This window comes from Eublepharis macularius, chromosome 4 (assembly GCF_028583425.1).
Source record: "Eublepharis macularius isolate TG4126 chromosome 4, MPM_Emac_v1.0, whole genome shotgun sequence".
In the NCBI taxonomy this organism is placed as follows: Eukaryota; Metazoa; Chordata; class Lepidosauria; order Squamata; family Eublepharidae; genus Eublepharis; species Eublepharis macularius.
Genome location: NC_072793.1, coordinates 78,847,975 through 78,992,153, shown reverse-complemented (window position 1 = coordinate 78,992,153; position 144,179 = coordinate 78,847,975). Strand labels below are relative to the sequence as shown.

The following is a 144,179-nucleotide window of genomic DNA, read 5'->3' as shown; positions in this document are numbered from 1 at the left end:
GTCCCCCCATCCTCCCATAAGAAAGCGAAGGAGCAGCATATTGTTAGCATGCTGCTGCTAATCTTTCTTCATTATTTCCTATGGGGGAAAAATGAAGAGGCAGGCTTCCTTTGCCAGGGGTGGCATTTTGCATGCAAAATGCCCCCAAGCCCTCAGGGGCCCTTCTCCCACCCCTCCTCCCACCCCCCACCAAGGCTCAGCCTGCTCCCACTTGGGGGGGGGGGCATTTCATGGCCTCCCCAAGTAGGTGCTCTAATCTCTACCGCTGACAGCTGGGGGAGGCTTGTGTTGCCAGGGGTGGCATTTTGCATGCAAAATGCCCCCCAACCCTCTGGGGCCCTTCTCCCACCCCTCCTCCCACCCCCCACCAAGGCTCAGCCTGCTCCCACTTGGGGGGGGCATTTCATGGCCTCCCCAAGTAGGTGCTCTGCTCTCATCTCTACCACTGACAGCTGGGAGATGCTTGTCTTGCCAGGGGTGGCATTTTGCATGCAAAATGCCCCCCAGCCCTCTGGGGCCCTTCTCCCACCCTTCCTCCCACCCCCCACCAAGGCTCAGACTGCTCCCACTTGGGGGGGCCATTTCATGGCCTCCCCAAGTAGGTCCTCTCAGCTCCTAAAGTCCACCCCTTACAGCCCCACACAAACCCAATTCCCCCCCAGCTGCCACACACAGACCCAAATCCCCACATTAGCCCCTCACAGACCCAAATCCACCCCCACCTGCCCCACACCCATAACCCCAGGAACAGGCTGGCAAAGGCCAGCCCTCTCCCTTTGTTCCCTATGCTGGGAACTTCTAAACTCTCTTTCCCTGGGCAATTCTGCACAGCCCAGGGGTGCCACAATGGTGGGCACACTTCTGAGTGCCAGCTGGTCCCTGTGAAAGAGCACCTGAACCACAGACACCCTCCCTCAAATTCCCCCACCACCTACAGAGATGGCTGGCCAGCCAGCCCCATTGTTCCCTATGATGGGAACCAACTGCACAACAAAGAATAAAACAAGAACAACACAAAATAAAGTTTTAAAAAAATTATTTTCTCCCTTCCAAAGTACAAGTAGGCAAAGCATTATGACACATTACACCAGCAGTCCCCCACACAGAAAAATTAAAACAAAACTCACTTAACATCAGAGAATCACAAAACACGATTCCTGTCAAAAACACTTTATTTCTTGAACAGCTTTAGGTTACACAGCAGGGGGGAACACCAAAGGGCATGGCAGCACTATCTTACACAAAAATAACACAACTCACTTAACATCAGAGAATCACAAAACACGATTCCTGTCAAAAACACTTTATTTCTTGAACAGCTTTAGGTTACACAGCAGGGGGGAACACCAAAGGGCATGGCAGCACTATCTTACACAAAAATAACACAACTCACTTAACATCAGAGAATCACAAAAGCACAATTCCTGTCAAAAACACTTTATTTCTTGAACAGCTTTAGGCTACACAGCAGGGGGGGAACACCAAAGGGCATGGAAGCAGTATCTTACACAAAAATAACACAACTCACTTCACATTAAAGAATCACCCCCAAAAAATTGCTGTCAAAAGCACTTTATTTCTGTAACTGCTTTAGGTTACACAGTAGGAAGGCACCACAGAGCAGGAAAGCAGTGTACTACACAAAAATAACACAACTCACTTCACATCAGAGAATCACACAAACACAATTGCTGTCAAAAACAGTGAAGTGGGTTGTATCATTTTTTGTAGTACATTGCTATCATGTCCTGTTGTGCCCTCCTACTGTGTAACCTAAAGCTGTTCAAGAAATAAAGTGTTTTTGACAGGAATTGTGCTTTTGTGATTCTCTGATGTTAAGTGAGTTGTGTTATTTTTGTGTAAGATAGTGCTGCCATGCCCTTTGGTGTTCCCCCCTGCTGTGTAACCTAAAGCTGTTCAAGAAATAAAGTGTTTTTGCCAGGAATTGTGTTTTTGTGATTCTCTGATGTTAAGTGAGTTGTGTTATTTTTGTGTAAGATAGTGCTGCCATGCCCTTTGGTGTTCCCCCCTGCTGTGTAACCTAAAGCTGTTCAAGAAATAAAGTGTTTTTGACAGGAATCATGCTTTGTGATTCTCTGATGTTAAGTGAGTTGTGTTATTTTTCTGTGTGGGGGACTGCTGGTGTAATGTGTCATAATGCTTTGCCTACTTGTACTTTGGAAGGGAGAAAAAAAAATTTAAAACTTTATTTTGTGTTGTTCTTGTTTTATTCTTTGTTGTGCAGTTGGTTCCCATCATAGGGAACAATGGGGCTGGCTGGCCAGCCATCTCTGTAGGTGGTGGGGGAATTTGAGGGAGGGTGTCTGTGGTTCAGGTGCTCTTTCACAGGGACCAGCTGGCACTCAGAAGTGTGCCCACCATTGTGGCACCCCTGGGCTGTGCAGAATTGCCCAGGGAAAGAGAGTTTAGAAGTTCCCAGCATAGGGAACAAAGGGAGAGGGCTGGCCTTTGCCAGCCTGTTCCTGGGGTTATGGGTGTGGGGCAGGTGGGGGTGGATTTGGGTCTGTGAGGGGCTAATGTGGGGATTTGGGTCTGTGTGTGGCAGCTGGGGGGGAATTGGGTTTGTGTGGGGCTGTAAGGGGTGGACTTTAGGGGCTGAGAGGACCTACTTGGGGAGGCCATGAAATGCCCCCCCCAAGTAGGAGCAGTCTGAGCCTTGGTGGGGGGTGGGAGGAAGGGTGAGAGAAGGGCCCCAGAGGGCTGGGGGGCATTTTGTATGCAAAATGCCCCCCCCTGGCAAGATAAGCCTTCCCCAGCTGTCAGTGGTAGAGAAAAGAGCACCTACTTGGGGAGGCCATGAAATGGCCCCCCCAAGTGGGAGCAGTCTGAGCCGGGGTGGGGGGTGGGGGGAAGGGTGGGAGAAGGGCCCCTGAGGGCTTGGGGGCATTTTGCATGCAAAATGCCACCCCTGGCAACACAAGCCTCCCCCAGCTGTCAGTGGTAGAGATTAGAGCACCTACTTGGGGAGGCCATGAAATGGCCCCCCCAAGTGGGAGCAGGCTGAGCCTTGGTGGGGGGTGGGAGGAGGGGTGGGAGAAGGGCCCCTGAGGGTGAGGGGGCATTTTGCATGCAAAATGCCACCCCTGGCAAAGGAAGCCTGCTTCTTCATTTTTTCCCCATAGGAAATAATGAAGAAAGATTAGCAGCAGCATGCTAACAATATGCTGCTCCTTCGCTTTCTTATGGGAGGATGGGGGGACCTGCTTTGGGGGGCCATAACATGGCCCACCAAAGTCCAATCTGTCTGAAACTTGGGTGGTTGTTAGAGAAGGGTTAGAGGAAGGTCCCCACCAATTTTGGGCTTATTCGGTGGGAAAATGCCTCCCCCAGACGTCCGGGAAGACGGAGGCATTTTCCCATTGAAAAGCCGAAAGAAAGCCGAAAGAATCCCGAAACGTTTCGGCTTTTTTCTTTCGGCTACCCGAAACGTTTCGGCATTCCCCGAAACGTTTCGGCATTCCCCGAAAGAAGCCGAAACACTTTTATTTCGGCATTCTTTCGGCATTCTGAATGCCGAAACGCACATCCCTAGTAATTACACTACTAGGTGCAACTGCCATATATTGTGGCACTGATTGCTTTAATTCTGTCCTCTGCAAATGACAACATGCACAGTATAGATGAATTGACATTGTATGAGATTGTGGTGTGGAAACAGGTGTTTAGGCACAAATATGTGCTCTAGTTATATTTCTTTTCTTATTGAAAGCTTTATTGGATTAAGCCATTTGATACCTTATAGTGAGTGCATAATTATATATGCATAATTATATGCATAATTATATATGCATAAGGACTCATGAAATAAGCATTGTGTTAAAGGTTGATTTTTTACTCAACCAAGCATTGTTTTCCTAAAATAGGAACAGTTGCACTGTAGGGTAGATGTTGGTTCAAATTTGGCATCATCTAGATAATTTTGTCAGATAATACTTTTAGCTAGATCAAATCTTGTTTTCTAATGTTGACCTACCATAACATGCTGATTATCTTTAATGTATTACATATTTTATTTGCACTTGTGTAACTGCTGTAGGGGCTTCATCCATGTTTACTTGGTTGTAGTCATACTACATCTTTTCTGGCCTTAACACATAAGCCATGTAAGATCTGTCCATATCAAGGTGGATTTCATGCATTTCTAGTGGTAGTTAAAGGTTAATTTATCTTGAAGTACAGAAGAAAGGCCTGGCACTGATACTGAACACCCATGGCAAATGGTTGACAGAGTAATCCTGAATTACAGCAACTGTTAGATAAGTATACTTTTAGTGGAAAGCGCACAGGTAAGCACACTTTTTGTGGAAAGCGCACAGCCCTGTATGCTGTGAGAGAAGAATAATCCTTATAAAAAGTTCAGGTAGGGTGAAAACCGCAAATAAAGTGGAATTATGCAATAGGAAATGTGTAAGTGAATGCAGCATGGGTGAAACAGTTTCCAAAGGAATAAACATCTGCAGATTTTTTTTTTTGCAAGGGCGGGGAGGTGTCATGTGCTTTAATATATTGTTTAAGGCCTAGAGTCATGTTTATGGAAAATGGAGCTTCTGCAAATCCTGATTGTGCAGGAGATGAGAGATTTATCCTTGTATGTTCTAAGCTGAAGTGTCTTCTGCAGTCCATGATTTGGTCCAAGTTAGTTATGTCATGGGGGTGGGAAGCCATCCTTGCTCCAAAGCTGAACTAAACCTTATTAAATGCAGGCTCTGCCAGGAGGGTTCTGATGAGAAGATTGCACCACAGTAGTTTGTGGCCAGTCTTTGAGGGCAGTTGACTATAACACAGTGGCTCAAAACTACAGATTCAGAAGCAGCCACTTTCTCACCTCCTGCATTTTACAAATATATCTTCCAGTACAAAGTGCAATATATATGTATCTTCTTGATGCAAGCTCTGTCAACAGTTCTCTAATGAAATCGTTTATCCATCTGGCTTATTATTATTCAAATGCTGTAATCAATGTGTCTGTATATTGGTTTTCTTCATTAAATCTAATAATTTGATGACAGCATGTTTGGCCTTTGTGTATTAGTTTCCCACAGAGCCTAAGTTTTAAAATATTACTGCTGAGAACACACTGTCCAGTTGTTTCAATAGATATGAGGAGAAAGAAAAGTCATGTTGTTATTGTATGTGGTATATACACATGATAGTGATGCACCTCTGCCACCTTTTAGTCCTAGGAGATGCTGGGTTAGGTTTTAACACTAGCTAGACAGAGGCATGTCCAACTCTGAACTAAGACCTTAGTGTTACTATAAATAACGTAAATAAAAATTTACAAGATCTATGATAAAGTGACAGTGCTTCTATGCAAGTTGAAATAGATCATGGAGAAATGAGATATAGTGAACAGAGACGGTTTAATATAGGAAATACCATGCGTGTAATAGTACAATGAGGAGCAAGTACACCAAACACCAAGACATTTGTGCAACATGTTCCACTCAAAAAGGAGAGATGGGGAAATAATAGCAGCAACAACGACAGCATTTGATTTATATACCGCCCTCCAGGACAACTTAACACCCACTCAGAGTGGTTTACAAAGTATGTTATTGTTATCCTCACAACAATCAACCTGTGAGGTGAGTGGGGCTGAGAAAGCTCCAAGAAGCTGTGACTGACCCAAGGTCACCCAGCTGGCTTCAAGCAGTGGAGTGGGGAATCAAACCCAGTTCTCCAGATTAGAGTCCTTGGAGCAGGCAAGGGGCTTACTGGCTGCCACCACTCTGGTCTGGAAGTTTCACTTAGGGAGGGCTCAGAGTACTCCCCTTCTTCCTTTCACCCTTCCAAACAGTGCCTCTCTACTGGTCAATCTAGAGATATGAAGAATCAGACAAAGTAAAACAAACTGCTTTATTAAATGGGGGCAGTCACCAGACAGATGGGAAATAAATGCTCGTGAGCAACCATTTAAAATGGGATGCATTTATAAAGCCTCCTAATGTGACTACCTGACTGGTAGGGTTGCCAGGTTCTTATACCCTCCCGGTGGGAGGTGGGGGACCTAGCACTTAGCTTTGCTGGCAGGTCAGCCCCAAATGAAATGTGGGAGCACTCCCGCAGCCGATGCAACAGCGTCTCTTCTGGGAATGACGTCAGCGTGCCCCCAAGAGTGCACATGGTGCATATGTTCCTGGGGTGCCTCCTGGTGGTGGGCAACCTCTGGGGTCATGCCACCTTCTGCCAATCACTGGTGGATCAGCTCATAAGAGGGCAAACCCCTGGGAGTTTGTCCACCACTGGCAGGCACCTGAGAACCCTACTGACTGGTCTCTGCTGCACCTGGCCCCTCCTGGTACAAACCACCCTTCTTGGTGAGGAATCCTTTTCTGTTCATAGCTGCTTCTCTGCTACACAGTTTCCTTCTTTAGGGGGCCTTATGGTACTTCTCTCATGGCCCAGGCTCCATTGTGGGCTTGCCAATTCTGAGTTGGGAAATCCCTGTATATTTGGGGAGTGGAGCCTAGGGAGAGGTGGGATTTGGAGAGGGAATGGGCCTCAATGGGGTATAATGTCATAAATTCCACCCCCTCAAAGTCCACCCCACAAAGCAGCCATTTTCTCCAGGGAAATTGACCTCTATAGTCTGGAGATCAGTTGAAATTCTGGAAGATCTCCAGACCCTACCAGGAGGTTGGCAACACTTCACATTTGTGGTGAGTGGCCTTTCCCCTCCAATTTCCCTAGGCCCAGATTTTGAGAGTATCTGGGAAATGTAGGCACAAAGGGAAAATCCCAGCAAAATCCTTCTGAGGTGAGGAAAAATGATAGGTATAGGGTCTTTTCAGTGTTTCTCTCAGCTTTAGAATCCTCCCTCTCACTTAATACCATCTTTGGATCTTTTGATTCCAACTGACTTTTAATTGAGTGGTATATGGCTTTTGTTTATCCTCTTGTTTTTCCCTGCTTTTGGTCACAGTATGATTTTAGTTGACTGCCATTTGGTTTTAGTACAGCTCCTTTTAGATTTGTGGTGTTATTTTAGTTAGGTTTTAATTGAATCACATTGTTTTATTTATTATTTTTAGAACATCTTTATGCCTCCTTTCTATTCAACTCAGAACCCCAAGGAAGTGAGGAATCAAAACTATTAAAAATAGTTTTTAAAAACACATATTATAAAAGCAATTAACAACAACAATTAAACAGTACATATAAACAATTAAAACACATAAACAGGAAGGATGATTGGTTAGGGGATGTCAAACAAAACAGAAGCCTTCATCTTCTAGTGGTGGAAGACAATGATCAAGGGGAACAGGTGAATCTCTCTGGGGAGGGAATTCCATAGTGTTGGTGCCACGACTGAGAAGGAACTTTTATGGGTTAATTCTCATTTATTTCCCAGATGGCGGGGATACTAGAAGCAAGGGCCTTAAGATGATTTTAGTGATTGATTAGGTTCATATGAGTGTAGGTAGTACTTAAAGTATGTTGGTACCAAGTCATATACAGGTTTAGCAGAGCAATCCTCTTAAAGTCAGTGGGCTTACACTAGGGATGCCAGTCCTCCATTGAGGCTGAGGGATCCCCTGTACCCAGCTGTCATCTCCCCCCACCATCATTCACTTGGCTGACAGAGAAGAAGACGTGTGCCACAGATTCCTCCTGATAACATCATTTTCAGTTTAAACCAAAAGTGAAGTCATCGGGAGTGCTCACATACAAAAGAAGAGAAATAGTGCCCCCTTCCCAGGAGCCTCCCTGCCCTCTAGGTTCAAAGTTGGAGGAACTGGCAATCCTGGTTTAGGCTGTAGAAACTCTGCATAGGATTGCCCTGTAAAGGTCAGTACCAGCACCTTTGGCCCAGAAACTGATGGGGAGCCCATGCAGATGGAACAAGACTGGAGTGGACTATAGGGACCATATCAGCGTTCTGGCTGCAGCATTCTGTACCTTCTTAATATCTTCAAGGGCAGTCCCACATAGAACATATTAAGTAGTATAATTGAGATTGTTGTGAGCTGTGTCAGGCACTTCTGATAGAGAAGTAGTATATATGTATTTTAAATAATAAGAAGTCTTTGAATATGACACATGAATCAGAAGGGTAGAAAGAACTAGCTTTCCAGGATCAACACCTTGTCTTGTGAAAACCTGCATAAGGAGACAGACCCCTTACAGTTTCTAGATTAGATATATAATATGTCATTCCTTCCCCTTGAACTTGAAAATTCATTTATTTTATTTTACTTCATTTATTAGTTCACCTTTCTCTCCACTGAGGACCTCCTCTCCTCCATTTTTTCTCACAACAACCCTCTGAGTGGTGGGGGGGGGCAGAGGCTGGGAGCAGAGGATTCCCCCACCCCCACCGGGGAATGGCAGCCCTACCCAAATGCCAGGGATCAGTTTCCACGGAGAAAATGGCTGTTTTGGAGGGTAGACTCTACGACATTATATCCCACTGAGATCCCTGCCATCCCAAAACTGCACCTCCAGATCTCTAGGAATTTCCCAACCCAGAGTTGACAAAACTAGTTAAACTCCATCCTAGAAGTTTCCTTTCTTATTCCTTCCAGTCTCTGTATCATAATATTATGTCCAGTAATAAAGCAGTTGAGTTGTTGGCCTGTGAGTACAGTTAATTTGTTCTTGGATCTGTGGGCCCTATACAAATTTTCCCTTATATTATTTCTAGGGACTTTTTAATCTCCCCCTTCACTGTAATTTCTTTATTATGAAAACTAGAAGTCTGCTTATGAACTGCACTCCTCCTGGGGATCTTGGCTTGGGCAATTTAGTAATGCCAGCACTTTGAGTCTCAATTTCTCCTTCTGGATAATGGAACTAATAATAACCTGTTTAACTCGCTGGGGTATTATTAAGCCTAATTACTGTTTGCACAGCATTTTGAAGATGAAAAGCAATACATGTTAATTAGTTGAAGGATTTCTGGTGCATACAGAAATAATCTGAAATGTTTCTATTAAAATATTCATTTGATAAATACACTGAAAAGCTCAGTTTCCTGCACTGGGGTCACTAGGTTCATCACTGGGAATACCAGGGGATCTAGCCCTGATTGTTTTTTATGAAATTGCATGCAGCACAACTGTATACCTGTAAGTTTTCCAGATTGTCCAGAACAATTCAGGATAATGTAATCTCTAGTGGTAATAGTAAGGCATTATGGGTTAGTATGGAATACTGGTGTTAGTATTTAGTAAAAATGTGTAAAACATATTAGGTTTAACACTTTTAAAAATAAGACAAAATTCAAATGTATCATTTTAATTAAATGCACTTTATATTCTTTGTCTGTAGAAGAAAATGCTCCATCCCATCAGTTTTTACTTCTGTCTAGCCATCTACAACTGGCATAAGGTGTACAGAAATCAATGCACATAGAAGAGGAGTAGACATGAGCACGCTGGTCCCTACACGCAGTTGCTTGCTTGTGAGCATGCCTCTATGCATGTATGAAGTACATGTGCATAGCCTTCTTCCCTAGGAAGCACTGCCTCAATCCTGCAGAAAGAGGCTACTCTTCATACATGTACACATGTGAACACTATGCCCAAGAGCCAGTGATCATGTGTCGTTGGGGCACAGGGACTTAACAGCACTACCACTTTACTAAAAATGTTGTTGAGGTGTTCCCCTTGCTAGGAGCTTTAAAATCTGACGTAGAAAAGCTAACCTAGGGTTTCTTAAGGGCACACGTGTCTTTGAATCAGGGGACAGTCACTGCCTTACCACTTTAGCCTGCAGATTGCCAGCTCCTAAGTCCACCTACAGAGCTCCACACCAAGCCTAGAACAAGGTTGGTGCATCTGTCACAGTCCTGGTCATTCTGTGGAATATGGAGGTGACCCAGGCTGTGGACATGGTTGCTCTGGAAGGAACGCTCTTACCTCCTGAAGAGCCTGGTAGGCTCTTTGGTTTACTGAAGAGCTTTGAGCAGTAAAGAGATTGGGCAGACAGTTGGAGTTCAGGTGACCAAAGTGAATGTGACCAAACACGGTGAAAGCACATTATCAACTCTATTATGTGGCAGTAAGGATGGAGAAGCGAGCTCACTTTTCCACAACCATTGCATCTCTCTGACTGAATTGCTCTCCCACAGAGCTTTTCCAGTTTGTGAAGGGGCTCTTATCTTGAAAATGTAGACCTGGAAAACATATGATCCAACTGTGATGCATTTTGTGATGTATTTTGCAGATAAAATCACTCACATTTACTGTGACTTAGATTCCACAGTTGGTGTAGTTCAAGCAGAATGCCTAGTCGTCGTCATCATTATATGATGTTATCACAGTACACCAGATATTTGGGCTGGAATTTTTTGGTCTTTCACCAACTTGGATTTTATTCAATAATTTATGAGTCAGAGTAGTATCATCTTAGTATGAGCTGTATTAAATAGCATGGATGTAGTTGTATGGATGACTTTTGATTGGTGAAGCCTGATGAAGTGGACAGACTGCTTAGAAGTGTGCGGCCTATCGTATCTAGATCTAACCATTGCCTTTCATAGCTATTTGTATCAAACTGGTCTGTGTTGGTCAAATGGGTCTGGAAAGTAATGAGCACCTCTATGCTAGAAGTTGTAATTACTTGAAAGGGGTAGTCATGTGACCCCTTCTAAAGAAGGCATCTCTGGACTACACTGACCTAAACACGTACTGATTGCTGCATGACCCCATAACATTGATGCTGTGGGATCCAGCAGGGTTTCATCTTGCCTCCATGCTGTTTTAAGATCTACATGAAACCATTGGGAGAGATCATCAGGGTATTTGGAATAAGGTGCCGCCAATATGAGGCTTTACTTTATTTATTTATTTATTTATTTGCTTTTTAGCCCTCCCTCCCCACTCTACTGCTCCTTAAAAGCTGAGGGCACGACTACAACCATTTTAGAGCCTAACGGTGGCTATTTTAAAATGTTTTGAGGGCAACACACTAAGAGGGCCCACAGTGCTCTTGTTTCCCTCCCCTGTGCCTTTTCAAATGCTGAAACATTCTAAAATAACCCTCATCAAGCTCTAAAATGGTGGTGTCTCCCAAAGCTCAGATCCAGGGGCACTGCCACATCTAATTGTGCCTCCAGTCAGGTGAGTCTATGGAAGTCCCTACTGGATAGATGCCTATAGACAGTAATGGGATGGATGAGGGGCATTAAACTGAAGCTCAGTCCAGACAAAGTGCTGTTGGTCAATGACAAAGCTGCTTTGAGGACTGTGGAGTAGAGATGGGCATGAACAGAAAAAAAACCAATCTTGATGTTCGTTGTTTGTTGCCACCCACAAACAGGGACTCACAAACAACCACGAACATGGCCTTGTTCACAAACATGTTCGTGGTTGGCTGTTCGTGGGGGCCAGCAGGCTCTCCTCCAGCCATCATCCAAGTCAAGATCCCTACTGCACCACTCCCAGAAAGCTGACCTGAGCAGGCACCAGGAAAGGTACCAATAATAAATAATAGCTTGGCCCCAGAGCCTGGCAGCAGCCCTGGAACCTGAAGGGGTAGATCCCTCCTGTACCACTCCCAGAAACCTTACCTGAGCAGGCAGCAGGAAAGGTACCAGTAATAAATAATAGCTTGGCCCAGAGCCTGGCAGCATCCCTGGAACTTGAAGGGGTAGATTCCTATCCCACCACACACAAAGAAAATTCAAGCTCCAATGCACTCTCTCTATCAAAATGCCAACAGCAACTTTCTCCCTCTCCACTGTCTGCAAACTAAGCCAGAGCTGGGAGCCCCCCTCCCCCTGGTCTTTGCTCCCTTGTTGTAACAAATTTGGAGCTCCACACTTGAAAGGAAGACCTGCCTATCAAGCTAAATTGGGCTTATATTGGGGTTTCCAGGGCAACAGCAGGAGTTCAGACAGAGTTCAGACAATCCTTGCCTAAGTTGCCAAGGGAATTGATTGCAGGTGCCAGACTGTCTAGCTTGACGAATAGCAATGAACAGCAACGAATGAGGCTTGCAATGACCACCTGTTCATTTAGAATGGGGCCACATGAACAGCTTGTTCGCGAACAGCAGATTGGGCTGTTTGTGGCTTTTTTTTGTTCGTATTGCTGTTCATGTCCATCTCTACTGTGGAGTCAGCCTGTCCTGGAAGGGGTTGCACTTCTACTGAAGGAACAGGTTGACAACTTCAGGGTACTTACTAAGTATCAAATCCAATCTACCATTTAACGTTTAATAAATCATTTTAACCAAAACTACGTCTGTTTCTTGTGTGTAGTACATGCATTAAACTGCAGAGGGTACTGAGATGAAGCAACCTCCAAGTTGCAATACACACTGATACAATAAATAATTCAGGTGTCAAATCCCTTTTGGTACACTTACTGTATAACATTTCATGACTGTAATGTGTTAGCACTTAATCCTATTAACATGTCCATTTCATAAATCCATAATTTTTCATTAATAATCAGTCAAGTATGGCACTAGTGCCTTCAGTGTCACGATCCAAAATCCACAAGCAACTCTGGACATACAGAAACACAATTTTCACCAAATCACTTGTAATTTCTTGTCATACGTCAAATCATAGTCCCAAATTGCTGTCTGATAATCCACAGCCAAATAGGAGAGCCTGATAATCACATGTGACTGTACGGGTCGCCTGGTTTGTTCTGTTACCCCGTTGCATTGTCTTCCTCAAAGCAGTCACATTTCCAAAAATATATTAAAGCAAGCAAGCTATGAGTAACCTGCCCTGTCTTGTCGATGTTAAGAGCTACGTACTTACAGTATCCAGGTAGTTTCTACTCTTGAAATGGCATCCTTGCCGATTCGGTTTCGTTTTCCCGGCCATGTCGGACGCTCCTCTCCGCAGGTCCGGGAGGAAACGTCCGAGCAGCCTGACCGGGCGGTTGACCCGCGAGGGTTAACCCCCAGGACTCCCAGTGAGGGAGACGGGGTCCGGAGCGCGGCGGGAAGAACCCCCTGAAAGCAATGCAGGGGGTAAATTGCCCGTTTGCTCCAACGGAGGCCGGCAGACTTGTGCAGCGCCTCGCGTGCTGCCGGGCCATGGAGAACGGCAATAAGCAGATTTAAGGTGAAAGTTGGCGCCCCCCCCTAAGATGGCGATGAGAAAGCAGAGCCCAGCAATAAGTAAATCGGTGATGGTGACGTTACAGGGGAAGGGGGAAACCTTGGAAGAGATGGTGAGGAGAGCAGTCTTTGATGCTGTGCAGCCCTTTGTGGCGAAACTAAATGAAATGGGGCAAAAGGTTGATTCAGTGGAAAGCGAAGTGAAAACCATTAATGAAACAGCGACCGGAGCAGAGCAGTCTGTGCACGAGAACGCAGTACTCATGAAAGCAGCAAGTAAGGAAGTGAAGCTTTTGGAGAATCAAATAATAGGATTGCAAGTGGACCGTGCCCAAACGGTACTGCGTCTTCAGAATGTAAAAGAGGAGCAAAGTGAAAATCTAAAAGATCTGGTGTCTGGACTTTTGGCGCCATTCGCAAAGGCAACTAAAGAAGAGTTAAAAAGCGATATTTTGGAAGTCCGGCGGACATCTTCAAAGTATGTAATGAAGCGACAGCTGCCTCGCGAGATTAATATTGACTTTTCATCTAAGAAGACTCGGGACACCATTTTATATAATTCGTATAATGTGGACTTGGATTATTTGGGCAACAAGGTTAAAATATTGAAAGATGTTCCATTTTTGGCTCGTAAAAGAAGATTCAAGTATAAAGGACTTGCGGCTTCCTTGAGGAAATGTGATGTAAAATATAAATGGTTGTTTCCAGAAGGCGTTTGGTTTAGATATAAGGATCAAACTTACAAAATTACATCAGAAGCACAGCTGACAGACTTTTTGCTCAACCATCAGGAGTTTCAGCAGGAAGAAAGTTCAAAATCTGAAGGGGAAAGTGGGGGGGGAGGAGAGAGCGGGCGCAGCTGCTCCAGCCGCGCAGAGAGAACTGAGACCGAGACGCGGGGGGGGGGGAGAAAGTCTGATCCTAAATATAGTTTGTATTGTATAAAATCTACCAATCTGATAGCATATTAGAAAGTTAACTTTTAAGAAAAATTACAGCATGAAGGGAATACAAGACATGTAGTGTAACGTTTGTTGTTTATGTGTTGCCCTTTCCCTTTTCCCAGTCCCCCCTTCCCTTTTTTTCCCTCTCTTCCCTTTTATATTTTTGTAGTTTTTTGTACTTTTTTATGTTAGATATTAAAAATAAAATAAAATAAAATAAAAAAAGAAATGGCATCCTTGCCAAGCTCCTGCAAAAGGCTGAGACTCAATTGTGGGTTTGATGGGTATTTAAAAGATATTCAATACAGCTGAGTACCACAACCAGTTTGATTCTTAAAGGGATAGCCCGCTTCTGACTGATGTCACATACTGGTTACAGAAAACATGTTAAATCATTATTTATATTTAAGTCTCCTGGGGTGAGGCTGTTCATTTTATGCATCCATAGAGCTTCCTTCCTCCGCAAATCAAGTATTCCTGCCTATTCTCTGATACATACAAAACAGTGTATTTAAAATCGGTTTCCCTATGCCCAGCCTCCGTAAAATGCGTGACCATGGGAGCATCATGTACTTGGTTCCTAATCCAGGACTGATGTTCTTGTATATGTTGTCTGGCCGTGTGGTACTGTCAGCATAAAGTAAATTACATATACATTTGATTAGATATACTACTATGAAAAGGTGTCCTGCTTGACAATCTTTAAAGCAGCAATCTCATGTTGGTCCATTAATAATGGGCAAATACTGCATCGACCACATTTATGGTGTCCTACCAGTAACGTTTTTTTGGCCTTAGGCTGCTCAAAACCCGACCTGATGATCTTTTCCCTAATATTGCGGGTTCTGCGGAAGACTACCATTGGTGGGCTGTGGCACCCTGGTATGTCCTCCACTGTGGTTCAATATTTCAAGATTGGTTTTTTCAGATGATACGCTAGAGGGGAATAGTTGAGAATGCATTTAAATTTAAAGGTCCTGTCCCTTCGTTGGGGGTCAAACAAGTCCCTCCTGTTGCGTTGGAGGTCCCTTTGCTTGGCTGCTTCCACTATTTCAATTAGATATCCTCTGTGAATTAGTTCCCTGGTCAGACATTGAGAACTATTTAAAAGGTCCTGTTGTCTGATTGAATTTTGTTTTAACCTCAGGAACTGGCCATAGGGTACGTTTTTCCTAATATGACCCGAGTGGAACAACGGATAATGCCAATATGAGTTGAGATCCGTAAGTTTTTTAAAAGGACAAACTGCAAGTTTGTTAGTCTCTGTTCTGTAAACTGTTACATCCAGGAAATGTATTGCCATGCTATTAATCTGCCAGGTAAATTTTATATGGTTATTGACGCCATTCAGCCAGTTACAAAAATGTTCTATCCGGGTAGCATCTCTGAATACAAAAATCAGATCATCAGTAAAGTGTTTGAAGGCCAGGACGTTATTGTAAAAGTGGTTTTTGTATTGGATCCTTTTCCAGTTTGATCACATAAAGATTTGCTATGCTGGGTGCAGCAGTGCACCCCAGAGCCACCCCCTTTATTTGCAAAAAGAATGGCAGGATACAGCGATCATATCATCCTGGTGCAGAAAGATCTACACTTGCTGCCCATGTGTTTCTCAGCATAATTCAAAATCCTGGTTCTTACCTTTAAATTCCTAGGTGGCTTGGGGCCAGGGTACTTGAAGTACTGCCTCCTCCCATATTGTCCAGCCCACAGGTTCACAGCTGCCTCACAAGTGCTATTTCTGATTCTTCTGCCTTCAGAGGCGAGACGATGGCAACCAGAGAGGGCTTTTTCACTACTGGCACTTTGCTTGTGGAATGCCCTTCTCCTTGAGGCTTGCCTGGTGCCTACGTTGCTCTTTTAGGTGCCAGGTCAAAATGTATTTGTTCATTCAGGCTTTTAAATAAAGATATGATCTTTTAATACCACATTGGAGTGTTTTGAATTGAAAGCTGTTGTTTTAAGCTGCTCAGTGGTCTCTGTTTTCATTGTTATATTTTTACAAGCAAGGAGGGAGGGGTGCCGTGCTTCGTCAGGTTTCTCCGTCAAGGCCACCACAGCAATGGAGAATGCTGGTTTGCCGGGCCTCCCTATGCCTTCCTGTGCCTCCGTGGCTGCTGCAGGGCCTCCAGAGGGCCATGCCAGCACACCGGGCCCCACCACCACCTCTGTGGCCACTGCTTCTCTGTGTTTCTCTGTTGCCAACGACTCATTGCGCCTGCACCAGGATAAAAAGTGAGTTATTGGTAACACGGCTTGCCTTTTATATATTAGAGAAGCTGTAACTGAGTTTTTAATGCTGGATTTTAATAACTTTTTATTATTTTTTATTTTTATATGCTTTCTTTTTGAAGATGGTTTCTATAGAAGATGTTCATATGTGGTGATTCTGCAGTACTAGTAGCCTAAGTGATACCAAGAGAATGTCTTTGTCTTAAAGTTCATACTGTCCAAGATTCTTAGTACAAGTTGTAGAGTGAGAGTGGTCTTCCAAAGTTGTGTTAATCAATTATGAATGAAAGCTGATGCCACAGGATGCTGTGGGATCCTTCTTGACACTCTTGTAGACTGTGGCTTGTCTGGTACAGGGAACAAAGTGTTGATGATCAGTTAGGAAGCTATTTTCATCCCAGGATTTTCTCTGGCACCTGGCCTCACACTGTGCGTTTATGTGCCTCTGACCCTCTGTTTTCTTCTGATTCTTTGCTTTCTTTCACTTTGACATTTTGAGGTGCTTGTATGAATTTTTAGAGCCTTGGACATCCTGTTATTATAAAAAGTGAGAACCCCTGAAGGGACTGTTATGGATGCAGTATAACCAGGTACTTCAGAAAGGTCAAATGTTGAAATCTCATTATGCTGAAGAGTTATTGGAGACTTTTTTCTTTCATATTCTTTGTACAGATAATCCAGGCAAAATATACATTCGCTTCTCTAGTCGGAAGCATTGTAGGAAGGTGGGAGATCAGATTAAAAAGGGGAGCTGAAGCACCAACTCTCACCACTTGAAGCCTAGAATTAGATGTTAAATTGGCAACTTGTGAGCCAGGTACCATATTGCCGAGATAGAAGGACTGCAGGCAGGGAGGGAAGATGCAGTGCAAAGGATGGAAAGGTGCCAAACTCCCTCTCATGCCTATCAGTTCTCCTTGTCCAGGTTTACTTCTAGTTTTGGAGCCCACTTGGGTGCAGAAAAAGCAATTTAAAACTGCATGGACGGTACTTACAAAGGAAAATTGAGGAATGGGGCAAGAATTAAATATGTAGTGTAATAACTGATTATTTTCTCTTGTACCCACATTAGCATTATGATACAAGTTGAAACTCGGAATCTTATATTGGTCTTTTAATATCTTGTTCAGCTTTAAGACCCATTCCGCATGGAACACTTCAAGCTAGCGCTTCTGAGTATTCACGCCAATTGGGACTGAATCTGGGCTCCTGGCATTCTGCACTGCACTAACTTGAGGCGATTTGGTATCTTCTTTCTTATTCAGATGAGTTGAGATATGTCTGAAGCCGCCTTTTCTGGGAGTTGGAGCCATGCTTCAGCCCATGCTTCGTAATGTTGCAGTGTTGAGACCCAATGTGTCCACCATCCCCCTCCTACTCCTTGTCCCTGTATTTGCTGATTGTGTAGTCCCCTGCCCACCATTTTTTTTTTAAATTCTGGAGAGACAACTAGCGGCAGAGTTCTGGGGGAAACCTAGGAAGTGCTTTTCATACTTGTTCCACTAGCTACTAACAGATTGCTCTGGTGTGGTTTGAATTGTCTGCTTGGTGCAAAATGGCACCTCTCTGCCACTTTGCTCTGCCAGAGCAAAATTACTTTTTTATCATCTGAATGACACTTTGGCATTAGGAGAAGACTGAAACAAGGCTCAAACAACTGAGCATCCACCCCCTTTTTTTAATTAGGGGAGAGTCACAATGCTGTGATGTTTCTGCATGCTACTCCTTTAAGCACAATGTCCATCCAGTTCCTTGATGCCAATGCACAATCCCCACTGATTAACTTCCTACTTTTTTATTTCCTTTCTTTACAACTGGGTCTTGTGTTCATGGTGATTTGGAAATGAGGTTGAGGGACTTGTCTCAAGAATCCTCCTTCCCCATCCCAGAACACAGTCACGTGATGTGAGGAGGCCAATTAGAACACCGTTTTGTTTGGGCAGCAGCATTTGAACATTTGCAGCACAGTTTGCAAGGTTAAGAATGTGCAGTCTTGATTTCACAATACAATGGTATGAGAATTGATGTTGCAGTGTTACGACCCTTCCCTAGTTTTAAAAATAAATAAAGAGGGTGTGTATGGAGAGCTGAAGAGAGAGGAAGTGGTTTCCACTGGGTGACCAACCAATCAGCACTCAGGGAAAGAAAAGGCAGGGGGAGAGAAGCAGTACAGGATTAAGAATTCTGCACACACTTAAGACACATCAGCAGCCAATCAACAGCAGCTTCAAAAAAAAGTCACCATACGTGTGCAGGGATAAAAGTAGGGGAAAAGGCAGCGAAAGGTCATCTCTGAATCTCATGCCTCCTTTTCTGATGTGGAACTCTGAAGATCAAGAGAAGCAGAATGAAATCTGAATCGCCGTAAATTGACCTTGCAGAATGGGCCTCTATTTACATGATGAAAAGGACTATTGGTTTATTACTTTAGTTTATTCAGTGTGATCCTAGACCCTGTGATTTACACTATTTAGTGAGCTAAATAAGGCAGGTCCCAGTCTCCCAAGAAGTTTCCAATATAGCAACATGTTTGTCTAGGTGATGGACAGGGTGCATTTTTTGAAAGAGAGTTTGTACTAGGGATATACAAGCCAAAAATACTGGAACTTTCTGATTCTGGTTGGCTTGTGGATCTCTGAAATGACCCCAAACACTGCCAAATTCTGGTAAGAGTAAATATCTCCAGGATTTTCTGGAGTGTTTTGAGTGCCAGGAGCCAAGAAGAAGAGAGAGGAAGCTGAGATGCTGACTAGAGATGGGCACGATCCGCATTACGATCGAAAAAAAACCACGATAATGGCGATCGCACGATCGTGACCCGGTGGATCGTGATCGTCCACGGCCAACGATCCAGTGATCGGGAGAGGCCTGGATCGTTGTGTTCAGGCTCAGATCGGGGATCCAGACACTCAGGCGCCAGCAATCTATTCCCCTGGCAACGGAGCCAGGGGAAAGCCTGAGCTCTGTTTGCCCTCCTTCTGTCACCCTGGAACCCCGAATGGAAGCCCAGCTTTCCTTGATCAGCAGGGCTTCCTTCCAACCACGGAGCAGCAAAGTAGTCACCAGTTGGGAGAAGACAGCCAGGGGAGGGAGGGGGAAGGGGATGTTCTGTAGCCATGGGCATTCCAATCTCATCCCTGCAAACCCTGATAGGCAGCTCTGATGGCCAAACACAGACCCCCTGTGTTGCTGAGGGAGGGTGAACAGAGCCCCAACATGGGCTGCTGGAAGCCCCCCTGAAACAGCTGTTTGGAGTGTGGCTCGTCGCTGCCTCCCCGTGCTCGCCAGGTCTGGCGGCCGCCACCACCACCCACCTTCCCACATAGCTGGGAATAGCAGCATGGCCCGCTTTGGCCTCCACGATCCACGGCTCGGGAACGGGAGATGATCGGTGTGGATCGTTAATTCGGGATCGTTTGCAGTGCCGATCCACAATCAGCTGGATCGTTAATCTTTTTTGGATCGTGCCCATCTCTAATGCTGACCCCTGAGAATTAAATCTGCTGCTATCTATATAGTTCTGCTCTAAGCTATGTTTCTTGTTTACTGTTCAGTATGATATAATCTTTGAAAGCGGTTTTGAGAGAGCGAGAGAGAGAGAGACTGTTGCTTTTGAAAAACATGTTGCTGTTCAGAAACATGAGCCATTTTGAGAACCCCTTTCTAGGCTAATTGAATAAGTAGTAAATGTCAGAACAAATATATAAATCTTATGTATTAATGTTGTAATGGCCTGCCTGGTGTAGTGTTATGCAAGTTGTATTTAAAATTGAATCCAAGGAGATAAAGTGGGATAAAAAATGCTTTAAATAAATGAAATGGTGTGGTTTCAGAGCAGATGGTGCAAGTAAACCTTCTGCTAGTGAAGGATATTCACTCAGCCTTCTTTGCTGCATCATCCTAAGCTCAGTAGTGCCCTGCGATGCAGCATTCTGTTCCTGCAAAAAGGACGTGGGAAGGGTGAGATGCTGGAGCAGGCAGAAACTTCTCCCTGTACAGGACAAATTTTGGGGTGGGCTGATGAAGGCATTGCATCCCCCACAATACAAACAAATACAATACAAACACACACACAATTGAGATATCACAGTGTAGATCAGCCAAATCATGGATGTTTCAAATTTCTGACATTTAACTAATGTCATTTGTGACTCAGAAGCTGCCTTTTCTGCTTAGTTTTGTTTTGCTTTATTTCAGCACATTCCCGACTGTATATAAATAGAGGCTGGCTAAAATTTAAATACAGAAATATTCAATTGGCATTTTTCTCACAGTGCTTAATGCCTGGTATTTAAAAAGAGGTTGTCTTCTTGACAGACAGGAAAAGAGTTTTGGTCACTCTATTCACAAGGCCTTCTGGGGCACTTCAAGGAGCATGTGTGTATTCAGCATCTCAGACCAGGAGTAAACTGCACATTGCATACCCTGATGCTTTTTCATTTTAAAAATGAAAACGTTTTGGAAGGCTGCAGTCATGAACAGAGGAATGGTGGCAGGAATGGTATTTGATCCTTTCCCTGGCAGCCATTTTTTCCACTCAAAATCCTTTTCTGGCTTTATCCTTTCAGGGGGAAATGCGGTAGAGGTAGTGATATCAACCCCCAGGTGGGGCCTGGAGATCTCTTGGAATTACAACGGATCTCCAGACAAGAGAGATCATGTCCCCTGGGGGAAAAGGCTGCCTTGGAAGGTGGTATTTATGGCATTATACCCTGCTGAAGTCCTTCCCCTTCCCAAACCCTGCCCTTCCCAGGCTCTACCCCCAAATCACCAGGAATTTCCCAATCCAGAGATGGCAACCATAAGTAGAGGAAATGTATAGTTTTGAGCAGAAAAAGGACCAGGCAGGAAAGCATTAAGTTTTGTGACAATGTAATCAGAGGCCCATTCTGCACACTTCAAGCCCACCATACTGAGTATTCACGCCGATCAGCACAGAATTGGCTTGGGCTCCTAGCGTTCTGCACTGCATGACCTCGAGGCGATTTGGTGTCTGCTTTCTTATTCCAGACAAGATGAGAAGTGTTAGTTTCAAGCTGCCTTTTGGGGGGCTGGAGCTGACGTCATTTTTTTTATTATTATTTCAGAGCATGTGTAGTAACATTGCAATTTTGGAGCCCAGTTTGTTCACCTCCACTCACTTCTCCTTGTCTCTGTATTCACTGATTGGCAGTCGCATGCCCACCAGTTTTTTTTTAATTTTCAAACATGAGCCCAGTTGTAAAGAAAGGAAATAAAAAAGTAAACTCAAGAGGTGATCAGTGGGGAATGTGGATTGCCATCAGGGAACGGGAAACACATTGTAGCTTCCTCCACCGTTTGAAAAAGGAGGTTATCGGCCAGGCAGGTCAGGAAGTTGCGTGATTCTTGTCGCTTTGCTGAGCTTGTCTCCCAGCACACATCGAGGAAGTTGAAGTCACCCATAATTATAAGGCTCTGATGTCTGGATACTCTACCAATCTGTTCAAGGAGGGCAGCATCCATTTCCAACTCCCTGGTCAGGCGGTCTGTAGCAGACTCCAGCAACAACACCCTTTGTCCTTCCTCCCCTTATTTCCACCCATATACTTTTCACTGGGTTGTCAGCCACATTCTCCAGAACTTCCTGACAATCAAGCTCTCTCCTCACATACAATGCCATTCTGCCCCCTCTTCTACCCTTCTGTTTTTTTCTTGAACAACTCGTACCCATCTTCTACCACATTCCAGTCATGGGAATCATCCCACCAAGTCTCAGTAATTCCTACTGTATCGTAGCCCTCTGTTTGCAAGAGAAGCTCAAGCTTTTCCTTCTTATTACCCATACTTCAGGCATTGGTATATTGGCACTTGTAGCCTTGTACCTTTGTTTGATCTGTCCTACTCAGGTGGGCCCCCGCTATTATCACTTCATTGAAATCCCCATGTTGATCGTCCCCTTCCCCTTGTGGCGTCAGTTTAAAGCTCTTCTGATGAAGCTCTCCAGGTTCTTTCCAAACATTTTCTTCCCTGACCTTGAGAGGTGAAGCCCATCATGTGCTAAAAGGCCTTCTTTAAGAAAACTTATCCTGTGGTCCCAAAGCCCAAAGTGCTCCTGCTGGACCACCACCTCAGCCAACGATTCACCTTGAGTATGGTCTGCTCCCTTCACGTTCCTCTTCCTTTGACAGGAAGGATAAAAGAGAAAACCACCTGTGCCCCCACTGTCTTCCAAGAGCCCCCACTGTCTTCCAAGGCCCCCACTGTGCCTTCCAAGAGCTTCATAGTCCTCTTTAATTCTTGCAATGGTATTCGCGGCCATGCCATTCGTTCCCATGTGAACCAGCACAAACGGGTACTGATCAGTTGGTCTGATCAGTTTGGGCAGTTGGTCTGTAATATCTTAAATTCTGGCTCCCGGCAAGCAACACATCTCTCGGAGCAGGGGATCTGGCCTGGACACATGACGTTCCATACCCCTGAGCAGAGAGTCCCCAACGACCACCACTTTCCGTTTTCTTCCACTTCCGTGTGGTCCCATACCTTTCCCTCCTCCAGGTCTTTGTGGATGTCTTTCCACTCTCGTCTCTGTCACCATCTCAAGTACCTCAAAATACCAGGTGGCGCCTGGGGGAAAAGAAGGGGGGATGAGCAGAACGGGAGTATGGTGTTTCACACAGACATACCATGCTCCGGTTTTGACTAGGCAGTGACTTTAAAAATAAATCGCGGAATGTGCACAGGGAAAAAAACAGGGAAAAGATGGACAAATATCATATCCAAGTCCCATGACTCCCTTGCACGTGTGGAACTCTGGAGAACATGGGAAGCAGAACAGGATATGAAATGCTGTAAAATGACTGTGTGGAAAAGGCCAAAGATGAGAGAATAATACTCTGAGAGTTTGTTCTTTAGATTACAAGCATGGAAATTTGTGAACTCGTTTTCATGGAAGCAGCTAATCAAATCTTAACACATTGGTAAGATTCCCAAGGCAAAATTGTGATACTGCAGCTAACATATTTTTAACTCTTGTTTTCATGTTGCTTCGTGTGGGGGATTGTGATGGTACAGTGTTGGCTTTTGTATTATCATGTCCCAACCCCCTGAACATTCGAAGGAAGAGTGTTCTACCTAAGGGGGAGAACACATGAAACCTGCCATTGGCATAACATTCGATGCTCTGGTTTCTCAACAACCTTGCTTAAGATTTCTGACTGAGATGGAAAACCTGAAGCAAATTTCAGATGGAAGCTACATGACTGAATGCTCCCCCATTTAAAAAAGATTCCCCATGTAGGACATTGGGAATCAGGGCAAGGCTTTGAACTTGTCCTTTTCCCTGTCAATTTTCTATTTGCAGGAAGTTTTGTGTGTGTGTGTGTGTGTTTACCTGCAGCCTGAGTCACAGGTTTAACACCACTTCAGTAAAAACAGAGCTTCATTTGGGCTCTGGCCTTTGCATCATTGGGAGCTCTTGCGGACTTAGAACCTGTTACCCATTGCTGGAGGATTTCTTTGCAAACTCAGTCCTCTTCAGGGTTAACTCACAGCCTGGCTAGAATGGGGCCTGGGCAACAGCAGACTTTGTTTAATCCCCCATGATCTGAACTAGCAAACCTTTTAAGAGTTTCACTGTCTGCATATGGCATGGCTTTTACTTAAGGATCTAACCCTTAGAATTGAAAAAATGACCCATCTTGAAGCATCCATATAGACCAATAACTAGTAGCCTTTCTGACGTGAGCAGATGACAGGTTTAGCACAAAATTGCATTCTAGGTTTGGTTGGGTTTGTATCAGAAAGGTCAACAGCCCTGCCCTTACATGAGCCTTTCATGAAAGCAAAACCCCTGAAGTGAACACTTTCATCTAATTTTTCATCATGTCCAGTACTGAGCTAGACTTTGTATACAAAAGATCAGGTGATTCTAATGAGCCTTCCTGGTTTTTAGCATTATCGATTCCTTCATTGCCTTTGTCATTTCACAGCATTTCAAATCCTCCTTGCTCAAGCTACTTCCATAATCCTGAGGACAGTAAAATGCTTATCTGACATCAGTTTCATCCACAAACAATCAGAAACATTTTATCTTATCATACTGTGCTGTGCTTGTTATGGCACACACTTCAAATGCATTCTCTTTATAAAAATCTATTCTAATACCGATTTTGTGCACTGATTTTCCTCACAGAAATGAAGTGTGCCTATTTTCAACCTGACTTCTTTGCATTTGCCTTAGTAACTCATGTTTTAAAATCACCACTGAGCCATATATGATATATTCTGTGGTTCATTTTCCCTGTATCTTCACAATGCTTATACTAATTTAGTGCCTTTCTGTCATCATTTTAAAAAACATTGGAATTTTTACGCAATCCTAGGAGAACCCCCCCCCCCCCGCCCAGGTTTGAAGAAACCTATATCTTACCTCTGATGGGCCCCATTGTATGGATGTTTTGATCCACACAGGGGCCATGTAGCTATTAAATATAAAGATTTGATTGGCGTTCTCTTCATTGGTGTTCTCATTATTTCTGTTGATCAGGTTCTTGATTATTTTCCTCACATAGCACAGCTTGTCTGTCAATTTCAAAACATAGTTTATTCCTCCTTCATATTCTTCCTAAAGTGCTCTTAGCATTGGAGCCTTACTATAAATCTTTTGACAATAGCCAGTTTATGGAATTTGCATACCCACACAATTCATTTTCCCTCTGGAATCGGGCCGCTGTGGCTCACAGGAGTGCACCACACCGCCTGGGAGCACAACCCAGGAAGCACACACCCCGCCTTGCTGTTTAAGTAAGTGGGGCAGGGGGTGGAGGGGGCAGCAGGGATGGGGGACTGGCAACCCTACTCCCAATTAACCATTCACCCCTCTTGTCTCCAGCCCAGAATTACACCCTTCATTATTTTTGCTCATATCTCTGCTGGAAAACAAAAGTTGGCTGATCCTGCCCATAATAAAATCATTCTTATTTCTCATCTGCCTAGTTATGCACCAGCAATACAACTTCATGTTCCATACTAATTCTAGGAAAACCACTGCACCTCTTTTATGTCTTTCATGCATTATGAAGTACAAACTGTTTGTCCTTTTCCTCAATCTTCCCTCAATCTTCCGCTTTATAACTAGCACATTCCTTTTTTTAAAAAATTTTTTATTGGATGGGTTAACAAATATAAACATACAAGTCATTACCATTTTCCACCCCATTACATTTTCCCTATCCTTCCCCCCCCCTTTTCTGGTGACTCCCAACAGTTTTCCATCCCCAACTTAATCTAAAGAATATATCATATCCTAAAATCTATAATAATATATATCATATATATCTAGTCTATTTACTTATAACTAGCACATTCCTTCCTGTGACCTCTGCTGCTTCAGTTCTACTACTCTCATTATCTGAAAGTCTCATCTTCCCTTAGATATATAAGCTTCTCTTTCTTGGGTCTCTTCAAGTTTGGAACTGCCTTCCAGAACACTTGTGTGATGCCACCACTCCAACTGCCTTCAAAATCCTCCTCAAATCCACTTTTTTTGTGAAAACTTCGGCACAGTGCTCCTTGCCTCCTGAAAAAAGCCTAAGCATGTATAACTGGAGTAAATGATTATTCTTCCCCTGTTGATTCCTGCCCCAGCCCCCCTCTTTCCATTTCTGTCTCTCTCTGTGAGTATGTTATGTTAAGACTGCAAGTTTCCTATGACTAGGTACTGTCATCATGTGCTCTGTAATATACCATGCATATCAGTGGTACTGTGTAAATAACTAATAGTATATAGTTTTTTGTTTGTTTGGAAAAGATAACTTGTTAGTACTAGAACAAGATGTGGGTCAAATAGCACCTTAAAGACCAACTCGATTTCCAGGGTATGAGCTTTTGAGTCAGAGCTCCCTTTGTCAGATACAAGGAGTGAAAAAAGTAAAGAGTCCTTATAATCCAGGCAGAGGGTGGGTGGGGTATTATTGTAAATTAGATCAACGCCAGCATAAAATGCGAACATGTGTAGCAAAAAAGGATTTGATGTAATGTTTTGTAAATGTCATGGTCCCTCACTTTAAACTTGGACACAAATTTAAATTGCACATTGATGCAAGAACTGTCATATTTACAATTAGTAAAAATGTTTATTCTAATGTTTTGTGATCAGAATAATGGTGATTGCCCTCTAGTAATTTTAAAAGGCTGGAGTCAACTTTTTCACATAGCAAGTACATTTTTATTTGCACATACACCGAACAGTATATACATTTGAAGTTATTTTAGATAGTTGGGAGTGAGCAGATGTATGGCAATTGCTGTTCATAAAATAACATTTGTTCTGAGGAGCAGATGGTACTTAGAAAGTGACAAATGGATTCTGTTTTGGTACAATTGGTGCATACTATTAGCTGTTTAAAAGTAAAATGTTATTGAACATCTTGAACCTTAAGATCAAGGTTATATTTCTAAATGCATACATATATACACGTACACGTGTACACACACACACACACACTCACACACACATATATGAATTGGAGTTCAAAGGTTGGCTCAGTGTGTGCTTGTTCATACTGAGATCCAGGTTGGAATCAGCAACATCCTATATCTACATGCAGCTCTAATGCCGTCATGCCACTAGACCCCTCATGAGTTGATCCCCCCAGAGCAACACAGCAAAGAGCTGCTCTTTATCTGGCAAGTTGCTATGGTGGCAGAGAGAGTAAGGCACCTGAATCTTGCAGCTGCAAGAAACCCCAAGTGTCTTACAACACTTTGTGACCCAATAAGCCAAATGAAGTTCATGCATTATATATACCTTCCTCCAAAATACTTACATGTACAGATTTCTGCTAAATACTAGAACCAGTGACTTATCATTCTGCTAGCAAAGCCCTGAACCATCCATCTTCAGCTCACCTAGACCTGCAAGCATGGAACAGGGTAAATCCCTGAAATAATTACCTTCACTCTGGTATCTTTGAGGGTATATTTTGAAGTCTTAATGTTCGTAGCACCTTCATGCTGGCTTCCCATTTTTCTTAAAGCTGAAAATAAATAGAGTATTTAATGGAATCTCACAGGGGCCATGGTATTTTATAATGGCCCGTCAATCCAGATTTGCAATTTAATTTCCTGAAAGCCATTTCAATTTATCGGCCTTGAAACTAGGGCACACATACAAACAACACTCAGGTCTACACCTGGAGAATTCCTGTATGTTTCCAAATGAGTTGCTCACAAAAATGCAGGCATTACTTAGGTATGGAACAAATCTTTACAGTGCCGTGTTCCCAATTTACTGTCTTTGCTTTGGCTTCTCCCTTTGGCCCTTTCACATAGGAGTGTGCAATCCAGATCTGGAATTCAGGGGGAAAGCTGATTTTTTTTTGCCAATCTGGCTTTCATGAATCAAATCAGAGAATCCGGGATCCAATCCAGGAACCTGAATCCAGACTCCCGGATAAATCCAGGTAAAACTGGGTAAATCTGGGAAACATGGCTTCAGCCTCTGGCTAAAGGGTCTGAACTGCATTAAATTTGCTATGGTTTGTGTGATGTCCAACCCATATAGCTCTAGCTGAGCTGTGTGAATGACTAGTGTCCATCTGCACTGTGAAAAAGTTCTGTCGCAATGTGTGTACAGTCGCAAGGAGAAGCATCAGCATAGGACTGATTCCAATTGCATGAAAAATAATTTATTGTACTTCCCATTTCAGTAGAATTGTTCCTAGCAAAGATCCATAATTTCTTTCTTGTACTTGGCTGAAATAAACCTGATAAATATGTGTGCTTATTGTCATCTTAGAATAGATCATTATCTTGTTGATATGTTGGGGGTGGGGTGGGGTTGTGTGATAGCAGTGCTAAAAGCTTTTGTAAGAATTCAAAACTTGGCTTGGAACTAATTCAGTTTGCCTCTCCTTTCTGTTTCAAATATGTAATTCATATGATCAATCCTAATATATAAAAGGCTAACCGTGTTCCAGACAACTCACTTCCTGCCCTGGTGCACCTCCAGAGTGTGCTGCCATGGAAGGAAGCCCAGAAGAGGCAGCTCATCCCTCTGAGAGCATGCTGTGACAGGAAGCCCAGGATCAGGACAGGATCAGGCGTGGAACAGGCAGCAATGCCTGACCACCGCCTTCACCCAGCTGAGATCAGAAGCAGAGCAGGTGGCAATGCTTGTTTCCAAGTGCTTCGCTACATCAGGGGTCAATAGACATTTCCACCATGCATCGAAACTGGTACACTCTTGTGTCAGGCCAGCATATGAGGTGCACCTTTCTGATGCAAGAGAAAATCCATGCACTTTCTTTTTTCTTTTTTTAAAACTTTATTGATAAGTTAGACAATACAAACAGAAAGTGATAAATTGCAATTTACACAAATTATATAGTACATTAACTTTATATATAAATGTATTTATAGAAACATTAGCTAATGATTATAACAATTCAAAAATATCCAAGGATTGAAATAATTCAAAGTTAGGCTGAGGGTTATTCGATTCTATGTATTCCAAAAAAGAAACCATTTTCCAAAAAATCTGCACTTTTAGGAAAGTGTTCAGCTTGGTATATTTTGTTGTTCAATTTTTCTAAAATAGAATGATCCCATACTTTTGTAAACCAGTTTTCTATTGTTGGTGTCTTTTTTGATTTCCAATACATTCCAATAGCGCTTTTAGCTGCTATAAGTAGATTTGCTATAAGGTCTCTTCTAATTTTAGGTACATGAATGTTTTCCCTCTGGTCCAAAAAGATTATTTCTGGGAATAGAGGAATTTTATGACTAGTTATGTCTTTAATTACTTTTAAAATTTCCTTCAAAAATTTGTCAGTGCATGGACATTTCCACCAACAGTGGGAAAATGTACCCTCTTCTCCACAACCTTTCCAACATTTCAGTGAGGACGATGATGATATCTGTGAAAGTTTTTTAGGGGTCATATACCATCTATTTATTATTTTGTATGTTTGTAACCTAGTTACTATTATGTTAGAATTATATATATTAGATGACGGGAAATCTTTTTCCAATTATCTAATGATTGTTTTATTTTGCAATCCTATGCCCATTTGGTTTGACAATTTAGGGGTTTGACTTAGATGTAGCTAATAAGGTCTTATAAATTTTAGAAATTAAGCCTTTATGTAAGATTTTAGGGGAGTTTAATATTTGTTCAAACTCGGTTTTTGGAGCGTTCATTATTTTTTTAAGGTTAATTTGATCCACCATGCTTTTAAGTTGCCATTGTATTTTTTGTTGTGTTTTAAGTTCTAGTTCTGTTTTTTCTAATAGGCCCTTATGTGAGGCTATATCTACTAATCTGGTGATTTTGACGTTTCCAAAATAGACTAAAAGTTCTGTTTTGTTCCGGTGGGAACCAGTGTTGAGAAGTGAAAGATGAAAATCTGGATATATATGGAATGAGTTTGCTTCTTATTTGATCCCATTCTTTCAATATTGAGTCTAAAAAGATATTGTTCTTAATCATGGTTGGGCAATTATTAGGTTTATTCCAAATTATATCTGTAATTGATTCTTTGTCCAGCAGAGGTTGATAGATTAATGTCCAATTTGGAAGATCTGTTTGTATTAATAATTGTAAAAGATTCACTAACCTTGCAGCTGTTTGATATAAAGAAAGATTTAATCATATGAAATCCATCATACCAAGAAAGATTTAGTTTATTCCAGTTGCTTATATTTGTTTCTATCTATGCTATAATTTTTATGTGATTTAGTTTTATTAGGTTTGTAAGATCTGATGGGATCATGATTCCTAAGTATGTTATTTGTTTAGAGGCCAATTGGAATTTATATAGTTTGGTACTTTGTTCTTTTAAATCTTTATGAATATGGATTGGAAGTATAGAGGATTTTGATTTGTTGACTATTAGTCCAGAGATTGTTCCAAATTCTGTTAACAATGGTTGTAAGTAATAGAGAGATGTCAGTAAAATATATTAGCATATCATCAGCAAACATGCTAATTTTAAATGATGATGTACCTATGTTAATACCTTTTATAGATTGGTTTTCCCTGATAGCAATAGCTAATGGTTCTAGGGCGATTGGAAAAAGAATGGGAGAGAGAGGACAAACCTGTCTGGTTCTCTTTTGATAGTTATTGTTTCCGAAAGTTGTCAGTGTATTTTGATAATTACCAATGGTTGAACATAGATTAAGATTATTGTATTGAGAAAATTAATACCAAATCCCATATGATGTAGGGTCTTATATAGATATCTTATTTCTAATGAATCAAATGCTTTTTCAGTGTCTAAAGAAAGAAAAGCAGCTTCTAATTGATGGGTTTTAGAATGAGATAATAAGTGTAACATCTTATAGATATTATCTGTACAGTCATGTTCTGGAATGAAACCAGTTTGATCTGTATGGATATAATTGGATATGAAGGAGTTTAGTCTTTTTGCTAAAATTGTTGTAAAAATTTTGTAATCCTGGTTAAGTAAAGATGTAGGACAGTAAGAAGTAGTGTATAATGGATCTCTACCTTGTTTAGGGATTACTACTATCATTGCCATCTTCCATGAATTAGGCATCTGACCCAATTCTAGTATCTGATTACAAGCATTAGCAAGTGGTTTGGAAAGAAGACCGGCATATAAAATTCGGACGGGTAACCATCCGGCCCTGCTGTTATTTTTAAGGGTTTTTATAGTCTCTAGTATCTCTTGTTGTGTGATGGGATTATCAAGTATCATACGATGCTTATCTTCTAGTTTCTTTACGGTTTTTAGAGATTGGAGGAATTGAGAGATCTTGTTCTGGTCTGGATTTACTGTTTTGTTATTTTTAAGGGTTTTTATAGTCTCTAGTATCTCTTGTTGTGTGATGGGATTATCAAGTATCATACGATGCTTATCTTCTAGTTTCTTTACGGTTTTTAGAGATTGGAGGACTTGAGAGATCTTGTTCTGGTCTGGATTTACTGAGGAGTATAGTTGTTCATAAAAGTCTTTAAATATCTTTACAATTTCACTTGATTTAGAATGGAGATTGTTGTTCTTATCATAAAAAAAGTTAATATTGTTTATTGATCTCTTTTGCTTTACTCTATTTGATAAAAGTCGTAAAGTTTTAGAAGTATTGAACCAATATTTTTGTTTTATATAGAGTAAATTTTTCTGAATGTTGCTAACTTCTAAGGATTCTAGCAACTTGCAATGACAATAATTTTTGATATATCTTTATTTCCTGTTTTTTTATGGAGATCTTCAAGAATTTTAATTCATTCATTAAGTCTTGTTTTTGAGCTTTTTTTGTTTATTTGTCTGCAATGATAATGCAATTATATGTCCTCTGGTAACTGCTTTAATGGTGTCCCAGAGGATATTAGGTTTAATGTCATTTGATAAGTTGTCAGAAATTGCTGTTTCTATCGTTTTCCCTATTTCTTTTGAGGTATAATTTGCAGAAATTAAGGCTTTAGGTAAACACTATTGTTTCCTTTCTTGTTCCTCTGAGTCTCTGGCAATTATAAGGTTAACCTAAGAATGATCTGAGATACAGAGAGTGCCTATTTCTGAGCAAATTGCTCTTTTATCTGGGGAGTCTGAGATTAGTACATAGTCTATCCTAGTGTAAGTGTTGTGCCTTGGTGAAAAATAAGTGTAGTTTCCTTCTTTGTTATTTGTCTCCATATGTCTATGAGATGATTATTATTCAAAATAGATGCCAATCTAGTTATTTTTTTCTTCTTTTGGTTTCTTTTCTTATTGAAGTTCAATTTGTCCATATCATGTTTTATTATATAATTAAGATCTGCTTCTTGAAAAGAGATTAATTTATTAAATATTTCCTCAATGAAGTCTAATTGATTCTTGTTTCGGCCATATAAAGAGGCAATTGTATATGTTTGACCTTCCAGTAAGCCTGTAATGAATATAAATCTTTCTTTGGGGTCCTTTAACGTATTTTTGTGTTGGAAAGGAATAGCTTTTGATATTAAGATTGCTACACCTCTAGATTTAGATGTTCCAGTATCATGAAATTGAGCCTGGATCCAATTAGCTTTGAGCTCATTGTTATGTTTTGGATGAAAGTGGGTTTCTTGTAACAATATTATGTGAGATTTTTTCTTAGCCATATTTAAAAGAACACGTTTCCTTTTAATAGGATTTCCTAACCCTCTCACATTATAGGAAGTGACCTTTAATTTAGAGCCCATATTTTATAAATATAGTTCAGAATGGAAGACAGTTGTAACAATATTTTTATATCTATAAAGTTTTGATATTTAGATACTTCTAGAAAAACCCATTAGAATATGGTAGATTTCAACAGTTAAAGCCAGCTTATATAGTTATATAGTTCTCTTAACAATTATATAAATGCTTAACAGTAACCATTATTGCTTATATTAACAATACCAACTCAGATTAACTTGAACTCCTTTTAATTAACTATATTAACTAAACAGGTAGCTTATAAATTTCTAAATAACTTTATAACTATTAAGATATTAAATTTACCAGCCAAAACTGTTTTATTTCCTAATATATATTTCTATTATAACTTCAACTCAGTAAAGACTATTTTTCCTTATCTAAAGATTTATTTATGTGAATATTTATTTTCAAACTACTTTAACTAATTTACCCCCTATATCTCCCACCTCTCCCACCCTCCCCACCCAACCCTCCTCTTATCTCCCTCCCCCCTTCCTCTTCTACTCGTAATTAATTGAAAACAATAATGTTTGTACTTTATCCCACCCCTCCCTTTCTTTGACCATCTCCCTCAAAGCAATAAATAAAAATATAATCTTACTGATCGCTACAATCGCTCCCTATAATTGTCGTGTTAATACTAGAGATGGGCACGATCCCAAAAAAGTTAATGATCCAGCTGATCGTGGATCGGCGCCAGCGACGATCCCAAATTAGCGATCCACACCGATCATCTCCCGTTCCCGAGCCGTGGATCGTGGAGGCCAAAGCGGGCCATGCTGCTATTCCCAGCTATATGGGAAGGTGTTTGGTGGCGGCAGCCGCCGGGCCTGGCGGGCATGGGGAGGTGGCGACGAGCCGCCTCCCCTCAGGTCCCATTCAGCAGCACAGGAGGTCTGTGTTTGGCCGTCAGAGCTGCCTAACAGGGTTTGCAGGGATGAGATTGGAGTGCCCATGGCTACAGAACACCCCTCCCCCCTCCCTGCCCTGGGTGTCTTCTCCCAACTTGTGACTGCTTTGCTGCTCTGTGGTTGGAAGGAAGCCCTGCTGATCAAGGAAAGCTGGGCTTCCATTCGGGTTTCCAGGGTGACAGAAGGAGGGCAAACAGAGCTCAGGCTTTCCCCTGGCTCCATTGCCAGGGGAATAGATTGCTGGTGCCTGAGTGTCTGGATCCCCGATCCGAGCCCGAACGCAACGATCCAGGTCTCCCCCGATCGCTGGATCGTTGGCCATGGACAATCATGATCCGCCAGGTCACGATCGCACGATCGCCATTATCGTGGGTTTTTTTCGATCGTAATGCAGATCGTGCCCATTTCTAGTTAATACACACAACAATTATTGGCTAAGCCAATATCTTGAAGCTATTATAAAAACAAAGAGAAGAAGCAACCCTGAGAAAATCCCTGTATCCCTTTCCCCAACCTCTGATAAAGATTAATAACATATGATTTTTATAGAATGCCCAGAATGGTAAAAAAAGGGAGGGGGGGAAAGAGAGAGAATGTTTTAGTGTCAGTTGGCTCTTATAGGAATTTTACTTCCTTTGAGAGGCAAAGGAAATGGCGATTGTGGGTGTTTCCGGTTTTGCTGCTTTCGTTGCATTCTTCTTTTTATTAAGGTCAAGTTTACCCACTTTGCTGGGTAAAGTGGGCATTTTGCGTGCTGGGTTGAGGTTTGAGGATCAGGACAGACAGAGCTCCCTCGGGATCCGGCACCATGCCCCCATGCACCAGTTTCGATACACAGTGGCAAGGTCTATTGACCCTTGATGAAGTGAAGCACTTGGAAACAAGCATCTTGATAACTGGTCCCTGGTCGGGTCTATGGTTTCTTGGCATATCCTCCTTCATCCAGCCAGGACGAAGCACGGAGAAGATGGCAGTGCCCGCCCTCTTTGCCTGGCCCCAATCAGGCATGGAGCAGGAGACAATGCCTGCCCCCCTTCACCCGGCTGGAATCAGTTACAGAGGAGGAGGCAATGCCCGTCTGCCGGCCCTCCCCTTTCTTGAACCCATTGTATTTTTTCCTACAGTGGGCTTCGTTACTAGTATTGAATAAGAGCTGAAGTTCTTAAATGCTTAAGACTCTGCATATCATTTATATACCACAACATATCTGTAATTTGTTGGCTTTTAGTATAGAAGTGATAGGCTGCACTTTTAAAATCTTAGAAGTGCTGCACAAATAGCTGAAGGTCTGTGAAGGGTTAATGCTTCACAGAAACAGAGAGCCTTGAATGACAAGCTACTCCAAGGAATCTGATTGGACAGCATGAGCTGAATAGAGAAAGACATCTGAACTGGATGCTGGGGAGAGGGGAGAGCTGAGAGGGGTCAAGTATTGATAGTTTTGAGATTCTGCTCTGACTGAGAGCAGTTGAACACAGACAGGAGAACTAGAGAAAGTTGGCAAAGAAGTCTGGGAAGTAGGTAAAGACTTTGGCCATTTAGGCCAAAGAAAGGGGACAGATCTATAGAGAGAATTTCCCTACCCAGTCAAACTGGGAGTTAATCCTGAAGAGTGATCCCTGATCTGGTGTGGTTAGAAACTGCCTTTGGAGACCTTAAGAGTCAGTTAAAAACTGAAAATGAATACTAGTGATTCAAGAGAAGGGGTTTGGGTATTGCGAAGAGGGTACTAGCCTGCTTAAAACCAAAAGAGTAAGAGAATACTCATAGAAAGTGGACTAGGGTGTTTAGGAAAACACTGGAACAAAATAAAATCCATAACTAGTTTGTCCCACCACAGATACAAATTAAAACAAGAAAATATTTTATAAATTTGTGAGGAATTACTACAGAATTCCTGTCAGAAATGGCACCACCACTTAGACCTGGAGACCTAGAGAGACACATGGAGGTGAGGGGGTGGAAACATCCACTGAGGAGCATCCTAGTCAGAAGGTAGAAATTATGAGAATTAAAATTGAACTGGCAAAAATAGAAGCAGCTACAGCAAAAGCCAGAATTGAAAACAACAAATACAGTTAGCCAAAAATTCAGACAGATAGAGAATTAGCTAAAATGGAACAGCGGGAGATAGAGAGGGGGAAGCTGAGAGGAAACATGAAAAAGAAATGTATGATATGAAGATGAAGAAAATTCAGTTAAGGGTAGAATTGACGCTTCCACAGAGAGGTGAGGAAAGTATCTCAGTGGAACAAAAGAAATTTCCATGTTACCAAAAAGGGGGTGATGTGGAGGCATTTCTCTTCAGTTTTGAATAAACTTGTAGAGATTTTGGGGTCTCAGATGAGGACAGATTGATTTATTTGCACCTACAAATTTGTGGAGGACTGAGTGAAATGTACTCAGAGATGAGGGATGAGGAAGCCTCAAATTATTTGCTTTTTAAGGAGAGAGTGAGACTTCGATTTGGGCTAATGGCTGAACAAAGTAGAAAAGCATTCAGGGAAATTTTTAAAAAGGAGGATGAAAAGTAAGCACAGCTAGGTTGTCATTTGGACAGAGCCTTAAACAGATGGGTTGAGGAAAGACATTTAAAGAACTGAATCAATTAATAGGCTTAGAACAGTTTTACAGATAAGTTCCCACACAACATAGATGGTTTCTGAGGGATAAAAAGTTATAAAATATCAATGAAGCCGCCACTTTATTAGATGCGTTAGAAGAGGACTTGGGAGGATTTCTTTTCCCACTCACCCCCATCATGAAAAATTACGTTTGGGACCCCTCAGAGAAAGCTGAGCCATCTAAAACCAACCCTGTGAGGCAGAACACTCATAGGAAAGGAAAGATAGTGTGTTTTAACTGCCAGGAAGAGGAACACATGAAAGCCCGTTGTCCAAAGTTAGACAAAGAAAAACAGCAAACTTCAGCCATGACTGTCAAATTAGGAGGACAAAAGTGGTCACAGAACTCCCACCAGATCCTGTGCCAGAAGAAGCCCAAACAGAGAGACCAGTTAAAGTCTTGCAAGTCTGGAAAGTGCAGGAGGATTTACTCAGAGAATATTTGAAGTTTGTAGACTTAAACAACGAAGAAGTAATAGGCTGGAGAGATAGAGGGGCAGAAGACACATTGATAAAGCCTAACTTAATAAAGAAAGAACAATACTTAACAGGAAGAACATACAGGATTAAGGGAATCAGTGGCCCAGAATTTGAAGTGAACTTGGCAGAACTTCCAATTAAATATAAAGGGTTCCAGGGAAAATGGATCATGGGAGTGTGAGGAGAATTGGACATTCCAATTTTATTGGGGAATGACCTGGCCTCACAAGTTAAGGTTGTTAAAGTAGTGACCAGGAGTAAGCCACAGAGTAAGGCTTAAGGGCAGCAAACTTTGGCCTTTCTCGTACTTATGGTTTAAACCGCCATTTATGAGCAATCGCCCCATTCATTTCACACTGTCCGCTGCAGTTTCAGTTTGGCGTCTGTGCTTCATTTAAGACCCGCTTTGAAGCCTCAGTGCAGTTTCAGGCTTTCGGGGCTTTGCGGTTCATGTCACACTTTTTAAAAACTTTGAGCATGCATAGTATCATTGCAATGTTGGAACCCGTCCCCCCTGCTTTGGCTGATTGGGCTGTCCCCTGCCCACTGGAGAGGCAATTGGTGGCAGAGTTCTGGGGGAAAACATGTACCGCTCTCATTTATTTTTTTAAAAAGCCAAGCCAGGAATGGGTTTAAATTCTGCTGCTTCTTTCCCTCTGTTCTGCTTTGATTCACAAACATCTGTGCAAAAGATTTTTTTTACCTGGCTTTTAAAGCTAGGAGAAATTAGGAGTAACATTACAAAACTTTCCGAGCTTTGGGGGGAAAAGAGTTTGCTCATACTACTGAGGGAGGAAGGGGAAAGCAGCCATTTAACCCTTTCCTGGCTTTTAAATTCAGCAGGGAATTAGCAGCAAGCTTAGGAATCGTTCCTGGCTTTGGGGGAAAAAATAAGAACGCGTGCATACTCAGGAGGAAGGAAGCCAACAGAGAAGCAGCCTTATGACCCTTACCTCGCTTTACTAAAAAAATGGTGGTCAAGTTGTTCAGAGAGCTGAAGAGTGGTTGATTCTGCACAGATCAATCAACTCCCATAGAAAAGGAGGGGGGGAGAGAAGCAGAAGGGGAGTATAGAGTTCACACTGAAATTAATCACACCAGCTGTGACTTGGCAGCAGCTTCAAAATAAACTCGTGGTATGTCTGCAGGGAGCAAAATCGGGGATGCCGTGGACAAACATCAGTTCTGCATCCCATGACTGTCTTGCAAGTGTGAAAGTTCCACAAACATGGGAAGCAGAAAAGGTGCTGAAACGCTTTAAAGTTCCAGTGTGAAAAGGACCTAGGCCTGAGATTCAAGGGGCTGCTAAGGATACCAGTTGTAGCCACCTAGCAGAAAATTTACAATCTAGCCTATAGTGATAGATACAGGAAGCTGGTTTCAAAGAATCCATGCGGCAGAATTCCTTAAGGAGCAACGGCAAGATGAAACTTGGCAGAATTTGTGGCAAAGGGCTCAAATTTCTCAAGAAGTGATCATTGAAAGTCCTTGGCTGAATCCACATTACCTCGGCGTGTCCCGGTGTTGCACTAAATGTTCGCTAAACACCCGGAAGTATAGCGTCTCTCTAGCGCGATTCAGAAATCGCGCTTGAAAGACGCTATACTTCCAGGTGTTTAGCGAACATTTAGTGCAACACCGGGACGCACTGAGGTAATGTGGATTCAGCCCTTGTCTATTCAAGATCTCAGAACAGAGACTGTATAGAGTGTCTCTGAGGCATAAATGTGCTGCTATTTGGGAGAAGCGCAAACAGCTAGTGATTCCCAGAAAATACAGGATGCAATTTTTACAGCTGGTCCATGGCAGGGCAGGACCTGTGGCAGGACATCTGGGGATCAACAAGACCAGAGACAGGTTGCAAGCCAGATTCTGTTGGCTCAGTATGAGAAAAGACAGCTGGGTGTTTTGCAGGTCTTGTCAAGCATGTCAGCTAGTGGGCAAGGCACAAGACAAAATGAAGGGACTCTTACAACCTGGCCTGCTTGTCTCAGAAGCATTCTCTAAAATTGGAGTGGACATTTTCGGACCAATTATCAGAGCATCCTGGCAGGGGAATAAATATATTTTGCCCATAGTGGATTATGCTACAAAGTGTTTGCAAAATCCTATTGATCTTTTAAGTGCAAAATACTCTTGAGTCTGTGAACTGTAGAAAATTTATATATAGTTGATGAAGTTTTCTAAAGGGTCAGGCCACAACCAAGGCAACACCAAGTTAAGAAAGGGCATAAGTGAATTGCACAAGAGCCAGATGCCATGGTGATGGGATTCTGACATGCTCTGTAGATGGGAAGTTCCAAACCTTGCTTTAGATTAATGTAAGTTACCTCAGACACCCCTTTGTATTCTTCTAGCAATAGGTCTGAACTCTAGCTTGTTTTGCTTTCTTGTGGCCAGGTTAACTCAGGGCTCCCTTTGGCCTGTCTGCTGGACTGTATTCATCAAGCCTGGTTGGCTGTGGATTATGTTCTGTATAGTCACTCTAATATGATGGAAAAGGCCTATCAAGGTATTCATCTAAAGAATTAGGTCATTTTTTCATACGTTTTTAAAAAATGCTTGCAGACTATCTTTTGGTTACAAGGCAAAAATAAAAAACAAAAGAAAAGAGACACTTGTCTATTGGTTTGTGGGAGAGTTTTATACATACTTTTTTATGAGGATGTCTCTTCTGCATTCCATGCTTTCAGATCAAATTCTACATACTGATAGTGTTAAAATATGGAGCCTTTTGTGCTGAATACCCATTGGCTTCTACTTTTAAAATAAAGGTACTCTGTATTCAAAGTATATTTTGCTAGTTTCAATGGATTATTTGAGATAAGATCTAGTTTCACAGAAAGCCTTTGCTGCAGTGAGGACTCCACATTTCTGCTGTTTGATGCAAAATCCTACGTGATGAAAAACTAAAGTAGCTTGTTTCCATGTGTTTTGCTCACTGCTGTTCAAGTGACTTCACTTAATCATCAGACGGTAAGTCTGTAAAGCTGCTGCCGAAGCAAGAAACACCAAAGTACTGTAGTTTGTAATATAACAAGCATTAGTTTGGGTATCCATTATCTAGATAACTCTGCTAATGGCACTCACTTTTACCCCTTGTCTTGCTTTCCCTTCATAATTTCCAGGTCACTTCCCCAATCTCCCTCCCTCCTTTTCTGTTTAATAACGTTGGTTCCTGCTGATGTGCTAATAACAGGGACTTCTGAAACACAGTCATGCCTACTAACTAAAATCCTGGAACCATTTTCAGTAACTATCTGCTTTAGAAAGTGATACAAGATGTAGAAATCTAATATTGTATCACGCCTGTGGTGCTGAAGTGTCAGGGAAGGTCAGAAACATGAAAGACCATCTCTCTCTCTCTCTCTCTCTCTCTCTCTCTCTCTCTCTCTCTCTCTCTCTCTCTGTGCGTGTGTGTGTGTGTGAGAGAGAGAGAGAGAGAGATTTTCTCTTACGACTGGGTAGATATATGGAGGGGCGGGGACTGTAGTAGCAAAGCAGTAGGCTACCTGTATTGTTGTTTTTGCTATAGGACAGTGCTAAGACATATTGAGGTAGTGCTATATGAATATTATTGTGGTAGTTGATGATGTTGCAAGACTGTGATCATCTTGAATGTAGATTTCCATCTTGCTTGCCTAGGTAAGGAATTCCAAGCTCTGCTAAGATACTGAAACAGATACTGAAAATATTAACATCCATTGTGAAATTTCCCCCTTTGGTATGCAAGAGGTGCCTTTCTATCCATCAGAATGAAAGCGCTGACTGATTGTGCAAATCAAGTTGCAGGTTGCCTTCTTGATTATTTGCTTGTATCTGCATCCTGTTAACAGTTTAATTCAAATGAACATTTATGATGGAGTTAATCCATGTAACATCACTCTAGAGTAGAGACGGGCACGAACCAGACAAAACAAACCGTGTGGTTCGTGGTTTGTCACGTTTCAAGAACCACGAATGTTCACGAACCTGCTCCGGTTCACAAATTGGTTTGTTTTGTTTTGTGAAAATGTCACTTTCGGGCCAGCAAATCACCACTTCCAGGTCAGCAGAACGTCACTTCTGGGTCAGCAGAAGGTCTACAGGAAGTCCATCCCCTGTTGCCTCGGAAACTGATCAGCGCCAGGCTGTCTGCAGTGATGAACTGAAAAACGAATCAAACATACCAGCCTAAAGTTCATGGTGGTTTGTCAGAAATGGGATCTGACAAACCGCTGGTTCACAAACCACGAACTGACCTGGTTCATCACGAATTGTGGTTCGTATTTCGGTTCATGCTGATCTTTAGAGCTAAGGCTTTTGCTCCTATAAAAAAGGACAGATTATCTAACTGGGTGCAGTTGATTAAATGTAGACACCATTTATGATGGTTTAAGTTATGTGCATGTTTTAGTTTCTGCCAAGATTTTTTGTGAAGAGACTGTTCTCTAAAAGCCATGTTTTAGCAGTTAGGTGTATATAACACTGCCCTACATTAAAGCAGGACAGTGTACTAACCAAAATGATAAATTATGTTCCTTTAATTTTTATATTAATTTATATTCTCTGTTTCCTAAATGATTTTTTTAAATTATTTAGTTTAATTTGTTTTGGATTATGCCAAAGCTCAGTAACCCAACCCACAATGTTTTTTAAACCATTTGTATTCCATCCTTCCTCTGGGCAGCTCAGATAAAAGTTTTAGCTCATAATAACATGAGTTAGAGTTTGATGAGTGATCATGACTTACTTCTAAGCCACCTAGAGTGCCCTGTGGTTAAGTAGGGATTTGAACTTGGTTTTTGTATGTAATCCAAACATTTGCTATAGTGTCATACTGCTAAAGTCTGTTAAAGTCTGTTACTGCTTCAAAAGTGCATTGCTATTGTATTGTTTTTAAGCTGTTGTTGTTATTATTAATAGTCTGCCTTTCTCACTGAGATCCAAGGCTGATTATACAGTATAAGTATATCAACAGCTAGGACATTGACTGAACAAAGTACAACATGAACAACAGTTAGGACATTCAGTGAAAGAGACAGAATATTGTACAGTAGCAGAAAATTTGAAAACAAGGATAAAGCCAACACATAGCGATGAAATTTTTCTGAAACAAAGCACAACTAATTCCCTAGTAGGCACATGTCTACCTCAGCAGACAATAGCCAACAGATTATAGTTTGGTCCCTGTCCCTACCTGTATACCTCTCTGATCTACTTCTTATGACACTGCCCTATAATCTGGGTAGAGAACCCTCCTGAATAATTCAGTTTTGCATCTTTGCGGAAATCTAGGAGAGTGGGAGTTTTCCTGACCGTAAAGTGGGGGCTACCACAGAGAAAGCATGTGTGTAGGCAGATGTTGATTTTACCTAACAACAGGGCAGTATTTGCAGAAGGCCTTGTCCAGAAGAGGGAAGCTGGCAGGGCAGAACATAGGGGGAACATAGGAGGAGAGGCAGTTATACAGATTAGAGGGGCTGAGGCCATGAAGGGCTTTGAATGTGATAGTCATGACCTTGAACCAGTGGTGTGACTGCAGAATGGGAATGATACGCATACTCTGTCTAGCTCCTGAGCATAAATGAGCTGCAGTGTTTTTCACCAGCTGGAGTCTCTGAGGTGATTTTGAGGGGAGACCTATGTAGCATTGTCATGCCTCAGGTAGGGTGAGCCACCTTATGCTGCCACCACTCTGGGATTTAGGGTCCCTTGGGAAGGCCCCAAGTACCCCCCCAACCCTTCTGACCTCTGTAGCTTGGCCAATAAACAGGCGTGAGGACCCAGCAGAGTACCAACAAACAAAATAGTTTATTTACAAGGAGGTCAGTTAATATCAAACAAACAAGCAAACAAGAAGCAAGGTGCATTAGCAACAATAGATGGGTGAAAGCAAAATAAACAAAAGGCCCTAGCGTGACTGAACTCACTGTCCCTCTGTCTACCAGGCCTGTCGTCTCACCCTACCTGGATGAGGGCCTCTCTCCCTAGCAGAAACCTCCTCTGGCCTGCTCCCTGGGAGAAAGAACACAGGCTTTTTTCCCTCCCAGACTTATATAGCACTAGCCCCCTGTGTTCTGAGGGCGCCAAAACGGCCCACGGGCTCCTCTGAATTGTAAGCAGGCCTACTCCCACTGCTAACAGGCTTCTGAGCCGTTGCTAGGCCTTCCTGGCACAGCCAGATCATGACAAGCATGAATTACAATAGTCTAGTTTCAATGTAACCATGGCATGAATCCAAGTATGCATACAACTCCACCTGTTCTGTTATCAGTTGCATCCACTGACTGTAAATAAAGGGACAGAGTGACAGCAGCTTCCCCAGTTACAGTGCATTTATCTTGCTCTAAGAAGTAAAGGTCAGAATCTGATCCAAACTTGCAAATTCTGTTTTCTATACCAGAGTTCTGACTTAGAACATGCTGAGTAGTGGTACAAAAAGGAGTGCCCTTTGAGCATTCATCAACTGTCTTTTATTCACTTCCATAAATCCCCAAATGATCCACATCAAATTGTTTGGGAGCAAACTTCCCTAGCAGCTGCAGCTTCAGCATGTTCATTTTATGTTGGAAATTAAACACTGTAACATGCATATGTACAAAATGACGCTCATTCAATAGCTACTTTGCTGAAAATGGCTTGAAGAAGAGATTAGTTAGGCTGATGTTTGTGGTTTGTGCTGGGTCTAAGGCTCTATCTTTAAATGATTATTTAAGTAGTTCATAGAGAATGCAACAGCATCTTTTTTTATGCCAAGTTGTGTATAGTGGGCCATCTAGGAGTTTGATTAAATTTCTTAATTTTGTTGCGGGCTTCAAATAGGGCAGAATTGTCTGGCCACTGCACATGGTGGTGGGCTTGTGTTTGGAATAGTGGAGCTAAAGTTTTGCTGGCCTGATGGAACATCATAGCATAAAGATAGCATAGATTTAGGGTGAGGTGTAGGATTAACATGAAGAGTTTTTTTTTTTAAAAAAAGGTCCATAATATTCATCATGAGCATTTTCTGACTCCGTTGATCTCTATTGGCAGTTCTGTTAGCACCAGAGCAGAAGGAAGATATATAGCTTGGAGAATCTTGTCCTGCACATGTTTTGTCTTGCTGTGCTACACATAAAAAAAAAATTCTTGTCTCTATAAATATACACACAGTGGTTAAATACTGCTTTTTCCCCCTACGCACAAAAGTCCTTACAATTATTCCCAACTTCTCACATCTGTTAATGGTGTTGTTTCCCTTTAATGGAGCCCCTGGGATTGTGCGAGTACACAGCTCATAAAAATTACATTTACTATCTGTGGAACTGACACTGCTTTTGGAGGCAGAAACTATGTTTTCCTTCAACTCTGTCTTTTGTGCTGAGGCATTAGTGCTGGAGGCAGAGCATTTCATGAAAGATTTATGTAAAGCAGGGGCCGTTCTCTAAGGCAATGAGAGAAAGCTGTGTTGCAGCATGCTAATGCAGAGTGGAGCTGAAGGGTTTTGTTTGACATGTAGAAAGTAGCGCAGGTTGGCACAGCCAAAGGTTTCATTTCAGAGGTGAAAATTTCTTCCATCTCCTCTGGTAAGCTCGCTGACATTTACTCTTATAGGGCAGTAGCAAAATGCTGACATCAAAATGTCGGGCTCCTAGACCTGTGGGCTTCACAGTATCTTTGGAGGTGCTGATACATAGTCATGCATGTGGTGTGAAACTTCAGTAGAAAAAAATCCGAAATAGAGTGCTAGACAGAAGAATCGAAAGAGTTTTGTAATCCACAGTCTGGCTGTGCTGATCAGTTCCAATTCACCCTGTCCACAACATGCTTCAGGTTTAGGTTTTTTTGAAAAAATCATGACTGCTCAGTTGTGAACAAAATGGAACCAGTTTTTTTCCAACTATGTGTCCCCTCCCCGGCCAGGTGATGGCTACTTTCTAAAAGTCGCTCCATACCTGGTGGAAATAGTTACAACTATCCTTTCTCCAAATAAATACAGACTGCCTATGGAACTATGACAAAGTAAGAATTGTGCCATCTCAGGTGACCCAGCTGCATAGGAGGATGAGCTTTCTATATCTTTAATACTTGTATAGAAAAAGAAAATAGGAAAATCCACTTTGTTATACAAAGTTATAAAAATTCTACAAATATAATACCAAACCTTTAACCTTCAGACAATACTGCCAGTTTGAAATTCATCCTGCTGAGGAATCAGTTGTTGGTCTCTTCCATTCCTTTAAACTATCTACTATAGTTGGATAACACAAATAATAATTGTAATTATTGATTAATTTCTGCTGTTTATTTATCTCGACCGGGCTGAATAAATGAAGTGAGGTAGTTTTAAATTTTGGTTGCTGTCACCCATCCTAAAATTTCATGATGGAGCAGGATATACATCTAAATAGTTTCTCAGAAGGAAAAAATCCTAAGGGTAGAATTTGAACAAGTCAATTAAAATGATGTATTTATCTATACCTTACTTTTCCGTATTGAAAGAAATACCCAAAAAGCTTTCAGTCATACAATACTGATGAACTGATGACTGTTTGTCACTGAAACAAAAGAGTATCAGTATTTAAAACATAAAACAGTAACAAATACTTAATACAAAGATATTAGATAAGCAGATGTTATAAAATATCAAGTCAGCAGCAACTTTTGTGCCTGGAGTGGAGACAAGCCCAAAGGGGAGGGGACACACACAACTTAGACACTGTGCTGGGATGAATCAGTCCACAGTTTTACTGTTTATGAGTTCCTTGGGTCTTGGTGCAGCATAGGCTGTGGATAGTAGGTGCAGTTGAGAACTCAGTTGCTGTTAGCAACCTTCCCCAACCCCCCCCCCTTAGTGGGGGTAGACAAGGAAAGGATTGCATTAGGGCTGGAAATGGTGAAAACCACTGTTCCTGTCCATCACCACCCTCCTGAGAGCATCATCAATGTGTCAGTCTTGAGTTTGGCTGCCGTGCACCACTCACCTCAGAGTTTCCTAAGGGCCCCCTCTTTTATGGTCCTGCAGAGAGCCCACCTTGCACAACCTGCACTATGTTTCCTAGCCAATGCCTGCCTATCCACCAGCAGCCAGTTGTTATGATAATGCTCTTTTTAACAGTATCATACACAGTATATATTCTTTGTTGTGGGGGAGGTGAAACCCCCAGGAGTTTTTAGCCAATCAGAGCCCTGGGTCAAATTCCTTCCTGGTTGTGTTAACCGGCAACCGCCTGCAGACATAGCAAAAGATGTTAGCTATAACAGAAATAAAAATCTGAAAACGTCGGGTTGAAGAGTGGATTGTTGCTAGGAGAGGACCCCTGAATGCCCAGTGCACCTGGAGCTCCTTCTTTTAAACATGAACTGCGGACCAAATTGAAGCCTGCAGCTCTGATCAGCTGACCCTCCACTTCCCCCCAATGATGTGGCTAGCCAGTGGGGGATGGGGCTGCAGAAAGCTGTTTGAGAGCTTCCTGTCCAACACCTCATGCTGGGCCCAATTGCCCAGAGTCATCCTGGTCCCCCCTTTCCACCTGAGTATAAAGGATGTTTCAGCTTAAGGCTGAGTGGTAGACATTCAGTGTTGCTCCACTTCAAATGTGTTCCTAAAGAAACTGGTCTTCACATCTCACTGGAAGGCCAGGAGGAAGAGGCCCAAGTGAACATGAAGTGAAAAAGTGTTCCATAATTTGAGGGCAACAGCTGAAAAGGCCAGAACTCAAGGAGCAGGGCATCACCAACAGATCTTGTGTTAAATGTTGCTCACAGTATAGATCTGCTTATCCCTAGAAGGTGTAATTAATTGTCATAGTAATCCAGATATTTTCTGTTTCTACGTAGCAGATTGTCAGGGTTCAGAGTGTAGAGTGGCCAAAAGCTGGCTCCAGGAGGCCCTTCAATAGTACGTAGTCAAGAGGATTTGGCAATTATGGTTGCATTTAAGGGAGAATTGGTCTGGTCTATGTGTTTACTCTTTTTAAAGTCAGCTGTTGGCCAGTCTCCAGTATTATATTCTTGGACATCGTTTCCAACCTGATTTGGGGATAGAGACTGTTGTAGTTGCCCTAGTGGGTGACCTGCCTCAGGCAGTAGAAATTCTGAATCAGTGTCTGAAATCATTGGTGGGCTTGATGAGCACAAACAAACCAAAATGCAATCCAGGTAAGATGAACCTGTTGATGGGAAATTACTCATTTGGAAGTAAGTGATAAGGCTTCATTGAATGCAGTAGCATTCCTCTTGAAAACTGTGGTCTGCAGCTTGTGGATGCTGCTGAATCCATTGCTCCTGGAAGGCTGTGGTGGGCCAGGAATAGTAGTAATAGAAATAAAATACTGTGCTTTTATCAGCATTTAACTATATAATGTAGTCAAGCCAGAAGGGATCTGGGTTGCCCGTTCCCAAGCGATGTCCAGAGTGGACTACTGTAAAGCACTCTACTTGGACTGCCTCTGTAGATTAGCCAGAACATGTGGCTGCCAGATTGCTGATAAGGACAAGCCAATAGGAGTAAGCTGCTCCTGTTTTGAACCATCTGCATTGGCTGCCAGTTAATTTTTGGGCCCAATTCAAAGTGTTACTTTTTATCTGTAGAATCCCAAATGGTCCAGGAACTGGATGTTTTAAAGATTGTCTTCTTCCTTACAAACCTACTGGGTTTTGAGGTAACCTAAGAGTTTCTTCTGTGTCTGAAAAGTGGTAGGTTGGCTACAAGAGGACCCGTCCAACTGTGAAATTCTCTGCCACTGTCTCATTGACAGCTGAAGAGGGTGCCCTTCAGTCAAGCTTTTTGGAATTCAAAAACTGTAAGATGACTATATTTGTTGCTGTATCTGACTCAACATTGTGTTTAAGCCGTTGAAGTATATGGGAAGTCAGAATAAAATAAAATATAGGCATTTTGTAGCCTGAACTTTGGAAAGTTGAACAAAGTATATACAAATGCATGAATAAATGCACTTTACTGATAATGATAGGCTTCCTTCCAAATCTTGTGCCCCACAGTAGGTCACAGAAACTGCAATGCAAAAAAGGTTTGGTTTTGCTTGATTACAATAATCTTGTGTGTCAGTGCGGCAACAAACTATTTGCTAGCACATTCCATTGAGTATATTCTAGCAACTTAATGCGTATGAGCTATCAGCATTTCTTTAACACATATTTAAGCAGCTTGTTCGAAGCATAAAATCTGATTCATTTAATTTATATCCATCTCCTGACTATAAAGCAGATATGGCTTCACATGTAGGACTTCATTTGTTGAGAAATAAACTCAGCAGAAGTAGCTGGGTGTAATAGAACAAACTGAAGCCAAGGAAGCCTAAATCAATACATCTGGAGCAGCTAAATGTTTAACAAAAAACATACACAACTTTACCTTATTGAACAGTATCCATTATTGTCTTACGTATACCTTCTCAGGAATGAGACTGGAACACCAGGTTGTGGACAGGGAGGAACTCACATGCTGGTAACAGGAGCTAGGATGGAATTCAGTCCAGGCAAAAGGTGAAGCAATATCAAGCAAAAGAAGCAGAACTGAGTACAGAACTTTGAGGTAGTTGGTAGCTCCAATAACAAGGTACTTGCGAGTTATCTTAAGTGGTAGAGAGATAAGGTTTGAAGGATTTGGAACCATGGGAAGCCAGGACCACATGATGTGCAGCTGGGCCCTGAACTCATGCCAACAAATATGGAAAACAAAACAATGTCCCACAAACTAGAAATGCTGGATCTACATTCCAGTTCAAAAAAACGGAGATGTCAAAGATTGTAGCAACTGTTGGGCCATCGTATTAATTTTCTACACTAGCAAAGTGATGCTTAAAATTTTATAACAAAGACTCTTACAATATAAGCTGGATTTAGAAAAGGAAGAGGCACTAGGGATCATAATGCAAATTTACAACAGTTGCTGGAGTGTACCAGAGAATTTCAGGAGAAAATCCGTCTGTGTCTTATAGTTTACATTAAAGCTTTTGACTGTATGGATCATGAAAGACAATGGATGGTTTTAAAAGAAATGGGTGTGCCACAACACCTGGCAATTTTGATGTGCAATCTGTACTCTGGAAAAGAGGCTACTGTTAGGACAGAATATGGGGAAACAGAATGTTTTCCAATTGGCAAATGGGTCAGACAAAAATCTATATTATGTCCCTCTCTGTTCATTCTGTATGCAGACCATATCTTACGGTCGCATCCATCTATGCACCTAACCAAAGGCAAATAACCTTTATAGAAGAACTATTAATTAATCTAGAAAAATTTCAGGAAGGCGAATTGATTGTGGGTGGAGACTTTAATTTCATAATGAATCACAAATTAGATAGGTCAGACTATAAAAAATCCAATAAGAAATGTCACAATACTAAATTGGCAACATTGATTAAAAATCACAATCTGATTGATGTATGGAGACAAACTCATGCTACAGAAAAAGGCTTTACTTACTACTCACCTAGACATCACATTTACACCAGAATTGACCTTATTTTAATTTCAGAAAAATTAATTAATCAGGTAAACTCAACCGAAATTGGTAACATAATCCATTCAGATCATGCTTGGACTACTTGCACCATTTCATTTAAGTCAGAAACAAAAACTGAAAAACACTGGACATCTAGTAAATCACTACTGTACCATTCAAATCATGTTAAGGAAATTGAGAATATCATCAAACAATACATGAAAGAAAATACAACACCAGAAACAAAACCACATATTTTTTGGGACGCTTTAAAAGCTGTCACTAGAGGACATCTAATAGCATTAACATCACGAATTCACAAGGATAAGAAAGCTCAAAAACAAGAAATTACAGGGAAAATTAAACATTTGGAATTCCTACATAAACAGAGTGGTAGTTAAAAAGTATACCAGAAACTAATAAATGCACACAAACTTTTAGAAACCATAGAATCAGATAATATTCAAAAAAATCTCATATATTTAAAACAGAAACATTGGTTCAATACACCAAAGGCTTTACGTATTCTCTCTTGGAGAATAAAAGAAAAGAAGGTAGCAAAATTAATCAGGGTAATCCAAGACAAAAAAGGACAAATATACACTAAATCAAAAGACATAATTAATATCTTCAGAGATTACTATAATCAACTATATACATCAAAAAAAACCAAAAACAGAAAACATATCCCATTTTTTGCAATCACTTAAAAATCTTAAAAAATTAGAAAAAGCACATCAGTCAAAACTGGAGACTCCAATCACCGCACAAGAAATTGCAGCAGTCATACAAAAATCAAAAAACAACAAAACATCAGGACCAGACGGATTTCCTGCAGAATTTTATAAAAAATTTGCCCCACTTCTGTTACAACCCCTTACTGAAACTTGTAACATGTTACTAACATCAGGAATACAGCCTCCTTCATGGTCGACTGCTTCTATTATAGTAATTCCAAAGCAAGGCAAAGAACCCCAGCCTCATTTCGCCCAATTTCTCTCTTAAATCAAGATTACAAGATATTTACTTCAGTTATAGCCGAATGTCTTAATTTATTTATCACTCACTATATGCACAAGGACCAAACTGGCTTTATGCCCGGCAGGGATTTAACACGCAATATTTATAAAACTTTAAATTTAATGTCTATATGCAAAAAACAGCATACTGAAGCTCTATTCTTAGCATTAGATATCGAAAAAGCCTTTGATTCCTTAGAAATATGTTATTTAGATGAAACACTATACCGTATGGGCTTTGGAGAAAATTTCCGACGTATAATAAAGACAATCTATTCACAACCCACAGCGCATGTCAAAATAAATGGCAACACTTCAGACAAAATCTATCTACATAGAGGAACAAGACAAGGCTGCCCTTTGTCACCTGCTTTATTTGCAATTGCCTTAGAACCACTGACAGTAGCGATCAGGGAGAACACCCAAATTCAAGGAATCACAGTTAACTCTAAAACATATAAACTCAGTGCTTTTGCAGATGATATGCTGCTATACCTCACAAACCCAATCCTATCACTTCAACACTTATCAAATCTTTTAAGTTTATTTGGTCAAATTTCAGGATTAGAAGTAAACTACACCAAGTCGAACATACTTCCTTTAAACACAACAACTACAACTCAATTGAATATTAAACACATATATAAATTCCAGTGGGAACCAAAAAAACTACCATATCTGGGTATATTCCTACCATCTGACCTCAACCAGTTACTAAAGTTAAATCACATAGATAAAATGGCTAAAATAAGAGCAGAATTATGTGACTGGAATAAAAAACAATTATCATGGTATGATAGATACCATCTAATTAAATCATTTGCACTTCCCAAGTTAATTTTTCTCTTTCGAACAATTCCATTATTAATCCCACCAAAACTTTTAAAACAATGGCAAACCTTCTTCAATAAATTTTTGTGGCAAGATAAACATCCAAGAATTGCATTTACAACACTAAGATTAAAAAACACACAAGGAGGCTTTAATTTCCCAGATAATTTATCTCTATCAAAAAGCTACACGATTAAAAAAATGTAATTTCTATAATACAGAAGGAAGATCATATGGATTGGATCAACCATTTACAAAACACACAACAAAATGAATCCATTCAGGATCTTCTATGGCATAAACAACATGTCCGCCCCACAAACACTAAACAAAACATCTTTTTTACAGCTATCCTAAATGTATGGGATGCTTATAGAAATAAAATCACCCCCAAATATTCCAGGTTCTTTTCTTTTCTTTTTCAGGATTGGTTTCCACCAGGTCTCTCACCTGCATTCACTAAAAAATGGAACCAAAACAACATAATAAGGCTAACTAATATTGCCTCTCGAGAAGGCTTACTAGATAAACCAGAATTGGAGCAAAAAATTAATAGTAATGTATCATGGTTTATTTATTTTCAATTAAAGAATCTAGCCTCTTCTATAAACTTAAAGGACATTATGAAACAACCAAAGACTCTATTTGAACAAATTATAGATAGGAAAGGTCTTTCAAATAAAGGACTAATCTCCAAAATTTATAATATTTTGCTACAAAACATTAAACTTAAAACCTTAACATATCAGTCAAAATGGCACCAAGACTGTGACAAAATATTATCAAAAGTACAATGGGAAATATTATGGTCCTCTAAAATATTTAATTCATCAACAGTTAATATTAAACTACAGTCCTATAAGATATTAACAAGATGGTATCTTACACCCAAAAAATTAGCAGCTATTTACTCTCACAGTTCATCTTTATGTTGGAAAGGATGTGGGGATACAGGATCATATATACATTGCTGGTGGAAATGTCATTACATAGAAGAATTCTGGAATACAATCTTGCACCAAATCTTTTTGTTAACTGGCTACAAAATACCAAAGAAACCTGAGCTGATATTTCTGAATCAATGGGATGATATAGAGATCCCACCAATTCGACGAGACCTCATCAATATCTTCTTAATGGCAGCAAAAAATTTAATTGCTTTAAAATGGAAATCACATACTGTACCGACAATTACCAGTTGGTATTCTAAAATATGGGACCGTTTTTTATTTGAAAAAATCAATGATGGAATCTATCAAGCTGAAAATTTCCCCAAAACAACAAATTTTATAGAAAAATGGTTCCCCTTTTTTGAATACATTTCTAAAGAAAATCTATATCCTCCCAATAAAATATACCAAACAATCCTGAATCTATAATCCAAAATATATTAGATCATTCAACTTGAATTTGTCTTTCCATGTTTTACCTTTCTCTGTTATGTAGTTTTTAACAATTTACCCATGTTGTATTTCATATTGTAAACAGTTTTGTAAATAATTGAAATAAAAATAATTTAAAAAAAAAAGATAAAAGGAATAACTACTGAGGAATTACATAATTTGAAGGCTGACAATGAAGTTATCAAAATTGTTAAAGATTTTCTATTCTTTGACTGCCTCAAAAGGGAGACTGCAACCAAGAAATCAGAAGGAGATTGAGATTTGTAATGACAGTCATGAAGGAACTACAAAAGATTGTTAAGTGCAAGGAAGCATTGCTGGGGACTGCATTCTGAAGTGGGTGTCAGAAAGAAAGTGGACTTAGTTGAGGCAACCTTCAAGAGGCTCTGTATACATTTCATGGCTTGGAAAGCCCTAAAGAGCAAAGAGAGAATAAGCATCTACAAAAATGCCTCCTGAGGAGTGCTTTAGAAAGAAGCTGGTCAGGGATGTACCTAGGACCAAGCGTAACTGACTGAAACTGGTGTGACACCCTTTGATTTTCAACTGTATAGAAGCTTGTTTCTCAGTATTGGTCTCTGTCACCTGAAAGTGGACAGCTCTCTTTCTCTTGCTGGACAGCTCCCTACGTCCAGTTCTAGCCCCGCCAATTCAATTCCAGGTGCCTTACAAGCTTTCCCTTGCTCGTTTTAAACTATTTCATCTTGTACCCTCAATGCCAAAAAAATTATTGGTGACTGAGCTGGGGAGGGGACAACAAAATAGGTTCAACAACTCTACAAAACGCTATAAAGATTCACAAAGCAGTGAGCAAATTTTTGAGTTCACCAGGACTGTTCATTAGGCTAGACAGTCAGTATAAAAAAGTGGGGAGAGATGTTATGACGTTCCTTTGTCCTTAAACCACAGAAATGGCACCAGAGGCATTTTAAAAATTTCAAAAATAACTATGAAGTTTATTTACATTAATGGGAAAGGCTTGGTGGAGTCAGGAATTGAAGCTTTTTAAAGTAAAATTCAACATATAATAATAACAACAACAACAACAACAACAACATTTGATTTATGTACCGCTCTTCAGGATGACTTAACACCCACTCAGAGCAGTTTACAAACTATGTCATTATTATCCCCACAACAAAACACCCTGTGAGGTGGGTGGGGCTGAGAAAGCTCCAAGAAGCTGTGACTGACCCAAGGTCTCCCAGCTGGCTTCAAGTGGAGGAGTGAGGAATCAAACCCGGTTCTCCAGATTAGAGTCCCACGCTCTTAACCACTATACCAAACTGGCTGTCACCAAACTGGCTCTAGATATACATCTAGATCACTGAGGTAACATTCAGGACATGCACAGACTTCAGTTTTTAGGCTCTTCACTGTTACTGAAAGCTTCTGTTGTTGTTAGGCTTTGTTTCCCTTGTTTCTTCCCCCAAGTACTTGAGTATACTTTCTTTTTAGTATTCTTCTTCACATCTAGGGTTAGGAAGGCTGGTACCCTCTTTTTAGTACCCCAAGCCCCCTCCCTGCACTCATGAGTGCTTTCCTTCAGTCCTCGACTGAATCTGTAAGTTTGCTCAGGCAATTATCCACCACACTGAACCAGAGAGTTCTCCTTTCTCTAGAGTTGCCTTTTTGTTTCAACTGGGAAGGGACAATCTCCTTTTCTGTAGAAGATCTACCCCTTCCTTTTTGGTCCATTTGGGAGTCCGCACTTACTACCCAAACCTTCTGCCAACTTTCTGCGTTCTCCTTCTGGTGTTGAAAACTGCTTTCCCTGAGGACTCCATCTCTCCATTTCTTCACACACTCTGGTCTCTCTCTCTCTCTCTGCCAGGACTCAAAACCCTCCTCTCTCAACTCAGCTACCCAATCAGAGGCCCTGGAGCAGCCTGCCTCTCACAGTGATCTGATTCTGAGAGAGATTAACTCTTAACAGTCCTGCAAATGTGGGTGTAACCAGACCTTCTAGGCTTCTTTAAAACATGCAGTTCATCGCAGATTTTTTTAGGGCATGATGGAAAAGCCCCAAGTCTACAGTCTGTTACCAGTCTTAAAATGGAATGCTATTTCTGTTTCCAACTTAGTTAAATTAGAGGGTGCTAGTTGCAAAACAGGATTCATGATGATCCAAATGCAACTGGGATAGAGAAGCAAAAACATAACCCTTTGAGAATATAAACATCAGCAGATAATTGTATCTCCCACAGAACACAGATCTCTTGTAAGGCAGACAGCAAAAGAAAAATATGGTAGTTCTTATGTTAATGTTAGAGGTTAATTTTAGGTAATGCACTAGATAGAGAGTCAAGAGAAGCCAAACTGGATAGTGTGGTATCTAGTGGTGGAGGGTATATCATTCACATATGCAAAGTCCAACTTCTGCTGACTACCTGTATCTTCAGGGGATCTTAGATAAGAAGGAAGGCACTAGTCTTGCAAACAGTCATCTACTGGTGCTTTTACTTCCTCCCCTTCCCTTCTGTGTCTAGGGAAACCTTAATTTTTTCACAAAACAGATAGGAAGGAGAGCAGACAAGAGGAACATCCTGTTCTATTCCTACATAGAACAGGATATACTGAGACTGGAGTCTTGCAACCTGTGGGAGGAGGAAGAAGAAGAGCATTACATCCTTAGCCTCCAAAATGCAGCTTTATTGTTCTTTGGAATCCCGTGCAGCTACTTAATCCTCCTTTAGAAGTATTTCTTGACAGGCCAAGTAGCTTTCATTCTTCTTAATCTGTGATATAGCAGTTCTGCTCCAGCAAACTCAGAGAAGATTTTAACAGATTTATAAAGGAGGTGTTAAGAGTAGAGCTCACTGACCTTGCCAAGGACATAATCTGTTATGCTTATGACAATTATGTACCACAAACACAATCCATATCTGGAAAAAAGAAACTATAGAACCCATAGCTGAGGTGGATTGTATCCAATACTGGGGGTTCTAAAATCCTCCCACTCCTCATGCACCAATTCTGAGATCCCATATAATTATTCCTCAAGAATATTTTTTTCCTCTGGCCAGCTCCCTTATACCGCAGACCAAGTGATTAAATGAATAAATTGGCCAATGTGGTAGATGAGTATGACAAAGGTATAAATCTCTTTTATTAAATAAAATAAAAGTAACTGAAAATACTAAAGTATAATATGAAAAATAATCAAAACCAGTGTCTTTGAAATGCACTGTTTCTATGCAGTATAGCCTTTAATGCATCGAAGAGTCAAACTTTGGACCCTGGCAAATCATTCCTTTCGACAGTCAGACCTCATGACCCCCCCCCCAAAAGACATTCAAAATGATATTCCTGGTTCCCAACTACTCTATCACAGTGGAGCTCACTGTAGAGGACAGACCCAGAATGGATGCTATCCTGTGTGATTGCTAGGGCTTCCTGGTTTTCTCAGGCCAACTCCTCTATTCCATTGCTTGGAAGTTGAGGCTTGGGGCTGTCAGCATAGATGGCCTTTTGATCTCTTCAGACTCTAATCCTGTAATTCTGCAACAAACAGTAAAATATTAAAAGAACAACTAACAGCAGGACTTGGCAGACTCTCCAATGAGCATTAACTTGCAAGTGATAAGGCAACAAAGCTACTTAAAATTCACATCTGTTCTTTTAAAGTTTCAGCTTCTATAACTTGAAATGAGTATAGCTGTAGGCTTACCGTACATTTTTTTTTCTGAAGAGCTTCTTTAAAATTTAAATTTAAAGTCACACTGCATTTAAATCAGGTTTGTATGAAGTTGCCACTGTTTTCCTTTTAATGTTATCTATGTTGATTTAACTATAATCCTGTGACTTGTGAGTTCTTTAAAATCTCTGGTGCAGTCTCACTGGGTAATGGGAGTGGTTGTTTAGCATTTGGTTGGGGAACTGACGGTTGAGTTGCCTGTGTTAGAGCTATAAGCGTTACAGAAAGCAGTTTGTTTTATGGGCTATGCTATGTGAACCTTTGAAGTGGCCTTATACGGAATCGAATTTCTGGTCTGTCTAGCTTGTTTTCATGTGCTCTCACTGGCAGCAGCTCTCCGGGGTCTTGGGCAGAGAAAGGTCCATCTTGTTACTCAAGATTCTTAAACTGTAGATCCCAGAAATTGAACCTGGGATTTTCTGCCTGTCCAAAGACATGGCCCTTCTGCTGTTCTTTCATTCTGCTCACTGGATTACATTAATGTGCAAACAAGTTTGACTTTAAATAAAAGAGAACAAACCTTCCATTTCCCTTTGGCTTCTGTTTACCTTTAAGCATGGCTTGATATTTCTGAGTATCATCAAGGAAATACCATCTATAAAGTTATTCTGAAATGGAGAACATAATGATTTTTAGGATTGCCACCTTGAAGATATGGAGAAAACTTTCAGCCCAGCATCTTGTCATCGCAAAAAGATGTAAAAAAAAAAAAAGATCACAGTCAGTCAAGTCATAATCTGTCCCTAGGCTGATACAGACACTTTATATTCATGAGGTTTCACAAGATTTTTCTAAACACGTTTTCCTTGTACTCATTCAAGAAGTATATCCAAAAATATATTTCCCATAAGATTCCTTAGGAGCTTACAAAAAGGTCAGCCACTGCACAAGCTTTACATAGACTATCCTTTAAAAAAAGATTTATACTGTACTTTCTCCTTATTGATATGCTTCCTATTATACACAAGACTATCAGAAGTTATATCTAAAACAAAGGAGGCTGGAGTGACTAGCTAGTCATTCATTTTTGTTATGTATATTTGGAGAACATGAGAAACAGTAAAACTGGAAGGGAAACTGTGCAATCACACATTCAGTCACTGTTTATCTAAAGGATAGCTTCCTATACTCTCAGTTGGACACTCCTCTAAATGAAAGCCACATAGCCCTTGCTGAGCAGATTCAGATAACTGGCTCTCCTGAAACAAGGCAGTGTGTTGAATAGGCTGGAAGTGGAAAAACCAAGAAAGAAGGTAATTCTGCATGATTCTAATGCTTGAAGGCAAAGAGAGGGCACAAACATTTGTTAGTTATGCAAGTAAATTCTTAATGGGAATTTTCAGATGCAATAATTGAAACTGGATTTCCCTTAACATTTCTTTGTTTCTATGATGGCCTCTTAGATAAGTAGGTAACGGTAGTAACACCTTTAAATGCTCAGAGACACCACAGAAGGCTTCAGGCAGTCCCATCCTCTGTCTCCTGTTTTTCAGGTTGTTCTTACCTACCTCTTCTTGCAGTAATCTGGGAAAGTCTGGTTTTGCCTTCATTGGCAAAAGAAGAGAATCAGCAGGAGAGGAACAGCATTGCAGGCTCACTCTGTTTTTTACATAATTAGGAAGTCATGTCTAGTTTAGTCCTCATAAACACTTTCTGTCCCATAACTCGGTTATGAAAGTTAATTTCTGGAGCTTTCATTTAAGAATAAAAATCTGAAAAGGCCCAAGACTTCAGTTGTGTGTTTCACAAAAGATTGCTTTTGTCACAGGGGAACAATTTCCCAAAGGAAGAAGAAATGGAGAGTATAAAGTACAAGGGGCCATTGTGCATTCTTGTCCTGTGTATATCTCTTATAATAGAACTCATTCACATCTTACCTCTTTAACAGGGAACACATAGGACAAAACCGCTGCTGCTCGAAGGAGGAACTCTGCTCCCTTCTGGCAATCTACTTAGGCACCATTTGGCTTGATCTCACCCATTCTTTCAATTGAAGGGTAATGGATGAATCAGCTTCCCGTGCCACAGATTATTATCTTCCCATTTTAGAAATGTTTCTTTGTTTACAAGATTCAGGGCACAAGCCTGAAAAATAAATCAAGTTAATAGGATTTCCACATCACAATCATAAATGTTAAAATCTGTCTACATTGATTAGACGGTTGTTAATATTATTAATTGCAATGCACTTCCATTAACAATGGTGGCAACTTGTCTTGCTGCCTCTGGCAGTGCTTGTGCTGCTGTTGATTGGCCATAAATATTCATGTATTGTAAGCAATGCCTTTTCACCTTTATTAACTGGGAGGGGGGGCTTGAAAAATCTACAACCTCCTATGCGTTTGTGTGTGCATGTGCACAAATGCTCAGTTTTCAGTGGTACTGTGCATCTGGAAATGAATTCTGGATTGCTGCATGGATTGATTGCTGCTTAAGTGTCTTTGACACATTCCAGGAAGTACTTTAATTTTTTTAAAAAACATAGAAACAGAAGATGCTAAAATGGAAAAGTTTGTGTGTGAAGCATTGTGACGTACAACTTTGGACTGAAAGCTGCAAATGCTAGTTGTTTGTTGTGCAGATCTTCTTTTCTTCCCAGCCCATATCAATGACACCTGTCCATAAGGATTTTCTAATTAATACTATTCTTCCCAGGGCCTGTCATTTCAAATATGATGCAAGTATGAAGTCTCTAGGTGTTGCACTTTTAGCTTATGCCCTTGCAATTGTGAGTTCCACTGAGGGTGGAAACATATGTTGCTAGGTACTTAGGGACCAGTAAACCTCCAGTGAACCTCATTTCATGTGTTCCCCCTCCAATTTTCCATACACTCACTCACACAGTCATACTTCAAGTTGCTCCACATAAATACATTCATGCATTTGATATCAGTTTCTCCTCAACTGGTAAAAGTTTTCCAGTCCCCACCCCCACCCCCGCACATCCATCCATTGAAATGTAGACTTTAAAGAAATGCAAATTGGCAAGTCAAAGGAGCCTACAGTACTTGTTCTTGCAGCAAAAACAGAGTTGAATTGGAATCACTTGCAGATTCAGTCACACAAAGGGAGCTTCCATGAAAGCGGCATTCATGTGCACTGAGCAAGAACAGCCTGCATGTGAATTGAGGACTACACATACAATCCTGCACTTGAGGGTCCCTAGGTACTTAGTAATGTGTATTTCCACCCTGAGATGAGCAGTGGCGTGAGAAGATTAAAAGCTGGCAAGGGAATAGGCCTCCTCTCCCCATTATGTTTTGATGTTTCACTTGTTTCAGCAGATTTGCTTCTGATTAATGCTTAAACTTACACGCATCAATCTTATACATTTGGCTGTCTGTTTCAATGACCTCTGTCTAAGTAAATATAGTTATGATCTGGCTATCAGAAACTCAAATCTCTTTCACTTTCCATCATTCTTGTGTTTCTTTTTAGCCCTAGCCTTATAGGAAAGATTATCCTTGCTTATTTCCCTTCACACATTATGCTACACAAGGGAATTCTGTCTTGATTTACCTATAGAAATACAGGAAGGCATGTGACTTCAATGCCATGATTTCAAGCAACATGTGCTCCTTAAGAAGTAAAAATTATGCTACTCTTTTTTTTCTTTGTATCCTTGATTAACTGTGGATGAATTCACATTTGAACTGAAATGTCAAACTAATTTGCTTTTCAGCATTGCTCGATTTTAACCCAGTGCATATGTAGTCTCTTTAAATGCACCAAGGCTTTGACAGAGAGAGCTGTCTCTTAATCTCTTCTCCATTCCTTCACCAATCCCTTTGTTGGCACCAGGACAAAAAAAGTTTCTCTTATTTCACTTACAGAGTCAAATAATCAAATTTCGTGCCATTGCTAATAAATTCCAAAGTTTGTAGGCAATGTGACCTGACTGAAAATTCATCTCCAAACTTAAATATGATTATCAGTTGAATCCTGAGCATGAAGCAAAACCCATGTAAATGAAGGTAGGTATTTAATTTTTGCGTTCATTGGAATCATAGTCCTAAATGAATACTAGAAACCAAAACTATTTTCACGCCACTTTTTTGAAGCTGAATATTGGACTTGCATCTTAATTATGCTTTTCTGTTTTCAAATTCTTATGCTGTCAAAGTCCATGGTTGCATATGGTCTATTTGCAAATGTCCATGCATTTCCACATACAATCCTGGGCTGTTGAAGGTGGAGTTCTTATCCTCCACTGCTGCTTTCTGTGTATCTGATAAAACTATTTCTACATGTGGATTATATAGTCTAGATGGAGACAATTAAATGGAAGTCATGGTAGTTTAATTGCAAACACTGTTTTGGAGTAAAAATCCCAAAGGAAGCTTTGGGACATTCAAAATAACAGAAGGGAAGCTGTTTTAATCAGCTTCCATGAGACCTATTCTACCTTAGAGCTTAATATCTCAGAAAAACACTGACATTTTCTGCATTGGCTAGATTATCTCCAAATGAAGATTTGAAGTTTGGGTATTGTGAATCCCAGCTGATTTTCAGTCTACTGAGTGTTCAGTACAATGTAAAATAAGGCATAGTGTTGCTAAAGACAGATGAGAAGCAAAAGGTGACAGAAAAAGAGTCAGAATTTTAAATTCAGCTTTTCAGCGACTTGCATACAAATGTAAAGAAATCCATTATAATAACCAATGCAAAGGAATAGAAGAGATCAACAAAAAAGGAAGAACAAGAGATCTGTTCTACGAGATCCAAGAAATCAAAGGGAAATTCAAACCACAGCTCAGGATTTTGAAAGATCAACACAAAAATATAGTATCTGATCAGGACAAAATAAAGGAAAGATGGGAACAATGCTCTGAAGAACTATACAGAAAAGATGGAAGGATGACAGATACCTTCAAAGAAAAAACTTTTGATGAAAAACCAGAAGTGAAGTTCAACCTGTGCTCAAAGCAGTTGGGAGAAACAAAGCACCTGGAGTAAATGGGATTCCAAAAGAGAGATTTCAAGCTACAGAAACTGAATCTACCAAAATCTTAACAAGAATATGTTGACAAATATGGAAAAGAAAACAATGGCCCTCAGACTGGAAATGCTCAGTCTGCATTCCAATTCCGAAAAAGGGGATGCCAAAGAATGCAACAATTACCGGGCCATCCCATTAATTTCCCATGCAAGCAAAGTAATGATCAAAATTATACAGCAAAGACTCTTACCATATATGGAGCGAGAAAATATTCAAGTATTTCTATTCCTTGGCTCAATCATAAACCAAAAGGGAGATTGCAATCAAGAAATCAGATGAAGATTGAGACTTGGAAAAGCAGCCACGGCCCCCGAGGGAACTAGAAAAGATCCTTAAAGATAAGGATAATCCAAACTATGGTATATTCTATTACCATAAAGACCATAAAGAAAGCTGACAGGAAGAAATTTGATTCATTTGAAATGTGGTGCTGGAGGAGAGTTATACCAGATACCATGGACAGCCAAAAAGACAAACAAGTGAGTTCTAGATCACATCAAGCCTGAAGCTAAAATGACAAAACTGAGGCTTTGGTCACATCATGAGAAGACAAGCCTTTCTGGAAAAGTCAATAATGTTAGGAAAAATTGGCAGTAGAAGAAGTGGAGGACCCCAAGTGAGCTGGTTGGAGTCAATAAAAGAAACCACATCCTCCAGTTTGCAAGTCTTTCATTCACAGTGTTGCCATAGGTTGGAGACAACTTGATGGCACATCACACACACACATCAAACACACACACGGTGTGTCTAAAAGCTTGTTGTGTACCAGAGGCTGGCATACTTCAGTCCCTTAAAAACCTCTCACTAAACTTCTATGCTATCAGTTTTGAAATGATGGCAACAGTTTTTCAGGGGGGAAGAGCTGAGACATCTTGACCTCTGTTCACCATCATGTTTTCTCCCATCTTTATTGTTATTTAAAAGCAGTCATCATGAGAGCTCTTGAATTAGGTCAGTTAGCCATTTCATTTCATGCCATTTTCCCAGCCTAATTTGCTCATCTGTCCCCCAACTTTCACTTGCTACATTGGCAAAAACGTATAAGGACTTGTATGTTTTCTCCAGAGGAACAAATAGAAGCTTGTAGGGAGGAGGTTAGATTAGAGAAAATGGGGGAAGGGTTAAATTCCCTGCTTTTAAATACAGCTAAAGTAATTCGGAGATCTAATCATGAATCTTCTTGATTTGACTAATTGTGCCTTCAGATTGCCAGTGTTAATTCACTTAATGCAAATACTGGTGATTAGTTTTGCTACCTAAATGATTTTATACTTCTTGTCATTGTCTAAGGATGAGAGCTCAGTAACAAATACCTGCATGGTAGTTGCACTGATGGAGATCCATAAATACATGTAATAAGACCACTTATCTCTCTATAACTCTTATTCCTCATTAATAGAGATGGGGGAGGGTTCACAGCAGCACTATTTTTTGGTTGAGCCATACTATGCACCAGAGAAATTAGCAGTTCTTCTAGTAGAGGACTTGGATGTTTCTAAGCTCGCTGTGCATATAAGGCTTTATTCACATTCACAAGTGGGTTTTTATCAGTATACTTGCACTGCAGATAATTTGACAGCAACTAATGATTTTCTGTACCAGATACTTTAAATAGGCAAATTGATTTAAAAAGAGTAGAATAGGTAGCATATTCATTCTATTCCAGACTGATCTAGAAATTGATGTGTGAGACACTGATAACCCCATAACTACATAAGTAAACAGAAGCAGCTGTTTTGCTCTTGGCAATAATTCATGGCAAGTTTAATGTAATAAAACAGCACTTTATTGAGAGGTAGAATAAAAAACCAAAAAAACAACAACACCTGTCTTGGCAAGAAACAGCAAGTCACAATTTACTGAAGAAACTGATGAAGAAAATATATGATAGATATGAAATGTATACATTAAAATATAGCTATGTGAGGATGGATCTAGTCAAGAGCTAGAAAAGGTCAGGAATGAAATTAGATCTTGTAACTTTATGTCACCTTGGGAAGAATATAGTGCCCAAATAATAAGTACTGTACTATGTACCTGGTCTAACAGGTGTGGGGGGCAGGAAAAGGATAAATGGAGGGCAATGTTTTAAACATCTATGACCTCCCCTGATCAAAACAATTCTACCTTCCAGACAATCTTAATGAGAAGATAACACAGGACATTCACATCACTGCAGTTTGGTCACTGCCATTGATATGTCTGTCACCAAATAATACATTACGTTAGGTGAAGACAGTCCTCCTGATACTGTCAAATTCTCTACTGACTTCAAAATGAGGAATATCTTTGGACTGAATATTGCCCAGTGATCCATTCTCTTGTAGATAAAAGGAGAGGCCACCTACCACAAACATTATCAACCTTCAGGAAGTTCTTCTATATAGTACTCACATTCTTCTCAAAAATGTACCTTGTATTGTTTATTTAGAAAATGAACATGTCTCTCCAGACTTGTTTGAGGCAGCTCATGAAGTAAAAAACAACACAATTAAATCATTTTAAAGTTATGAATATTAAAATGATATAAACAAGCCAGGAGCATTAAAAACATGCCAAAACAAACTTCAGGAGCCTAAAATGATATTTGTGAAACATTCCCCAGCTTAGAAATAGATCATAAACACAGCTTAAAATATGGGACTCCCTCAGTTAAAAGCCTGGAGAAAAGGTAGGCACCAGGCAAGATTCAAGGGAGCATTCCAAGAGAGAGGTGCCACCACTGAATACTCTGTGATTTTGGATGAGACCTGCCTTATTTCTGCAGATGGGGGGCACAGAAAGCAGGGATTGTGGGAGAGGATTTTAGTTGTACATGGGTCTGTAAATAAGGAATATAGAGTTATAGTCACATGTCACAAAAGCACAAAATAGAAAAGGGTAGACCTTTTAATTTATTACCTTGTAAAGTTGCAACCAACAAAGACTAAAAGTGACAAGCTACAAATCATCACCACAAGGTGCAGAGGTTCAGATCTTTTTCTCCCAGATCCTAGTACAATCGATACACCACCATGATGTCTTTGTACAGTTGTTAGACAACGCAGGCTAAGAATCACCTACCCTAAAGAGTTATCAGTTGAAATATAATGGTTAAAACACAATAATGCCATCCTGGTTGAGGCATTTGGAGGCAGAAGTAGGTATTGGGATGTACATTGGACTGGTTTAAATTGTTCTGTAACAGACTCAGAGGGTTGCTGTTGGAGACCAACTGTCTTTAGTGGAAGAATTATCTTGTGGAGTTTCACAGGTCGCAGTCTTATCCCCCGTGTTATTCAACCTCTATGTAAAGCCTTTATCTCATTATCCAAATCCCCTGGTGATGCAGGAACGGCCTTAAGCTACTGCCTGACAACTATTCTCAAATGGCCAAAAGTGAACAAATTGAAACTGAACCCAGACAAGAAGCAGGTCAACTGGTTGGAAAGGCAAAGATATTGAAAGGCATTGTACTCTCCACTTTCTGTGGGGTTCAGTTGACATTGCAGACTTGATATGGGCCTTGGGATTATACTGGATCCAGCACTGCTGCTAGAGAAGCCAGTTAAGGTAGCTGCAAAAAATGCCTTCTACAAACTGAGTTTAGTCCCCTACGCTGACACAGCAGATCTGACCACAAGGATCCATACCACAGTAACATTGAGACTGTAATGCACTTTACATGGGTCTTCCCTTTAAATCAACTCAGAGACTCCAGTTGGTGCAGAATGTCACAACTCAATTATTATTTGGAGCTAGTCGAAGCATGCATATTATTTCCATTCTGCAGTTACTCTGCTGGCTTCTTACAGTCAGACTCAGTTCAAGGTTTTGGCTAGAGATGGGCACGATCCGCATTACGATCGAAAAAAACCCACGATAATGGCAATCGCGCGATCGGGACCCGGTGGATCATGCTCGGGGGGGGGATGGCTGGATCGGGGCTTGATCGGGGCGATAGTGCTCGGATCGGGACTTGATCGGGGCAATCGGGGCGATCGGGGCGATAGTTCTCGGATCGGGGCTTGATCGGGGTGATAGTGCTCGGATCAGGAAGCCAGACACTCAGGCGCCAGCAATCTATTCCCCTGGCAATGGTGCCAGGGGAATGCCTGAGCTGTGTTTGTCCTCCTTCTGTCGCCCTGGAAACCCGAATGGAAGCCCAGCTTTCCTTGATCAGCAGGGCTTCCTTCCAACCACGGAGCAGCAAAGCAGTCACCAGTTGGGAGAAGACAGCCAGGGGAGGGAGGGGGAAGGGGATGTTCTGTAGCCATGGGCACTCCAATTTCATCCCTGCAAACCCTGATAGGCAGCTCTGACGGCCAAACACAGGCCAGACCCCCCCGCCCCCTGAGGGGAGGTGGCTCATCGCCATGTCCCCGTGCCCGCCCAGCCCGGTGGCCACTGCCAGCACCCACCTTCCCACATAGCTGGGAATAGCAGCGCGCCCCGCTTTGGCCTCCACTATCCACGATCCACGGATTGGGAACGAGAGATGATCAGCGTGCATCGTTTATTGGGGATCGTCGCCGGTGCCAATCCACGATTGGCTGGATTGTTATTTTGGATCGTGCCCATCTCTAGTTTTGGCTATCACATTCAAAGCACTTCATGGTTTTGGTCCTTCTTATCTTCAGGACCTCCTCTCTTCCTATGCCCCGCCATGACAGCTTCACTCATCTGAACAGAGCCTTTTGCAGGTGCCATCCTGCACATGGGCAAAATTAACAACTGCTTGTATATACATATTCTCTGTGATGGCCCCTACCTTATGGAATGGCCTGTCTGAGAAGGTCAGGAAAGGTACCACTTTCCAGGCTTTCTGTAAACTATGCAAAACTGAATGATTCAGGAGGGCTTTTTTGCACAGGTTATACAACTGTGCTGTAAGGAAATGGTTCAGAGAGATGCTCAGGAATGGGATAGGGACTGTAGACTGTAGTACTGTGTACTGTCTGTTGTTGTAAGTATGCTCATACTGTTTTCAAATTTCTGCAGTTCTTACCCTACTGTATTGTTTATTAAAAGTTTATTGAACATCCGATTCGGTTTCACTTTCTCAGCCATGCCGGACGCTCCTCTCGGCAGGTCCGGGAGGAAGCGACCGGGCACCCTGACCGGGCGGCTGATCTGCAAGGATTAGCCCCCAGGACTCCCAGTCAGGGAGGCAGGGTCTGGAACGCTGCGGGAAGAACCCCCCGAAATCAATGCGGGGGGGAATTGCCCGTTTGTCCCTATGGAGGCCGGCAGACGTGCGCGGCGCCTTGAGTGCCGCCGGGCAACGAGAAACGGCAAATAAAAGAATCAGGCGGAAGCCTGTAAACAAGAGAATCCCTTCTGTTCTACAAGCGTTTGTGAAGGAGAGGTTGATCTGAAGAAGACTCGCTCTTCCCCTTCGGTGAGTTCCAGAATTTGGCTGGCGCCCCCCCCCCAAATGGCAGCAAAGAAGCAAAGTCCCGCTCTCGGTAAGTCAATCTCGGCTACCTTGCAGAAGGGAGAGTCGCTCGAAGAGTTGGTGCGCAGGGCGGTGGTGGAAGCCATAAAACCCTTTGTTGACAAACTGAACGAATGATCAAAGGGTGGGCTCAATTGAAAGCGAAGTGAAAACCATCAAGGAAGTAGCGGGGGGGGGGCAGAGAAGTCTGCTCTGGAAAGTGCGTCACTTCTGAAGGCTACGAAAAAAGAGCTGAAGTTGGTGGAGAACCAGCTGATCGGGCTACAGGTGGAACGAACGCAGACAATTTTGTGTCTCCAAAATGTGAAAGAGGAGGAAAATGAGGATCTGTGGGATTTGGTCTCGGAACTACTGGCGACACCCGCGAGGACAACTAAAGAAGAGGTTAAAAGCGCCATTTTGGAGGTCCGTCGGGCTTCTTCAAAATATGCAACAGAGCGACAGTTGCCTCGCGAGATCATTATTGACTTTTCATTTAAAAAGATTCGGGACACTATCCTGTATAACTCATACAATGCGGATTTGGACTTTATGGGTCTTAAAGTCAAGATTTTAAAGGACGTTCCATTTCTAGTCCGGAAAAGACGTTTTAAGTACAAAAAGTTCGTAGCTCTTCTGAGGGACCATGGAATAAAGTATAAATGGTTACTTCCGGAAGGAATATGGTTTAGACATAAAGATCAAGCCTATAAGATACTATCAGAAGATCAACTAAAGGATTTTGAGGATAAAAACCCGGAATTCCAGTGTACCAAGAACGAAGAAAAGGAGAAGCCTGAGGGGGGGGGGGGGGGAGGAGAGCACCGCAGCTGCGGTTGCACAGAGAGAATTGCGTCCGGAACCCAGAAGGGGGAGGAAAGTTTAATTAGAATTTGGAATGTGTAATCTGTATGATTAACCACCCCATCATCATTTTATTGAGCTATTTTTTTTCTATTATGGCAGTATGAAGGGAAAACATTGAAGTGTAGTGTTGAATGTAGTTTATCCTTCCCTTTATGTCCCCTTTTCCCCGCCCCTTCCCTTTCTCTTCATCCTTTCCCTTTCCTTGTGATAGTCTTGTGTAGTGTTATTGTAGTGTTGTGTAGTATACTGAAAAATAAATTTTTTTTTTAAAAAAAAAGTTTATTGAACATCCCAGCCGTTGATTGTATTGGCCTAAAATGTGTAATCCGCCCTGAGTCTCAAGGAGAAAGGCGGGCTATAAAGAACATAAACAAATAAACCTTACCTGACAATTATACAGTGACTTTAGTCTGGATTTTGATAAACTAACAACACGGTATTATATTTCCTTGAATCTGTGAATACAGTTCTTTTATTGAGATGATGCATATACAGGCTTCCATTTCCCTACATGAATGAAATTTGACAGGGAAGGATGTGGGAGGGGATCCCATGTGTGGAAGGCATAATCTGTGAAAATTGCATCCTAATTGGATAGAAAGCACACAGACAGAGATATGCACTTGAGCAAAAACTGGTATTTTTGATTCAGATTTCAGGAAGGGCATTAAATACTGGTATTCAGTGGCATTTGGGCCATTGAATACCAATCCCATTTCAGCATTTGAGTTTGGATTTTTCCAGAATTTTGGAATTATTTGAGTTTCATTATTCTCTCTGGTGAACTTTTTGCTGGGGAGGGGGCTGGAGTGGCTATTTTCAACCAAATGAAACCTAAATTGCAGGGGAATTAGTGCTGCCTGTTCACTAAAGATCCTCCCCCAAGGGTTAATTAGTTGGACCAAGGGGTTCAATTATATGGGCTCCTAAAGACGATGCCCTCAGCCATACTACTTTCAGGAGTGTGGACTGGGAGGAAAAAACACCCTGGAAAAGGACCCTGCCTCCTCAAAAGAGGAAGGGAAGGTGAAGGAGCCAGCCAGACCTGCAACTCCCCCAGGTCCTGCACCTGGCTTGTACTGGCCAAGATCCACATTCCTTGGGCTGGGTAAGATTTGCTCTGTCAGCAAGCTGCCATTCCTGTGCCAGGCAAGATGCTTGCCTGCTAGGAGCCACTGTTCCTGGGCTAGGAGTAGGATTGCCAGGTTCCCTTACCCTCCTGGCAGGAAGAGTAGGGAAGCTGGCACTCACCTTTTGAAGGTCTTCACGCATGGTCAAAGTGTGCATGTGCTCCTGGTGTGGCACAATGATGTCACTTCCAGAAGTGACATCATTCACAGGCTGCTGGAGTGCTCCTGCGCTTTGCACGGGGCTGATTCTTAAAGAATCGACCCATTTGGGGCCCAAATTGATCTAGTGCAAAGCGCAAGAGCACCCCTGCGGACTGCTTAATGCTGTCACTCCTGGGACTGATGTCACTGCACTGTGCCTGGAGCTCACCTTGGGAAGCCTGTTCCCTCACCTCCCCCCTCACCAGCCAGGTGAGTGGTGATGGGGAGGGGCAACAACCCTTGCTAGGAGGGACTCGCACCATCCACCTGGGTCAGGAGAGATTTGCACCATTCGTGAGCTGCCATCCCTGGGTTACCCAAGACTCATGGCATCTGTGAGCCACTGTCCCCAGGCTAGCCAAGACTCACACCTTCCACAAGCCACCATCCCTGGGCCTTCCTAGGATCTGCAAGCCACCATCCTCGGGCCAGGCAAAATTCATGCCATCCACAAATCACCATCTCTGAGCTGGGGTGAAACTTGTGCTGACCAGGAACCACCTTGCTTCAGCAAGGAAAGACCTATGCCAGCCACAAGCTGCTGTCCCTGAGCTGGGTAACACTTGCACTGGCCACAAGCCACCTTCCTGTTGCTTGGGAAACCTGTTAATTGCCTTTGTGAATCATAGGAGCCTGCCCACCACCAGGCACTTAAGGAAGTGATGTCATTGTAACTGGTGGGATCACACCCACTGTGAGCTGGCCTGGGAGGTTTTTTGACTCCTGGGCCTGTTCCCTAGGCCTTTCGCCCTCACCGGCCAGGCTGGGGGCAGGGGATCCCCCACCCCCATCAAGGGATCTGGAAGCCCTACCACCAAGCTAAGTAAGCAGTTATTTGGAGAATATGAAAAGGGGAGCACTGTTGTATTGATGGTGCAGAATGGACACAGGAGTCTGCAAACATTTCCCAAAGTAGGCTGAACCATCAGAGGGCAGTCAAAGTATAGACTGTGCTTCATCTTCACATGAGAGCCAGACCACATCCTTCTCATTCATTCTCCATCCCTCTGTTAATATTGAGTATCAAGTTGTGCACAGCCAGTAGATCTTCCCCAAAGTCTTGTAAAATTCCTTCATCTCATGAAATTTCAGGCATCATTTTGGTTGCATGAGCAACCTCATTCAGTGACAAGCCATTAGAATAGGAATAGGGAACAGACCAGACGAATGTACTCTGGCACTGATTCAAAGGGTTAGGGATAACAGTGGAGAGGACAGAGAAAATGAGGTCAGCTTAAGGATGAGCTGCATGTATTATAGGTTATTTTCCATTAACCCATGTTGTGTTGTTGGAACTAACTGGGTAGGGAGAAAGCAATAAAATTATCCCATGCTTGGAGTGAACAACTACCTTGAAATGGACCCTGTCTCTGTATCCAGCAGTGTTATTTCTAGAATAGTATAACACTATCTCATTGATCAATGGCACTTAAATGCCTTAATATAGCTGCAGAACGGAGGAATAGTGATGGTTGTTGTGGGTTTTCCGGGCTGTGTTGCCGTGGTCTTGGCATTGTAGTTCCTGACGTTTCGCCAGCAGCTGTGGCTGGCATCTTCAGAGGTGTAGCACCAAAAGACAGAGATCTTTCAGTGTCCCCCTGTCTTTTGGTGCTACACCTCTGAAGATGCCAGCCACAGCTGCTGGCGAAACGTCAGGAACTACAATGCCAAGACCACGGCAATACAGCCCGGAAAACCCACAACAACCATCGTTCTCCGGCCGTGAAAGCCTTCGACAATACATCGGAGGAATAGTGGTTTATTTAAGATCACCCAATGAGTTCAAAGCTGAGCTGAGGTTTGAACTTGGGGTTTCCCCACTCACAATTCATTCTCAGTCTTAACCATTGTGCTGTACTCAGCCACTTAGGCTGTATTTCAAGCCATTTTGTAACCCTTAGGAACATTTCAAGAACTGCTTGGAATATGGCATAGGTTTAGGCAATGAAAATAACATACTCAAAGAAAAGAAGTCAAAAGAAGTTCTGGGCACGTACATGCTCTTGGATGTGATAGAAGATGGTCTCTGGAGGGTTATCCATATATATGAATAAGAAATCTGATAGTAAATGCCTGCATAGATGGCAACAACCCCTGTTTGTACTGAATGTCAGCAAATGCTATCTAACTTGCCCCTCCAGTGTCAATGCTGGCAGCACTGGAGTCTCTCATTTGGTGGATCATACGACCCACTAATTGAAAATGGCTGCTTGGAACACTTAGTGGTGTTTCTTTTTTGTAGGTATCAATTCTGACAACTCTAGGCAGAAATTTACACATTTCTTAGTGTGCTTTGCAACTTAGATTTAAAAATCAGAAGTGAACTTTGGGAATAGGTTGTTTCAGTTTAGCTTTCAAAATAAATTTAAAGATGTTTAATATATATTTTTGCCAATATCCAGGTACTTTCTACACAAGTATTTCCATTAGTTATATAAATGGGGATGACAGGGAAGAACTGTGACACAAAATTCTGACATGTATATTCAGTTTTATGACTGTTTTTTAAAAAACCTGGCTTTGATAAATCCTTATCTATGAGAGTTATTCTTCAGTTTATACATGCATGTACACTACTCGGATTACTACCATAGAAACAAAACATTAAGATGGTGGGGAAAGCTGAAAAAACAAATGAGATTTGGCCATCTTTAGATTTAATATGTCTGTTTTCTTTATGAAATACAGTGTACCAAGAGCAGCTATTATTTGAGACTGGAAGGATCCTTATTAACAAATATATTGCACTTCCTTTAAAACAAGATCCTGCTGTGGCTTCTATCCTTGCTACAGCAACACAAATTCAATTACCGTTAATGAGTGTTTTGTCCTTAGAAATCAAGAACAAGCCTTCAAGAAGTCTATTTTGTTTTTTAATCAGGAGAAGGATTTTTTGGAGCTGGTAATCCATGTGGCAGCCAATACTGGAAATATCTTTACAGCTTCTTTGGAAAGAAATACAAAAATATACTAGTAGCGAATGGCATATGTTTCGAGTAGTGGTCTCCTTGTTGAATAACGAGATATTGAGAATTCTGTGGCTAGTGCCTGAGTTTGGGTCCAGTGCATTGATCAGTACCTTATACAAGCTGAAGTAAAAATTCTCTTTGGTCAAAGATGTGGTCTGATAAATGTTAATCAAGGCCAAAATCTCTGGGGAATGTTGGGGCCATTGCTATTTACCAAATGCCAGCATTGTGCCTCACTATGGCCTTCCCATTATATAATCTTGCTTCTCCTCTGCATTGAAATGCATGCATCAACAATACATTACAATGACTCGAACTGTGTATCACTTTAACCTCTCTGCTATAGAAATTATAGGAGCTGCATAAAAGGAAATCTTGAAAGAAATATGGAATATTTTTCTTTCTACTTCTTTCAACCTTTTAGAAAATCAAGTACTTGGTCACTTTTGCCATTTCTGGCTTTTGCCATTCTTACTGTATGCCTCTTTACTGCCATCACAACCTGACCTAAGAGCCCTATAGATGAACCCAGATAAAGTGTGCCCTCCTGACAACCACAGACTGGACTTCAGGGTTGGATACAGTGGAATAACTTGCCATGAATGATGATATAGTGCTGGCTGCTACTGCTGGCACAGATGACAACCTACTTCTGGTTTCATCCCCTTACTGGAAGCAGAAGCAGATCCAGCTACCTTTTGTCAAAAAATGCTTCCCTGGAATTTAGCCTGCTTCCCAGGTATTTACCCTGTAAGTTATGCCCTGTTATGGAAATGTATCCCTCAACCCCAACAACTCCAAATAACTGGTTTGTTGAGAGCATTTTTAAATCATTTTATCACTTGGAGATTGCTACCACAATTTCAATATCACATTTAAATAATTTATTTCTATTAAATTTTTATTATTATTAAGTGCAGTTTCCAGAGTAGGACACATTTTGTGTTCCCTGACAGAAGGAGACTGGAGGGTGAGAAAGAGATTAGGTAAGTTTCTCAGGTGATTCATACCCAAGCTGAAAATTTGAACCAGGCTTCCAAGCAAATTATCAGACTACAAAATTGCATCAACTACTTTGCCCACAAGTAACCAGTGAAACTTTTGGGTTTTATTTTCAAGACACAAATGCATAGTCATTTCAGTCTTAAAAGTTTTTCTGTATATCAGGGGACCCAAAACAATCATAGTACAGAATCTTCCTACCATCTAGCAGTTATCTAAAGGATTGTCTCTCCCCCTATGTCCATATGAGCCATACAGACCTGGACTTCCTTGTTGCCCCTTCAGAAAAAGGTGTTGGTGAGAACCGATGCCTATTCTTTAGTTGCTTCCCCTCTATGGGAGGAGATGAGGGGAGTGCTGTCCTTGGAATGTTTCAAGAGGCTCTGCAAAACTGCTCTGTTCACCAGCGCTTTTAATAGTTAGGTTGTAAGCATTTTACTTCCATCTTACTATTTTTTTCAGATTGGCAAGAAATTTGGGGGATTTGTTATATGTTTTAACTATGTATTGTAAGTCACCTTGAGCGACTCGGGGAAGGTGGGATATAAATGTTTCAAAACATAAAAATAAAATATATCAAATCAATAACAAAAAATGCCAACATTGCTGAACACATTTCTGTGTTGAAATTCCTGTTGAGGAGGGATGGGATTTTGCTATCCTTCATAACTGTGTTCTAAATTTGGAAAGCAAATTGCTAGAGAGAATATGAAAAAGATCAAATCCCTTATCTTCTCAGGCTTATAAATATACATCTTTCTTTGCCTCAGTAACTTCTGGGCAACATTTCAGTTTATGGCTATAGCTCTGATTTGTCTCTACAATATCTTGGACCATCTATCTTCCCTCTGTTGCAGGAAGGCATGCCCCAAACACTGAGCTCTACCAGCATGTTTACTTCGTGCGGCTTCAGCCCTCATCATCTCCATCCATCCAAAGAAGACGATGAAGGAGGGCTGATCTTTCAAGATGGAAACCTTACCTCAGCATCTCTTGATGCTTTAATCCAGCATCTTATACCTACAGCCGAGTACTACCCTGAAGTAAGGATTTTGTTACTGTAAGCTACTGCTTAATTTTAATGAACTGGATCATTACTTCACGCAAACTGTGTGTATTCTATTTTACACTAAGGTTTTGTTTTAAAATAATGTGGGATTAAAGGAATGTGTAATGTTCATGCATTGCACTAAAAGCTTGTGTTCTGTGCCTGAAAATGTGTCCTGTTTATGATTCTTGCTTTTGAAGATGATCACATAACTCAAAGTTCTGGTTCCTGCTGATTTAGCCTTGGCTGGGTTATTTTTAAAATAGGACCATGTTCCCAGCAGGCGTAAAGCTAGACAGAAGGAAAAACACTGTCAAGATTGAACAAGCGGTAAAGTAGTTGATCTTCAACAGCTGTTGACATTCTTCTCAGTGGGAACCATTCTTTTACAGAAAAGAGAATCCCAATCTGTCACATGGCATAATTCTGCAGAATATAGCAAATGTAGTGTTCTTATGGTGAGACCATAGAAATGGCCAAGTGCCACTCTGCATAGACTGCCCTTTAAGATAAATGGGAAAGTTCAGTTAGCTCAGAATGCAGCCGTTTAGCTGTTGACAGGAGCTGGTGCATTCAGCCATATGACTGAGATCCTGAAACATCTTCATTGGTTGCTAGTTTCTTTCATAGTTCAGTTCAAGGTGTTGGTTTGACCTTTTAAGCTGTAAATGGCCTTAGACCTACATACTTGTTTGACAGCCTCCCTAGTTCAAGCCTTAAAAAGCACTGCGCTCTTCACAGCAGGGGCTGTTAGTAGTCTCAAAAATGCCAAGGGGGGGGGGTGAGGACTGATTTATTTTAGCAAAGCTTTTGTCAACTATAGCCCATGATACTTTAGGTATATATGGTAACTACCCTTTTCCAGGCTTTTTCACAACTGAGACAAAGCCAAAGGTTGGTTGTATAAATGTTGTATACCAAGAGCTGTCTAACTGACCAAATTAGAGGGCATATTCTTAGCATTGCTAATACTTGCTTCCCATCAAGTCAAATTCAGAGATAAGCATACTTAAGTTCCATTTACTTCAATTACTCTTAAGCATTTATAACAGAAGGCTCAATTACAGCCAGTCTAATCTTTGCTTTTGTTTTCACATCTAGTAGGCATAAAATGAGTTGTAAGTGAATTGCTGTAACCCACAGTTCTTAACACTTTTGCCTGGAAATGTCACTTCTTTCCAAATAGCATATTTTAAAGTGAGACTTCAGCCATAATCCATGGAAAACAGTTTTTTTAAATCAACAGTGTAGTGAGGTAAATGCACTGCCCCAGCTAATGCTATATATCACGTAAATGCAAAGGTCAACAAACATGACTGTCACAGCAGGCTGGGGCCCAGGGAAGCTATCTGTAGGCTGCCACCATTCTGGTACAGGTTTCCTCAGAAGGGCCCAGAGTACTCAGCTGACCCCTTTTGTTTACTCTTTCCCAGTAGGTTTTATTTATTAAGTGACCAAATGAGGCATAAGGACCCAGGCAGAATTATAAAGAACTTTATTTAAAAGGTTTATTAATAACTGGTGTTCAAAACTTTGTAAAATAAAGAGAATTTTAAAGGTTGGTGAACAAATAAACTAAAATACCCTAACGTGTCTAACTAGACTGTTCTTTACTGGCTTGCGGCCTATTGCTAAGGGTTTCGAGGAGGGTAGCGGCTCGGGAAGAAATACCCCGGACAAGGCGCGTGGAGGAAACTGGCCAAAATTTTATTGACAAGAACAGCAAACATAAAGCAAACAGGAGCATTGGCAGTCATGAGGATCGGATCCCACAAAAGCATCGGCTGACCTGCCTGCCAGCCGATGACCCCTCCCCCCTCAGGCCCGTGCTGAGGGGAGCCTCCAGGAGTGGCATTCAGCGGGGAGACCATCTGGGTGTACACCCCTGCATGACCCCCCCCCCTGCCACCTGGGAGTGAGTCCGCCCTGACAGCCCCCGAGCTGGGCATGTACCTCCGTCCTCACTCCCAAGATCCCATAAGGGGATCCCCTTCCCGGGGACCAGGGCGAGCCCTGATCCCCGCAAAGAGATCCGATCCCATGACCCCCGCCAACCTTTAATAAATCAACAGTAGCAAACCATAACAAAAAGGGGCGCGGCGGGTGGGATGTCGCTGCCGAACCAGAATGACGGGGGCGGGGTCGGAGGCCAGAATTTATGCTGGCCTGCCGGACCTGAGGGAAAACTGCTCTTCCCAGGTCCGGCAGAGGCCCCACCCCCCGCAGCCAGCCGGGCGGCCCCAGGATTGGCCGCCCACCGTTTAAACCCATTGGCTGCCGGCCGGCCCAGGGCATGCTGGGCCGACCAGCAGAGCCGCGGCCGTGCCGGCCCTCCTCTTCCCCCCCGCGGCCGCAAACTACACGCCTGGTGAGTCAGGCGTTCGCGCTTGCGGCCTATTGCTAAGGGTTTCGAGGAGGGTAGCGGCGCGGGAAGAAATACCCCGGACAAGGCGCGTGGAGGAAACTGGCCAAAATTTTATTGACAAGAACAGCAAACATAAAGCAAACAGGAGCATTGGCAGTCATGAGGATCGGATCCCACAAAAGCATCGGCTGACCCGCCTGCCAGCCGATGACCCCTCCCCCCTCAGGCCTGTGCTGAGGGGGAGCCTCCACGAGTAGCATTCAGCGGGGAGATCATCTGGGTGTACACCCCTGCATGACCCCCCCTGCCACCTGGTAGTGAGTCCGCCCTGACAGCCCCCGAGCTGGGCATGTACCTCCGTCCTCACTCCCAAGATCCCATAAGGGGATCCCCTTCCCGGGGACCAGGGCGAGCCCTGATCCCCGCAAAGAGATCCGATCCCATGACCCCCGCCACCAGAGCCCCCCGAGGGGCTCCCGCCAACGCTCTTACAACTTCAACCACTCCAACAAGCCATCCCTCAGGTCCTGCAGCCATAAGTCATGCCCCCAGGAAGAGAGGTGAACCCCATCTGGGCGGAAAAGCGCCTCCTGCCGGAAAGAAATGTCCAGGTGTTTGACGGGCAAGCCCTGTGCTGCCGTGTTGTAGCGCACCATGGCCCGGGCCACCCTCTGGCGCACCCCATCAACCTTGTCCGGGTGCTGGGCATGGCGCCAAACTCGCCTCTGTAGCAAGTCCGACCAGATGAAGAAAGTCCCGGGAAACAGCCCCCACAAGTAGTCCAGGTCCCTGCACATTGCCCGCTGCAGCTCCGGGCCTTCCCGCAGTCCCAGATCGTTCTCGCCCAGCTGGATGATCAGCGCATCAGGCGGGCCCAAGCGGCGGGCCTGGTGAGTCAAGGTGGGGACTAGCGCGTCCCACAGCATGCCACGGGAACCGATCCAGCGGATCTCGATGAAGTCGTCCAGTCCCAGGTGCACTCCCCAACCGGACGTCGCTGCGTACCTCCCGGCCCAGTGGACGATGCTGTGGCCACATATCCACACCTTCTTCCGATGACCTGCAGGTGGGAGGAGTACAAAATAAGGTCAGCAAGTAAGAACCCGTGAGGGGCGGACGTAGGAGAGGAAGGCCCTGGACCACCAGCGGCCGAGGCGCTGGATGACCGTGTCGGGGAGGCCCAGGCCTGCCGCCGTCGTGGCGGCCCCGATTCGAAAGGAGTGAGAGGCGAAATCACCCGGGGGGAGGCCGGAGGCCTGGAGCCCAGCTCGCAGGATGGAGACGAACTGGTAGCAAGTGAGTGGGGAGCCGTCGCGGTGGGCCAGGAAGGGGCCAGGTGTGGTGGGGTGAATGGCCATGTAGGCTCGCACAGCCGCGACAGGGCATAGAGCCTGGCCGGGAAGGGCCCGAAGGCGCACAGTGGCCCCCCGGCCCTTCTGATCTGTCTTTGAACTCCGCAACGCGATGGAGACGGTGTGCCTGGACGCGGAGACATGGCCGAGTGCGATGGCCCTCCCCGAAGAGTCCCAGCGGGAACCAGCCACCAGCTCGCTCACCCGGAAGGCCCCGAAAAAGGCCAGCCCGAAGGCAGTCCGGAAAAGCTGTGCCTCGAAGGCGGACCAGCATAGGCTCGGGATCACCTCGAAAATTGCCCCCAGGGTGGCCAGGGTAATGGGTCTCCGCCGGTCTGGTGGGCGAGGGGAAAGCTGCCCCCACCCCTCTATGGCCCGGCGGGCCTCGAAGCAGTCGCAAGGATCGGGAAGCCCATCCGCCCTGCTAAAAAAGGAAATGCCAGCAAGGGCCGCCCGCATGGTCCTGGGCGCGAGACCCAGGCTCCGCATGTGTGCTAGGTACTGCAGCACCGCTGTGCGTGAGGCCGGCCATGGATCCCTGGTGCCGAGGCCCGCCGCGAAGGCCCGGAAGCGCGTCACCGCCTTGCTGTAGGCTCGCCGGATAGATGGTGCCACAGAATGAAGGATCCCCTTCATCACGGAGCTTCGCCAATCGTCCACAGGGCTGCTGGGAATGGGTCGGGTGTGCGACTGGCCTCGGGAGCCAAGGCAAAGAACCTCTCCATCTGGAAGTGAGATAGTGCATCCGCGATGCCGTTATCCAACCCTGCTACGTGGCGGGCAGAAAAGGATATGTTAAACGCAAGACAGCATAATACAAAACGGCGAACGAGACGCATAACCCACTCAGAGCGAGAAGACTGTTTGTTGATAACCTGCACCGTGGCCTGATTGTCGCACCAGAAGAGGATGCGCTTGTCCCTGAACTGCTCGCACCAAACGGTCACCGCCACCAGGATGGGGAAGAACTCAAGGAAGGTGAGGTCCCTCAAGATCCCCGAGCCGGCCCAGGAGGGGGGCCACCGCTGGGCGCACCACCTGCCATTGAAGTAGACCCCGAAACCCAGGCTGCCTGCCGCGTCAGAGTGAACCTGCAGCCCGGACCCCGGGGCTAAGGGGGTCTGCCAAAGCGAGACCCCGTTGTACCGTGACAAAAGTTCTAGCCACACCCGCAGGTCCTCGATACCTGCCATTAAGCGAATGTGGTGGTGGGGCGCGGAGGCCCCCCTGCAGTCCCTGGAGAGGCGAGCGCAGAAGGCGCGGCCTGGCGCGACCACCCTGCAAGCGAAGTTTAAGTGGCCGATGATGGACTGCAGCTCGCGGAGCGTGCACTTCTCGCGGGGGAGGGCCACCGAGATAATGTCTCGGAGCCGCCCCAGCTTGTCATGGGGGAGGCGCGATACCCCGGCCACGGAGTCCAGCTCGATGCCGAGGTAGGTGAGCCGGGTGGTGGGGCCCTCTGTTTTATCTTGAGCGAGGGGAACCCCCAGCTCGGCTGCGAGGGACCGAAAGGCCTGAAGCCGGGATTCACAGGTGTTGTCCCCAGGGGGCGCCATCACCAGGAAATCATCGAGATAATGGCTGATGTGCGGGGACCCCATGCGGCCCTTAGCCACCCATTCCAAGAAGGTACTGAACGTTTCGAAGGCGGCGCATGCCACAGAACACCCCATGGGCATGGCCCGATCCACGAACCATTCCCCGTTGAATTTGAACCCCAACAGGCAGAAGTCAAGCGGGTGGACCGGCAGAAGTCTAAAAGCGGACTCCACGTCGCATTTGGCCATCAGGGCCCCTGGACCGCAGGACCGCACGAGGCGGACTGCCTGGTCAAAGGACGCGTACTTGACGGAGCATAGCTCCCGGGGGATGTGGTCATTGACGTACGACCCGCGGGGGTATGAGAGATGGTGGATTAACCTGAACTCGCCCGGGGCCTTCTTGGGTACCAGGCCCAGGGGGGAGACCCTTAAATTGGGAATGGGAGGAGAGGGAAAGGGGCCCGCCACCCGGCCCAGTGCAACCTCCTTGGCTATCTTGCTCGCCACCACCTCTGGCATCTCCCTTGCTGACTTCAGATTGCCAGAGGTGGTGGGCACCCGCGGCCCGGTGAAGGGAATCCGGAAACCCTTAGTGAAACCTTCCAACAGAAAGGCCGCTGCGAGCCTGTTGGGGTACCGGGCCAGCAGGGGGCGGAGGGCAGGTACCCGAACTGGGGAGCGGGCGAGGGTGAGCTCTTGGCAGGCAGGACTATTTCCCGCCGGTGGCGGTTGAGGCAGCGTTGGAGCCGGTCGCCCCATCCTTGTGCATCCCGCTGCTGGTGGACCGGCCCCCCCGAAAAGGGGCAGAGGGCTGGGGGCCCCGGGGGCATGATTGGCGCGGATGGGGGCCCCCGCAAGTGTCGCAAATATGCTCATAACGGCACTTGGGCCGCTGGCACTTGCCCTGGTTGAATTCCCAGCACAACCCCAGCGGTTTCTCCCTCCTGCCCGGCCAGCGCCCAGCCCGGGCGCCGTCGCCCTTGCCCCGCATGTGGGGACCCACCAGGAGGACCCACAACTTTTGGCTGATGAGGTCCCAGCGCGCCTGGGGGATGTGGGAGGCCCTCTTGCGAAAGGCCTCGTCGTAGTCCATTGCTGCCCCTTCCCCCGCCAGCGCCCTTGCCCTGAGGACGTTGCTTAAGTGGTTGGAGAGGTGCCAACCCCGTTCTGGGTAGGCAATCTGGACCACCCCCATGTATACGGTGAAACCCTCGAGCCAATTCCCAAAGGTGCGATCTGCAGACTCCTTTTTGCCCCCCTTTTTGTCCCTCCTGGAGGAGGGGGGGCACTCCTGCCGTCCTCTGCCTCGGGTTTAAGGAGGCTAAAAAGATCTACATAATATCCATCCAAGATTCTCTCCTGAACTTTGCACGCCAGGTGGATGCCCAGGGGGTCCTCGTCGTCCCTGGGGTCCGCTGGGAGGGGAGGGGCCTCCCCAGGGTCTGAGTCCCACACCCCCCCAGGATCCCTCTGTTTGGACTGCACCGCCCTGCACCGCCGGGCCCACCCAGGGAGGCCTGGGATGGAGGCCCCCTCCCCCCAGTATTCTTCCCCATGGGCCCTGTCCTCCGAAGAGGAAGACTCACCTGAGGATTCATCGCTGCTTGTGTCCTCCCGCCTCCTGCGCCGCCGCGCTTTCTTGTGTGAAGTTCTCCTGCGCTTGGAGGCAGGCCGCCTCTCCCCGCTGGAGCTGCTGGCGTCCGAGGACTGTGGCTCCCGTTGTCCTCTGGATGCTCTGGATCCCCTCTTCTGGGCGCGGGACAGCCTGGGGAACCTCGACAGGCTCTGAGGGAGTCGAACCCCCCCCGGGCCCGGAGTTCCCCAGGCGGTCCACCCGGGCGCTTAGCTCCTCCAGCGCCCTGGCAATGCTTTGCAGGGAGCTTGGGGAGGGGTCCCGGCTGTAGCCCGGCTGTTGCCGGGTGGCCCCTCCCCCGCAAGATATGGTCTGTGCCCCTTTTTTGTTCTTCTCCCCCCTCCTTCCCCCCGTGCGTGGCGCTGGGGGTGCCTTGGCCGTCTTACCCTTGCCTGCCACCGAGGGCTGCCCCTTTGCCCTGGCGTGCTTGGGTTGCCTGGCCTTGCGTGCCTCTGGCGGCCCTCCCTTTGGGTGCTGCCCCACCCCTGGCCCCTTAGAGGCCCCTGCCGCGGGCCTCCGCCTGGCCCGTGTGGAGGAGCCCGAAGGATCCATGGCTGCAGCCTTGGCCCGCCTGGCCTCCTTTGCTGGGGCCATGCCTGCCAGCCGCCTGCGTGTGTGTGTGTGTGTAAGAGTGGGGGGGGGGCTTCCTCCACTGCTGCTCGACGCTCGGCCCTGGCTCCGTCTTCGCAGCGTCGGGGAGAGGGCTCAGCTCAACCCTCGTCCCCAAATGCAGCGCTCCCACCCGACGCGTGCAAGCATGGGCCGGGGAGCTGGTCTTCTCGCTGGCTTCTCGCTCCCACCTGGCCGCCTTGTCCGAGCCGGGGAGCTGGGCTGCGAGCAGGAACACGAGGGGGAAGGCTCAGCTAGACCTTTCCCTCAGCGTGCTGCTCCCGTCGCTGCCGAGCCGAATGTCGCTGCCGAACCGGAATGATGGGGGCGGGGGCGGAGGCCGGAATTTATGCCGGCCTGCCGGACCTGAGGGAAAACTGCTCTTCCCAGGTCCGGCAGAGGCCCCGCCCCCCGCAGCCAGCCGGGCGGCCCCAGGATTGGCCGCCCGCCGTTTAAACCCATTGGCTGCCGGCCGGCCCAGGGCATGCTGGGCCGACCAGCAGAGCCGTGGTCGCGCCGGCCCTCCTCTTCCCCCCCGCGGCCGCAAACTACATGCCTGGTGAGTCAGGCGTTCGCGCTTCTGGTGAATGGCTTCAAAGTATCTCACCCCTTCTGGATGAGGGATCCCTCTGTCTGCAGCAGCCTCCCCTCAGCTCTGCTCCTTGGGAATGAACACCCTCCCATTGTAGTGAGGCCTTTTATTCCTTCTCTCAGGCACCATTTCCCTCTTCTTTTCTTTTTTTTTTTTTGTAAAAATTTTTATTGGATTAGAAATATATCGTATCATATCATTTACACTCACATTCCTTTAAATTTCCAATTCTAACCCCCTCCCATTCCCCCCCCTTTTGTTGACTTCCAACAGTTTTCCAACCCCTCATCTATTTTCCCTTTACTCATATGAATTTTACTATATTTATTATAATATACTTTCAAATTCTTCTAAGCTTATCTATCATATTTGTGCTATTTCTGATTCCTTTCAATAATATTCATTCTGATCACCTATACTCTATTTTACTCTTTCTACTCTCTTCAATATGGGACAAGCAATTTGCCCCACCTTATACATATTTTCTAGTACTTCTATAAACTTTGCATGTATTCATAATAAATCAATCAATTTGACTTATATTCTATATATGTTGCTCCTTACTTCCTTTTACATATCATATCCAATATAATTATCTAATTTCTCCATTATAGAGCTATTTAACTAGAGTAATCCATTCATATATTCATTTAACATAAGTCAATCTATTATTTCCACATTTCACCTGCTAATATTTATCCATTCACCCTTTTGCAACTATTATTTACGTCAGAAAGATATTTAGTTTAGCTTTTATCCTTACATTTCTTATAATAATAGCACTACTAATACTCTATATAATAATCCAACATGGTATTTGCTTAGAATTATTCAGTCAACTCCCCCCCCCCCCCTCGGTATAGTCACTTCCCTCTTCTTCCATTGTGTTTCAGTAATTTTCAAACTGCCACAGTTCTCCACCCACCTCCCATTTTTTCACCAGATATTGTTTCAGCTTCTCCCAGTCCTTGTTAAACTGCCCTGGGTCAAGGTCTCTCAATTTTCTTGTCATTTTATCCATCTCCGCCATGTACAGCAATTTGTAGATCCAATCCTCAATGGTTGGCACCTCTTGTACTTTCCACTTCTGCGCGTACAAAAGTCTAGCTGCTGCTGTCATATAGAATAACAATGTCCTGTATTGTGCTGGCATATCTTGCATTCCCAAGTTCAGTAGCAGGAGTTCTGGGTTCTTATTCACTTGAAATTGTAAAATCTCACTCATTACTTTTATTATTTCCCCCCAGTACTGCCTGGCTACCTCACAAGTCCACCACATATGGTACAAAGAACCCTCATGTTTTCTACATTTCCAACATTTGTTAGACATGTTCAAATTCCCTAGCGCTATCTTCTTTGGTGTCAGATACCAACGATACATCATTTTATAAACATTCTCTTTAATATTAGTGCATGTCGTAATCTTCAACGTATTTTTCCACAAATATTCCCACGCCTCCATTGTTATTTCTTTGTTAAAGTTTATAGCCCACTTCACCATTTGCACTTTAACTACCTCATCCTCAGTATACCATTTTAGCAACACTTTGTAAACCTTTGAAATTTCTTTTTTATCTCCTTGTAGAATTACTTTCTCTAATTCTGAATTCTCCATTCTTATTCCTCCCTTCGCACAGTCCGAATAATAAAGATCTCTGATTTGTCTATATTGAAACCAATCATAGTTTGGGGACAGCTCTTGTTGTGTCTTTATTCTAGCTTTAGAAAGTTCTGTTTGAGTTATCTCCTTATACGTTAAACACTGTTGCTTATTATCGACCGTTCTTGGATCAATTACTTCATATGGAACCACCCAGGAGGGAGTTCCTTCCTGTAGGTAATCTTTATATTTCTTCCAAACTGTGAAGAGGCTTCTCCGAATATAGTGGTGTAGAAACATAGAATCTGCTTTCACTTTGTCATACCATAAATATGCATGCCATCCAAACAGTTTTTTATATCCCTCTAAGGCCAGCAATTTGCAATTTTCCAGCGTCATCCAATCTTTCAGCCATACCAGACAGATTGCATCATAGTAAAGTCTCAGGTTGGGCAGTTGCATTCCACCCCTTTCTTTTGCATCCTGCAACACTTTCATTTTCACCCTAGGTTTCCTGCCTGCCCACACAAACTCCGATATTTTCCTTTGCCATTTTTCAAATTGTTTAGAGTCCCGAATAATTGGTATTGTCTGTAACAAAAACATCACTCTTGGCAAAACATTCATCTTAACTGCTGCAATTCTTCCCAACCATGACAACTTCAATCTATTCCACTTAATCAAGTCCTGCTCTATTTGAGTCCATAATTTCTCATAATTATTCTTAAATAGATCTATGTTTTTTGCAGTCAGTTCGATTCCCAAATATTTTACCTTGCTTGTTACTTCACAGTCTGTTATTTCCATAAGTTGCTGTTGTTTTTGTTTAGTCATATTTTTACACAATATCTTTGACTTCTTTTTGTTTACAAAATTATCTGCCAAGTCTCCAAACTCTTTGATTTTATCTATTACCTTAGGCATGTTTTCAATTGGATCTTCCACAATTAACATTATGTCATCTGCAAATGCTCTGACCTTATAGGAAAAGTCCTTTATCTTTATTCCACGGATTGCATCATCTTCTCGGATCTGTATCATCAGAATTTCCAATACCAAAATAAACAACAGTGGAGACAACGGACAACCTTGTCTTGTACCTTTCCCTATAGTCAGTTTCTTAGTCACCTCATCATTCACCACAATTGCTGCACTTTGGTCCCTGTAAATTTCTTTAACTGCTCTTATGAATCTTTCTCCCATTTGTAGCTGTTCCATAGTTGCAAACATAAAGTCCCAGTTCAAATTGTCAAACGCTTTTTCAGCATCTACAAAGAAGAACCCAACCTCTTTATCGCAACGCCTGTCATAGTATTCAATAGCATTTATAACTGTCCTTAAATTGTCTCTAATTTGTCTGTTTGGAAGAAAACCTGCTTGTTCTTCCCCAATAGCCTCAGCTAGTCATCCCTTTAGCCTCTCTGCCAAGATCTTCGCAAAGATCTTGTAATCATTATTAAGTAAAGAAATAGGTCTGTAATTTTTAACATTTGTCAAGTCCTGCCCCTCTTTAGGGATCAATGATATATTAGCTTCACTCCAAGTATCTGGAGTTCTTTGGTCTCTCAAGACCCCGTTGATCACCTCTTTTAGAAATGGCGCCAGCTCATTGGCCATTACCTTATAAAATTTTGCTGTAAGTCCATCAGGCCCTGGCGCTTTTCCCAAATTTGTTGACTGTATTGCTTTCTTTATTTCTTCCTCTGTTATTTCACTATTTAATTTAACTCTCCAGTCTTCCGAGATTATTGAGAGTTTTACTTTTCCCAAATATGTCGCTATTGAGTCTTTTTTCACTTCTTTTTTCCCATACAATTTGGCGTAAAATTTGTAAAAGGCTCTACTAATGGCAGTCTGTTCCAGATGCACTTTATTGTCCTCACATATTTTATTTATTATCTTTTTTTCTTTTCTCTTCTTCAGTTGCCATGCCAAATATTTCCCAGGTTTATTTGCACCTTCAAACGACTTTTGATTCATTCTTTTCAAATTCCATTCCAATTCTCTATTGTTCATTGCCGTCAACTGCTCTTGTAAAATTTTAATATCCTGATAAATTTTCTTCTTACCTGGTCTTTTCTTTAGTTGTATTTCTTTGGCTTTTATTTTCTCCATAATCTCCTGTCTCTTCTCCTCTCGTTTCTTTCGTGCTCTTCCATTTAAATCCATTAGTATGCCTCTAATCACTGCTTTATATGCATCCCAGACCTTATTGGTTGGTACTTCTCGATTCATATTATGTTGTATGAAGAACTTAGTTTCCCTTCTCAGCATCTCCATATTTTCTCCCTCCTGTAGCAAATCCTCATTTATTCTCCATCCTTTCCTCTTATTTCTTTTCCCGAACTTCCACATAATTGGATTATGATCTGAGCCTACCATAGGCATTATTTCAACATCCTTAGTCCAAAGCACTAAATCCTTTGAGGCCCAGATCATATCAATACGTGATAGAGTAGAGTGTCTTGCGGAGAAAAATGTATACTGTCTACTTGTGGGATTCCGCGTTCTCCATACATCTTCCAAAGTTTCCTGCTGCACTAATGCAAAGAACGTCTTTGGCAAAAGTCCTCTTTTCTTTTGTGCAGTTACTGATTTTTTGTCCTGTTCCAAATTTGTAATTCCATTGAAGTCTCCTGCAAGGATTATCTGATCATATGTAAGTTCATCTAGTTGCTTCCTTAAATCCTCAAAGAAGCTTTCTTTAGCACCGTTTGGTGCGTAAATTCCGATAACCAACACTTTTTAAAAATTCCATGTACATTCCACTGCTATAAATCTGGCTTCCACATCTCTAATCATTAATTTTGGCTGTAGCTCCTCTTTAATATATAGTACCACTCCCTTTTTTTTCTTTTTTGAGGCCGCTACAAAATCAATGCCCAACTTACTCACTTTGAGATATTTTACATCCTGATTTCTGATATGGGTCTCTTGCAAACATACAATGTCACATTTTTGTTTTACTAGCCAGTGGAAAGTACTTTTTCTCTTTTTGGGTGAATTAAGTCCATTTACATTCCAAGATAGAACTTTACACTCCATATTCATAGCCTTGTTGTTGGTAAGTCCTTTTCATTGTCCCTCATAAACTTTTCCATCTCAAATTCAGATCTGATGCGCTTTTTCATTCCTCCAAATTCAAAAGATATCCCTTCCGGTAATTCCCATCTATATCTTATTTTCATATCCTTCAAATTCTGCACAAGCACTTTATATTTTTTCCGATCAAGCAACACCGATCTGGGTAGCTCCTTCATGATGATAATCGTCTTGCCATCGACTACCAATGGATCTTGAAACTGTTTACTCACTATCATTTCTCTTATATTCCTTGTCGTGAATTGCACAATCACGTCCCTTGGTAATTTCCTCTGGGCCGCGAATCTGGAGTTTATTCGGTACGCAACATCCAGGATAGCCACAACTTCCTCCTCCTCCTTTCCCAGGTATTCAGCTAACACTTCAGTCACCTGTTCTTGTGCTGTCTTTGTCTCTATTTCCGGCAAACCTCGAAACCTCAGCTGTTTCTCCATATATTTACTCTCCGCAACCGCCATTCTCCCCCTTATCACTCTCATATCTGTTCGTTGCGTCTCTGTAAGATTCTCCATCGCTTTTTCCACAACATTAACTTTCTGCTGCGCTGCCTGTAAATCGGTTTGTATTGTTTCCATTCCCTTCTTCACCTCTGCCAATTCGTTTTTTACTGTCTCTTTAACATCTTTAACTTCTCTCACCAACTCCTGTTTTGTCTCCTTCAGTTCCTTTAACATTTCCAGGAATTTTTTATCCAAATTCTCAATAGCTGTTTGCCACTCTTTCTTCGACATCGTGGGGCTTGATTTACCTCGCTCCCACGAGTCTGCACGTTTCCTTAGCTCCGTGGCGTCTAAATTGATGTCCCTTTGAAATAATTTAAATGTCCCGGTTCTTAAAATAAACAAGAGACACTTACAAAATCCAAAATGCCGGGCGTCTTTTCTCTATGGTTTTTCTATAGTCTTTTTATAATCCAAGATATCCTACTTCCGCTCCTATTGAAGTCAATGCCCTTCCCTTTTCAAAAATGGCGATTCCCTTCTTCCTGTCCTTCGATGGGGACCTTCTCTCACAGGCACCTCTATCGCTGTTACACACTTCCTGTTTGCCGACTCTCCACTGCAGCTCTCGCGATGGTAGAAGTTTTCTCACAGCTTGCTATCACTTTATAACCACAGGTATGGTAAACAATTATCTATTTTCTTCAATAACTTTCTTTAACTTAGTCCTTTTTCTAATCAAATTCTTGCCAGATCTTTTTCTCAATATAGTCCAACTGTTGCAGTTTAAAAGTTCACTTTAAAGCCTCATTACTTTAAACAGTCTGTCCCAGTTTGAGAGATAGTGATCTTTACCTTTTCACACGTCTTTCTGGGTTGTAATCACTGCTTCGATTCCAAATTTTCTTCCGAAATTAATTTCCCCTACTGATGCTTGGGCATGAAGATCTTATGCCAGTCGCACTGGCCCCGGATCTGCCGCAGAGATTTATGCCGACCTGTCTTAGGGTGGGACCTCAAGGGACGAGAGAGAATCCTTAGCGCAGAACCCCCCTCGCCCGAGATCGACACGCCCTGAGGTACTTGATTGTTCTTTGCCTGTTCCCCGCCTGGGAGCAGGTGGCCGCGGGCTGAATTTGCCCCACCGGCCACTGGAAACGGCAGCCCGGTCAGCTCCACTATTGGAGCTGCGTTAGACCTCCATGGATCCCAAACCGGAAGTCATCCATTTCCCTCTACTTTTCTGTTGGTGCAAGTTTCCCCTCCAAATCCTCTCTTTCCCAGTCACAGGGACTAAAGGTAACCTGGGAAATGTAGGCCCTGCAGTCACTTTAGTGCAGGGTTCCCCAGAGCTACTAGGCCTCACTAGACCCAGGCTCATAACAGTGACATCTGCTACCTACATACAGTAGGCTTTTTTCTCTGTGAATGATGTGAGAAAAAAACCACGGATTCAATAAATATGTCAGAATGTTCTAATCTGTTAATTTGTCTGCTGCTTCAGAAGCTAAAGGGCATTCTTCATTTTATAGGACTTTTTTCTTTGCAGGTCTAAGATGTTGAAAGAGCATAGCTGCCCATGTTCCAGTGCATTCACCATTTGGCAATGGTACTGTTCCGTTGGCTGCAGAGATACTGGACATAGGCATAACTCAGCAAGAGTTACTCAGTTTACTTTTTGTATATAAAAAGTATTGCTTAAGTTGACAGACAGATCACAGGTTCCTATGTGCCAGAAGATTGTTGGAGTAAGGGGTTCTGGCTGGGGGGGGCCCTTACGGGGGCAAAAGACTGACAAACTCCCTCTACTGTCTTCTGCACATCTTAATTAACCCTGGATGAATTGGGTGTGGTAGGGTTGCCAGGTCCAGGTTGGGAAATTCCTGGAGATTTGGGGGGAGGTGGAGCCTGGAGACTAGGGTTGCCAGCCTCCAGGTAGTGGCTGGAGATCTCCCAGAACTGCAACTGGTCTCCAAGCCACAGAGATCAGTTCAACTGGAGAAAATGGCTACTTTGAGGGGGTGGACTCTATGGAATTATGCCATGTCAAGGTCCTTTCCTCCCCAAACCCCACTTTCTACAGGTTTCACCCTCCCCCGCCCCCAGATCTCCAGGAATTTCCCAACTTAGAACTGGCAACCCTACTGGAAACGGCTGGGTTTGTGGAGGGGAGGGGCCTCAGAAAGGTATAATGCCATAGAGTTTACCCTGCAAAGCAGCCATTTTCTCCAGGGGAACTGATCTCTGTCACCTGGTGATCAGTTGTAATTCTGGGAGATCTCCAGCCACCACCTGGAGGCTGGCAACTCTAGGGTGTGGTGATCCATTGCCACCACCTCTGGTTATTTGGGAAGATAATGCCTTGAATGAAACTGGAGGTTCATCTGTGGTCTTCCTTTGCAGTCCCACATGGGACTGCGCACGCGCAGGCCTGCCGACTTCGGAGATTTTTACAGCTCAGAACCACTAGGGGGCGCCTCTGCCTCCTAACGTGCATGCGCGGCCATCTTTTCTCGCTGAAAATGGCTCCTAAAAGGCGGGGCGCCTCCAACATACCCTCAGTTCCTCTTTTGCCGCCAACTTGGGAGGTTCTTGCTGGCTCTGCTCTTCAGAAAGCATTTTTTTTCTTCGAATTCCAGAAGATGTCGGACACAGCATTATTCAAATGATGTTCCACTTGCGATCGCAAAATGACCAAATCAGACGGTCATTCTGAGTGCCTGTATTGTTTGGGAGAAACCCACAACCCGCAGGCATGTAAGTACTTTCACTCCGAAGGCCAGGGCAGAAAGATCGGGGAGGCTTCAAGCGTATTTATAGCGGCACACGATGGCGGTTACTGACCCTCCTGTACAGGGCAAATCCCCCGCGCTGGAAAAATCCACCACTCCGACTTCAAAATCTTCGGAGAAGTTGCCACATCCCCGCCAGTCTCCCGCTTCGACTGTTCAAAGACCCTTGAGCCCGCGGAGCACCTTGAACCCGACTACTCCCACTCCATCGGATCCGATTTTGGGGTTGAGACCTGCTTCGGAACCATCTGGCTCCGTGTCAGGTGATCAGACTAGGAGAGAAAGCTCCATAGCTCCATCAGAACCGAGAACTTCTCGGAGTGGATCAATATTGGACTGTCACAACACTTTGCGTAAATCCTCAGATCCGAAGCATCCATCGGATTCGGTGGAGGCCAATCTGGAAAAGAAAAAGAAAAAGAAGAGAAAGAATCTGTCTTCTAAATCGGACAGACAAGTTTTAGAGAGTGTTATCACCCCTCAGCAAGGTCAACAGAGTGCTTCTGAATCCAAACTCACCTCAAAAGGCCATCGTGGATCCGGGGACGCGGCTTCCCCTAGGAGAACCCCGGCATCCGAGAGGTCCCAGGAATCTGATGTAATTATGATCGAGAAACTTCCGACTCCATCGGGGATACCCCACTCGCCTTCTCGTGATTCATGGTCTTCACGCTCTTCTCAGTCAGACAGAGGCCATTCGAGATCTCGCCGCTCCGACAGATACAGTTCTTACTCGACTAGACGTCGTTATTACAGAGAAGGATCTTATGGTTCCGACCGTGGAACCAGGAGGCGCTCTCGCTCGCCGTCCTTGCATGCCTGCTTCCAGGGGGGATCCAGACGGACCCCGGGCTTTTCTGACACCGAATATGATGATTACCTTCCCTATGGTAAATCTTATGATTCCCCTCCATCGGAGTCGCTGGATGGAGTGATTGGACCGTCGGAGGAAGCATCCCCGACGGAAGATTTTCGCGCCTACAACGAGCTTCTTCAAAGGATGGCAAGGGCTCTTGAGATCAAGGTGGCTTCCTCGGAACCACAATCGAAGGATAAGATCCTAAAACATATGTATGCTGGGTCGACTCCGACAATTGCCTTTCCAATGATTGAAGGCTTCGTGGAACTTCTGTCTGGTTTGAACCTAAAACCTGCTTCGACCCCTGCTACTAACAAGAAGATTGAAAATCTGTACAGGGTCAAGGACGAACAGTGTCCGTTCCTCTCTCTTCACCCACCTCCGTCCTCTCTTGTGACAGAAGATATGCAGGCGAAACCCAAACAAGGCTCTTTATCGGTCCCGTCGGATAAAGACAATAGAAAGATCGACTCCCTGGCCAGAAAGGTCTATACATCAACTGCATTTCGCATTAAAATAGCCAATTATGCCGCAATGATGGCTGCCTACCAATTACTGTTATGGACGAAGGTAGCCACGTTTGTGCCTCAACTGCCGGAGGACCAACGGGTCTTCCTTAGAGTTATTCAGGAAGAGGCTGTTCGATTGTCACATCACCAAATCATGGTGAGCAGGAATAATTGCTGACACTTCTGCCAGGGCACTCCTATCTGCTCTCGTATTGAGGAGGTTCGCTTGGCTGAGGACCACTGCCTTACCCATGGAGACACGGGCTAAAGTGGAAGATCTCCCTTTTGAAGGACAAAACCTGTTCTCCGATAGAACAGATGAATACCTGTCAAAGAAGCGTAAAGACAGACTGACGGCTCGATCTTATGGCGTGGTACGTCAACACCAGTCTGGTCGCCCTCAATACAGGTCCTACAACAGGAACCGTCAACAACGCTACCACCCTTATTATGGGTACGGGTTCCAATCTCAACGTCAGTACCAGAGCCTGCAATCTACCTTCCAGAGGAGGAGGCAGGGCAATAAGAATAGGCAAAACAATAATCAACATCAACCCAAGGATTCGGGACATGCACAGAAGCAATTCTGACAATCACAGGGACCTGACCCCTACTTTGGGGACAGGCTGTCTTTCTTCTTTGCTGAATGGTGTAACATTACCTCAGACGTTTGGGTGTTACAAGTGATTAATGTTGGATATAAAATTGAGTTTGTTCAGTGGCCTGGTCTCTTGCTCCCTGTTTTTTCTTCCCAGACACCCCAACCGGGGGTGGTTTCAGCGTTATCAGCATTATTGTTGAAGGGGGCTATTGAAGAAGTGTCTTCTTCTTCTTCTTCTTCCTCCCTTGGTTTTTATTCTAACCTTTTTGGGGTAGACAAGAAGGATGGGGGTCTTCGCCCCATCCTGGATCTCCGAAAATTGAACAAGTCTATAAAGGTTCAAAAATTCAAAATGACCACTCTGCAAATGGTCTTGACCCTGCTACCCTCTAGTTTGTGGTTTGGGGTATTAGACCTTAAAGATGCCTACTTCCACATCTCAACTTTCCCTGAGCATAGGAAGTTTCTTCGTTTCACCTATGGTACTCGAATTTTCCAGTACCGTGTCCTTCCGTTTGGGTTGTCCACGGCCCGCAGAGTATTCACTAAGTGTGTAGCAGTGGTGATTGCCTTCCTTAGAACTCAGGGCTGCTGTATTTTTCCCTATCTTGATGACTGGCTGGTTGTTGGGCAGTCAGAAGAGGATGTAACCCATCAGATTTCGGTCACGTTGACTACCTGCTTAAAGTTGGGGTGATTTGTGAACCAAAAGAAATCAAAGCTTATCCCTACTAAGGTCATCCAATTCATTGGAGCCATTATTGATGGTTCCCAGGATGCGGGGTTTTTGCCCTTAGACAGGGCTGTTAAGATTAAGGCTCTTATCAGAAAGTTTAAGAGGTGCAGGTTCCAACCGGCCAGGCTTATTCAAGTACTTTTGGGCTATATGGCCGCCACTACGGCAGTGATATCCCTAGCGAGACTTAAAATGAGACCGCTTCAACTTTTTTCCCTGAGAGAGACTCCCAACGGAGGAAACTTAGTATTCCTCGCAAGGTTCTTTTGTCTCTGGAATGGTGGTTACAAGATTCTAACCTTCTTGGGGGGTGTAGGGTTTGTCTATAAGCAACCAGACCTTTCAATCACTACTGATGCCTCTACCCTTGGGTGGGGTGCTCACTGTCGGGGCTTATATGCTCATGGCTTGTGGGATGAATCGGAGTGTGAGGAACACATTAACCTCCTTGAATTGTGTGCAGTTTACTATGCCCTAATTTCTTTTTCTAATTTGATACACAATAAGACAGCACAAATCCTTACAGATAACACCACAATTATGTTTTATTTAAATAAGCAAGGGGGCACAATGTCTCGGACCTTATGCGAAGAGGCAATGAAGATTTGGACTTGGGCCATTGACCACTCTGTTTGGCTAATAGCAGTTCATATACCGGGTGTAGACAATGTCACAGCTGATTGTCTTAGCAGACAGGGGGTGACACCCACGAGTGGTCTCTTCACGACACGTATTTGCGTCCTGTCTTTTTAGAATGGGGGACCCCAGAATTAGACCTTTTCGCCTTGGAGGAGAACTACAAGACTCCCCACTATTGTTCCAGAGGAAGCGTTGGCCTCGAATCTCTTGGGGACGCATTTCAGTTAACTTGGTCAGGTCGCCTTCTCTACATGTTTCCCCGGTTCCCACTATTAGCCAGGGTAATATCCAAGATCCAGATGGACAAAGCTTCAGCCATACTGATTACCCCTTACTGGCCATGGCAGCCGTGGTTTCATGCCCTTCTGAGACTGCACAGTCGAATGCATCGGTTTCCAGATCGACCGGATCTACTGTCCTTTCGGGGGGGGGGGTGCTCCATCACAGAGTACATACACTCAGACTGATGGCATGGCTGATTCTTCAGGATGGGGTTTCTCTGAGGGAGTGATGCACGTTCTCCAAAATGCCCATTGCTTGTCCACTCGACAGTCATACTCCCTGAAATGGAACAAATTTACTGAATGATGTGAGGGTAGAGGGATCGATCCCTTGGCCTCCTCCCTCTCTGATGTCCTGGACTTTTTGTGGGGACTTAAACAATCTGGCCTGTCCAATTCCTCTGTTAAAGTATACATGGCTGCAATCTCGGCCTTTCATCCTCCAGTTGATCGAAGGACTGTTTTTTCCCACTATACGTCTAAATTGTTTTTGAAGGGACTTAATAACTTGTTCCCCCCGGTGCGGGTGTTAGTCCTTCAGTGGTCGCTACCTCTGGTTTTGGCTAAACTCCTTTCCAAGCCCTTTGAGCCATTGGCTACTTGCCCTCTAAATTTACTTTCATTTAAGGTGGCTTTTCTCGTAGCTGTCACGTCTGCCAGACGGGTGGGTGAATTGGCAGCTCTTTCCTGTGACCCTCCTTATTTGAGTATTCACCCTGATAAAGTGGTCCTAAGAACAAAGATAGAGTTTTTGCCCAAGGTGGTGTCAAAATTCCACTTATCACAGGAAATTTCTTTACCTGTGTTCTTTAAGGATTATGCATCTGAGGCTGAGAGATTTCTTCATACCTTAGATGTTCGTAGGGCTCTCCTTTTTTATTTGGATAGGGTGAAGCCCTTCCAGAAGGACTCTCATCTTTTTGTTTGTTTTGCGGGCCCAAAAAAAGGGGATGAGAGCCAATTCTCAGACTTTGGCCCGCTGGGTGGTGCAAGCTATTTTGTTAAGTTATAAATGTGCTAATCTACCTTGTCCCCTGGAGATACATGCTCACTCCACTAGGTCTCAAGCATCTTCGGCAGCCCTCCTGAGAGGTGTCCCTTTGCAAGACATCTGAAAAGCTGTGACTTGGGCTTCTGCGAACACATTTGTCAGGCATTACGCTCTGGAAGTCCTAGACAGGAAGGAAATGATAGTGGGTACAGCAGTCCTACAATCAATCTTCCTGTGATGATGCATCTGTGCCTACCACCCAGGTATTTAAGCTTTGTAATCTCCCATGTGGGACTGCACAGGAAGACCGCAGATGAAAAACAGTGTTTCATACCTGTAACTGTTGTTCATCTAGGTCTTCCGTGCAGGCACACATACCCTCCCTCCTTCCCCGCTAATTCTCTTGGTACTTACCTTGTAGTTGGCGGTGAAAGAGGACCTGAAGGTATGTTGGGGGCGCCCCGCCTCTTAGGAGCCATTTTCGGCGGGAAAAGACGGCCGCACATGTGTGTTAGGAGGCGGAGGCGCCCCCTAGTGGTTCTGAGCTGTAAAAATCTCCGGTCGGCAGACCTGCGCGTGCGCAGTCCCATGTGTGCCTGCACGGAAGACCTAGATGAACAACAGTTACAGGTATGAAACACTGTTTTTCCTTTCACCTAGCAGCATTTACTTTATCATGAGCAAAGTACTGCCTAGTCTAGAAGGTGCATCAAAGATATTAACTGCCCCAAGAAGAGTCCTGAAACTTTTATTAAGACACTACATTTATGGCAGAAATAAGCAAAAGGTTTGAAGAGGGTGCAATGGAAAGCTCACGTACATAATCAAGGCAAGAGTGATTACAGCTTACCCAAAAGCAATGGGAAGCTCTGTACAGATGCTCAAAGGCACAGATCGGTGGGTTAGCTTGCTCTGGAAGTGTGAGAGAACAGCAACTGTGCCCTTGCCCTCAGCAACAGGAAAACAACAGAGTTTGGTTAAAAGTAAAACTTTAGGCAAAACTGTTTCAAAGATAGCTACAGAAATTCCACAATGAAACTCAACTGAGCTCATCCTTAGTTCACTTGCAGGCTTCACAATCCATCCCTTAGATCCAAATTACATGGCTCACACTCCCCAATATGAGGGAAGGACACACACTCAAACATCAGCACCCCACCACTGCTGAGCAAGTCCAGGAAAACCCATTGTGCACTCCTGAGCTCCCTGCATGGATTGCTTTATGGATTTTCCAAAGTGCGTCCCCATTGCATGAGACTGGGATATGACATCCTGCTGAAAGGTGGCCAGAGCCAATCATGAAATGGGATTTCTACCTGGGATGGGGCTCACTGGAAGAGAAGGATTAACCCCTCTTCCATAGAGAGAGAAAAAAACTCCATTAATCATATGGGTGTGAGTCAAATGTCAAGGAGGATGCTCCAAGTATCTGATAAGCTCATTCCATGAAGGAAAGGGGTCAGGAAGAAAAAATCATAATGAATGAAAAAATCATAATGAATCATAATGAGATTCATTGCAGTCTCATGGAAAACAGTCTGTTTTGTTCATGTGTAAAGTTCTTTCAGTATCAGCAGTTGTAAAACTTTGTGCTTTGCATAGCCTAACTAGAGAGTTCCTTTAATTCCTGGATTTGTACATTAGGGGTTGGATCCAGACAGCTTTTCTGCTGCTGAAAAAGAGAAGAGAGGTATTTTCTGTTCTTGCTCAGTGATCATCAACTAAGCTTGCCTGTTTCTTTCCCAGAAGGCCTATATCTTTACATTCCTGCTCAGTTCACGACTCTTCATTGAACCTCACGAACTTCTCTCTCGTGTTTGCCACAAGTGCATTGAGCAACAGCAGCTGGATGACCCAGTGCTGGATAAGGTTAGTACTGTTGACAGCATGAAGGGTTTTGTCATGCTTGCAAGGAACTGACAGTGCTAGAGTGGATTTGACTCCTGGTATATCTTCCCTTTTGATTCCTTGCCATCTGTGTGTATCCACACCCCTGGGGTTTTTGTTGATACTGAGAGTTTGGCAGAGTCACATTCTAATAGAACATTCAGTGCCCAAGAGCAAAGCTCCAGGCGCAGGATGTAGCAGTCACTTCAAATCCCCTTCTCCTTTCCTATTCTAGCAACTCAGTCTTCCCAGGTGATTTCCTTGTCATTTCTTTTAAGGCTTTGCAGAAGCCTACAGGGTGCTAGGTTTTAAACTGTGCACTGTCAATAGCAGATGTCAGCAAAGCTACACTCTTGGATTTATTTAATGCATCTCCCCTTTGCCTTGGGTACAGCTTGAAACTGTTTTAGCTATCATTATCAACTCCCGACAGCATAATGAAGTTATCCATTAGCCTTCTATGTCTGTACTAAATAATGTTTGCATAGCTATGCACCATGACATTTAGCCCAGTCCCTTAGGCAAAATATATAACACCACTGTATATCTAGCACACAAGACCAATTTTTTGGTGTTATGCCTAGTTTATGACTTCCTGACAAGACACAACAAAATTACATTGTTATCGCTTCCTTTGCTCATCCCTTTGAATCTTAACATTGTGGGAGAGACTACTGTAGCTTTCAGCAACACCTACCCCCCCTCACCCCAATTGTGTCATGTAAGATACAGCACACACTTCATCTGTTACTTCTCTTCACATCTTCAGATTTTGCAGGTACCAGTAGAGTGACTTTTAAAAAAAATGCAGCTGCAAACACATGTTGGAAACTGGGTTAAAATGGATATTAGGCCATTCATTACTGCCACAACTTTTGTTAGAATATCAGCATGCATTGATAACATCTCTTGATACCCCTTTGACCATATAGTGGAAGAAAGAAGATTCTGTATTCCATCTGTCAATTCCACCACTGAAAACGAGGACTAGAATTAAGAGTGATAATTTGCTGTGTGGGCTGAATTTTCAAATTTTGTGAAAAATACCTTATATTTAGCTCAGCAAGGTACTAAACTTGCATAAAAATATTCAGTCTGCTATGACCACCAGCAGATTCATTAATTAGTTCTTAATTCAACTGTTTTTAGTCAGCTATGGAAGACACTGTTTTCAGAAGAACCTTTTTTTTCATTAGTCAGCTGCTGGAACATAAATATGTCTACTGTGTTCATAGTGTGAGGCCAGGCCTCCTGAAAGACCATCTTTTTCTACATGAACCTGGCAACTAGTTAAGAGGGTTCTCAGATACCCTACTCTATCTGCTGCCACTGGCAGAAGCAAGATGGATAAACACCAAATACAGGGACTTTTCTGTTGGGATAACTAGATTTGTAATTAACTTCATATGGAAGCTCACCAGGTAGCAAGCTTTCAGGTGTCCGATGAAGATGATTTAATTTTCCAGAGCCTTTTAATATACCCCACAGAAATCTTTAATGGGAGCCTTCTATTCCCTTGCCTGCTACTGTCTGCTGAAGGTTTTGTATGGATATTAGTGTGATGGTTTTGCTTTTTACCTTTTTATGTCTGTAATTCGATACACTGCCACACTTGTCATGATGACAGGCATATTTCTAGTATAATGCCTGATTCCAATAATCTTTCCCTACAAAGCTTTCTTGTTCAGAGTGTGATAAAGAAACAGAAGGCCGGGAGCCTTCATTATACATGACCTTGTGTTGAAATAAGGGAAGTAAAGGCATATGTGATATATTTCCATTTCTTCTCTGCCCCAAACCAAGAACTTATCTTTGGGTTTATAATAGTATATGGAGAGAAAAAGAGAAATGGGAGAGGAAGTGGAGAGTCCCATGCTGCCTCTTCCACATATGCCACATATGATAATTTATAGGTTTTCAGTTGCTATCTTGTAATGGTCACAAGCAGCTTGAATAATCCTGGCCACAGACTCACCTATGGCCTTTGTTGAGGGCCACAGGGTGGGAAGGGGGGCATGGCACATGGTGGCCACCTTTGGAGCCAAGCGGCTCCCAATGGTCCTCAGCCCATTCAAGCCCCCAGCCGGCCAATCAAGACATGCCGGCCTGCCTGCTCAGGCAACAGACCTGGTTGGTGTAGTTTTCCCTCGTCCACTGCCAGGGGGTTTAGGGAGGAGCTGGCTGGGTGTGACATCAGTTCTCTCATAGCCTGCTTCCCCATTCAGCCTTCCCTTTATTTGGAACTGGCATCTTAGCCACCTTGTGTGGAGTTTGTGTTTGTTAATTTCTTCCTTATCATAACTTGAGGTAGGGTGGTTTTGGCATTGGGCACATATCCTTTTGTGGGGAGACAGCGCCTGTGAGCCTAATTTCCCCACTCAGGGGATCCTGTTAAGGGATCTTGGGAGTGAGGCAGGGCAGGTTCATGACCAGCTAGGTGCCCATTGGGATATCCTCATTCCCACGTGGCAGGGGATCCACACAGAGGTGTGCACCCATGTGACATCTGGCTAACTGTCTTCCCCTGGTTTCCCCCCTCAGTAGGCAGTCTAAGGGGCAGGCAGGGTCATTGGCTAACAGGCAGGTCATTTAATGCTGGGATCCACATCCTGTGCTGTGCTAATGTTCCATAAACTATGTACCAATACAGTTGTTGCCCTTCTTAACTCCAATCTGTGCCTGGCGTTTTTCTGCCATCTTGTCCCGCCCCTCCCCACCCACCCCTTAATGCTACATCTGTAACAATTAAACAATAAACAAACCAGTTGTTTGAAAAAAGTTAAAATAAGCATTTTGTCTAATTTTGTTGAAAGAGGAAGCCACTTCAGTATGTAATAAAACTTTGCTTTTAGTCCACAGAATAAGGCAAGGAAACTCTCTGTTGTCATCCAGGTTTTTGTTGCATATGAATTGTTTTAAAGCAACTAAGGTTATTTGTGATGCACGTTAAACTCAATGTAAATAGATGATCTTTGTTGGTACTGTATAAGTGCTACCATTCAACCTTTGGCTTCAGGAGAAATTCACTGGAGCTTACAGTTAGTGTGTGCGAACTGACTGTTCTGAAGTTTTCATCTATCAATTTTGTTTTCTACTTGCAGGCCCGGATCAGAAAATTTGGACCCAAAATTCTACAGTTATTGACAGAATGGACAGAAACATTTCCATATGACTTTCAAGAAGAGAGAATGGTTGGCTGTTTGAAAGATATTATCCACCGGATAGCTCCATGTGATGAGGTGAGGGTAGCAGAACTTTCACAGTAGTTCTAAGCAGAGCTACACTCTTTTAAGTCCATTGAAGTCAACAGGCTTAGAAGGGTGTAACTGCATAGAATTTCACCGGTAGCATCCAACAGCCATGATCTGCCCATGAATAAGCCCCAGAACTAGTCAAACACCTCCAGGAAGATCCAATTTACAAATTCTTTCAATCCATGATTAATTAATCTTTTTTTAATGCGTTTTCTTTGGAATAAAAAAAACCCCTCAGATTAGACTGGCTTTTCAACAGCCTCGCCCTTACTGTCTCTGGGGCATTTGCATTACATTGGTCCAAGCCTCAGAAAGTTGACCGATGCATTTTTCCAAATCATGAAAGTTTTCCTCTATTAAAGGCAGCTTTCTAGTTTCTTGGGTAATTCAGCTCTCGTTGTGCCTTTTTGTCTGTTGTCTGCTTGAGTATATATGGCTCGGCAGGACTTCTGAGTCAGTGACAGCTTAGAAACTTTACAGTTAGAGTCATTTGGGACTTTGTCCAGACAAGAACTTCTTTGAACATATAAGTTTGTAGGGCCCTGAATGGTAATTTTCAAAGCTGTCCTAAGTGGACATAGAAGAGTGATGTATTGTCGAAGGCTTAAGAGGTATAATAAAAACATTAGTAGACCATGCAAGACGGATATGTGAACTGCACTTTCTCAACGAGGAAACTAATCATCTAAACCACGTACTTCAAGCAAATGGCTACTCCAGAAATGAAATCAGAAGAGCAATTAAACCAAGGATAAATCAAACAACCAAGGAAAAACAGTTTCCCACAGGAAAAGTGTTTTTGCCATATATCAAAGGAATCACTGATCAGATGGGAAAGCTTATGAAAAAGCACAACCTTCAAGCAGTATTCAGACCCACCAGAAAAATACAACAGATGCTACGATCAGCAAAAGACAGTAGAGACCCCCTCACCTCTGCAGGAGTATACCGCATACCCTGCAGCTGTGGACAAGTTTACATCGGGACCACACAGCATAGCATCCAGACAAGAATAAAAGAACATGAAAGACACTGCAGACTTGGCCATCTGGAAAAATCAGCAGTGGCTGAACATAGCCTAACTCAAACAGGACACAGTATCCTATTCCAGGACACTAAAATACTGGACAACACTTCCAACTACTTCGTCAGATTGCACAGGGAAGCCATTGAAATTTATAAGCATAAGCACAATTTCAACAGGAAAGAAGAGACCTTAAGAATGAATAGAACATGGTTTCCAGTCCTGAAAAACACCAGGCTAACAAAATACTCTATACTGGACAATAGCCCTGCAGAGAAGATTAGCATATCAAGCACCAATCCTTATGCAAAAGAACCTCCTCAGGATACAGTGAAGCCTCCCTCCATTAGCATTCCACACTCTGGGAAACTTACAGGATGACTCAGCCCAACCCTACCTTCTTGAGTAGATATAAATTACCTGCCGACTTCTTTTCCACACTGTGACACTGAGAGATCTCTGTCTTTTGGTGCTACACCTCTGAAGATGCCAGGCACTGCTGCTGGCGAAATGTCAGGAACTACAATGCCAAGACCACGGCTATACAGCCCGGAAAATCCAAAACAACCATAGAAGAGTGAAATTATATTAAAAATTATGCTTTTAACAAAGCAATGAAGAAAGGCATTTACCTATATAGTCCTTCTATAATAAGACTTATGTCTGAATTATATCGATATTTTATTCTGTAGAAATAATCCTGCCTAAGTGTTCACCTAAGTAAACCTGCCCATTATCTATTTTCTTTAAAAGGCTTCATTTCAATATTTTATAAACAGAACAGGGTCGAATCCACATTCACCCATTACCCGCATGTTTATCGGATATCTTCCGTTTGCCTCCAATCCGCAATTTTTTCCTCTTCGTTTACATTCCTGCTTCCAATCCGTCTTTCTCGCGCGTCCCTCCAGTCACACGGCCGCTCGAAAACCGCTTTTTTGGGCCGGACCTTTTTTCCCGCCCATTTTTTTAAAAATTTTTTGAGCACACTTTTCCGTTATTTCGATCTTGCCTTATAAAGAAACATCATTGAAGATAATGATGCCTCTCTTTCCCCCACTGACAGCACTGATGGCTCTCTCCCGTTTCTTTTTTGGAAATTTGGAAGCATGTGGGAAGCTTTCGTGGGCATTTCCTATGCAGGACAGTTCAGTGCCTGAATTTTACTGAAGTTTCACTTCCTTGGAGTGTCATTATTTCGATAATTTGTAATTTCGATATTACAGTAATATAAAATAAAAAAAATAAAAAACAGTTAAAAAGGAAGTTTCGTGAGTCTGTTCTGAGGATGGATTCACCCCAAAATGATTTTTCAAACTACCAGATTTGATTTAGAAACAGCATAATCAATAAATCCAATGCTATGAAGTCAAAAACAGTCTTTTGCAGACTACGGAGCACTTGCAAGTTGAATCAGCCAATAGGAACTCCCGGAACGGCCGGAGAGACAGGAAGGGGAGTGGTTTTTTAAAAAACCGTGTAAATTGCACATTGGCCCATTCATGGCCACCGTGAAACTCCCGTTGAAAACCTGTGACCACATATTCGGGAGAAATGCGAATGAAATGCGTCTGTTTAATGAGGTAATGTGACCGGCACTCGGGATTGCGTGGGGAATGCGGGGAACATGCGACTTAGAATGAGGAATGTGGATTTGACCCAGGACTGAAGTCTGTGTCACTCTTGTACCTGTATATTAGCTATTTATTCTATGTATTATCCTGCTCTTCCTGCGTTGTTTTGTACTTTTGTAATTAATTTTTTTCATTACTTGACATATCATGTCTGATACTTTACTTTGCACTGTTTTTAATTTTTTTCATGTGGTTAGACATGTTGATCTTTAGTAACAGAACAAAACTTGGTTCCAATAGCACCTTAGAAACTAATACAATTTTCCAGGATATAAGCTTTTATGAATCAAGCTCACTTTGTCAGATACAAATAAGAATTTGGTGGTATTAATGGAGAAACTTTCCATGGCTGCACAGACATGGATTGCATGCTTTAGTGCTGTGAAATAACATTTAGGTGTTCAGAGGTAGTAAAAAGGGGTGAAAAAATCCTTTCTGAAGTTGGATTACACCAACCAATGTTTTTCTGCAAGGTAAGTATATTTTGTTTCCATTTTACAGATGGAAAACGAAGGCTGAAAGGGATTGGCCTGCATGAAGCCATATACTGAATCCATAGCAGGGCAGAACTGGAATGCAGTACACATTTATCTCTCTAAGCACCACCGTATATAGGCTCCCACTGACTCCATCGTCATCAGTGTTTGCAAAGGATGAAAGAAAGGCAGCTCTTCCCCATGTTTATCTCTCCCAGTTTCTAAACCATGGTTTGTACAAGACCAGCGTTATGTCTCTACAGAGGATCATTTCTATTTTCTTACTTATTTAATGTCTGAATGACAGGATGTTGGTAATAATGATGATAGCAAGGATCTGTGGCAGATTCATAAGATGCATTTAAAAACACACACACACGCACATTGTATAGGGTCACGCCAGTTGATTAATTACTTCAACAAACTTTTTTTGGCCGTTTGGCTCATACTCTTGAAGTACCCAGTATTTATTATTTGAGTTTGGACTTCTTAGGTTAATAGCCTACATTCCTGCTTGAGAATTAAATGTTTTGTTTAAATATTAAAAAAATCATACTCTTGTTCCCAAACGAGGTATTTAAAGAGACATAGGATTCAATATTAGTTTCAGCAGAATATGCGCCAGTGGAACTATTATTGTGAAGCAAAATTGTATGGTTATTTGTATGTTAATAGCTGAGCAAGAAATTGGGGACTTTTTGCATCTGTTAAACTTGAATATAATTTTGCTCAGCAACAGTACTGGACTGTGTTCCATCTGTGAGCTTTCATTATGTAAGCAGACTTCTTGTGTACCTTTAAGATTGTTCTCTTGTCTTTGCTTTTCAAGAGAGATATTATAGGGAGATGTCTCTTTTGTCTTCTGTAGATGTACTTTTTGTGGAAGTTGCTGTCCATGATAGTCTTTCTTCCTTGATGGGAACGCGGGATCAAACTTCACATTATGTCACTTGTCATCTTTGTTTCCTCTTCCTAGCAACACAAATATGTTCTCTGCCATCAGTCTTTTCCACAACTCCAGAACATCACTCATGCATAGCTTGTTATGGTAGTATACATCCACTTGTCATAAACAACATGTAGCTGGATACAGGGCTGGATCGAGGGGGGCAGGGGGGGTAGCCTGCCCCCGGCGCTGCCAAAGAGGGGGCGCCAGACGCGGCTGCCAGCTGCCTGGGAGGCTGAGCGCAGCCCTGCGCTCAGCCACCCGTGCGGCAAGCCAGCTGCCCCAGTGCACGCTCTTGCTGCCGACAGCTGCGCGGCTCACCGTGCACTGGGGCGGCCGGCTTGCGGCACGGGTGGCACAGGGCAGTGGGGCACGCTAACTGCGTGGAGGGCCTCCTAGCCCTGCGCTCAGCTGGCCGTGCGGCAAGCCGGCCACCCCAGCACCTGGTGAGCCATGGAGCTGTCAGCAGTGAGAGCGTGCACTGGGGCAGCTGGCTTGCCACGCGGGTGGCTGAGCACAGGGCTGGGAGGTCCTGCACACGTGGCAAGCCAGCCAGCCGCCCCAGCGCATGCCTGCGCTGCCGCCAGTTCCCTGGCTCACCGGGCGCTGGAGCGGCTGGCTTGCCGCACAGGTGGGCATGGCTCCCGCCCTGCGTGATAATGTCACAACAGCTCATGGAGCACCCAGGCAAGGTTTGCCCTGGGCACCCACGCACCTGGATCTGGCGCTGGCTGGATAGCATCTTCTGTGAGCACTCTGCAGATATGACCAGTCTCAATACTTGTGTCAACCCTAATGCCATCCTCTCCAGTGTTTACTCTACTTTTTGATAGTGTCCTTCATTCAGATTTGCAGTAAGATCAAAGTAAAGCTGTCTGTGATAGGATTTAGGAGAGCATTTTCCACAACAACTCCTCAAACCTCCTCAAAGGCCTTTCTCTGTTTATCTAGAAATCCCCTGCCTGTCAGTGGGCAATACTGAGCTAGGTGGTCCAATGATGACTCTGTGTCAGGCAGGCTCATATTTTTCATAGATAGGGAGGTAACATTCTTGAAAAAGTATGTATGCATTTGTTAGACTACCAATATGTATTCAGTGATTTCCAAACTACTGTTAGTCAAGAAAATTAACATCATTCAAACATTTCAAAAAGTTACTTGCAACTGGAATGCTGAAATATATAATCATAAGTTAATTGATTGGTAAAACTGATTACCAACTACTTCAAATAGACTTTCCTTTGATGTATCTACTAAGGCATGATTATTCCATTAGCAAGTTTTTGCCACTTAAGAAACAAATACACTGGATTAGCTTCTAAGCATTGGAGGAAATCAACTTCCCCATCTCTCATTGCTGCCTTATTTGCCCCTGAAACTGTGTTCCTGCTGGTCAATGTTACCTCAGAGATTATGTAGGGGGCAAAGTGGGGGTCTGCAGCAGGAGGCTGGATTGGCAAAAATTGTACTGCCCTCTTCCCCAACCAGAAATGCCATTTTGTTAGAGGAACTGTTGCTCAACCAACAGAATATATTGTTAGCAGTCAAGTCATATCCTCATGCTAATAGAGAAGTTTATTAATATGGCTATATCATAACTCCCTCTCCTCGTGTGCTTCAAGCACATGGCTTATTGCCTGGCTAAACAAACTATTCCCAACTCTGGCTCAAGATAAAAAATTACTAGAATGTGAGTAATGAGGCAAGACTGACTATCAGCCCCACATCCCGGAGATGTGCATAGATGTAAAGACAAAAGGTCTTCCAGAAGTTCCTGACTTAATCACCCACACCCTGCTGATGTTCCCCCTCCCTCCTTCCTAATCAGAGTTAACCAGGGACCTGATAAACTCTTCCCTTTTGCTAATTGCGGGTCATCAGTCACTATTTCTACCTATAGTCACACCCAGGAAGGTTTAATCAAGCCTTTCCCATTTTATTGTCTCACCTCCAAAGACAGTCATTAAGCTATTCTTTTTGGACAGAAGATGTGATCCTGCCCCAGGGTACGTTCCCCAGTATAATACCCTGCTATATGCCCAGTGTGTGTTCTTGGGACCCTATGAACCCCTTCAGATGGAGGTGGGAGCCTGAGCCGCCTCCTTCTTGCCACGAAGTGATGATCACTTAGCTGCTACTCCCTATGAATGTCCTCTATCTTCTAGACTGATAAATATCACCCAACCCTGTACTCTTCTCGATTTTCCTCCCTGTTTTCTAGTTAATTCTGTGTGTATGTTATGTGTGATTTCCTGCATGTTTGCTTTTGCTACCCCGTTAATAAAAACTATTCCTGTTGAACACCTGCTTGGATCTTTCAGAGAGTCCTCTAAGGAAACAATCCTTGTATACATAGCTGGAGATCCTGCTAAGTTACCTCCTCTTGCTGCCTCTCTTGTACACAAATAGGTTTCATACTCCCTCTGTATTGACACGTATGGAACTTATATTGTGGTCAGTGGATTGAGCTGGCATTGGTAGAGTGGTTCTAATTTGCGCTGGATTCCAGAACTGTGATAGAGAGCTATAATATAGAGGTATAATGTAAGTGGACTGGACATTCTAGAATAGTTTGGTTGAGAAATATTATTCTAAACTACTACTCGCATATGGATACTCATTCAAAACCTATTTTCCCTGCTTATGATTTGTAATGTTTAATTTATTTATCTGTCTTTCCCTTCAGGCATATTGGAAAAAAATGAATCAGCTTCTACAAACACTGAACCAGAAGCTTGCAACTCTAAACCGTGGACAAGAAGGAATACTCAAGATCAATGCAACTGTTTCAGATAAGGTGGTTGCTTTTAAAAGTAAACCTCCATCCATTCAAAGAGAAATATTAAATGTCTGCAGTGATCCCTACACCTTGGCCCAGCAGCTGACACATGTGGAACTGGTAAATGGAAAACAAGACTTATACTTTGCATCCAGTAGTAATGGTGTAAAACATCTTTTTTCAAAAATTCCCATTGAGAATTTTTAAAAATGTTGCAAACATCAATGAACAAAATATAACCAACAGACCTGAAGAAAAATGTCCTGCTTCCTTAACAGATGTTTAATGTATGGAAATGGGCAGCTGAGATTTTTCATGGCGTGCAGGTAAATAGCATCACCTGGTTAATAACATCCCATTAAGCCTCTATTAAAGGGACAGGACCTTTTCCTCTAGGTATTTGGCAATTCTAGTACCCAGAGAATGAAGATAACTTCTCTTCTAGCACTGAAGTCTTCTGTTACAAGGAAATTTTGAAGTAATCATTCCTTCTCTCCATCATTAACTAGACATTTTGTTTTTCTATTTCACCTTCCAAAAACTGAGGGTAATATATTCAAAATGTTTCAATATAAATTTAAGCATTTGATCAGATAAAAACACTTTGTCAATATAAAGTTGAATTGTAACAAAGAGGGGGCTTAAGCTAATTACAAAGTACAGTGAACTAATAAGTGATCAGTTGACCTGTCAATTGATGATAATATACCGTATGTCTCTCTGTTTGGGGATATATACATTCAAAAAGCAGTTTCAAAAAGCTTAGTTATTCCACCAGATATCCTATTTTACTTAATTTGCACTGCTCTGAATATTTCATCAATTGACATGGTCTGAAACACTCCAGTTTTACAATAATTTAGTTTTCCAGTTACAATTAGTGTGGCAGCCTTATTATTCTATATGGTTATTGGTGCCCCATTCTCCCTTTTAAGTTTCCATGAGCTTTCATGTCATCATCATAGGTTATTTTTACCCTGGTAACTAGATGTCCTAGTCTAATTTGGAATGTTTTCCCTGCTTCTGTAATATTAACTGTGATGATGATAATGTTGAGAGGAGCTACTCAATGGGCTAGTGGTTTTAAAAAGACATTTTAAAGTCTTTTTTTGAATTATGATATTTTGAACATTATATACTCAGTAACAGTTGTGAGTTATTCTCAGGGTGTTCTGTTATACCTTCTTTTTCATTTTTTCTCTTGCAAAAGGAAAGACTGAGTCACATTGGCCCTGAAGAATTCGTTCAGGCGTTTGTCCATAAGGATCCTTTGGAAAGCACAAAGGTATGACTTGAAATATTGTCCTGTTATTTTACACATTCTAAATAAGCATTTTAAGAATGACCCTCTATGTAGATCAGTGCCACAATAATAATTACCTCACAGAGCCAGTTCTTAGCTAATGTTCATTGTCTGTCTTCTGTGCAATCCCTGCTGGAACTGTGCACACACAGTCGTGCTGATAGGAGGTGTTATACAGCATTTATTCCACGAGGGAGTGATTCTCCAAATGCATGAATGGCTGTTTCCCGCTGAAACAGCCTGTGTTCTGAGAGAGGTGGTGCCCCCGACCCTCAGTTCCTCTTTTGCTGCTGGTCGAAGAGGTTCTTCTACAGCGTGCGCCTCTGTCTTTCCTGCCACTTCGGGCCAAGCCTTCTTCCTATGCCACTGATCATCTAACAGAGAGTGTGAGAGTGAAAGTTTTGAGATGAGATCTGTCATTTTGAGATGAGATCCTGTCTCCAAAGGAATCACACAGACTAAACCACATCAACACCAACACTCTGTACCTAAGTCCTCTATGACCTTCCAGCTTTCTGAGTTGGACCCTGTACTTTATCAGAGTGAAAGGAGTCCCAGTTTACCATCTAATCCCCCCCAAAAGGCAGTAAACGATGGAGGGTCAGTCTCATCCGCTGCTGATTTTTGCTTATATGCTGAACAGATGCTCCATATAGCCAAATCACTGGACATTGATGTGTCCTCTATGGAGCCTAAGCCAAAGGATAAGATCCTGCAGCACCTATACTTGGGAAAGCCAGCCAATATTTCCTTCCCTATGATTGAAGGATATGTAGAACTGATGTCTTTTCTATGTGACAATGGCTAGACAGTGAAAACGCACGAGTAGGAAGTAATTGCCAATTAACAAATTCAAGGAGTCAAAGGCATATATTAAATACAAAATATTGTCTTCATATATAGTCAAAATTTCTCACATATTGAGGATCAGGCACAGAGCGTGCAGCAAGGCGTGCCCCTTCACCTGGCTGTGATCAGGAGTGTAGAAGGTGGCAATTTCCACCCCCCCCCTTCACTCGGCCAGGACCAGGTGCAGAGGAGGTGGCCGTGCCCTTCCTCCCTGCCTTCATCCAGCTGGGATCAGTGACAGAGGAGGAGGGAATGCCTGCCTGCCCTCCCCTTTCTAGAGCCCTTTGTATTTTTCCCCACAGTGGGCTTTGTTGCTAGTGCTTTATAAACAGCCACTGCAGGAACAGGGAAACCACACAAGCCCTTCTCCATGTGGAAACTACCCAGGAGGAGTACTTCTCTGAACTAAGGCAAAGGAGCAGAAACAGGACTGTAGAAAAACAGGATGCGGCTGGAACTTCATTATCTCCTGCTGCAGGATGGAATCTTAAAAGAGCAGCATAGATATGCAGACTGCAACCTGACAACCCTATGACTTACAGGTGCCATTCTCCTGCTTCCCCTCCACTCACCTGCCAGTGGTGGGGGGAGGCACCTGGGAGGAGGCATGTGCATGGAGTGCACACTTTTTCCCTTTGCACAGGAAAATGATAGCATTTTCTGATCCGATGGTGAAGCTACAGGTCACGTGGGGGGATGGTTTTCAATGAATGTCCTCCCTAGGTATGACCTGTAGCTTCCCTGATGCACCAGAAAATCATTCTTGAACACAACAGGAGAGCATGGGAGTGAGCACACAAGGATGAGTACCCCGCTGACTCCCCCCATCCCACTCCCCACTCCCAGTTTGGCCCCTGGGGGACCTGGCAACCCTCCAGTATGACTGGAATTCAGAACTTGTAAAAAAGCTATTCTAGGTCAACATCTTTTAAAAGTCATTAAAATGAAAGCAGATTATGACTATACCTTTTAATTAACTGTATACTGCAAACCAAAAACAAACTCAATTTCAAAGTCACTCGGTGTTTTCCCTCAGGTTGCTAATAGGCTAACAGCCTTTCTCTTGATTTCCTGCCTTATTTTGATAGGTTGTGGCCTGTAATATAAATTAACTTGCAAAACTGAATTTTGTCAGGAAGGCTGAAGAGTAGAGTAGTAGTAGGTCATAACAATTTAATACACCATAATACAAAACACATCTGGACAGGGTCAGAACCAGATTAAAACATATTCACAACACAATTGTACTATTATACCATACATTTCGATCTAATCTTTCTTGCCGCTAATGCATACAAAGCTACTCTATTAGAAACATAAGAGTCCTCATCAACATTACTGATCTGAAACCCCTTCCTGCAAGGACAAAATATTAGAAATAAATTTGTTTCTGGTGTCCAAAAGGAGAGGGCATCTCAGGACATAAGGAATCAAATCATCTACTTCTCCCATACCACACAATCAAAGTTGTAGAGGGGGGGGGGACATTTAAAAAGTAGCCCATATGTAAAGCAGAAGGCATATCTTGAAATCTTAAGCTGGTAAAGGCCATCCTTAATTTCATTGTTGTTAAGGTCCTAAGGGATGGTGACCTAGTATGATCTTTTTAAAAAAATTTGAAAGAAGGGGCCACTTTAGATTAACAATTGCATCCATTTTAAAGACGCAGTCCCTCAGCTCATGACCTGATCTATTAGATTGTCAGGTCATTCAGTATTACATACTTGGACTGTATAAATCCCAGATATTCCTTATAGGTTTTAACATGATTCAAAAGAGAACAGAAACTTTGGCCTCCCAATGTATCCTGATGGCACTCTAGATTTTTCTTCCAGTAAGACAGAACTCTAAAATTTGCCCTTTCAGAGAGGGAATACCAAGCTCAGCCCTCATTAATGCAACTGGAGAACCCTTTGGCAACACGAGGATCCATCTCATAAAGTAATTTTGAATTGTTTCCAAATGATCCAGAATCTTCTCTTCCCAGCCCCATATTTCAATCTCAAAAAATAAACTGGGGATCACCTTACTCTCAAACAGCCTGATAACAGGATCTACCTGAAGTATTAGATATAGTGTATAGTGACCATAATCCGTTGAGAGTCACTTTTGGCGGCAGAGCTGAATCATCTGGGTTATTTGGTAATCTCAGCAGTAATGTTTTAATTTATAAGAGACCTAAATGGTCAGTTCGTATGCAGAATTCAGTTGCTGAAGTCCTGAAAAATGAGGCGGTTATACAGGAATCTGTGAGTTCCAAACAAAAAGATTTTGATGTGATTGATTATTACGATAAAATTGTCCAATGTTTAAAATCTCTGTTATTGTATAAGGAACCAGCTAAGTCTTCTTGGTTTGATGGGGAGTGCTTGCGGTTGAAAATATATCAATGAAATGTGTAAGGGTCGCAAGAAGGAAACAGGATCAGAGTTCCCTAAGGGTGGCAAGTAGGGCCAAAAGTCAGTACGAGGAGTTATTAAAGGGGAAAAAAAGAAAAGAATTTGCTACTTGTTACTGGGCTGAGCTCCAAGAAGCAGTGATTAACAAAAACGAAAGCAGATTTTGGACACTGGTGATGGCTGGTTTTGAGAGTGAACCTATGGGCTCAGAATCCCTTATTCAGGTTGACTTTTGGTATAACCATTTTTTGAAGATGTACAGTTGTGAATACAGGAACATGATTTTATGCGATTTATTACCAAGTGCGCCGAATTGGCCCCCTGTGTCAGAATCTGAAGTGAGATCCTTGGTGGAATCTTTGCCAAGAGGTAAATCCCCAGGAGAGTACCTGATTTTAGCAGAATGTTTTAAAACGCATATCGATTAGTGGGTCCCTTTGTTGACAAAACTTTTTTGTCAGATTAATGACATAGGTAGATTTCCTAAAGGTTGGACTACAAGTATTGTGGTTCCGATTTATAAAAAAGGCAAAAGAGCGACCTTCATAATTTTAGGCTGATTAGCTTATTGTCCATCACTTCTAAATTGTATAGTAAATATTTGAAAAATAAATTAGAGGACAGTGTTACTGAGAACAACTTAATTCATCCCCTGCTGATAGGATTTAAAAAAGGACACTCTACAATTGAACACTGTCAAACATTATATTTGTTGGCTGTGGATGCAATTAGAGGCCCAACAAAAGTACTCTGTGTGGACTTTATAGACCTGGCCTCAGCTTTTGATTCTCTTGACAGGGATAAATTATGGAGGAAACTGATAACACTTAATATTGATCCCAGGTTGGTCTACTTGATAAGTCAACTGCATAGTAACACTATTGTTAAGGTTAAAGTTGGAAAGGAAGGTGTGTTAACCGATGATATTCCAGTACAGAAGGGGGCAAAGCAAGGCTGTATTTTGGCTCCTACCCTATTTAATCTGTATATTAATGACATAGTATATAGTTGTGAGGGCATGGAATTTATGCCCCCAGCAATGGATCAAACTAAGGTACCAATAATGTTATATGTAGATGACATGGTTTTATTGTCACTGACCAAAATTGGTCTGATAAGGCTATTGGATAGAGTGGGTCAGTATTGTAAAGAAGAAGGCTTCCATATAAATTATGCCAAGTCCAAGGTAATGGTTTTTAGGAAGCGCCCTAGGAAGTCAGTTTGGAGTAGAGAAGTGAATTAGTTGAGGTTTGTTAGATAACCTCCCTCCTTTTACTGGTCAGAAAAGAACAAGGGAAATGCTTTGGCAGGCACATGAGACCGTGCATACAATGTCTATGCTAGTTTGCAGCCAACAATTAGAATGCAGGAGACATAAAGGCCATATACTGAATATGTTCGAAATTCTTGTGAACTTCACAGCAAAAGAACTAGTGGAGTAAGTGAAGATACTCTTCCCAATCAAGTCCCTAGATAGTTTCAAGAACTAAGGAGATTCTTTATGCATGGCTTCTGTCTTTATTTAAACATTTCAAGCCTTTTCTGCCTACCATAACAACTGGCACCCACAAAAACATGGGGGTTATTGAGTGCCTGGCAGGTTGTTGTCTCTGGTGGCTTGCTGTTTACAGCCCAGAATTTGATTGTCAAACTTGTTCTTTTGTTTTTCACCAAAAAAGTGAAATATTGTATTTGCAAAACACTCTCATAGAAGATGAATTTTTTTTGTTTTCATTCAATCAAAATAGGCCATAAGATTGAAAGTGACCCCAAACATTATTTATGTCCTGAAAAACAGTTGAAATGTTCAGATACTTATATAAGCTCACATACACAGGACTACTTTGGGAATGCTATTACACAGGATAGGAGATTAGATGTTAATAGTAGATACATCGGGCAATTTTGATGATCAAATTTTAGATCATGGGGATTCTGGGCATTCTATAGTAATTTTTCATGCAATTAATTATCACAAATTTGTGCAAGTGTTTGTTGTAGTTATAGATAAGCCATAATGGGAATCTATCACCTAAGAAATGGATGTGGGAGATCACTTGATCAAAAGTGTTCATATCTTCTAGCACATACAAAGCAAGTTCCATATTCAAACATTTACTCTTGACTGTGCATGTACTCTGAGTCTGAAGCAAGAACTTTAAAGGGTCTGGAATCAGCTTCTAAATAAAATTGAAACAATGATAAATGTGATGATTAAATGCAGACATGGTAGTCAGTTTTGGTGGGAGAAAATGTGTCTTGTATGCAGCTGAGTTGGATAAACCAGCAAAGGTTTGGGGTGGGAGGAGCATGGAGAACAAAGAAGAAATGTTGAGTGCTATGTTAAATGTACACCCGAAGGCTTTGCTTGCCATATAGCATTAAATATACCTTGATTTAAAAGGAAAAGCCGCTGCAAGGGGAGAATAAAGTATGAGCAGCAATTAAGGATAATGCAAAGAAATATGAGATGGAGATGACAGACCACAGTGTGTAAATAACAGAGTATGAAAGTGGCCTGAGCAGAATCCAAATCCACTGCCTCAACTGGAAAATATGAATTGCTTTTCTTACACAAGTAGTATTTCATGAGTGGTTATATATATTAGATATTAGAGTGTTGCAGTTTGATATACTTGTTCAATAAGCAAGGTAGTAAAATTATTTTCAGCCAGCCAGGAAGTCATTGAAAGCTTCTCTGTCTGAATAAATCATCAATCCAGTGGCTGTGAGATCCATAGCCTTTTATGTGCACTTGGGAATCCCCTTCCCCAAAATATCACCACTTTCCTGATACAGATATTTGTGAAGTAGCTGCCAACCTGGGTCGAATCCACATTCACCCATTACCCACATGTTTATCGGATATCTTCCGTTTGCCTCCAATCCGCGATTTTTTCCTCTTCGTTCACATTCCTGCTTCCAATCCGTCTTTCTTGCGCGTCCCTCCGGTCACACGGCCGCTCGAAAACCACTTTTTGGGGCGGGACCTTTTTTCCCCGCCCATTTTTTTTATTTTTTTGAGCGCGCTTTTCCGTTATTTCAATCTTGCCTTATAAAGAAACATCATTCAAGATAATGATGCCTCTCTTTCCCCCACTGACAGCACTGATGGCTCTCTCCCGTTTCTTTTTTGGAAATTTGGAAGCATGTGGGAAGCTTTCATGGGCATTTCCTATGCAGGACAGTTCAGTGCCTGAATTTTACTGAAGTTTCACTTCCTTGGAGTGTCATTATTTCGATATTTCGTAATTTCGATATTACAGTAATATAAAATAAAAAACAGTTAAAAAGGAAGTTTCGTGAGTCTGTTCTGAGGATGGATTCACCCCAAAATGATTTTTCAAACTACCAGATTTGATTTAGAAACAGCATATTCAATAAATCCAATGCTATGAAGTCAAAAACAGTCTTTTGCAGACTACGGAGCACTTGCAAGTTGAATCAGCCAACAGGAACCCTCGGAACAGCCGGAGAGACAGGAAGGGGGGTGGTTTTTTAAAAAACCGCATAAATTGCGCATTGGCCCGTTCACGGCCACTGTGAAACTCCCGTTGAAAACCTGTGACCACATATTCGGGAGAAATGCAAATGAAATGCGTCTGTTTAATGAGGTAATGTGACCGGCACTCAGGATTGCATGGGGAATGCGGGGAACATGCGACTTAGAATGAGTAATGTGGATTCGACCTTGGTAGGATTAATCATAGTCAACTCAATGATTCTCAGAGATAGCTGAGCCCTTTCCAGACCTCTTGCAGGTGGGGGACATTGGGTCAACCTAAGTATTGAGAGTCCAAGCTCAAGGAGGTATAAAAAGGAGTTGAAATTAAACACCTTCTGCCTATAAGTAGGCAGCTCTTTCACATGGCATCATTAGCTGACATTGAGGATGTTTTACCATGGGATGTTATAAAGCCTCTCCCAGCCCTGTTGGTGTACAACTGGCTGTGCATAAGCTAGAGTTGCTGGAACTCAACATAGCCAAGGTATTTTCCTCTGATTTTATTAACTGTGATACCTATGAGAATCGCATTCATTGTTTTGAATTTATAACCCATTCTACTGAACAAGCTTGAGGCTGTTTTATTTTATTTTATTTTATTTTATTTTAAAGGTATGGCTTGCTTCATGTGAATTCCCCCCAGCACAAATCCCCTCATTCCACCTCCAATCTTCATTAGCATTAGGGTAGTTTTTTAAAACAAACGTTTCCCATATTGTTCCATCCATAAGAAACCTTCCCCCCACCCCAGTATAAAAACCTCTTCTTCATTCCCCTTATACCCATCCTATCTTTAGGATATCCTCAAGCCCTTAACTTGAAATTATGATATTAATGAAATGAAATGAAAGAAAGTAACCCCCAATACCCTGTAGAGACTGCTAATGGATATAAGTATTTAAAGCTATTCAGAGTTATAAGCCCTATCTGGAAGATTATGATGTGATTTTTTTTTAATCTAAAGAATGTAGGCACCACACTAGAATTCATTCTCACTCACATTAAATCTCCTCGTAACCACCATCTAAAGAGCATATGTCACAAGAGTGACATTTTTGTGATGAATTTTGCCATCTGAGTGACTTATTTCACAGCAACAAATGATACAGAAATAGGCTGGAGATGAAGAGATCTGTTGTGAAAATATTACTCTTCCAAAAACATGAGGATGTGAAGGAAATAATATTTTTAGACAAATATTGTTCAGTACTGTTATTGCAGTCCTCTTTTGTTTTGTCATCGTTCTCCTTAACCAAATTAGAAATTTTGTTTCTTGCAAGATAGCATCATGGGCTATGCATTTGCTGAACTGTGGGAACTCCTGGAGTCCAAACATGTAAACTAAATGATTATTACATGGAAAGTCGTGCTTGTCAGATTTTATTTTTTTCCAGATTCTTCTCGCTCTTTGCATACCGTAATATCCTGGCTCTTAATATCCTGGTGAGTAGGGACTGGAATAAATTGCCTCCTGAGCAATTGCGGTAGGCAAAATGGGGCTGTTCATCATAAGCTGATTTGATTTGTAGGAAACATCACACTCTGTTAAATCTAATGCATCTGCAGGTTCTCACATACATGTACTGCCTCATCAAGTGTATGCGTCTATGTTTCCACCCAAGCATATACTATTCGTGACAAAAGAACATTGACAGTTGCTCTAATTAATTTTTCTTAAGAGCTAAGCCAAATTTAGTTATGTATCACTTCATATTTTTGTTTTCCAGCCCTGTTTCAGTGAACAGAAGAAGACTAGTAACCTTGAAGCCTATGTAAAATGGTTCAACAGACTGTGCTATCTTGTAGCAACGGAAATTTGCATGGTAAGTGAAAGATGTGCAGGCATGGGTAACGGTTTGCCTTTTTGTGCCCTTTGATACATCCACTGATATACATATATTAATTATATATCTAATACAGAATCAAACCTCCATATGGATCAATAGACCCAGGGAACAGGGCCAGGTACACACAGTAGATATTTTTCTGCAAGTTTGGAGGAGACTGGTTTGCTGAAAAATGCCAAAACTTTAACAATAGAGGGGATTAAATCCCCCCAAATAGAAGCGATACGTCTGTGCTTGCATAGCCTTCAATGGGAGGAGGTCAGGGAGCTGTTGCCACTGTATGAACCAGATTGGCAGAGACGGCAACTCAAAGATAACAAGAGAGCTATCCCAAGGGCACCAAACTAGCACGCAGTACAAAAAGCCCTTAGGAATATACAATAACCATAAATATCACAATTTCATATATTTAAAGTGCTTAGTGCAAACCATTCCATCTTACAGATTATCTTATTTCATGTACATCAAATGTCAACGGTGGTATAAAGTCACGGAGTTCCTACAGACAATGCATATAATGAAGTGCTTGGAAGCAGAAACTTAACAGTCCATAATAAAGCAAAATTTTGCCACAAGTATGTGGTTTCCAAGTTGTAGAAGTCTTCTCATGAGTAATGTACGCTGCCTACAGGGTTCGCCGGCATGTAAGGGGTCCAGTCCCATTTCGCACCAAAGGCTTCTTCACAGGCAAAACATCTGTTATACAATTCAGTATAAGTCAAACATTAACTCAATATTTTCCAAGCAGTAATTATCTTAGCAAATTACAAACATATCAACTCACAGCGAGTGTAACGATCAGTCTCATTCCACCATTGCAATTACTTCTGGCAGATCTAGCGTCGTGCCTGGGTGTAACCTTCCCATGGCTTATATACAGTATTTAGTTTAAAGGTGCAGTCACCTGACAACCTCAGAGAGTTTACAAGAAACAACTCAAATCCAAGACATTGTTAAGCCCATAAGGGGTCAAACTATTTAATCTGTATCCATTGGGATTCAAGTTGCAGCAACCTGCGTTGGGCATCTAGATTTTTACCCTGTAATACTTGAAGAACCATCACTTTAAATTCTGTTTTAGAGTCATGATATTGAATAAAGTGTTCCACAAGCGGTGCGTCTGTAACTCCATGTTGAATCCGAGACTGATGTTCCTGAATACGGGTTTTCAATGGGCGAGTTGTACTGCCCGCATACATCAAAAGGCAGCTACATTGAATCAAATACACCACATAACGGTGTCTTACAATTAGAAAAAGCAGTGCAGTAGAGTGGTCTATTAGTAATGGGGTTAACAATATCTGTGGTTCTTACTGTCACTGGACAAATATTGCAGCTCCCGCAGGGAAAATACCCTTTTGGAAGCTGGACATTGGTAACTTCTGCTCCCATTGTTTGAATGTACTATATTATCTTTAAGATTCCTCGTCCGCCTGAACCCTGCAGATGGCGCCTGTTCACAACCCTCTATACTAGAGACCAAATGACAATGTTTCCGTACAATGCCTAAAATCCCCAGAGCCAAATTGGTATAATCCAAAACCCATTTTAACCTGTTGTCTCCCAGTCTTCCCTTAGGAACCAGTAGGGCGTCACGGAGGTGTTAATAGCTCTTTTATTAGCTTCTTCTATTCTCTTCGTAGGGTAACCTCTAGACTTGAAACTTCTATCTAATAGTATCCTGGTGTACATGAAATAAGATAATCTGTATGGTGGAATGGTTTGCACTAAGCACTTTAGAGACGGCAACTCTGCAGGTTGGCAGGTGAAGGGTGGGAAATGGGATTTCCCACAAGCTTTGTGGGTCCTCCCTTGTCATCAATATATCTAATTCTGAATGTGGATATTTTAAATCCAGAGACGAGCCATGAACAGACAAGACAGATATTCTTTACAAACCTATAAAAATCCCCGGGCTTGCAGAAAAATCTGAAATCTAATAAGTGGTCATTATGGGGGTTAAGCGCAGTTGTTGTTGTTGTTGTTATTATTACTGCTGCTGCTGCTGCTGCTGCTACTACTACTACTACTACTACTAGGCAACCACAGCAGTACTGGCAGCCTTCATACCTTGATTTCTGTCAGCAAAAGGCAGGGGAGAGTCTTTCCAGGGCGGTTTTGACTTCCCAATCTAGTCTTACTCTCCTCCTCCCTGCTCTAGAGGGAAGACTCAGTGGAGCCAGGCCCAACAGCGACCACCAGTCAACTTGCTACTATGTAGTTGTACAATGCACCCAGATGTGGTGTTTCCTACCAGCTGACTTGATGTCACACAACTCACCTGGTCCCATTGGCAGGCTCTGTACACATTGCATGACTTAGCCAAGCCCAGTTGTGGCCTCCACACAACTCATTTGAGTGGCTTGCTACTGACAACTTTGGCAACTCAGCCAGACTTTTCCCAGGGAGAGGCTGTCAGAGGAAGGGAGGGAATGAAACCTAAGATCCAGGGTGATGTAGTGGTTAGAGGGTTGCACTAGGATCTGGGAAACCTAGGTTTGAATCCCCATTCTGCAGTGGAAGCTTGCTGGGTGACCTTGGGCCAGTCACACTCAACCTTATCTACCTTACAGAGTTGTGAAAATAAAATGGAGGACAGAAGAGTACTGTAAGCTGCTTTGTGTCCCATTGTGGAGAAAGGTGGTGTATAAATGAAGCAAATAAATAAGAAATAAAGCAGAAGAGTGGGGGAAAGCAGACAAAAGAAAGGCTGGTTGGTGAATGGGAAAAAACAAAGGAAGCAGGGAAAGTGGAAAGGATGATGGGCTGCCATGATGAAGAAGGAGGAAATCATGTTGGGAATGGAATATAGAGGGAAATGAAGCGACCTCTGCAAGTCTTTGCAGGTTCCCCGCTTCTATACACTTATTTTCCTGTTATAACTGCATTGATTACATTCAGGAAAAGAAAGAGTTGTTTAAAAACGAGCCTCTCATTTTCCATTATTTACTTTCTGAACTAAGTTCAAAGATGGAAATACAAAATGGCAGCTGCCATTTTCTCTTCAGCCCTGGTAGCTCCTAGCCGCCTCCATGGAGTTTCCCAGGCAGCTTCAGATTCAAATTGCCCAACCAGCCAATCAGGAGCCAACTGGCTAGGCATAGGTGGAGTGGGTCCCAGCCAGGAAACCCTGGGGGTGCAGTCTTTCCTCTGGTTTGCCTGCCAGATATCTCTTAGGAAGCAGGCTACGCCACCAGCACTTTGCGCTTGCCAGCATGCCCCCCATCCCCCTCCTCGTTCAGCAGGTTGTGGGTGTTTTGTCATTTCTAGCCTGTGCTGGGGAATGCTTTCTTGGTTTTCTTTGAGTTCTGTAACATAGTACTGGATTTTGCGGTCTGCATGTTTGAGTTTTTCCGTCTTTGTCACAGCTTCAGGCTTGAGACTGTTATGGTATTGGGCACAGATCCTTTTGGGGGAAACATGGCCTGCAACCCCAGTTTCCCCATAATTGAGAATCCCCTTAAGGGATCTTGGGGGTGATGCATGGTAGGCACATGCCCAGCTCAGGGCTGTCATGGCATGCTGACTCCCAGGTGACAGGGGATCCATGCAGAGATTGACACCCATTGGTATCCCACTTCCTGTCATCCCATGGTTTTCCACCCTGAGCAGGTGGGCTGAGGGAGGGGGGTCATGTGGCAGGTGGGTCAGCTGATGTTTGGATCCATGCCCTGTGTAACACCAAGGCTCCATAAGCTGTAAACTAATGAAAGTTGTGGCCTTTTTAATTCCATTGTCTCTGTGTTTTCTGTGACCTTGCCTCACCCCTTACCCCTTCAATACTGGACCTGCAAATCTTTTATACTAATCATAAAGTGGTCTCAGCAGATTAAAAATGGTGGTAAAAAGACAGCTCTGTCTTGCTACATTTTGCCCACAATTTATTCTGGTACAGTTCCTATCCACTATGGTTGATTAACTGACATAGGTGAGAGATCCAGAGGAGTTAGCCGTATTGTTCTGTAGTAGCAAAATAGTAGAGTCCAGTAGTACCTTAAAGACTAACCAACTTTACTGTAGTATAAGCTTTTGAGAACCACAGTTCTCTTCATCAGATGCATGTGACAAAGATGATGGCAATCACATGCATCTGACGAAGAGAATTGTGGTTCTTGAAAGCTTATGCTACAGTAAAGTTGGTTAGTCTTTAAGGTGCTACTGGACTCTTTATTATAGGTGAGAGAGTGGAGCACAGCCTGCCTCTTACTATAGTTCTCTGGTAAAAGTTCTTATGCCATTTACTATTAAAGATATCTCTTAAAGCATCTGGAACTGGCCAATATTGGTTTACTGAGTAGATTGATAGTAGCTGATGTGATCTGATGGATTGTTTTAAACAAGAATAACAGCTAAGTTTTGGGTATTCACTGTATCCTGTTTTAGCTAAATCTATTTCACAATGCAATCATTGTGCCTTAAATTAGATCTCACAATTGTCCAAATAGCATTTGTTACCATAAATAAAGAATGGATTATCAAAAAACACAGCAAGTGTAAAAAGAATGTTTGCTAGCAATTTACAGCCTGCCTTTATTTCCTGCTTTTAAGATCAAGCCCAAAAAAAGATGCTGTGATTGGCATGAAGCCTAGAAAAAGTTACAGTAATTGGCATTTTATTGACAGCTAGTTGGACAGTGTATCCATGGAATTAATAGTCTCCCAGAGTACAGGTCTATGTGTCAGTGTTGGGTCAGTGCTTGTGAAATACATTTCTAAAGGTATAATAGGTTCTGGTCACTCTCTATAATGGAAGTGCGTTGCTTTGGCAAGCTGCTGCCATTAATCAAACAGCTTCAATGGAATTTTAAGGCCGGACGTTTTCTGAAATCAATTGATTGAGCTGTAGAATAAGGCATCTCCAGTAGAGAGTCCTGATATACCACATAGTTTTTTGCACTTGTCTTTCATGTCTGTTTTATTTGTCTATTTGCAGCCTGCAAAAAAGAAGCAGCGAGCACAAGTTATCGAGTTCTTCATTGACGTTGCTCGAGAGTGCTTTAACATAGGGAATTTTAATTCACTGATGGCAATCATATGTAAGTATCCCAGTACCTTTACTATAGGGAATTATAGGTGTGGAAAAGGTCTGTTTCCTAAATGATCTGCCTGTTTCTCTTCTTTTTCCCCAGCTGGTATGAACATGAGTCCAGTCTCCAGATTAAAGAAGACCTGGTCAAAAGTCAAAACAGCCAAATTTTTTATTCTTGAGGTATAATATATAAAGATTTTTGCTACTTATATTTTTGTGCATTTAGTTAGGATGCATATTTCTAGTAAGATGCTGAATGATATGATGCACGTTGCATACCATACCAAATGCTGAAGGCAGAAACGAACAAAAAGGAGAAAATACCTGACCCACAAAGGAGTGCAAACTGATTCCTGATGCAACTCCAGGTCTGTGTTTTTACCTCAAGCCATAGAGAACAGAGGTAATAGTGCCATCAGAGCTGAATTCTGTCACTGTTTTGACTGAAATACCAGTTTGTATGTCAAGACCAGTGGCCATCCAAAAAGGCAGCGTTTGATAATCAGGGAGACTGAGTTTTGCCAGAAAGGGAAACAACAGATCGAACTATCTATTCCTCTTAGGGTTCTTTCAGGTAAGATTTTCAAGAACTAAAATTGTAACTGTGCTCAGGGCCTCAGTTCTAATATTGTCATCACTTCTATTTTTTTTCTGTTGCTGGGACACACTTTTGCTTCTCTTGAACAAACAGGATAACTCCTGAAAATATGTGGGTTGTAATCTGCTGCTCTGTGTATATATATCCCTAGCACAATACTTTTCCTTTATAGGTCTCAGAAGATTAGCATTATAAATAATGGGCACCACAGTCTGCACTCTCATGGCATAACTACATCATAATGCTTTTCTGTGTCAGCAGATGTGGTCTATGAGCTCCACTCTTCCCAGGGGTACAGTTGCTAAATTGATTTTGGGACCATGGCGTATGGCGACAGGAAGCTTCACCTCTGCCCCCAGCACCATTTTCCTGACTTAAAACAGAACCCAAGAGCCTTCCCATCCCCCCTAATTGGAGTGGAATATTTAGTATGTAGCTCATCCAGTGGGCCAAATAGTCACTTACTATGGCTTAAGCCCCTTCTCCCTGCATGCCACAGTCCTGATCAAAATCTGGCTAGCACATGCCTGGGAAACAGAAGTCCCATTCCACATCTGTTGAACTGACCAAGAAATACATAGGAAAAGTGTGCCATGCAGTTAGTTCACCTGTCACTCTCTTGTACACACTTTTAAAAAACAATTGTAATCTGCCTAGAGGCTCAGCAAAAAATTACCAGAGGAGGAGATACTGTCCTAACTAATTTATAGTTTCTGTGCAGACTTTTGTTTTTAGACTTACACTCGTGTGCGCTGTGCTGAGCCTAAAGGGCAACCATTTTTGATTACTATTATTTCAAAATCTGGATGCTTCTATGGGTTCTCCTTGACAATTGCTGTGTTTTTATTAGATAGTGAGAACCATATAAGTGTACAAGTGTGTATGTGGGGGGGGGGAGGGGAGGAATGCACAAACAAGTTACGTTCTTACAATGAGACAACAGACCGATCTTAAAACAGATGTAACTCTGATGAGGATTGCACTTCCAAGTGCAACAGTTTGCACAGAAACATTTGGTATTCAGAGTAAAGCGATGGTATTTATCTTGCACTGAGCATTGTAGAAATGAGTCTCAGATTAAACGAGGCATATCAATCACTATTTACATCATGTGCCCTCTGTGAATCAATCAGCGTCCAACAAAAACAAAGTAAGTGGTGATCATCTATAAAAATGATTATCTGACAGTATCTTTAGAGCAACCTTTGAGAACTAAAGAATACTATTTCCAATAGTAATGGAATTATCAACCACAAGAGAAACAATAAAGGGATGAATGAGCAACAGATCCCAAAAAGAGATGCGGAATTATGTTCTCTTGGTTTATTTATGTGCTTTTATCAGGCTGCCTTTTGATCAAATTCTAAATTTCATGTTGCAAAGAAAATCCAGATACTTTCTGATCTATTAACTTGCACGTGGTCCTGGTTTATTCTTCTAGCATCAGATGGACCCAACTGGTAACTTCTATAACTATAGAACTGCACTGCGGGGAGCTGCCCATCGGTCCTTAACAGCACATAGCAACAGAGAAAAGGTAGATATAATGGAAGTGGCAATACTGTGTGTATGTGTGTATTTTTAAAAGTTTTTCTGATTGCTCCATAGATGTTGTTTTTTTGTAGAAAGCAATTATAATTCTAATTTATTACTTTATGGATTAGAAAACAGGATAAGGAAAAACTAATTGCCCTGGGTGAATTACTGAATCCAGAGTCTAAGAAGTACTGTTTACTAGAACGAGTTATGTCATCACAGTATGCAGTTTAGAAGAGTACATTAAACCTCATTAGTTATTAGCAATACTTGTAACCCTGTTCTGTTGGATATGATTTTCGTGCATTTGTGGGCATTCCACATAATGCTAAAAAAACGCTGTTGTTTTGGAAATGAGTCAGTTGTCCAGACTTTACACGGAGGGGTAGTGGCTCAGAGACAGAGCTTCTGCTTTGCATGCAGAAATTCTCACGTTCATTGACTGGTATGTAATATGTGATGTGCAAGACCTCTGTCTGAGATCCTGGCGAGCCTCTGCAGACAATACTGACCTTGATAGACCAACCGTCTGAATCAGTATAAGGCGGTTTCGTGTGTTTGTGTGACTTGGAAGTCCTGGAATGCTACTTTTCCCAAGGATTCCCAAGGAGATAGGAAAAACACTGAACAACTTCTACAGGTAGCAGGAAAACCAATAAGTTGGTAACATTGCATATGTTGGAACGCTGGCAACTGAGGCCTGCTTAAGGAACTCCTCTGATGTCCCGCTGTTAAAAACATTATAAGAAAAAAGCTTCCTGTGTCTCCATCTTCAGAAGTGAGATGGGTGACCACAACTGTGGTGTCTGTAGTGGTGCCTCGTCTCTAGAATTCTATTTATCTGGTATCTACTCTTTTCACTTTTAGGTCCTGAATGAAGATTTTTCTATTTCCTCAAACATATTTCAATAATTAGAGTTTTAGCTAGTTCTGTTAATTCTCACTCTTAACTATTTTAACTGCTGCAATTATTTTAGTCACTTACTGTTATGACTATTAAAATGAACTGACATTTTTAAATCGATACTTAGATCTCACTGATTTTATTACTGTTGCACTTTTATTTTTAATCTCTTTTAATGCTGCAAACCTTTCTTGGATATGGTTTTTCCACAAAAATAGATAAATAAATACTGGTATTTTTATATTTTTTGTGAACCACTTTCAGAACCTTGATTATAAGGCAGTCTGAAAATGACCTAAATAAATAATAGTCATCAGTTTCCAATCAGTCTGGATCTGGAATGGGACTTACGTCTCTATATAGTCATGATAGTATGGCAGAGTTATTTCTATACTGGAAAGCCCTAGGATTTGGACACAGCTTTTCCGCTTATTGATATAGTGGAACAGAGTCTCCACAATGTTTTCATGAATCTTTGAACAAGTACTCTCTCTCCCACCCTCTCCCCAAAAGCAAAAAGATTTGAAGAAGTAATGCAGACACATGCATGGTGCCATGGGAAGGAGGGAGGGCTTGTGTGAACATCACTCCTCCAAGGTGATTTTCCAAATGTTACAAAGAACCTCATTGTGTAGACTCATATCAAATGTTGTGAAAAGAAATCACAATGGACATAATTTTCATATTACTGAGTCTCATGCTTTCATAGTATAGCAAAATTTAAAAGAAATAGGCTTTTTCTAATTCCATTGTTTCAATATCAGTTTAATAAGAGCTTCTTTATCTACTATTTAATAGATTTAAATGCCAGAGCAGCAGTTTAAAAGCTGGGTAACAAGCAGGGAAGCCAGAAGGACTAGCTGGGAGAGTCTCAGAGCCAAGCTACAAGTGACGCCTTACACAGGTTGGACGCTTGTCAGCTTCCCTCAAGTTTTGATGGGAAATGTAGGCATCCTGGTTTTACAGCTTGGCTCTCCATTACAGCTGCAAGACCAGGATGCCTACATTTCCCATGAAAACCTGAGGGAAGCTGACAAGTGTCCAACCTGTGTCTGGCATCACTTGTAGCTTGGCTCTAATTTTCCCTCTGCATCCTACTTTCCATACTATTTCCTCTCCCTGGGAGCTCTCATAGCTTCTGCCCTTTCCCTGCTTCCTTCTTTCTCACCCAGCAACCATCCTATCTTTATCTACACCCCAGTCTTCAGTTTTCCCACCTTTCCTCCCTCTGGCAGCCTCTTCCCTTTCTTCTTTCCCATTCTCCTAACTAGCTTTTTTCTGTTCTCCCCCTCTTCAATTTCTTCTTCTCTCCTCTTTCCCAGCTTTATTCCCTCTATTCCTTCTGTTCCCCTTTTCAGTTCCCTCCCCCCACCCCCAGCCACCTTTGACTGATATAAACAAAGCTTGGAAGGCTCAGCAATACTATTGTGATTGTTTAGCAACCTCCAAAATGGCAATCAATATCTAAAATGTAGCTTCGCAATATCTCAGTAGGCACTCAACTTTTAAACTTGCATTCATTGCTTCTATTATTGGAGGGTTAGCCACCAATATATTTTGTTTAGATTTCAGATTTGTCCCCCACTCCCAGGCTCCTCCCCCTGCCACCACTCACCTGGCTGGTAGAGGGAAAGGCACAGAAACGGGCCTCCCAGGGTGTGCTCCAGGTGCAGTGCGAGGATGTCGCTCCTGGAGGACATCCCACAGGCAAGTGCTAGATCCCCCCTCCCTCTGGGAGGGTAAGGGGACCTGGCAACCCTACTCCCCACCCCCATCTCTCTCTTGCTCCATTTAATAGAATTTTTATTCACACTTTACAGCCCAGTTCAGAATTAAATATAATTATACCACAGGATGTTGAAGGGAGAAAACTCATAACTGCACTTTACCTTTTGCCTAGGAAAACAGAATGTTTTCATTGGCACCTAACACTAAAGGTACTAGATGATCAGATATAGAATTCCTGTCTCATTACTTCATCGCCTGGGTTTGGGATGGGGGCAGGGTTAAATGGTGTTGTTACTGTTCTAACTTATTTTCATTATGGATTTTTATTCTGTATTCTGATGTTACTTTTATAAACTGCTTGGAACTAGGGACTGAGATCTTTCACTAACTTCAGAAGATGGCCACCAATTTTATTGACTGAGCAGATTTATAAGGCAGCAGACCGGATGCAGAGCATGGCTTGGATTCACTAATAATTTCTCTGAACTGAAGCAATTTCCATCCATAGCATATTACTTCCTGGCCTGCCTCCTACCACTGTTGCCCAGAATGCCCCTTTGAGTGCTGCATGAGGGAAATCTACATTGGGAAGGGGAAATCAGCAAAAATTCCCCTTCTATCTACAAATGTAGATCTTGTGACCATGGAAATGTGGTGCAAGTCTTCTAAAATTAAGATTTTGCAGTGAGGCAGAATAAAAATCTGGTTCATTGGCTGCCTCAACTGCAGGGGAAAAATTAAACCCACACAGATCATTGCCTCCTGAACACTGAGCTCCTGCTGGGTGATGAGCTGATGAATAATATAGTAAGGAAGAGCAAAGAAATTCATATACAAAACCCATATGTGCTGAAATGAGAAGCTGATTCTTTTAAGATGCTTACGCAGTTTGTATAAATATGCAAGTCTGCTGTTCTGTGCATAATCTCATTTCTTGTGGAACTCATTCATGCTGGTTACATGGCATAGACAAATATATCCTTATGAACAAGGGCAACAGAAGTTTAATAGTTAGATGGAAATTTATTTTACAAGGGATAAAGACAGCTTTCTACTTTATCTGAATGCATAACATAATTGGTGTTTGAGAAAGTGTTTATGCATCGTGTAGAATCTAATCATTGCTAGCTGCTTGCAAATTCCACAGCCATTACAACTAATAATTCCCATATCCAAGAATCTGAAGACTGAAAATAAAATGGCCAATAATGCCCCTGTATAAATCTGTGGTGCGGCCTCATTTGGAATACTATGTGCAGTTCTGGTCACTGTATCTTGAAAAGGACATTATAGAGCGGGGAAAAGTACAGATAAGGACAACCAAGATGATTAGGGGGTTGGAGCACCTTTCCTATAAGGAAAGGCTGTAGTCTTTTTGAATAGTCACAATTCAGTTTATAAAAAAGATGACTAAGGGGGGCATGAATAAAGGATTATATGTGGGGGGCCCACAAGGACTTGTAAGGAGCATCCCATTTCCCTTTCCCTAACCATGGCCCCTTTCCTTCCCCTCCCCTCTCCCTTTTCCCACTTCCTTCTCTCCATCCTACCCATTTTTGTCTGCCGCCCTGTCTTCAACTTTTCCCCCTTCTCCCTCAGCAGCCTTTCTCCTATAGTCCAGTTGTACAGTGGGGAAACTTGGGGTACATCACTTTTCCCTGTATCCCCTTCTCTCCACTAGTTCCTCTTCCCTCCTCCTGGCAGCCCCCATATGCTTATCTTTCCTTATTTCCTTCTTTCCTTCAAACCCACTAAATAACTTACCTCTTATCTGCTTCCCATTTTCATCTATATTTATTAATGTACTTCCTTTACATACTGCCTTTCTCTACAATGGAGACCCAAAGCAGTTTATATCATTCACCTTGTTTCCATATTATCCTCATAACAACCCTGAAAGGTAGGGTAGGCTGAGAGAGTGATTGGTTCAAAATCACCCAGTGAGCTTCCACAACAGAGCAGGGATTCGAACCTGGGTCTCCCAAATCCTACTCTAAAACTCTAACCATTACACTACACTGGGGGTGGGGGCTGCTGTTGAACAGCAGCAATCAGCTCTGCATGGGTGAATCATGCATGTTGCATGGTATCAAGTTGTCCAGTGGTTGCTTCTGGGCCTGGCTCCTATAAGTCCTCTTTCAAAGGCCAAAACAGGCCTTTGAAAGACAGCTTTAAAAGGAGATTAGACTGATTCAAAGAGGATAGGTATGTTAGTGGCTACTAGTCATGGTGACTAAGGGGAACTTCCACATTTAAAGACAATGAACCTCTGAATACCAGTGCCAGGAGGCAAGTTCAGGGGAAGGTGTCAGCCTCTATGCCCTGTTGTCAGCCCACTGTAGTAACTGGTTGGCCACTGTGTGACACGGGATGCTGGACTAGATGGACCACTGGTTTGATCCAGCAAAGCTCTTCTTAGGTTCTTAATTTCACCACTTCCTAAAATGTATATAATATGGTCATTCATTTTACTCACACGAGATAAAGTCGAGTGAAATGCCATCAGCCTATGTAAAGAGCAATATTTATCTACTAGGGCCTTGTAGCAAAGTTCTTTTGAAATATATTTATAATATGTTAACACTTTGAATAAATAAGAAAGGGGTTAATTTATTTATGTTCCTTATTGGGCAGTGATTTGAAAGTTGTTGTTTTTTTTAAAAAAAAGTTAAACTCAGCATTTGGTTGTGAATTGATGGAGAAGTGCACACACAAACCCCCATTTCTCCCACTGGCAGCTATTTGAATGTAAGTGTATATTACATCATGGTGTGGATTTTTTTTCCAGGCAAGTGAAGGAGATGAATATCTTAAAACTTAATTGACTATCTGATTTGACTTGCAAATTTTCAACACATTCAAGCTGCTGCAGTGACTGCTCACAGTAGACTACACGTTTAATGTGTCATGCATTCCAATGGGCTGTTATCAAAAAGTAACTGTGTGGAGAATTTAATTTAGGGCAAAGCAGATGAACAGAAACTGTAAAGAAAAGCCTAAATGACATCCTATCAGTGCATACGCATAGTCTGTATTCTTTGGAGGCTTGCATACATTTTACTTTTTTTCTTTTAGGATTTATACATTGCTTTGCCTTCCCTTCTCCCCCTGCCAAGGAAGTCCAAATCAGTCTATAACAATAAGAAAAACAACATGAATGCTAATGTAATAAAGTTATGAATGAAATACTTGCCTGTTTTTCCATGCCTTCTAAACGATTTGAAGTGATTTCATTTGGAAGAAAGGAACATAGCTATAGTGGAAATGCTGAGGATATCAATACAGGCAGATGTAACTTAAACTGGGGATGTTCATGGAGACAAAGAGAAGAGCCATATATGTTTATGTGAGTTATTCCCCACAGTATGCTGGGAAGAGGCTCTGTAGCACCTCAAACTGAACATCTGCTTTGAACATCTGAAAGAGTTCTCTAGAAGGGATAATCCTTGTATACATAGGTGGAAATCTTACTGTTACCTGCTTTTGCTGCCTCTCCTTGCACGCTAATTCCCCCAACTCACAGGGAGACCCCCCATTTGGGTAACAGTTTGTCCTTAGATTCAGGTATATATTAAACAGTAATGATTACAAAATGGCACCCTGTGGTAACCTGGAAAGTTACCAAATATTATTGTCCCTTCAGAGGCAAACAATAATATTCCAATGTGGCTTATAGTAACTGCCTGGCAAGACCTAGAATTACCCTGATACATCCTGAACCTATACCTGCAGATGCTCTGTACATTTTGGTGATCAGTAGTGTCATAATGTCATGGAAATATGGATTAGAGCACATTATATTTAGTGATACACATGTATTCTAGTGAACTCTGTATGAACTTTACTATAGTTTTTTTTCTCGTGTGATTGTATAACTACACAGGTGCGCCTTCATCTTTGACAGCCACTTAAAAATAGTAGACACTATCAGATAAATGTTCTCTAATTGTAGAATGGACTAATGATGATCTGCTCACTTAACTTTTCCTGTCATCTTTACTGATTTATATTTTATCTTGCAGCTTGACATAGTGTCACTTTTTGGCTAGACTACCACATTATTGAAAATATGAATAATTAATTAAATCTCAAACCAATAATAACTGATCTATGTTATCACATGAAAAAATATCTTAGGTTTCTGCACAAGATAACATATAAAAGTGCTAACCCAGATAGCAGATCAGGGTTTTAGCTGAAAGAAATCTCATGAAGATCTAGATGAGGAACTTACCTTTGCAATGTGCTATGGGAACCTTAATGTATTTTGTAGTAAATCTAATTGATTTGAACTTAAACTTAATGGAGTAATGTTAGGAAACTTAATTCTTGTTGCATTTATCTGTTCTATTTTTATAGGTTTTCTTTAATAAGTATTTATATTCTGATATCTTGCTTTATTAAAAAGTCTAGAGTTTATTTTAATAAAAGAATAAAAGATTCATCATCTAGGTGAATATCCATAAGGCAGCTCAATGGAAGATTTTCATAGTGAACAGGAGCTTTCCATAGATGGGTCATGTGAGTTACAGTGTAGGTGCATTGAGTTGAATAGACTTCAGTTGCTCTGGGGGCTGAATTGTTGGGCTAACTTAAATAATCCACCTTGAATCTCAGTGAGAAAGGTGGACTATAAATAATGTAAATAAATATATAAATCTGGCCTTTTCTGCCTTTCCTAAACTAAAAATATACTCTTGGTGGATTAAAAAGTTGAATCCAAGCAGGAGCAGTGTCACAGCAGTCAGCATTATGGTTCTTGAGGTGAATATGATTTATCTGAAAAGAAAGCAAATTCAATTCTTGGACTTATTCAGAGACACATTTTTAGCTCAATTAAAGGTATTTTGGTTAAAGAAGACGCAAAGTGCCAGAATTAATGGATACAAATCAGCAAATGAGGTTAGGCTGAATAACAGAAATAAGAGTTCTGACAGTTAGGAGTGTTAAATTCTAGAATAGTTCTAGAAGCTTCATTGTGGGACCAGGAAATCAGGTCTTCTTAATGCAGCTTGGGGCAGGTGGGGGGCAGAGATTCTGAAGCATGGAGGAAGCTATTTGAACCCATTTGCAAAATTCTGAGGTATTTGTTTTTTGGACTGAAAATGCATGTTCCAGGCACTGGGATTATATGTCTGAATGGCTTCTAACATTCTACAACTACTATAAAATTAGAAAAGCTTGGCTGAATCAGACCAAAAGTCCATCTAGTTTCACACAGTTGTCAACCAGTTGCCCTGGAGGGCCACCATATATGGCATAGAAATCAAGGCTTTTTACTGATGTGGCATCCTAGCACTGGTATTCAGAGGCTTACTACCTCTTTAAAGCCATTTATGCTAGTCCCCATCGCTACATCCTTTAGTAGTGAATTTCACAGTTTAATTACTCATTGATTAATTGGACAATCTTTTGCACTGAGCCCTTGAGGAGAAACTTTCTCTTGGGATTGCAGATTTGGCTTGAACTATGGTCTGATCATTATCTACTGAAGGCAAGGATGTAATATGACCCCAATGCCCCACAAAAAGGGGAGGGGAGGAACCCATTAAAATGGTCCACCTGCAGAGGCTCATGGATCTTTTTGGATTCCAAAATGCTCTGAGGATTTTAGGATTCCAAACACATGCTCTGTTGAGGCTGCAGTGGAAAGCTTGGAACATGAAGCTCATTGAAGCCATTGATAAGATTTCTCCCCATTGACTTCTCCCACTGTTGAGACATAAGCCAACCCTGTGGTTTACCACAGAGCCAGATGATCTGAAGAGGACTGGAAGATGTCTAGAAAGTCACCGATAGAAAACTCATTCTGAATCTGATAAAGTGTGCTACAAAGCCCATTCGAAGAACTATGAAGCAGCAGGGATAGCAGCAAAGAAACATTATTTCTCTGAAACACTTGCATCAGCTAGCTGGCTCACACCCATCCCAGTTGTTTAAAGCATCATAACATCTTGTGGCCCCTAAATCTGAACCTTTACTGGCTCAAGAACAGACAATTAGCTGCAACACCTTCGCAAAGTTTATGCTTGTACTCTGACCTAGATGCCTGCTGTAAGGTGGAAAAATGCTTAATTCATCATCTGGTCTGTCTGTAGACAGTTTTGAACCAGTTACAGTGATGGATATTGACAGAATCCTGGCATCTGAAGGCCACTATTTATGCTCTGGATCCTTGCCCATCTTGGCTGCTAAAATCATGTAAACACCGCATAAATTTGCTCTTGTATCATATATCAGTCACTAACTTAAAGTGCCTTCCCGTGGCCACTCAAAGATGCAGTTATCCACCTGCTACTTAAAAATCCATCTATAGAAAGATGATGTGGCCGATTATCTCCAGTTTCTAACCTATCCTTTCTGGGAAAAGTTACTGAGAGACCAACTCCAGGTATTCCTTATGCTCTGGACCTTTTTCAGGCTGGCTTCAGGCCAGGCTATGGGATGGAGAGGGCTGTGATAGCTTTAGCTGATTACCTCTTGTTTGACTATAAACAAAGACCATGCATCTTTGTTGCTCCTCCTGGATCTATCTCCAGCTTTTGATACAGTAGACCATGCTATCCTTTTGAGGTGTTTGGAGGTAGAAGTAGGTATCAGGCGATGTGCCTTGGAATGATTTAAACAATTCCTCAGGGAATGGACTCAAAGGGTTGTTGTTGGTGACCACCTATCTTCAGTATGGGAATTATCATTTGGGCACAATCTTATCCCTCATGTTATTCAACCTCTATGTAAAGCCTTTAGGAGAAACTATAGGTTTGGAATTGGATGTCATCAATATGTGAGTGATGCCCGGCTCTGTATCTTGCTACCCAAATCCCCTGGTGATGCAATAGAGGTACTGAGTCACTGCCTGACAGCTGTGGCCACAAGGCTGAAAGTGAACAAACTGAAACTAAACCCAAGGTTTCTGTTGAACTACAGTAACCTTTCAAAAACAAAATCCAACGGGAAGCTGCTGAATTGGAATTCATTTGTAAATTTGACTCATTCAGGCTGGGATTGAATAGAGATTATGAATGGTTATTTCATTATCAGAAGTAACTGACTTCCTTAACAGAAGCAAACTGATTTCCATATCAGAAGCTACTGTTTGCATCTACTCCTCCCTCCCCTCTCCACCTATATATCTGACTAGTTTCTTCTTGTCCTCCATGCATCTGATGAAGAGAACTGTGATTCTCAAAAGCTTATGCTACAATAAAGTTGGTTAGTCTTAAAGGTGCTACTGGACTCTTTTTGATTTTGCTACTACAGACTAACATGGCTAACTCCTCTACAGTTTTGATTAACAGCCTAGGGATTATTCTGGACCCATCACTGCTGCTGGAGAATCAAGTTAATGCAGCTGCAAAAAAGGCCTTATTCCAACTTAGTCTAGCATGGAAGATGGCCTCCTATCTTAACATGGCTGACCTGGCCACTTGGATCCATGCCATGGTACCATCCAGACTAGACTACTATCATGCACTCTGTATAAGTCTCCCCTCAAGGTCAACCTAGAAACTCCAGTTGGTGCAGAATGCCACAGCTTGAGGAGCTATTCCCATTCTGCAGTCATTCCATTGGCTGCCCATCAGTTACTGGGCTCAATTCAGGATGTTGACTATCACATACAAAGCCCTCATGGTTTTGATCCCTCATATCTACTGAAGCTGCTCCACCATGGCGGCTTCACTCATCTGAATGGGGCCTTCTGCAGGTTCTACCCTGCAAATGGGCAACATTAAAAGCTGTTTGTACATGATCTTTCTCTGTGATGGCCCCATCATGTGGAGAGGCTGCCTGAAGATGTCAGAAAAATTTCCACTCCTGGCTTTCCGCAAAATATGCGAAACTGAATTACTCAAGAAAGCTTGTTTACACAGGTAATAGGGCTGTGCTGTGAGGAAATGGCTCAGAGAGATTCTTGTGATTAAAGGGACTGTAGACTATACAACTGGGTACTACTCTCTGTTGGTATAGAGATGTTCCTACTGGTTAGTTTCCACGTCACTTAATGTCATGTCAAATTGCTTGGGTTTTGTTTCAGCACTGTTTCAGCTCTGTATTCGAATTTACGTTTGTATTTGGTTTCTGCTTTCCATAAGCTTTCGTACTATTTATTGAGTGTTCCAGTCAATGATCGTATTAACCTAGATTTTGTAATCCACTTTGAGTCTTGGTGAGAAAGGTGGACTATAAACAAACAAACAAGCTTAGCAGAAGGAACCTTTGCCAATCTGCTCTTCTCATTGCATTCTCTGCCCTCTTCAAAAGGTATTGGTAAAGGTCACAGGAACCCCTGAGACAGTGTAGGCTGCATTGTTGAGGGTTCAACAGGAAGGGGGAGCTGGCAGAAATTCTTGCCTGACCTTCAGGAATGATTTTTGGAGACTGAAGGGGGCTGCAGTGGGAAAGGGGAATTTGCAAAGGTTCTTTCCATGAACTACAATCTCTTCACAGTCAGGCCTCATTTGTAGGGGGAACATGCAGGAATGCAGTTCTGGTAGTTCCCCAAAGAGGTCACATTTCAGGGTGGCCCCGCCCACCCAACTCTCGGCCATTTTGGGCCTGTTTCGGCCTGGATTAAGGCTGAAACGGCCTGGATCGGGCCTCTGACGGTTGGTAGATCACTCTCCCGCTCAGCAGCATCCCGATCCTAACCATTTTGGGCCCATTTTGGGCCATTTTCAGCCCCTTTTTGCCATTTTGGACCCAATTTCAGGCCTGAATGGCCAGGATTGGGTCCAAAACAGCCAGGATAGGTGATGTCAGGGGGTGTGACATATGCAAATCAGTTATGCTAATGACATATTTCCAGCGCTGTCAGGGGGCGTGGCATATGCGAATGAGTTATGCTATGAGTTCCTCCAGCTCATTTTCTACTAAATGACCCCTGTTCACAGTGATTTAGATCCAAACCAATAAATATATTTTGTAACTTCCAACTAATTCTTGAGTAAACCCTTTTTGCATGACATTAGAATTCAGAATACAGTCCTGGACTGTTCTATTCTCAGGACTTTTCGGTAATAGCAACCAGCACAGAAATCTGGTTGAACTATATCTCAACCAGAAACCGAAGGAGAAACCTAACCTGGAGCTGAGAGCCAAGCTACAAGTGACGCCTTACAGAGGTTGGACACTGGTCAGCTTCCCTCAAGTTTTGATGGGAAATGTAGGCATCCTGGTTTTACAGCTTGGCTCTCCATTACAGCTGCAAGACCAGGACGCCTACATTTCCCATCAAAACTTGAGGGAAGCTGACAAGTTTCCAACCTGTGTCAGGCGTCACTTGTAGCTTGGCTCTCAGAGAGAGAGAGAGAGAGAGAGAGAGAGAGAGAGAGAGATCAGAAATAAATAACTGAATAAGGAAACAAGATCCCATAGAGAAGACATGAGGGGAAAAAATCATCTGAGGAGACATAGTTTGAAGGTTGTTTGAGAAAAGTGGAATATGAATCAGAGCAAATGAGCACATGGAACATGTTGCTTGGTCTTTTAAAAAAAAATAAACTCAGCACAGCATTCATAGCAGCTGTTTTCTGGAGTCTTCTCCAAAGGGCTCTCCTGTTCAGAAGGAGGAAAGTTGTATCCATATACGGCTATTGTGGCCTTTCAACTTCCTTCAGTTTTGCAATCTTATTCTTCCTCTGTCTAGGAAACTTTCTTTTCAGCTGTACATGAAGATGGAAAAAGGAAAGGAACAAGCTAATCTTAGACAACACGTTGATGCTTAGAGCTTGCAGCCAAGCCACACACAGTAGCTCACTGGAATGTACTGAATCTGTACAGTACAAAGGGAATGGAAGATGTATACAATCTCCAGAGCCTACTGCTGTGTGCATTTTAAAATGCTGCCACCCTTCCAGATACAGACACACCAAATTCTTACATCCCTTGTGCTTTTCTCTGCTGTGTGTCAAATGCCACCCTAAAATCCAGGCTTTCTCCCCCCTCCTCAAGGTTGTTTGTTTATTTTCTTTATTGGTACATCACTTTTCTCCCTAATGGGGACCCAAAGTGGCTCACATCATTATTTTCTCCTCAGTTTATCCTCACAGCAACCCAGAGACGTAGGTTGGGCTGAGGGGGTGTGACTGATTGAAGGTCACCCAGTGAGCTTCTGTGGCAGAGTGGGTATTAGAACCAGAGCATCCCAGATCCTAGTCTAGCACTCTAACCACTACACAACACTGGTGTAGAGTTGTAGTAATATTACTGTTTCTTACTGGAGGCTGTATAGAGGTGTGGGGGCAGGTGTCAACAGTCAATCCTCACCCCTTGAAAATGTGTGATTTCCTTGCATTACATCGTCACTCTGTATCACCAGGGACCAAGTACTACCTAGAGGCAGTCCTTCCTGTGGAAGGGAGGAAAGAAGATACCGCCTCTCCTAAGATGGTACGTGCCCCCTGATAGTGTTGCCTCATGACAGCAATGTTGCAAAGGTGCCATCTTGAAAGCAGAGGTCTGTGTTGCTGACTAGAATTTAATCTAACCATGATTTATCTTGATACAGCCTCAGTGTAAACCCATTTTGATTCACTGGATGTCTGTGGAGTGTACACCATGCTTTGGAGGGTACACCCACTGCCTAGATGCCAGCTCTGCAACATAAATCATACTCTTTTATTTGCTTCACTGGAATGTCTCCTCTCTGTTGGAGCCTTTGCAGTGTTCAGTCACAATAGCTGATTATGCCGTATGTTGCTTGTTTGAGTTTGTTAATGTTCCCTTAGCCATATCTATAGCATCCTATAATGTCATTGAATTCTTTGGCTCTTTCATATCTTTTTCTAGTCCATGGAAAGTTAATCATTATGCTTATTAAATGTTCTTATTGCAAAAAGATCTTCTGTTTGCTTAAAAATTAATGCTATTAAAATATTAATAGGTAATCAACAAAAACTTCAGAATACATTTCATTATTTTGCCATGATATTCAGAGAAAATTTGTTCAGTGTGCTGCAGCTATTCTATGGGTTTTTAAAGTTATCTTTTGTATCCTATCTCTTCTAGACCTAGCCAGTATTAGTATTGCTTCATTAGAGTATTGTGCTGAAAGTTAATCTCTCTTTTCTTCTTTTGAATGGGTTGTTCTTTCATGCAGAAAAAAACAGAACTGCAAAGATAATAGTTATGTCATTCCCTTTACAGATTGTGATCCCGTTCTTCAGCCTACTGATCAAAGACATTTATTTTTTGAATGAAGGATGTGCTAACCGCCTGCCAAATGGACATGTCAACTTTGAAGTAAGCAAAGCGAATATCAGCATCAAGTTCATAGAGTATTACTCTGTTTGAGTGCTGGTGTTTACATTTTAGTTGAGGCAACAAAGCCTACAGACTCTCAAAAGGGCTGCAGTTGCCTCAAAAGTCAAATAGCAATATAACTTCTCATTAAAAATACCATTTGAAAAGATCAGCTTAGATTTTTAGTTTCCCAAGATCATTTGTGGAACAATATATGCAAATTTATAGTCATTCTTCCTTCCACAGAAGCCAGGTCCTGGAGATTATATGGACTTTCTAGAGTAGGCAGGATTCAACAAGGCACAAGTGGATGCAGTCAGGGGAGAAAATTGCTGGTTTCTATTGCTCTGATATACACATCAAAACTCAAACTGATGTATTTTAAATTCAAAGATGTGTTTATATATTAGACACTTCATTACTTTAGTAAAGTAACATCCTTATACAATCGAAGTCTGAATGTCACGCACAGTGTGTGCGTTATGTTTCTGAGGCCCAGGGCTTTGAATCCAAACCATGAGGCTGGAACCAGAAATCTCCTTCTTTCCACTCATGAAGCTGGATGGATGGATACCTTCTGTGACTAGAAGGGAAAATTCCATGAGCAGAACACTTTCAGATCTAAGACAGAGAATTTTATTATAAGATGTGTAGTGTCCTTAATGCTAGACTTAACAATAACAAGGCAACATTGTTTCCAACAAAGGCACAGTTTTAGTCAATCCCATTCCTTCTTTCTCTAGCTGCAATTAGAACAACTTCCTTCCTTCCCCTGTCCCTGCCCACAACCAAACCCTAAAACACTCCCATGTCACATGGGGAATGATGTTGTTCCTGACATGATGCAAAACAGCAACAGGTTGTGGCCGGGGGTGGGGGGGAAATACAGTAAAATCAGCTCCAATCACAAAATGTTGGGTGAATTTTACTGAATTGGCCCCTGGCATGACCCATTGCTTCCGTGCTGTGCCAGGAATGACATCATTCCCAGCATGACATGGGAGCATTCTGGAATGCGCAGGAGTATGCATTGCCATTCTGCAGTCCCATTCCTGAACCTTTCCCCTCCACTGACCATGTGAGAGGTGGTGCAGGGTAGAGACTGTCATCAGAGGATCCCTCATCCCTACCAGGGCTCTGGCAACCCTTGTCAAGATGTGAACTAATATAGCCTATCCTGTCTTCATTTTCTTTCTTTGTGTCACTGAAGCCCAGGAAAAGAAGTACCAAAAATAGCCATTCTCCCTGACTCATATATATAGGAGGAAGAGGTAGGAAGGGAGATATGTTTAGCAGCCAGCAGGCACCTTTGGAACTTTGACACAGTAGGTGTAGCCACCAAATGGCTGCCTTGGAAGCTGCAGCCAGCCACAAAACTGGCTGCCACAGGAGGCGGAGCCAATTACAAAATGTCAGAGAGTGAGGTTATGGATAACTCTGATAGTAGGTCATCAGTGCTTGAAGCATAAGCTCTATTTAACAGGATGCCTTTTAAAATTAAAATATTGTTTTAAAATATTTTCTTGGCTATACACAAAGTAAAAATACATACTGAACAAGCTAAGAAACCCTAACCTGCAGGCATCTAATATATTTATACAAAAGGGAAAGGGGGAACGCTTCTCCTGGTTATCTCTTTACATGAGTCCTTTCATGAGACCAGCCATTTCTAACCTGCATTATTACTTGATGGTGCTGAAAGGCTGGTGAGAGCTCCTTGCACATGTATACATTAAGAGAGATTCTGACCAGATCTGATGGAAACATGAATGATTTTTGAAAAGTGAACACAATTTGATGTACTGTTGTTATTATCAACTTTCATCTTAATTATAAAGATACATTAAAATTGGGAAGATCTGATTACTTCAACAGAAGATCCTGATCAGTGCATCAAGAATTTTAGCTGTGCAGCCCAATCATGTTGAGTCAGAATCAAGTCCCGCTGTGTTTTTTGAATAACACTCTGCTTTTTGTCCAGATAAAGTACATTATATAAAACCACTATCTGCATTATATACCACAGACACCAAATACTGAAAAAGTCCCATCTGGCCATGTCCACTTTCTAAAAACATTTGGCAGGTATCAAAAAAAGAGCCACATAGGGGATTCCTGGTTTAACATATCTTTTCTAATACTTCATGGTTTGTTTCAGATTCCCGTAATCCTAGACATAATACATTCCTTATTAGATGTTTCATCCTATTGCTTACATTGATTTACACTATGCAATCTGCCTTGAGTCTCAGTGAAAAAGGTGGGAGTTAGGAACAATAAGGTAAATAAATAAGAATCTTAAGGAAGCATACATAATATTTTCTCCTCATTTTACTGTAGATTAGGCTGAGAGAATGACAGCTCAAGGCTGCCCAGTTAGCTTCATAGCAGAGTGGGCATCCACACTCAGGTGTCCTTATATGTACATAGGTATGAAACGCATTCACTGCTTAGCAGTTATATGAGCCTTAGTAATAATTTTAAGGATATACAGTGTCTCTGTACCCACATTTTAAAATTTCTTTACAGAAATTCCTGGAACTGGCTAAACAAGTAGGAGAATTTATAACATGGAAACAAGTAGAATGTCCATTTGAACAAGACGACAACATCATCCACTATTTACATACAGCACCCATCTTTACTGAGGATGGTAAGATATTCCAATTTATGTTTAGCAGTCTATGGTGATACACATTAATATTGCACCATCACACTTGATAAACTGTAATTTTCAGAATATGTCTTCCTACAGATCTGTTGTCTACAGACTGCTTAAAAATTATTCTCTGGGCCTTTGTCTTTTCCCATAAGTTTTCAACCAGGCACCTTGCTTGTAGCAAATCATCTCTCTGGTACCCACAAAGGAATAGGCCTTATAGCTATACTATGAGATGCTGTCATGAATGTCAATCATGCTCTAGCTGAAAGCATTCTGAGCTGAGCTACTATTCCCTGTAAGTCAACAAGACCATCTTTCTTTAAGTGAAGTTTGTGATGGCTGCAGGCAAGGAAGGCAGAGCCCAGCTCCCACCAGAGGGAGATTTACCTTTTAAAATGTTCTTAGAGGGGGGTGGAAAGCTTTCACAGTAGTCCTTTCATCAAGCAATTTATCATTCCTATTTGCAGATTAATTTCTGTCTGCCTCTCTTCCTACCCATCCAATCTAACATGTTACTCCCTGCTATTGCATAATGGGTTAATGCAGTCACATCCCATTATCATCATGTCACAGATTAGGGTTGAATTTGTTGGCTTTGCCTGCACATGTACATAACCTTGGCTGACTTTTGATTTGTTTCTGAACTTTTCACTTTTAAATATCACCCTTTAAACCTCTTCCATATTAATCATATTATACAGCTGGGACTTAATTTGCCACACATGAACTGAAAGTAGCAAAGAAAATTACTTTCGATTCCCATAAGGAACAACTGTCAAAAAGTGAAAATAATGTAAGCATTATAAGAAGGAGACAGAGAGAGAAACTCTGCCAGTGCTCAGTGTCTTCTGGAAAAGTCCTAAGTGGATTAAAGAACCTATATGAAAGGGACCTCAGTATTCCAGATATGAATAGGTAGTTGAAGTAATCTGTTCCTGCTCTCCAAATGATCCCAGTTCCTTTCCTCAGTCTGGGATTTCTTCAGGCATGATTTCACTTATTTGTAGGAAAAAGCATGTACACCATATGCAAATCATCTTGATGAGAATTCTTTACTTGTGACAGTGTATCTCAATCAGGATACAGAGCACACACAGCAACTAATGTTCCCAAAAGGGCGTGCACTTCTTTATTTACACAAAGTTCATCCAGCCAATTCAGTGAAACTTGCAAGAAAATTAAAGTCTGGATGCACCCATTCTGATGGGCATCTGTATCCACGTTAGCTTTGCAATCAGAAGCCTGCTTCCTCCACATATACCTTTGTTTCTTCGTGTTTCTTCTTTGATTCTTCTTTTGTTTCAAAGTGAAATCTCAAAAGCATTGGGAGCATTTGTTGGGAACATCTTGTTATGCCTAATAATAATAAATAGAGAGTTCCTAAGGGAAAAGATGTGGTCCAAAATATTGTATTGAAGTGGCTTCCCTGGATGTTATGGCACAAGCCTCTGCCTGAATTGCAGAAATATCCTGTGAGAGGCAGAGCTGGTGGACTTTGCTTCCCTTGCCACGTGAAACCCCTTCCTTTCCTGTTGCTAAAATAATTTTGCCAGTATAAGAGGACAGGATTGCTTCTGCAGCTGATAGGCTAAAAGCACTAGGGGTCACAGACGGTCGACCCCAATCTGCCTCCACCGTCTTCTCTCAAAATATTCCTTGCACTGTGTTGTTGATCTGTACACTGCACGTAGGCATTACAGGATCAGTTTGTCCTTAGCGTGAGCTGCTTTCCTTGTGCCAGCATAGCAGAATTTAAATTGATTTCTTAATTCAAAGAAAGAAGATTTGCCAGTTCAATCTTCACTTAAAAATACATCACTTGGTAAAATGCTAGCATGAAACAAGCTTAAATTATAGTTGTGCACATTTGCATTTTTACTCAGAAGTAATTTCCACTGAGTTCAGTAGGGTTTGTACCATGTAAATATGCACAGAATTGTGTAGCTATGTTCTTGATTGTTTAGAGTGCCATCTGGGCAAATGGTGTCATAACCAATCTTGCCCTGCTCCCTCTTTAGGTTTGTATCTGGCTTCCTATGAAAGCGAAAGTCCAGAAAATCAAACGGAAAAAGAAAGGTGGAAAGCACTGAGGTATGAGTTCATTTTTGTTGAGCCAGAGGTTCCCATCATGGAAAGTTTGGTGTGATTGGGTATAAATGATTGGACATTTCCTTTGTCTCCCATAGCAACCACAAATTTAGCTGAATGCTAAATGAAAGTTTAAGAAAAAAATAGTATGTTCCATACAAACATTACTTTATAGTTTTTTTAAAACCAGAAAAATTACTTCAAGAATGGATGGTTGGATTAGAGAAGTAGCAGAGAGAGAACATCCAAAACATACTTTTGGATGTTTTAGGTGGGTAGCCATGTTGGTGTGCAAGTAGAATAGTAGGATTTGAGTTCAGTGGTGCCTTAGAGACCAACGAGATTTTCAGGGTATGAGCTTTTGAGAGTCAGAGCTCCCTTCTTTAGATACCACTGTTTGATGTGTTTCCTACATATTATGTTCAAGGTAGTAGCACTAATGTCATATATTTGCTTGAAATTAATGATTCTGTACACAGTTGGGCCCTCCTCTGACACACTAGGGAATTTTTGTGTTAACTGTATAACCATAGTAATGCCAGTAATTATAGTAGTATCTTGGTTGGATCACTGGAGTTGCTAGGGTACCATCACACAAACATGTGAGAGGACCCATGGAAATCAAAAGTAGTTGTCTAGATACAAGATAGTGCAGGATTGATTGGTACTCATCCCAACCCCTCATAGAGACATAGGTTTCTATAAAGAACTTGGTTTAACGCAAGTGTGGGATGTTTTGCTATAAAGCAGTTTTTCTTGTAATGATATTGAACTTATACAAGAATTAATGTGATGATGAAAGATTGATACTTACTACCTTTAAATAAAGTGGTGGTTATACTGAAAGCATAAATATAAGTTATAATGCAGGTGGAAACCACTACCAGTATTAATGATTGCCACCTTGTCTATAGATGTTTTTAAGATGCATCTGTATTAATGGCTAGAAAATGCATGTAACTGCAGCTTCAGAAGGGATACTCAGATGTGTGATTTTCTCAAACAAATGGATGTTAGAAAAAAATAACAATAGTGCCAGATTTTATTTAAAAACTTTGCCAGTTGAGCATGTTTTTATCCTAACCCCTGTGAAGCTTAGTTTCCCCAGTGTGTCATCCTCCCTTGGCTTTCTTCTAAAGGTGAGGTCACACTCTTTTAAAAAACTTTTGCCTGAGTTTCTTCTTTGGTCTTATTACTGCCCCAAAGCATAGAGCATAGTCAGCTTCAATGCAATATAGAGAAATGCAGCCAGACTAATTTTGAATAATTCTATGCTACCCTTTCTTTCTTTCTTTCTTTCTTTCTTTCTTTCTTTCTTTCTTTCTTTCTTTCTTTCTTTCTTTCTTTCTTTCTTTCTTTCTTTCTTTCTTTCTTTCTTTCTTTCTTTCTTTCTTTCTTTCTTTCTTTCTTTCTTTCTTTCTTTCTTTCAACTATGTTTCTTCTTTGCAGGTCAACTATTTTAGGAAAGACTTGAAGATAAAGATCTATGACTACAGTGGGATAAAATAAATCAGCAAAACTACTTTGCACTACTGATTCCAAAGATGCCTATTTTGGGATTTAGGAGATTTTATTCTTTATTTTTGGATGCATTTTTGGACTATGTGGTTAAGAGGATTAATCCACCAGACTTAAAAGATTAGTTTTTTTTTAACTGCACGCACAATGATGTTTTCTAGCAACTCTCAACAGCAAAATCCTGGAAGGTGGCTGGACCAGAACCAAGGCCTAATCGCTGTATAACTTTGTCTCTGAAGAAAGGGCAAAGGATGGGAGCTGTGATGCTGCAAACACAAAACAATCTCAAATGGAAAGGTACAGGGTGTGTATCTCAGAAGCAGGGTGTATTGGACAATAACACTCAGACAGCTGTCAAAAGTTAATTCTACCAAACACAGCATTATTCTGGTTACTTTCCATATAAGGAACCATTTCCCCTCCACAGACTTCAGTCTTATTGAACAATATATTGACAGCAGGAGAAAAGACTTGTACAAACCACATCCATGTAGAAAATTCATGCAACCCTCACCCATTTTTTAAAAAATATACAGAATCCTTTGAGCTGTGAGCATCTGTAATTTCTCCTTCTGTCTGGGTGTGAATCATAACAATTTTGTTAACAGTATATAATACTGTCAACTTCTAAGTTGTTCTGATGAAGTAAATGGCTCTCAGTTTGACTTACCTCTGTATGAAGCATGTAGCATATTCTCTAGTGATGTTGACTGATGGTCGAAAGAAAAAGGCCTTATTTCATTGTCAGTTGATGGAAAATGAACCCATTAAGGGCTCTAACAGGTTAAAATGATGGTTTTCTTTCATCTACTCATTTTATCTTCAAGTCTGGTAAAGAATATTTGACAGGAAGACTGATTAGGATACTAGAGCTCTTATTTCTAGTGCATTAGAGGTGAACATTTTTACTCCTTAAACATTGCACT

General features: G+C 42.3%; 1 protein-coding gene across 2 annotated transcripts; it reads left to right on the top strand.

Moving 5' to 3' along the window:
* Positions 1-73,219: 73,219 nt before the first annotated feature.
* On the top strand, positions 73,220-143,748 carry RASGEF1C (RasGEF domain family member 1C). Of its 2 annotated transcripts, XM_054977399.1 has the most exons (13): positions 73,220-73,399; positions 95,793-95,915; positions 99,035-99,172; positions 105,954-106,166; positions 107,257-107,331; positions 115,830-115,925; positions 120,883-120,985; positions 121,079-121,158; positions 123,018-123,113; positions 136,890-136,985; positions 139,515-139,638; positions 141,666-141,738; positions 143,185-143,748. In XM_054977399.1, exons 1-13 carry the CDS (start codon positions 73,220-73,222, stop codon positions 143,207-143,209), a joined length of 1,422 nt encoding a protein of 473 aa, XP_054833374.1. In that variant the 3' UTR covers positions 143,210-143,748. The 2 variants fall into 2 exon arrangements, with proteins under 2 accessions (XP_054833374.1, XP_054833375.1); XM_054977400.1 differs by lacking the exon at positions 95,793-95,915.
* The last annotated feature ends 431 nt before the right edge of the window (positions 143,749-144,179 follow it).

Excerpts from the sequence above, each read along its gene's own strand:
- RASGEF1C (XM_054977399.1), top strand. The coding sequence starts at position 73,220 with ATGCCCCAAACACTGAGCTCTACCAGCATGTTTACTTCGTGCGGCTTC. Across the intron at positions 95,916-99,034 it reads ATGACCCAGTGCTGGATAAG|GCCCGGATCAGAAAATTTGG; the intron begins GTTAGTACTGTT and ends TTCTACTTGCAG. Across the intron at positions 115,926-120,882 it reads TAGCAACGGAAATTTGCATG|CCTGCAAAAAAGAAGCAGCG; the intron begins GTAAGTGAAAGA and ends GTCTATTTGCAG.